The following is a 143801-nucleotide window of genomic DNA, read 5'->3' as shown; positions in this document are numbered from 1 at the left end:
TTTGGCCTTTGTCAGCCTGAACTTCTAGGGCTTTGCAGACCCCACCATCTGCTCGTCCTCGAAGGCTGGAAGGTGTGTCTAAAACACAAATTCAGGAAAGTGTATCTGGCACCACTGGCCACTCTGTTCTTTCCCTGAGGTCTGTGCAGGTGCTGCGTGCGTCACTTATGTTTTCTGGGCACGTGCACAGAGTGCCAGCTCCTGGTTTCGGGTAACGAGGTCTGCAGATATTTATAGCCATCCAAAACACCGTAAGGGTGAATTATTTTGGGACTTCATGATGCACGTTTTCATTTTATTGTAGGTCATTCCAGACAAATGGAAATCAAAGTTGAAGAAGGCGCTGTATATAAATGTGTGCTTTCCTTGGGCTGGTTGTTCCTGGCCCATACCCGGCAGTGGTCAAGCTGTAAAATGTGCACGACCTGCAAAATCAGCCTGAGAAGGGAGGGTGCAGGACCACACTCAGGAAGGACAGGAGCTCCTTGGCCATGGTTTCCCAGAAACATGTGGATGACTGGGCACGTGGTGCAGCTCAGGTGGGGAACCTGGTGCCCAGACCCGTGGTGGCTGCTTCCTTCTGGAGATGACCTGCTCGCCGCTGTCCCACCCCTCTGAGCGCAGCCGGAACTTGCCTGGCCCCAGCGTGGGACTCGGCAGGTTCCCGGAAGCTGCTGGGCAGGCTGGGTGCTGTGTAGGACTTTTTATAAATGAAGTTTTGTGCTTCTCTGCAGGGTCAGACTTTCTGCAGAACCGAGGGTTTACGGGAAAGATCTGGAATCTTCCCTGTAGGTTAGCCTGTGAGAAAGAGGTCTAGACTCTTGACAAGGACCCTGCGGCTGAAGCTCCAGCAGAGTCTGGATGGGAAAGGACGTGCATGCAGTGCAGGGAAAGAGGTTCATGAGCAAATGTTAAGTAGAAAAAGAGAACATTCAATCACTATGATCCAAGTTGTACAGTATAAATTAGTAGGTGGGATGAAATTCTGGAAGGCTGTACACCAAAATAGGAATGGTGGCTATCTCTGGGTGATAGCATTACAAGTGGTTGTGGTTGCTGCAGTTTATCTCTATTCTCAGGAAATTCCAATGTCAGCATGCATTTAGGGAAAAAAGGGGGCTGCTGAGAACAAGACCAGCTTGGGGCAGAGCTGTGGGTCTCCTTGTGACCGAGTGGCTCAGGGCAGCTGCGTTGGCTGCATACCTGCTGCTCCAGTATTCCCCCTTGGCATGCTGGCTCCTGAAAGTCTGGTTGTCCAGGCATGCCACTCAGTGACCTGGCCACTCAGGAGCCACCCTGTGCCCTCCTCTGACTCTGCTGGCTGGACTTTATTTGGCATGTAGCTAGGTGCCTGCATATTTAATATTCACGTGCTCTGATGCACCCATGCCGTTCAGGATGCCATCACAGGCTAAGGGAAGATCAGTACTGCTCTTGGCCGGAGCAGCTAGCGAGGCCTGCAATTAGGTCTGTGAGCAAATAAGTGTACCGAGCAAATCGGGGGGACTCAGAGCCCTTTCCCACGGCTCCTTTCTACTCTGCGTGTCTGCTGATGGGATGGGAAGCCTGAGAGCTAGTCAACAATGACTCCTCAGGGCCGTGCAAGCTGGCTGGTTGTTGGCAGAATTAATTTCCTTTCATTCTCCCAAGCCTGGGATGATGGATTGAGTGCTTCTCATGCTTCAGTTCTCTCTCACCTTCTTTTCTGCCCTCCACTTCTGCTTTTTAGGGCTCCTGAGGTGGAGTTCACCTGGATAATCCAGGACAATGTGCCTATTTTAAGAGCAACAGATTAGTAGCCTTATTGACATCTGCAAAGTCCCCTTTTCCATGTAGCATCACAGAATCACAGGACTGACACCAGAGGGCTTGAGGGCTTTCACCACAGTGTGCATTGCCACTCCAGAGCCCACAGAGGCTGAAGGCCCCTCCCCCTGCTTAGCAGCACCCAGGTGTCCACACCGACCAGCTTCCCACTGGGACACTGTGGTTTGCCTGAATGACCTCCTTTTTTTTTTTTTTTTTTTTTTTTGCTGAGGAAGATTAGCCCTGAGCTAACATCTGTGCCAATCCTCCTCCCCTTCACATGTGGGATGCTGCCACAGCATGGCTGATGAGTGGTATAGGTCTGCACCTGGGATCTGAACCCACGAACATGGTCTGCTGAAGCAGAGTGTGCCGAACTTAACCACTATGGCATGGGGATGGCCCTGTGAGTGACCTCCTCTTGGGGACCTGATTTCTGGCCAAACCCACTCCTTGAGCCCTCATCCTCTCTTCTGCCCCACTTCCCTCTCCCTTCATGTTGACTAGTCAAGACCAACATGGAAGCTGGGGAGGCAACCAGGAGGTAATTCCTGCATGAGACAAGGGAACACTGTCCAGCAAGTGGTGTGAACTGACACTGCTTCAGGTGTGGTGAGCCTCACATCACAGAAGGTGATCAAGCTGGGACTGCACACCTGAATCTATTGGTGACTTTATATTTCAGGGGGATTTCTGGTAGACAACATACAGTGGGTCTTTCTGTTTTATGAAGTCTGAAAATTTTTGTCCTTTAATAGAGTGTTTAGACCATTTTCACTTAATGTAATTATCAACATGTTTGGGTTTTAGTTTTATCTTGTTATTTGTTTTCTATCCCCCATCTTTTCTCTGTGTCCTTTGTTCCTTTTTGCCTCTTTTTCTGACTCCTTTTGGATTATTTGAGACTCTGGTGGTTTGTCTTTTTGTGGAGACGGAAAGCGAGGCACAGAGCCTGCTGCATCCAGACACGTGTGGTGTCTCCCCCTTGAGTTCTGTCGGCTTGTACTTGACGCTCAGTGAGTGGCTGAGGATCTGTGCACACTGCTACAGAGGGAGGAAAGTCAGAGTTGTATTAGGTATAGGCGCATCCAGTTACATTACTTCCTTAAGTTGTTTTCTCTCCCATTTTTACACTTAAAGGGAAAGAGAAACAATGCGTTTTTCCTCACAAAAGTGTTCAGTGGCACTGTTGGCGGCAGAAGTGTGTTTTGAAGTTTTGCTAACTGTGGAGAGGCGAGAATTCAATGTAAGTACAAAAGCAAACGATGCTGGATGCAGTTAGCTTCCTTTTGTTGCTCTTATGCAACCCTCGGAGTCAACTTTGCACACTGTTAAGATGTGGACCCTAGCTTCACCTTCTACTGGCTGTTTGATCTTAGACAAATTGCTTATCATCTTTCCTAGCCTCAGTTGGCACATAGTAAAGTAGGGTAATAATAACAGGTACCTCATGGGGGTAGGGATGAAGAATAAAAGGGGTGGTACATGCAAAGTGCCTGGCGTACAGAAAGTGTCCAGTAAATGTAACTGATGTCACTGTAGAGATTGCGACTAATGGCCACAGATGTTCTCTCATGTCAGGGTAAAGTTGCAGTGTGACCCGGTCAGTGGGGTGACTATTACAAGTAAAGACAGAGCAGATGGGCCTGCTCAGCCCCAGTGGTTCCCAAATGCCTCGCAGGACTGGCTGCTTCCAGAACACCTGGGGAGCTTAAAATGCGAGTGCATGGCCCCACCTCCAGCTGGCTGAATCAGAAGGTTTGGGGCGTGTATGTTTAACATGCTCCGTGGGCCCTTCTGATCTACGGCCGGGTTTGGAACCGTCAATTTACACAAAATAAGTTTTCCTTATTTGGTCTGTATTTAAAAACAAGTGAAATTTTGAAAAAACAAACAATAAAAGTAATACTAAATACTAGAATCATATTAGTCCAAAAGGTGTCTTACTGAACTGTTTTGGACCGGAGTCCGCAGAATTTCTGTGTTAGCGGTTGGGTGTAGACCAGGTGTGCCATGATGAAAGGGTCAGTTCCTTGCTTGCATTTTGCAGGCTGCTGCCTAGTCTTGTTCTCTGCCTTTTTGACGGTCAGTTTGGAAGCGAGCGGTCAGTAGATTCAGGTGAGGAGGTTGGAGTGGACAACTTTATTACAGACAATCCCTGCAGCCCATGGGCGGTGGGCAGCTCAGGAGAGTGTAGACGTTCCGCTCGCCAAATCCCGGCCCCACTCCTGGGCTGGGGCTCATGCTCAGTGGATGTGGAGGGGGGCCACCATTCTTGCCAGGAGCTCATACTCTGAGGGGAGGCTGTGTGTTCTGAGAGGGGCCGCCCTGCCCTGGGGTGGGCTGCTCCACTTACCCGACTGGCTGAGTCCTGGGCGGCCTGCCCAGCAGGAAGAGAGAAGGGACGGGGTTTCCAGGTGAGGGGCGTGTGCCCCAGACCCCCAGGCTCGGGCTGTGTGTCCCTGGCCCTGCACTGTGGACCTCGCGGGTCCCTGAGCATACCTGAGGTCATGCTCATTGTGAGAACACACTGTCCTTTTGGCCCTTTGCCCTGACCTTAGCCTGCCACCTCTGGCCCTTTCCTTTGGCCAGCCCTTCCCCTGGTTCTTTCTCAGGTTCCCTGAGTACTCTGGGGTACTCACAAATGCTCCTCTCATGTTGTTCTTCTGCGGGTCCCTGTCCCCTGCGGACTGAGTCTGCAGAGTCCCTGGGGGTGCCTCACCGGCCCTGCTCTGGACAGGTGCGCAGGGTCCGCACTGCCAGGTGCTGCACATCTGCACTGCCAAGGGGCGTGCCCCTGTCCCCCACAGGGCCACCATGAGCCAACCGCCGGTGAAGTGGCCTTGCTCACAGGGCAGTCTCGGTTAAACTCGGGCTCATCTTTTCCTCTGACATCTCCCAAACACTCGCTGGGCCCAGGAGCCTGTTGGTGCTACAGGTACGGGTGCCCATAATGAACATCGCCCGGTCCCCTGGAGCTCAAGGTATCAGGGGCCCGTGGCTGCCTGAAGTCAGAGGCAGAAGCCCACATCCAAATCGTGTGGCCTCCTCTGGCCAGTCCCTCTGCAGGTGGATCCTGATGTCTTTGAATCCAGCCCACGTCCAGCTGAGTCCAGCAGCACCTGTTTTCCAGGCAGGTGCTTCTCTGGGCCAGGTGTGTGCCTTCCCTCCTGGAGCCCTGGGCACTGCCTCCTGGCCCACGTGGACCCTGACGGCACTGCCCCAGCCTGGCCCTTATGTTGTTGCTTTTTTTTTTTTTTGTTCAGGGAAAGGTTTGCCCTGAGCTAGCATCTGTTGCCAATACTCCTCTTTTTTTTTCTTTTTCCTCCCCAAAGCCCCAGTGCATGGTTGTATATTCTAGTTGCAGGTCCTTCTAGTTCTTCTGTGTGAGCTGCTGCCACAGCATGGCTACTGACAGATGAGTGATGTGGTTCTGCACTCTGGAACTGAAGCCTGGCCACTGAAGCAGAGCATGCCGAACTTCACCCACTAGGCTGTCAGGGCCGGCTCTCTGTTCTTTTTTTTTATAGTTGGAGACTGGCTTCCCGTTCCATCTGTGATGACCATAGCTCTGAGATGATGAGATGCCAGACCAGCATTTGTATTGGGAAGAGAAATGTTCCTCTTCCTCCCCTGTTGCACACAGACCATCCTTCCACTGCCCTGTGGTCTAGTGGTGGGGAGGGGAGGTTGAGTGGTGGCCCCCGGGCACAGTCATTATATCCCTGCAGGAAGAGGAGGGAAGGGAAGCCCCTGACGACCCACCCAACATGTTGTGTCCTTCCTTCACCTGCTGTCCTTTCCTCTAGTAAGGAGGGCAGATCTTTGCACTTGTGTTTCATGGTCAGCAGATTCCCCTAGAAACAGGTGCTGTGCCTTGGTTATCATAGACCGTGGACCTGAGTTCTCAGCGTGCACTTGGGTGGACAGAATATGCATATTGGCAGGGGCTCAGCTTTGGGTCCAGGAGGAGAAGGGGAAGGCAGACCTGCCAGGAGGAGGAGGGGGAGGAGATGGAAGAGAAGGAGGCAAGGAGGAGAGGAGGAGGGGAGGAGAGGAGGAGGGGAGGAGAGGAGGGGAGAGGAGAAGAGGAGGAGAGGAGGAGAGAAGGAGGGGGAGGAGAGGAGGAGGGGAGAGGAGAGGAGGAGAGGAGGAGGAGGAGAGGAAGAAGAGGAGGAGAGGAGGACTAGGAGGGGAGGGGAGGAGAGGAGCAGAGAAGGAGGGGGAGGAGAGGAGGGGAGAGGGCCAGGCTCCCTTCTCCAGAGTCAGTTATCCCCTCGGTTGCCCAGGGCTCACCTGCTCCTGCCTCCAGGTGCCCAGAGTCCCTGGGTCTGCTGCTCTGGGGCTCTAGGAACACCTGTGTCCTTGTAAGGAATTCCTTTTCCTTTGGGTGGATTTTGCTTTAACTAGAGTGAGTGGAATTCTATGACTTGTCACCAGGAGAGCCCTCACCAACACACTTCTTGGCGGAAGTCTTTTTTCAGTGGAACTTTTCTCAGCTGGCTGCCAGGCACCCCTAAGGTATTAGGAGCTGCTTCAGATTTTAGCCGCCTTCACGGCAACGTCTAGAAGAAACCATTTCCCATGGGAAGACGTGACCTACGGTGGGATTTGGGTACTGTGGGAATAGCATCTTTGGCCAAGGAGATGTACTTTGTGCTCCGTGAATCACATCATGAGGGCGTCAAGTCAGCTTTGTTTTGAGCTACAGATCTTTTCAACACTGGCCAGCGAGGCGGGAGGGGGGCGGTGATGGAAGCTGTCATACGCTGCTGCTGCTGTCGTGTGCATCCCACAGAGAGGAAGGCAGAGGAAACCTCCAAGTTGCTGTCACCCGGCTTCAACACCCGTCAGCACTCGCCCTCTTGTTTCCGTCGCATACCCTCAGTTGTCTTTCCTCCTGGGGTATTTTAGAGCAAGTTCCAAACCTCATATGATTTCTTCCATAACTGCTTTAATATCTGTCTCTAACAGATAAGCACTTAAGAAAAACATAACCACAATTCCGTTATCACATTCAACAGGATTAACAATTTCTTAATATAATCTATCGCCAAGCCATGTTCAATTTCCCCAAATTTCCTGAAAAATTGTATTTTTACAGTTGGTTTGTTTTTAATCAGGAGTCAAAGATGGTCTCCACATTGCATCTATGTGATACATCTGTTCAGTTGCTCCCCTCCCCCGTCATCACACCACTGACTGGTTGAGGGAACGGGGCCGTCGGTCCCATGCATGGCCCGTGCTCAGGGTCGGGGTCCTATTCTGAGGTTCTGTTCAGCGTGCTCCTTTATCGCCCCTATCCTGTCAGTAGGAGGTTAGACTCCAAGTCTAGTTTAGATTCAGCTTCATTTTTATCCTTTGTGAAAAGGAGACTTCCCAGGGTGATGTGTAACTCAAATTTAATCTGCAAGTTTCTTCTTCTGGTTCTGGTTCTTGCCTTTCTTCTCCTTTTTCTCCTCTTCCTTCTTCGTCTTTTTCTTCTTCTCCATCTCCTTCACTCCCTCACATGCCTTGCAATTTATTTGTTGAAGAAGCCGATTCGCTGGTCCTGGGGGGTTTCCCACAGCTGGGATTTTGTAGACTGCATGCCTCCTGCGTGTGTGCACGCATGTGTGTATGTTTTTCATGTTCCTCTGTATTTCCTATTAGTTGGTAATTGGATGTAGAGCTTCAGTCAGATTCAGGGTTGTGTTTTTGTTTGTTTTTTTTTGGCAATAGGGAGACATGTGCCCTTCTATCAAGAGACAATGACGTCTGATTCTCTCTTTATGAAGTTAGAAGCCATCGATGGTCATTGCTCCAATCCATTAATTTATTAGGGATTGGTTGCAAATGGGTGATGTTGTAATTATTCCTTCATTAGATGTACTACTTCTACAAAAAGAAATTTCTCGTTGACTATTTAGTTATTATAAGAGGAAGTGCATACAGGAAAGCCAGGACCAATGCCTGACTTAGCGTTATTCACTGACTTTTAAAATGATGACCTGGTTCTCTAGCATGCTCCCAAACTGACCAGTGAGGTTCAAAAAATTATCAGTATGAACTGATGGCTTTGAATGCTTTGCTGTATTAAACTGTTGCCGTTATCTTTATCGATTCGAAAATCGTCCCATCTTTGCCCATGGGAGCATCTTCACGGTGGATTCTGAGTGCTTTCGACGTGACCTCGTTCTGCGATTGCACATTTGCTTTCTGCTAAGATAAAATGTTCCAGGTACCTCTTGTACTTTTTCTGCCTTACTGAATCGGTCGTTTTTCTAAGAAGTGTTTAGTTTTAGTGGGGTGTAGTATTACAGGGAATAGGGTGGTAGGAATGCTCATTGCTACTGGGTTGGTCATTGTTTTTAGATTTCTTCAGTGGTCAGGCTAGGAAACTTACAAATGTTTTTAGCAATAAAGAAATTATGAATTCATACTAGTGGTTTCAATTAAAATTAAAGACTACTTAACCTCTTTAGTCTTATATCTGTATCTCCCTTTCTCCCATGCTGAAAACTTCATTTCCCAATTATGCCAACAAATTACTGATTCTCTTCATCCCACAGCACATGTGTGCACACAACAATTTCAGAATAAGTTACCGTAGTCACTCTTACTCCAGCACTGCCGCCGCCGCTCACATTCTGATTCCTGAAATGAGTTTAAGAGTTTCTTGCAGTTCTGTCCGTCCTTAGACTATATCCTGTTAGGGATGCACAGTTATCTTGCCGTGATTTAAAATTGCTCCAAATAATTGCCTCCTAAGAGCTTATGCCATTAACTCGAAACACAGTCGTGTTCGCATGGCTCAAACAAACTTTGGATTTCAGGGACTCATTGTTAATTTAATTTTGGTTTAGAAACATAAAATATTTACTTGTTTCCAAAGTCAACTCTTTAGACAAGGTATATTCACAAAAATCAGTCTCCTCTCCTTGCTTCCACCCTGTTCTGCCTCTCTCCAAACACAACCATTAAAAATTCTTTTAATTTATTTACTAAATATATTTATTTATTTTAAATATATTTTAAATTTTAAATATATTAATTTATCTACTAATTAATTAATTAATTAAATTTATTTACTAAATATATTTGCTACTTATTTTAGAATTTATTTATATTTATATTTACATAAATATATATTTATATGACATATATAATATATATTATATATAATATGTATTATATAAAATATATAAATATATAAATACATTTATATAACATATAAATTACTAAATATATTTATTTAGTAAATAAATTTATCATTTGCTTTATTTTTATATGTCCAAATATATATTTACATATTTAAAAAATATCTCCATCCATCTTAAAAGAACATACCATGCATATTTTGTTCCACCTTGCTTTTTTTCCGCTTATAATATCCTGGAGATCATCCCAGATAAGCATATAGAGAAATTCTTCTTTTCTGTCTTATAGCTCTGTGGTATCCCATTTTGTGAATGTACCACTGTTGAGTGAAACAGGCCCCATTAATGAACATTTGAGTTAATTCTAGTCTTTTCCTATTGCTAATTATACTTCAATAAATAGCTTGGTGCTTATGTCTAATAGATTTCTACAGAAGCAATTGTTGGATCAAAGAATAATTGCATATGTAATTTTTCTAGATATTACCATATTTCCATACCCTCTATAATGGTTATAATAACAGCATGGTAATTTGAAAATTCTGTCATTTCTTTTGCGTGCACTGACTGGACTGCCAATAAAGACGATCTTGCCCTCATTAACTATTTGATTCACCTGAAATACAGTCCTTACAAAAAAGGCAAGATAGATGATTTATTCTTTCCCTTTGTTTGTTAAAATTCATACAATGACTTGGTTCCCTAGCAATCTTTGGAGATGGTCAATGAGTATCATTCTGAAGCCATGAATTTATATCTATTGTAATTTAATCCATCTTAGTCATTTATATTTTTAAAAATACACAGTCAAGCGCTGCATAATGACATTTCGGTCAATGATGGGCTGCACATACAATGGTGGTCCCATAAGATTAGTACCGTATAGTCTAGGTGTGTAGCAGGCTATATCATCTAGGTTTGTGTAAGTCCACTCTATGATGTTCGCACACGATGAAATGGCCTGACGCATTTCTCAGAACACATCAAGTGACGCATAACTGTACTTGTTATCTTGGAATAATTTTAGGTTTAGAGAAAATTTGCCAAGATAGAGCAGAGTCCCTATATGTTCTTCACACTGTTTCCTGGGTGCTAACATCCTCACATTGCCATGGTTAATTTGTCAAACTCAAGAAAACAACATTGGTACGTGATTATTAACTAAACTCCTGGCTGTTTTTGGATTTCTCCAGTTTTCCACCATCACCCTTTTTCTGTGGGTCCAATCTAAGATACCACGCTGTGGTTGACATTAACCTCTTTGATGTCCATTTCTTCCCTTCTTTGGCTAGGGAGAGCCCCATCCAGCCGGTTTCTATCATTCAGATGAAATCCCGGTGGCCTTTGAGTGTGTGTGTGTGTGTGTGTGTTCAGGCCAATAACACGTTCTCAAACTCCTTTTGAGCATTTCTTGCTCCAGACCTGGAATAGCTGTTTTTCTAAGGAGCCTTGGTTCTTTTTAGTGAGAAATGGCGTTTAGCGATCATAATCTGAGTGCCAGGGGTGCTCATTGCCACTGAATTCTCATCGATTTTAGGCCTTATCAATCAACAGAGTTGCGAAACACATACTCTTTTAGAAAGGAAAAATATTATGAGTTCATACTAATGTCTGCGATTCAAATGAAAGATTACAAGATCCTCAACTCAATTACTCGAAACTAATTTTATATTTGTTTCTCTTTTACACTGAAAATCTTGGTTCCTAGGAGCGCAGTTACTATGTTCCTTATTGTGTATAATAACTATGCTACTTATGTAACCAAACAGTATAAGTAGAGCTAAGCTAGGTCATGCTGTGCAAACGGACCCCAAATCTCAGTGGTTTGCTACAACAGAGGTTTATCGCCTGCTCCCTCTCTGTGCCCATCACGGTTGGCTGCGGCTCTGTTCCTCACTGTCTTCACTCAGAGGCCCTGGATGATGTGGCCCCTCTTTGTGGAACATGGTTGATCATCATGGTGGAGAGAAAACAGGCTTGGTGGACTACCAGCTGGCTCTGAAACTTCTTGCAACATCACGTCCACCCGCATATTTTTGGCCACATCAAATCATACAACCAAGACTGAAGTCAGTGGGGCAGGAATGTGAGGGAGGGGAGGTGAAGAATTGTGACAAATCCACCAGGAATAGGGACATTATTACTAAAAATAAGACTACTGATGCAGTGTAAGATTCCTTTGTGCCCACAGGCTATATGTCACACTAAAGACTTCACAGTCAAAATAATGTGCTTCAGATTTCATTCCAAGTACTTTTTTTCTCTGTGCGGTTGTATCACCAACTTGATTGACTGTCAAATTTATTTGTTTGTTTGTTTTTTGATTTTTAGGGACTACTGTTTTTATTTTTAATCTTTTTATTTATTTACCTATTTTTTAACGGGAAATATTTACATAGCTCCAAATTCAACATAGAAACCCAAGTCTGTCGAGAAAAGCCGATTTGCCTCCCTGTCTCCTCGTCTCTCCCCTCACCTCCACCCTAAAGCCATTTTTTATTAGTAGTAAAATTATTTATAATTATACATTTATAATGTATTTATCATTTATAATAAAATTAATAATATAAAGGGATTCATTTGCTTTATCATTTCTTCGTGTTTTGTTTTGAAAATTCACGTGATTATGCACCTGTGTTTTGTGCAACACGATGCGCACCCCAGCTCGGAGGAGATGCCCTGGCCCCTGCCACCCACCACGCTTTCAGATAGGACAGGATCGGCTGTCACCCTCTAAATTTCTCTGCAGGGCTGACTCACATCCCTAGATGGCGGGCTCCCTCGGCTCCTGGAATGATTGGAGTGTGACTGCCTTGCAGTCTGGTGTGGGAGCGCCTCGTCACATCTCCTGGTGACCTTCCCTTTTGCATCTGCTTAGGAGCAGCACTTGCTTTGAGGGGAAGGAGATGACGTAGGTCTGGCCGGTAATCAGAAGCGGAGCTTCCTGAACGTTTGGCCCTGGAGTCTTGCCTGGAACGTGATGGACAGATGGCGCAGCCTGGGCTCTCACTCCACTTTTGTTAAGGGCCCAGGCTCACTTCTCCTTGCCTCTCCCAGGCATGGTCCTCTAGGACTGCAGGGTCAGAGGGCGGCACCCTCCCCTCCAAGTGTATGCACATTTACTGGGAAAGTGACATCTACACTCTCTAAAGCCGTCTGTTCTCACTCCCCGAGGCTGGAGGAGCCCCAAGATCTCTGATTCTCTGAGACCGAATTAAGTCCATTTAAGTCCTCTGGAGTGGGTCTGGAGCTTAGTGCACACCCAGCTCTGAGAGGGCGGCAGCGTCAGTGAAGTAGAGTTTATGATAGCTCAGACCTTGTCCTGAAAGAAAGTGCTCGTTACTGGAGCTCATCCAAAGGGACTCCCCCTCTGTCATCCCTTCTGGTCCTCACCCAGGAGCTGCCTGGGAATTGAGCCTTTGTTCTTCCCCAAGGAAATGTCACCACGTAGAAGGACCTCGACAATCCGATGTGTTCAAAGGCAATATGTGTGTCATCGTTCAGTCTGAGTTCATGTCTCTCAAAATGCATATTTCAACAAACATTGCTGACTTTCTTATTAAAACTCAGGGCAAAGCATTGCCTGACATTATCTTGTTTGTGTCACGCTCTCTCCTGAAACCAAGGGAGTAATTTATTTTAACTTCCAATGAAAGGGCTTCCTGGAAATGCCGGGTGCATCGGAGGCGGCCATATTAGTAGGCTTACGGGGTGCTCCGAGATAAGAGCCTCCTGGCTCTGATGGGAGATTTAATATGGGTCTTATCTCTGTTATTGATGCTGTCCTAGAGAGATGGAGGTGTTTGCAGTGAGAGAATTAGCTCCTTTGGGCACTAAACCATTTTATACTAAAATGTTACTATTCGTGGAAATACTGTTTCGTACTTGGAGACTCATGGACTCCACTCCACCACCAAGGATGGCTTCTGCCTGGGATTTGGAATTGGTTGGTCACTGACTGACAGCCTCTTTTGGGATCTCAGCTGTGAGTTTGCAAGATAGTGGGTGACGTTTTGAGTGACGTTTGTTTCCTCCTCTGTGAGTTCTGAAGGACGGGGCTCAAGTGTGTTTTTCACTCAGAATCATGAGCCCATTGTCAACCTTGGTGCCCAGCCTTGGGGGAAGCTTAAAAACTTTTGTGAATAGATACAAATGTATGCCTACAATTCTGTAAGCCGGGCAGAGCTCCTGGGGCTGCCCATTTGTCTGTTGGCTTTACAAAAGCTCTATGAAGGACCAATTACAGCAAACAACCCAGTGATCCAACCGCAAAACTCTGCTCTTTATAGGCAGGCATCAGAGCAAACCCTGTTAAAACAGGATCTGTCAGACTCTAAGGAAATGATGTGAAAAAATGTTGTAGCTTTAATTCTCCTAAAGGCTTATTTTCTCTCTTCTACCATGAGCTTTTTCTCACTCTTTTTTAAAAAAACCAACCTACTATATGTAGCTATGTAAAAATTGCTTGTTCAGAACTTTACAAGCTACAAAATGTATTATTGCAATCTGTAGTTATATAATAAACAGGCATGGAACTATGTAACAATTCCCAGTATGAAATAATCATAAAATCCAATATTACTTTTTCCCCGGCATAGCCTATATTTTTTAATAAACTGTCACTTCTTCTGCACTCTGCAAACACCAAGTTTCCTTGGCAGCCTGAATTTTGTGCTTTGTCTCATCTTGAACATAACAAGCAAGTTCTGTATCTTATCTTCCCTAGTGAGTTGCCCGGGGATCTGCAATGATAAACAAGTTTGTTTTTAAATCAGCCTAAACTTTTAGGCACTGTCCAGATGCTGGCTGCTTCTCAGGGGAATGTGGTTATGGCTACACAAGCCGTGTGGATTCCAGCTGTCACTGACTACCTTTGAATGTGTCACACTGCCTTTTGAAAGAGACCCTGCCTGCCAGTGGCTGGGGTTGTGTTCTTCTGGGTCTGGGACACTCCCCCCATCTACCCTGCAAATCGTCACCCTCTGGTCCTCCAGCACGCCTGGTACAACCCAATAGGACGACTGACCTTTCAACTTCTCGTTTTCTTGGGAATGATTTAGAAAAATAGTCAGCAGTTGAAAAGGGACATTCAAGGGGGTTTTCCTGAGATCCCAAAGCAAGAATAGGCTTCTTCTTTGAGGAGGATGAACTCATCCTAACCTGATCCGACCCTCCGGCTCCCCTGCCAGCCCCGTTTGTCCTCAGATAGAGGAGTTTGTTGTACACAAGCCTGGCAGACGGATTCCTGCAATGATTCCCCACCTGGGGGCAGCAGGAGTTTAGGATGGAAACCGGCTCCATCTTTTATGGTTCGCTTTTAAACCTTCTTTTCTCCCTGTGTCCAAGTGCTTGTTTTGCCTCTGGGGAGGGTTGTTTTCTTACCCAGAGCCTCCCTATTTGTGCCAAGTGCAATTCCTGATGAGATTGGAAGGCGATGGTCTGGTTATTGCTGGAGGGTGATGGCGATATTAATAATAATAGTAATAAAAGTAAGAGCTCAAGGCCTGCCCTCTGGGGAACCTGTGGTTGACCAGGGGCCTGGCCTGGGTGGGAGTCACTGCTTTGTGTGCGGGGTTGGGAAGCTAGCTGGTCGGGCACCGAAGCCACATTCTCCGTGAGGAACAAGGTAGACATTTGGTCCCCCTCCACCTTACTCCTTTGTCTCGGGATGGGTTCAGGGCTCGAGGGGGCAACTGAGGATTAGCCCCTCGACCCTCTAGTTGAAGGGCTGAAGACTGTCTGAAGACAGTCTCTGAGTGCTCCACTCAACAGAAGGCAGGGTCACAGTTTCCACGAAGGAGGACAGGGAAGGGAGAGGCCAGGAAGCCGGGCCTGGTCCTGGGGCCTTTGTGGGGATGGGAACATGGGTGGCATCCTGCAGAATTGGCGAGACCCACAGGTAGAGAGCAGACAGATCAAAATGAATTTCCCCACCCTTTGGAATGGGAGAAAAATCAAACTCTTGAAAGACTGAGGCAACAGAAACTACAGACTTGCCAGGAGGCAATTGTAGCAAACTGTGCATATTTTTATATTATTACAAATTATAGCATCCCATTATTGGCAGATTAAGGTTTTTTCTCTAAATATGCACTACTTCAGAGAAGGCCAGAATGCACTTTCTCCTAGCTAATGAGAGAAGAATGGAATTGTCTGGATTTTGTCTTTATTCCTTTTCTGAACTGAATCTACACCCCTCGCTGGGCCCTGCCTCCAGCATGTAGCCTGCAGCGACAGTGGCTGTGCTGGTGGGCGCTTTGTTCTCATCAGCCACAAGCATAAGGTTCTCAGAACTTTGGAAACTGGGATAATGTCACGCATGAAACACAGGGTTAAGGTTCTGAAAGACTGACCACACTCTGTCCCCCACTGCAGGTGGGGCGCTCCAAGCCCTGGCGTCTTTAGCATGTGCGATGTTTTGAGCCACAAGCATTTGTGATCTTGCCCTGGGGAAGAAGTGAGTCTTTCCGACCGCTCCCTCCCTCCCAGCACGGAAATCCGCACAGGGATGTGAATGCGGTCCAGCTCTTCTACAACGGACAAGGGCTGCACCCCAGTGACCGCAGGCTAGGACCCCAAGTTTAGCTCATCTAGTTCATGGCTTTGTGCAGCATAAGTGCTCGGTAATGTTTGTTGAACAAATGTATGGTTTATTTATTTATTTTCACCAGATTGGTAAACAATGGCATAGTCATCAATTTAGGAGTGGGAGATAAAGGACACTTCCCTCCCATTGCAGACCCTGAGTGTCTTACCCAGAGGCAACCGCAGTCATTGGCTCCTTGGGTATCATTGCAGATAAGTGCTAGCGTATAAAAGCACGTGTATTTACACAGGCATTAATTTAATGAAAACAGGACATGTACATCCTATTCTGCCACTTGTGCTTTTCACCCAGCGTGTCTTGGAAGTTGTTCCACATTAGCACCTAGAGATCTGTCCCATTCTGTGAACAGGCTGCCTAGAATTGCAGTAAGTGGATGCCCCACAATTTGTTTAATGAGTCCCTTAGTGGTGGTTTTTAGTCACTTGATATTTCAAACTGCCATAGAGTCAACATGATGGTACATACACCTTGGTGCCCATAGGCTAGGATTTCCATGATATTCAGTCCTAGAATTGAAATTGATGGGTCAGAGGGCAGATGCACTTGAGATATTGATGGATATTGCCAAGTGCTTTGCAAAGAGAATGTCTCCATGTCTGGGTGCCAATTTACCCTTCACAAACTCTCCATGGGAGGGCATGTCTCACAATTCTGGACAATAAGGACGGCGGTCACCATCGCCTCATCTGAGGCCTTCAAGAATTATTTGGTGCTTTTGATGAGGTTTTGAAAAGTGAGTTTTAAAAATGATTTGTCTCTAGAAATTCAAATTACTTCAAACTACTAGTGTTTTGTGCGTGTTATGTGACATTTCAAATGAAACAACAGGTAAATCCTGTGGCTGCTGACTAGCACATACTAAGTATTCGAAAAGTGTTACTCCTTTTGCCCTTGAAGGATAATTGTCTGTGGCTATTTTCCAGTAAAAGAAAAATTTTGATTGAGGATGTATTGGAAAGGGGGCCTGGGGGCTAGGGTCTAGCTGAGACCCTACTTGGTGGAGGTGCCACGTCTTCAGTCCAGGGGGCTTTTCCAGCAACCCTTGGAGGGAGGTGGTGTTACCTGTATTTACAGTTGAGCAACTGGGCCCAGAGAGGTTGAAGTGCCTTCTCAAGGTCACACAGTCAGAGAGCGGCAGGACCAGATTAGACCCCAAATCCTATGTACTGTACCCTACTGTAGCGACTGTCAAAATCAATGGTGAGGACCAGTGTGCTTTTATGTGAAGCAAGAGTTCTATGACAAAATATTTGGGAGCCTCTTCTTGGTACATATATATGTCTGTTTGTATGTGTGTGTGTATGCATATGCATATATACATGTGTGCGCATGATGTTTGTATGTATATATCAAACTGCTGAGCTCTAAATCAACTCGTGAGAACCACGGAACATCTGTGCATAGATTTCACTTAAGCCCCTGATTACATGTCACTTTTTGAGTGTCCAGCCAATAGGTTTCAGTGTTATTTTCAAATTATTCAAGTTGCGAAATAAAACTGAAAGGAAAGTCATGTTCATACCCAATGCATTATTAATAAAGTAGAGAAAAACGAAAAAAATCTCAATAAGATCTTTGGAAAAGGAATTTTAGCTTGGATGTGGCCACATAAATTTCACAGGGGTAATAGGGTCATTTTAGACCAAATTCCCCGAGCCTTCAAATGAGGCGGAGAGATTTATAATGGAGCCCCAAGGAAAGAAATTTGAGGAGCACAAACCTGTATTTTTCCTGTTATTAAGTGGATGTCTTCCTGAAGAATTAAATATTTGATAAAATGTTTTTCCTGTGCTTGTTCTCAGCAGCCCGGGGAATTCTCGAGTGATAGTTTCGAGCCATTCCTGCCCTTTCTGAAGCGCAGGACGGGGCGCCTGGAGTCTTAGGACCAGCTGGTCAGTTTCTATCCTCAGGAGGAGGTCACCTCGCCTTGAAACCCAAGCTGTCCCAGGGCCAGGAGAGGGATGTGCTCGCTGTCTGCTCCTAAAAATGTTTGGTTTTTGAAACACTCGCTTTTATAGAACAGTTAAAGTAGATCGAGTGACAATTTTATAGGAGCCCAATTCTTCGCTGTCACATGTACAGTAAATGCATGAGTTTCCTGTGGCTGCTGTAACAAATCAGCACAAACTGGGCGACTGAAAACCACAGACATTTATTCCCTCACAGTCTGGAGGCCCGAAGGCCAAAGTCAAGGCGTGGACAGGGCCGCGCTGCCTCCGGAGGCTCAGGGAAGGATGCTTCCCGCCTCTTCTAGCTTCTGCTGGCTCCTCGTGTTTCTTGACTTGTGGCTTTGTACCTCCAGTCTCTGCCCTTGTTGTCACCTGGCCTTCTCCTCCTCTTCCTATGGCCCTCTCCAGTCTTCAGCTTTAGGGCCTTATTTCAGTGTGACCTCATCCTACCTTGATGACCTCTGCAAAGACCCTATTTCCAAATAAGGTTGCATTCTGAGGTTCCAGGTGGATGTGAATTTTGGGGGGACATTTTTCAATCTACTATACTCAATAAATAAAATATTTAGCTTAAGGATGGATAAACTAGGAAAAATATTTTATGCACGAAATTTCTTAAAATAAGGAATTTTAATGTCTTGAATGGGAAGCCCTACTGCCTAACTGAGGTATTGCACCCCAGCTCCGGCAGACGTTGCAAATACACGGCGGATGAAGAAGTTAGACAAGTTGGGAGGTGTAAACATGGATGGAGTCTTATATTTCCAATTTCTCTGGTCCTTAGAAGCTGCCAGGGCTTTATGCCAATGGCTGTAGTATCAGATATATCTAACGTTGAGCTGTGGACATTGGCCCTACTTAATGGCCCTCACCTTATGTTTTTGTTTGCTTTTCATAAGTTTCAAGTATAACCTGTCTGGGTCCATTGTGACTGTTGAGTCCCTACAGGGAACATGTTTTGTGACAGGGTGGGGCCTGGTGGGCGAGTCAGTCCCGGCTGACCTTCATCATCTGGGTGCCCGTCTGCCCCAGACCCCCTGCAACACCCCGGCAGGGGCCTCCAGTCAGCACAGCCCGGGAGTGAGAACTCCCTGTGCTTCTGGGATGTGCAGATGGAGTGTGTCTTAGTGATCCAGATATCAGATCTAATCCTCAAAAGCCGGAGTGGAGGATGCTTTTTGCTATTTCCCTTTCATTGTGTCTTCTCAATAGTATTTTGTTCATTTGTTTTCATAACCAACTGGGCTTTTCGTCAACCAGAGTTTAATAATACAGAATCATAATGGTGTGAATAATATGAAATACGACATGCCCCAAAGCCTATAAAAATAAAAACTACTTTTATGAAGACAAAGTGGGCAAGAAATGGTTCTGACTTAAAACTTCATTGTCAGAGCAGGGAGGAGACGGAAGAAATGGAATGAGGTCGGTGTGGAATAAGGGGGCTAGGTTTTCCCACAAGTCCCTCCAGCTCTGCAGGTGATGGCCTGGCGGGGAGCTCTCAGACACTCTTTCTCTGAGTCACACCCTCTGCCCTTCTGGAGGCAGGGCTGGTGGTTAGCGCCTCCCGTCACCCCAAACCACCAGGTTGGGCAGCCTATATTTCTCTCCGTCAAAGGAATCTCCTGAAGAAGACTCGAGTTTGGGAGTTTTGCTCCTGGGGTCCTTGAGTCAGAAGATTCCAGTATCCAGTAGTAGGAATTTTAAAAAATGATATGTCAATTGTGTACAAGTTAAATAAAAACAGTAATATATAGTTTCTGTCAGGACACATCATCCATGCACAAAATCAGAAAAAGGTCTATTCTTTGGGAGGGGAAAGGGAACTTTAGATTCATTGTAATGTTTCATTTTTTCAAAATTTTTTTCTTTTTTTAATCAAAGTAATAAATGTATATTGTATAAAAGTCACATGGCACTACTAGGCTATTGACCAAATATGGCGCTTGCTGCCCCGACCTGCTCTCTCTTGAGATTCGTGCCCCCCAGGGGAAACCACCATCAGTTTTTTAGTTGTTTTTTTCTAAAATTTATCTATATGTCTAAAAATGGGCATAGACTGCTACTTTTGGTTGTTCCATTTTGAGTATTACTTATTGACTTTCCATTGACTTATACTATTTGATAATTTCTCCATCTTTGGTTTTTTCTTTGTTTCTGGAACTCCTGTTGTTTGAATGTTGGACCTCCTAAATGAATCACCCAATTTCCTATTTTTTAATCTCTATTTTCTATCTCTGTCTTTTTACTCAACCTTTTTGAATATGTCCTTCATTTTATCTTTCAAACCTTTGGGAATTTTCCTTAATTCTGCTCTCACACTTGTAATGTCTAAGAGCGTGCTCTTGTTACTGAATGCCCCTGTTTGATACACACCTGCTCTTCTTTTGTGGGTGCACCAGCTGCTTCCACTTCTCTGAGGATGTTGATCATAGGTTTTTTCCCACAATACTTCTGTTTGGTCCCTGCATTGTGCCTGCTGCCTCTGAGTTTCATTTTGTTTTGTTGGGTTGATTTCTTCCCCAGAGCCCTTTCTCACTGGGCTTGTGGTTCCTGGGTGCCCCCTGGTATTGAAGAGAGAGGCCCCAAGATGCTGGGTGAAGCTTTGTGCAGGTGGCACTTTCTAATGGTGGTTCATGTGAATGATTGCTGGCGCCTGCTCATTTTATTGGGAATCTCCAGTTGTCTTTCCTCCCAGTCAGATGTTTTCCTACAGGAGAACCCTCCACCTCTTGTCTACAGCGTGTATGAGTTTGCTCCAGCTGCCATAACACAGTATCACAGATGGGGTGGCTTTACAACAGAAATTTATCTCCTCGCAGTTCTGGAGGCTGGAAGTCTGAGGTCAAGGTGCCTCAGGGCTGGTTTCTCCTGAGGCCTCTCTCCTCGGCTCGGGTTGCCGACGGCCACCCTCTGGTATCCTCACGTGGCCTTTCCTCTGTGCACCTGCATGAAGCCCTGGCATCTCTTCCTCTTCTTGCAAGGACATCATCCCATCAGATCAGGACCCATTCTTATGAGCTCATTTAACCGTGATCGCCTCTTTGAAGGCCCTGTCTCCAAATACAGTCATATTGGGCGTTGGGGCTTCACCATATGAACTGTGGGGGGACACAGTTCAGTCCATAACATGGGGTATAAGTTGGGAGTTAGTGTTCTGTGAGCCAAGGGTCGGGGGCTGGGAGCCTCACGTTAAATGTCAACTTTTACTTGATGCTCTTGCTTCTGGTGCCTCATTCCATTCCCATTTTCAGCCGGGTTTCATGTCCTTGAGTCCAGAGTCTTCCTGAGTCTTCCTACCCAGAGAGCATCTCTTGTTTTCTCTTGGGGTGGGGGGTGGGGGCATTGTGTGACTCTGGGCTGGGGAGGGGTCTGGAGCTGCTAGGCAGGACGCCTGTCACCACGGCTCCTGTCTGCAGGCACACCCTGGGCTTCTCAGAGTAGTGGGTCTCCCCATTGCCTTTTTCAGGAATTCTTGAGCTCTGCACCCCCACCCCCTAAACGTTTCGACTTCAGCTTTCTCCACTCTGCAGGTGTTACCTCTTCCAGCCTCTCCGGGCTGCTGACCTCACTGGTCTGTAGCAGTTTCTTTCTCGTCTTTGTCCTTGTGGCACTATCCTTTTTTATTCCTTTATTGTCATTTTCATGGGTCTGGGGCAGGAACAGAGGAAACAGGGAGCGTTTGATCAGCTGTGTCTAATCAGAAGTCTACCGTCCCGGAGAACAGTGAAGTTCAGAGCGTGCGGAGCTGGCTGAAAGGCAGCCACGTGGACATGCTTCACTTTACCATTTTCATTTCCATGACCCAAGAAAGTGGTGTCGCATGAGTGGGACTTCATCGCTGCACAAAGTCCATGGAGTGAAACTGCGTACATCTTCTTTTCTTGCAGAAAACCTTGAAGGTTTGGCTCTCAGGACAAGGGTTGAAGCTCAAATAGAATCATGGGTTCATTTTGTCTGGACCCAGTGAAGATATTTTGCTTCTGGGAGGTAGGGACCCCCAGCGATGAAATAGCAGCATTGCCTTTATTTCTGAATGAAGGGAACCTTGAAAGATTAAAGAGATTTGGTGTTGCCATCTGCTCTAGTTTTTAAGACTCAAATCAAAATATTTTTTCCCCTCTTCATATGTATGTCCAAGTACTTGTCTTTATCTGACAGGAAATTCATCACCATCCCCTCAAGCTGATATTCTGTTCTGCCTAAAATTCAACAATGTTTTTCTCTTCCTGCTCCTTTCTATTGTTTAAACTCACATTTTGACCTTAATACCTTGTCTTATCAACTCTTAAATAATAAAGCAACCCCAGTGGGAATCTTCCTAATTACTTCCTTAAACTTTTATGGGTAATGGATATGAATTTATCAAAGCCCCCCGGGTGAATAACCTTCCTTGTTTAGTGTGCTCTGTCCTGTGATGAGCGTAATTAATGCCAGAGTCCATAAACGAGCCGTGCTGTGTGCCTCATAAAGCTTGGAGGAGGCATGAAATCCCTCTCGTGCTGTTGGTTGTCATGGTTACTGTTTGGGGAGCACTTTATTATCAATTCTCAGCCCCTTCCTTTTCTTACCAGGGTAATAATCCATAGATTTGTGGGTCTCCATCTGCCCCTGGCGTGTCTCTCATTTCCGTTCCGTTGAATGCCTGGCCCTTGCCTGGAGGTTGGACGTGGGGATGCAGGGGGGTGACTAATTGTGTGGTCATGGGGACATGAGGGTGCAGGCTATCAGGCTATCGAGTTAATGACAATGCTTGGGGGAACCAGTGTTAGATGGCGGGTCAGTGATATTACTCACAGTTTGAGGCAAGAGGTGGAGGACATGGGGCTGTGGAAAGTTGAAGAGGTGCATACTGGGCTGAGATACCTGAAGTGCCCTCCTTCGGGAGACTGAGGGCCCTAGTGGACCCCTCTGCAGGGGCACAGAGAGGCTGATGCCACCCTGTGTCAGGAAGCTGTTTCTAACTGTCTGAGCTTCCCATGAGGGGACAGCCCCCAGTGCAGGGAAGGGGGAGGAGCTGAGTGACCATTTAGGGATGCCAGGGAGGCCATGTCGGCCCTTGGGAGAGAGAGACCCTCTCTTGCTTGAGATCCTGACTCCTCTGATTCCCCCCAGGCACCATGCTTGGTCTTCTCCCCTGTCCACTCCTTTCTTTGCTTTTATGCACCTCTGCCTTCCTCTCCTCTTCTCTGTGGCTGGCTTCTTCCCAGTTTCTCTCTCTGGGGTTGGCCTCAGCCCCCATTGGGCTCTGGAGTAGAATTCTAGCTTCTTGATGGGCCCCTCCATTTGGATGTCCTCCTGGTCTCCAAACTCACAGAGTCAAAGCAGGGCTGTTATCATCCCGAGATCTCCCCTTGCCCACCTGAAGACCCACTTTGCCTCTGGCTTGTCCTGCTCCGTGCCTAGAGCTCCCAGCTCCTGGACTCTCACCTGGAACCTCCCACCACCCCTCTCCCCGCTGTGCTCACCCTCCCCATCTGCTCTGGCTTCCTCCTGGCCAAGGGGGGCTTGGATTTCGTAGCTTTTATCTTTTCAATTTCCCCTGTGCTGGTTATGTTGAGGTTTTGTGCATGTGATCCATAAGCGAAAACACTGGAGATCCAGAACAAAAGCCAGGTTGGGAGGGAGATTTGTCCCAGAAGGCAGAGCACGAGGAACTAGATCTGGTTTGTAAGTCTCTGCTATAGGGGCTGAATCTCAGGGCTGCCTCGTAAGTCCATGTGCTTGTTGAGTCGGTTCTGGCAGAGCCGCATGCCAGGTGGCGTCAGCGCTGTGTTTCCTGGCTGGCACCCTTGCCCAGGCCAGCGACCTTCAGCGGGAAGGTGGGCAGAGCAAGGGCTGCTGCTCTGCCCCAGTCATGTGGGAGGGAAGGCGCAGGTGGGGCAGGTTCACAAATCTGGGTTGGGATCCTGGCCAGCCTGTAGCAACGCCGAGACCTCGGGCCAGTCCCATCACCTCTTGGAGCCTCAGCTTGTTCACCTGTGAAACTCCATGTACTGTTGGGAAAGTTAAACAAGATGACATGGGGTGTAAAGTTTTCAGCACCATCCCTGACACATGGCTGACTCCCAGCAATTATTTGCTGCCATTATTATGGTTGGGTTTTAAAGTTGGGATTGCACCATCACATTGAACTTGGATTTGCTCTGCAAGTTTGGGCTGCTTTAGCCAACACTGATGAGTCTTGAATTTCTGGAGCATGAGAAGAGAATAATGCTACATCATCGCCGTCTTCCTAGAGGTCTTACAGAAGATCGGTGAGAAAGGGCTTAGAAAGAGCTTCCAGGTCATCTGACATAGAACGTTTATGTGAAAGGCAATCTCTCCGCATAGTTATTGGTTCTTTGGGGGAAAGCGGCCTGCAGTGTTGTCTGTAGTGACCCTCCTCTTGGTGCCGCCAACGTGTCTATAAAGGAGGCAACGGGAGGTGAACAGCCCCCTACGCTCAACTCTAGGATGGGTGATGGGCCATTTGTCCCGGGCATCTGGGGAGGGAGGACCCTGCGGTGCCACCTCCAGGGCAGAGCCATGGAGAACTCCTTCAGAGTGGTCTGGGAGGAGAAACGATGAGAAGAGGGCGCTGCAGCCCAGCCACGCCCTTGGGCTTCCAGTGGGAGCCGCTGATCTGAGCCACGCACAGGCCAGGCCCTGCTGGTGCAATAATGTTTGAGTGTCAGGCACTGTCCCTTCATCCTGAGCGGTGTGGTAGCCATTCTCTGTCCTCATGATCCATTCTGCTGTGTGGCTTGTTCTGTCTCCTCCAAATAGATTGACGCAAAACAGGACAAAGATAAATCCACAGCAAAGCTGCTTGCCCAGTTTTTCAAGAGGAATTTTGAGTCTCTGGGTAGCTGCAGCCTGGTGCAATGATGACAGATACTGATAATGTTACCTGGGGACACTGCAAATCTGACAGTGTGACTGAACGTTTGTGTCCTCCTGAATTCCTATGTTGAAATCCTCGCCCCCACCGAGATGGTATTGGGAGGTGGGGCTTTGGAAGGTGGCTAGGTGATGAGCGTGGAGCTCTCATGATGGGATTTCTGCCCTTCTACAGGAGGCCCGGAGAGCTCTCTCACTCTCCACCGTGTGAGAACAGAAGCAGAAGGCAGCCGTCTGCAACCTGGAAGAGGGCTCTTGCCAGAACCCCACTATGCTATCTCAGACTTCCAGGCTCCAGAACTGTGGGGAATAAATTTCTGTTGTTTATAAGCTGCCCAGTCTGGGTAATTTGTTAGAGCAGCCCGAACTAAGACAGACAGTGATTGCTGAATCACGGAAAAAAAGAGTTGGTTATACTCATGGTAGCTCCCGTGTTTTGTTGGATTTGATTTTAAGCAGCATGTTTGGAAGTTTATGGAGATTATCTATAATAAGGGGGTGTTTTTCCCAGTGGACAAGAAAACTGAGACCTTCCAAGATGGCTGCATACGCAGTAAAGAGCAAAGCCATTGCTAAGTTGGTCACCAACTCAACTTTGACAACCATTGGGGATCACACCGCACAGAAGTCTCCCAGTTCTGTGAGCCTGGAGCTCTCCTACTGACGAAACGTGTGCTGTCCATTGTGGTGGCTGCCAGGCACACATGGCCACTTGTATCAGTCAGGGTTCCCCAGAGAAACAGAACCAATAGGAAATATACATCTATTACAGAAATTGGCTCCCACAGTTACGGAGGTGAGAAGTCCCAGGATCTGCCATCTGCAAGCTGGAGACCCAGGAAAGCCGGTGGTGTAATTCAGTCGGAGTCTGAAGGCCTGGGAACCAGGGGAGCCAATGGTGTGAGTCCCAGCTGCAGGCTCAGGGCCCAAGAACCAGGAGCTCCGATGTCCGAGGACGGGAGAAGATGGATGTCCAGCTCAAGAAGAGAGGGTGAATTCACCATTCCTCTGCCTGTTTTATTTGGGCCCTCAACGGACTGGATGATGCCCACCCATGTTGGTAAGAGCAGTCTTCTTTATCAGCTGCTGAATCAAATGCTAATCTCTTCCAGAAACACCCTCACAAACACACCCAGAAATACTGTTTCACCAGCTCTCTGGGCATCCCTTAGCCCCGTCAAGTTGACACCAAAAATTAACCATCTCACCACTCAAACTTAGATTAATTAAAATTGAGTAAAATTTAAAAATCCAGTTCTTCAGTCCTATTAGCTACATTTCACTTGCTTAAAAGCCACCCATGCCTAGTAGCTGCCATTTTGTAGACCCATTATAAGGACATTTGTGATTGTATTTAGGGCCCACTTGGATAATCCAGAAAGATCTCCCATCTCAAGCTCCCTAACTTAATACCTGCAGAGTCTCTTTTCCATATGAGGAAAGATTCACAGGTCCCAGGGATCAGGACCTGGACATCTTTGGGGGTCGCTATTCAGCTGACCACACGCCATGAAGAGAGCTCCCTGGCTGGAGGTTTAGAGTGGCCGTTAAGAGTTCTGGTGCTGCCTAACAAACCACCCCAGAACCTGCTGGTTGAGACATCAGCTATTTCTTGTTTCTCGTGGGTCTGTGGTCAGCCAGGTGGTTCTGTCTGCCCGGGCCAGGTGTGGCTGGTCTTGGTTGGGCTTGCTCATGTGTCTGTGGTCGGCTGGTTGGCCTAGGACAGCCTCAGCGGGGACAACCTGTCTCTCCCCTGATTGTATCTCACGTCCCTCCAGCTTGCTAGCTCACACATGCTCAGACTGACGTGGCCGTGAGTCTCATGGTGATTGCAGAGGAGCAGGAGAGGAAGCGGAAACACGCAAGCACTTAGTAAGCTTCTTGATGTCAAATTTGTTACTATCCCATTGGTCAAAAGAGGTCAGGTGCCCAAGAATCAGCTCAGAGGAGACTACAAGGTTACAGGGCAAAGGGGAGGATACGAGGAGCCACTATTAGGACCATTAACCTAACCAATTTGCCACATTAGACATTGGAGTTAAGGGACGTGGCTTTGAGTTGCTTGCTGCGTGACTGTGAACAAGTTACATACCCTCTTTGAGTCTGTTTCCTCATTTGTTAAACAGGATTCTAGATGCGTGTTATAGAGGTGTTGTGAGGATTATGTGAAATAATGCATTTAGAATGCTCAGCAAAATGCTGGGAACATGGTTAAAACCAAGTGAATATTAGCTACTATTATCTCCCTAGGTAATTGTTATAATACTAATAGCAATTATTATTTTTACTTGTGGTCACCATTGAAGCCCTTTTGTTGTTATAGTTCTCTCTCCCATCCCCTTGTGATGGGAGAGAACACATCAGACTCTGAACTCAGGAGGCGCTCAGCTTGAAATTTTCGTGCAATCCAGCCTGGGGCAGCAGAGAGGGAAGATTAGCGGGCAGGGCGCTCAGCTGGGTTTGTGCTCTAAAAAGGCGCAAGAGCGCTTCGTCTTTAAGAGGAAATCTAATTTTGTTCTTCATGCTTCAAAGTGGAATTAGTGTGATTGTAATAGCAAATTTGTAATTGGCTTTAACTATTATTTATTAAAAGTGATTACTTTTCATGTTGACATCTAGAATGGAAGTGCCTCGTCAGGCGGAGGGGGAGCGTTGGAGCCCGCCGGCCGCTTCCTGCTCTCAGGCAGCCAGCTGTCAGTTAAGAAAGGAGGGGATGTTATTAAGTTGGAAGCTGCCCAAAGATTAAATGAACAGAACAAAACCTTGTGAATAATGAAAGTGTTTGAACTTTAATTTAGCATTAAATTACCGTGATGAAAAATCCAAAACAAAGAGGCTTTTTTTTGGGATTTTATTGTCTCTAAACTCAGAGAAAAGTAGAATGAATATGCATGAAACTGATAAGTGAGAGCCACGTAAGGCTTTTTAATTCCAAACTGCTAAGTGTTTTCAAAATAATATCTCTGGAAGCTGGTTTTGGTTTACTGGTGCTGTTGCCGCTAAGGCCGGTGCTGCAGGCACGGCCCGTCTGTGGGAATTGGCCTGTGGGTTCAGTTTGCTCCAGACGCCGATGTATTGCCCAAGAGAAACTTCTCCCTTCTCCCGACGTGTCTCCCCTGAGTCCTCGAGGCCTTCCTAGAGAGAGCCTGAAAGTGCTTCTTGACGACCTTATATCAATTCTATTTCTGTGACACATGGAATTTTCATGGTTTCCTAGAGAAATACTTGAAAATACAAGTGCTGTCCCCAAATCCCCAAAATTCATGGTTTTCACGTCTTTACAACGGAGTGACAATGCACTCATGCTCATGGCCTCCGACAGTGGGGTACGTGTCTCTTGGGATTGTCCCTGGAGAAATAGCAGAACCAATGTCAAGATGGTTTATTTTAGAAAATAAGTGTTAGCTATTTCTTTTTTTTTTGATGAGAAAGTTTAGCCCTGAGCTAACATCCACCTCCAATCTTCTTCTTTTTGCTGAGGAAGACTGGCCCTGAGCTAACAACTGTGCGCATCTTCCTCTATTTTATATGTGGAATGCCTGCCACATCATGGCTTGATGAGCGATGCGTAGGTCCGCACCTGGGATCCAAACCGGCAAACCCTGGGCCGCCGAAGCAGGGCGTGCAAACTTAACCGCTATACCACCGAGCTGGCCCCCTGCTGTTGGCTATTTTTAATACAGTTTTTCTGATTGTTTAAATCTAGAAGGCTCAGCTGCTGCCACTTAATATTGAGCTTTGAGACCTGTTCATGTAAAGCTGCTGGAACCAGAAGAGGCTGGCTCCATTTTCCCTCCTCAGCTTTATTAAGATATATAACATATAACGTTGTATAAGTTTAAGGTGTATCACATGTTGATTTGATACACTTATATATTGCAAAATGATTACCCCCTTGCAGTAGCTAATTCTTCCATCTCGTCATCTAATTACTTTTTTTTTTGTGGTGAGAACATTTAAGATCTACTCATTTAGCAACTTTCAAATATATAATACAGTATTAGTAACTATGGTCAGCCTGGTACACATTAGATCCCCAGAACGTATTTGTTTTATGACTGGAAGATTGTACCTTTTGACCAACATCTTCCCCGATTCCCCACCCTCAGCCGCTGACAACTACCTCTACTCTCTGTTCCCATGAGTGTGGCATTTTTAGATTCCACTTATCAGTGAGATCATACAGTGCTTGTCTTTCCCTGTCTGACTCAGGATGGGCTGGTTCCATAGCCGCTGAGTCTTGGTCTTCTCAGCTGTAAGGCAGGAAGAATGGTACAGCCCCACAGGGGTGTTATGAGGGTTGGTTGCCAAGAGCTGGTCTGGGCGAGCGCTGTCATCACAGAGCACTAAGCCAGGGTACAGGCTTCCTCTGATTGCACTTTTCTTGTGTCATCCTGACGCTTTTCTCCTACAGTGCCTGGTTCAGTAGGCGCTTAGGAAATGCTGAAACGACGTGTTCTATCTTTTAAGTTGATTGCTTGATTCTCTATTTTTGTTAACAAAATATGCAAATTCTGACAACTCAGTTTGATTTTCATTTTTAACTTTAAATCCACTTTAAATTAAAGCAGAATGTATGTTTTTCTAACATCAAATATATTAAATCTCATTTTCTGATAGATTTCATAGCGTTTTTGAATATATCTTATGCTGTTACATATTTTATGCTTTTATGTAATTATAAAGGTCGTTGTTCTGTTAGTTTAATTGAAGCAAATTTAATACCAGCCAAATTATTAAGTAATAATAACTTCACAATTTGATGGGCTAGTTTCCCATTCTCTCTAGACCTCAGATTTCTCACAGATACATTGGGGGAAAACTTCTAGCTTCTGCCTTTCTCTCTCCAAGGCTTAGTTGAGATAATGTATGAAGGATGGAGCACAGAATCTGGTGTGGAGTTGCTGCTAAAATTAATAATTCCAGCACTGACTGTCGTTTATTTTTAGGCCACTATTAGCTTGGGTTTCTGATTGATGTCTTTGAAATGTTATTGGGGTTTGGGGGAGCCCATACGTAACCCTCCCTCCTCCTTGACCAAGTTCTGACCAAAAAAATCCAGGCAGATGCAGAACCTGAGAAAGCCTAGGTCTTGTGCTGTCGTGGGAAGGGAGTTTCCTGGACCTGAACCCCAAACGGCAGATGTGCCAGGCTGGGTGAAAGCAGCCCTGAGACCCCTCAGCCCTCCCGCCCTCCCCACCCCCAGGGCAGGGGCAACAACAGGCTCCCCGCAGGTACCAGCTTCAGGAAGTTGAAGAGAGGACCTGAGAACAGGAGCCTACTTTATTCTTTCCAATTTGCCAATCAGATAAATCGAGGCCCACCCCTGGGGGCACGAGGGAGGGGCTGAGAGAGGCCAGGCTGTGCAGGGGTGGAGGGGAGGGGCTGCCACTGGGAAGGGAGCAGCAGTAGCGGGCTGGAGCCTGCCCTCCCTCCCAGGAGCATGTCCACAGGGGCACTGACCTTCCTTCTCCGAGAGATGCTTCATTCCTGCTTTGGCAGGTTGTAGGGTATTGGACGTAAATTGGTCCTGAGTAGTTTCTTGGAATCTCTGCTTTCTGAATAGACCAAGGGTTCCTTCTCCCAGCACATGGAGATGTGAAGAGTGAGCAGGAGCCTGAGAGGCGAGTCCAGCGCATCTGAGGCTTGTCAGCCCCCCAGAGAGACTAGCTCACTGGAAGCTCGAGCCCACATGTTGGTTGAAGCCCAAGTTCCAGGGGCCACCCGGGCAGACTAAGGTTTCTTCTGTTTTCTAGGTGAGCAGCAGCATGCAGCCTGTGGGTGTAGGACTCTACTGAAGACCAAACCACTCCATGGCTGGCTCCGCTTCTGCTTGACATGATTTCCTTGTGGTGACGTGGCGCCAGCCTCCCGTCATCACAGCATCCCCTGCCCTCGAGGGCACCAAAGACCCCTCGTTGGCCTTGATGCTTCCTGGGCCCTTCTCACATGTGGTAGTCTGATTATCACACAATAATTGTGAGGGCACCAGAAGGCTTCCTGGAGGAAGGCACCTCGGAGGGTGGGCACCCACTTGTGATGAGGGGCAGGAGGAGATGAAAGGGTCCCAAGGCCAGGTCTCTGTGCTTGGGGCACTTCAGAACAGCCGAGTTCTCACCAAGAGATGGGGACCTAGGACAGGTACAAAGACACAACGGGACCTGGAAGCAGGCATGTGTGTGTGCATGTGCGTGTGTGTGTGTGTGTATGCACGCACACAGGCACAGGACTTGGGGTGGAGCCACCCCCGAAGGGCTTCCCAGTGTGTCTCTAGGAGATGAAAATGGTGGCACTCAGGCCGACGAGGAGGGTCTCAGCTTTACACAGGATTGTGCTGTAGGGTGGGAGTGGAGAGGGATTGTGGGTGAGCAGGGGAGGGGGAGTTTGGGAGTCTGTGGGTCATCTCAGCATCGTCCTCCTGGGCCTTTAATGGATGAACAAGTTCTTCTCACAGTCAGTCATTCAACGCCCAGAGTGAGAATACAACGTGTCCATGCTCCTTTTCCTCCTCTCTGAGTTTATTGGGGATGATTTTATGACGAATGCAGACAGTTAATTCTTGGTAGCTGTCTTCCCTCTCCCTGGCTGTCTTTCTGGGTGGCCTGGCCTGTCTTGGTGTTAAGTTCTTCACTTGGCATCCCTGACTCTCTCCCTACTTATTCCTTCCTTAAATCACATTCTGGTGAATCCAGTGAGAGAGCCCGTCGCAGCCTGAGCGTCTGGGAAAAGCGGAGGACCGCTTCCTGTCAGCACCTCTGTGTGTCCTGACCCAGGAAGGATGAGCAGGGCAGGGTGAAAGGGGCTGGCAGTAGCTGAGTCCTTTCTGAGGAGGGTCCCCAGCGAGAGGCTTCTTTGTTGGGTTTAAAGAGGACTTCTAGAACCAGCTGATGCCCTGAAATGCAAGAGAAAGTACTTGGAAATCCAGTCCACTTGCTATTTGCAATTACATGCCTGCCAGCCCTGGGCTGTGACATGAATAGCTGGTGGCATCTCTCTCCTGCATGCCTGTAATCCAGAAACCCAAGGGACCCACAGAAGCCCACCACACCTGCCCCACTAGACTCGCCTCTGACCCATTTCCATGCTTCCTTCTCATGCGAGTGAAGTCAGGACTGTCACGCACAGCCGACCAGGGCTGGGAAGTATGGGTCATGGGGGCCCAACTAAGGGACATGATGGCGAGTTCAGGAGGGACTTGTCAGATGTGGAGAATTGGTGCCTAACAAAGGCTATGTGGAGTGAATCCACTTGACAGACCCACATTTCACAGTAAATGGTGAAAAAAGATTTGTTCGGTCCTTGGACTTGAAAAAAAATAACTAAAAATTATCAACTTTTTAGCTTATATTGAACAAGATTTAGGTTATAATTGCAACCATTTGCTCATGCTTAGAATGAACAAGCCATCATTTACTGTTATTGTTGGTCTAATTTTTCTAGTAAAGTTTTTCATAACACAATCTGAAAGCCTCGACTTCACCTGTAAAGTGTGAAACACTCAGAGAGAGGTTCATTTTTTGCAAAAACAGATGAGGGCTTCCTCAGTCTCAAAGCTGAAGTCAGAGATTCATGCCGGGATGACTGGCGTAAACCCACTCAGAGAAAAGAGTTACGAATTTCTTTACGCCAATGCATACTTTTGTCGATTTCCCATAATATCTTGTTTTTATGGCGATGACTTCGAGCAGGAAACTACATGGCAGCCCTGTGACTTGCTGAGATGGGGGAGTTTTCACGCCCACGTGAGAAGGTGGCGGGAGCCTGGGCCAGAAGGCGGCTGCCAACTTGAGCCAGCGTGGCACCCCCTTGGCAGAGCCTTGGGGAATCGCTCTGTGCCCACTTGGGTCCTCAGGGCTTATGTGGGTTCTGGGTGGGTGGAAGCAGCATGGCAGCATGGTCTCTTCGACCATCATGGAATAAGGCCGACTCTGTGGGATTCTGGCCAAACCCCCTCAGCACGAGCCTTTCCATGCGCCACTTCCAACTGTGGGAACTCTATCCCTTTACCTGAGGGCTTTCTCTGCAGCCAGAGCACACTTGGCCTGGGTCCCAACCCCACCCCAGAGAAGCTCTCAACCAATGACTGACCCACAGGACTTGGTGGATAAATACTGCATTGCCCTTGCCCCCCCAGGTGAGTAACTCTGAGGTACATGTTCTGCGTGGTCTCAGCACTTCCCTGGCGGGACTAGGCACCAGTTGTCCACAGTGTCACTTGCTTGGTCACACAACCTTGTTTTGTCTTCCTTCCCTTCCCAGTGCCCCTTCCCACTCTACCTCTCCCAACTGTGCTTCCTGGGATCACGTCCCAAATAAACTACTTGCACTCAAATCTTTGTCTTAAGGTCTGCTTCTGGGGGAATCTGAACTAAGATATGACGAGTCTTCCATTTGTAGGAGGAGTCTGTTCAAAATGAGTTGTTTATTTTGTTGGGGAAAAATTCATCTGTTATACTTGACACAAAAGATCCCTCCAGAATACTGCATTGCCAACCCGTTCTGCATCTTCAGCTAAGCCGGTAAGAAGAGGTGCACCAATGCAGAAGTCACCCACACCTGGGAATGACCCTGGAGTCCTGTGCCATGCCTGGCTGAAGTCTCGTGGTGGTCCTTCTCCATCGTGGAGGAGATGGCAAATGCTGAGTGTCCTTCCAGGGGTCAACATGAAGGGACGCATGCTGATCTATCAGTGCAGAGGTTCAATGTCAAGACCCCCTCCCCCTCCAATGCTATATCTCCTGCTCTTTCAGCTACAGCTGCCAGAAGCAAACCGGGTTTACCTTTGGCCATGATAGCGCTCTCTCCATTCATTCACCCTCTCGGCTTAGCAGATCCTACCGCAAATGATGTCTGAGTGTTACCCAATTTCTGATTTACCCTCCAAATTTGAAGATTTTCTACCAGTTAGAAATAACTTGGGGACTGGCCTGATGGTGTAGTGGTTAAGTTTTCCCCCTCTGCTTTGGTGGCCTGGGGTTTACAGGTTCAGATCCTGGACATGGCTGCTCATCAAGCCATGCTGTGGCGGCGTCCCACATACAAAATAGAGGAAGACTGGCACAGATGTTAGCTCAGCAACAATCTTCCTAAAGCAAAAACAGGAAGATTGGCAACAGATGTTAGGACAGGGCCAATCTTCCTCACCAAAATAAATAAATAAATAATTTGTTATGCTTTGAAAGCAGCTGCCAAAGAGATTTTTCCAATAATGGGATAAAAATAGATCTGCTTAGGAAACCATGTGTATTTGGATGCAAATTTGACCTGTTTGCTGAAGTACCCGTCACATTGTCTAAATTACATGGCACATGTGACCTTTTTCTTTCAAAGTGGGCTTTTGGGGACCACACTGAGTTTTCTAAAGAAACGTGATTTTTCTCCACAAGAGTTTGTCATATGTGTTTGGCAAAAAAGCCTTCTTCATGTTGTAGAGGAAAGAAAAACCCCACCATCGTGCAGAACCTCCGGTGAAAGCATTGAACTCAGGAAGTCAGAATTCCAAGGAAAAGATTCTCCACACATTGGTCTGCATGGGTGTGTTGAACTTTTAAATGCAAATGTAGTGGAATCAATAGTTTTTTGAAAATGTATAATATGGTGAGCGAGTGCTGCCAATGCGGCGTAATGACCCTGGGCCCATGGGAGCAGGCATCCTTTTGATGAGAGCTGACTTCACCGGATGAAAGGAAGCCTGCCTAGGAACAAGCCAGGGAGGAATGCTTTCATATTCTTAGAAGGGGTGGCAGGGTTTCCACAAGGTCAGTGGTCCTTTAACCAAAAGGCTCAGAAATATTCTCCCTAGAAACCACAGAAAGCGTGACCACTACCACCTCCAAGAATCCTATCAAGTTTAATTTTTTTTTACTTCGCACTCACACTCAGAGACTAAACTTGAGAGTGGTTTGAATTCAAGTATATTTCTTTGAGATTACTTCATTTTACGGATAATTGGGGCTATCATTTGAAAGATGCATGTTTTCACGGGGAAATGGTATTATTTTTAGATCATTCAAATTCAACAAAACTTGAATTTTATGCAGAGAGGTTGGTGAACTTGAGCCTTTAGGAGTTCGTGTTCAATTGCTTTGGATTGTTTCCCATTCCCTTGGAGGGAATCCTGGGTCTTTGCAGATACACTGGCCAGTTGACATGGAAGTTGACATTCCTGGAGGTGGTTTTTCCAACGTGATGTCTGATACCCTGAGGTGCCCCTGGTGCCATCATGGACCAAGCTCACCCCTGGCTTCATGTTGGTGGGATTGGCTGTGATGCTGCTATGTATCTGCCACCCTCGCTCCCATGTCTGTTGGCTCATGTGTGGGTTTTGTGCACCATTGTCATCTCCTCTTTTGTGGAAACAAAAGTACATCCCCTTTGCACAAAGCAAAATACTCCACGTGCTTCTTTTCTCTTCCAGAGGATGCTTCACATTTTCAAATGATCTCTTATGCTATGAGCAGGTGAGAAGCATCTCAAAGACAGATTCCTCCTGTCACGGAGCCCCCAGGCCGGCTATTTACCCAAATCAGAACTTCCTGTCCTCTGAGCCTCAATGTCTTCTCTACTTTCATTTCAGTTGACAGGAAAAGGATTTTACCAAACATACCTTTTTTCTATAAATCCCAGGACTTTCAATTCAATAGCTCCTTGTTTGTAACTCAGTCGGCTCCTGGAGAAAGGGGTTAATCACTGAGCCACAGAACTCCATCTCTTAGTCAATAACAAAATCCATATGAATTGGGTTTTCCAGATTCCCAAAGGGAATCATTACTGGAATAATTGTTTAAAGGCATTTCTTTGGAACATTTTCCCAGAAACTGAACCTGGGAGCTACACCTGTGCTATATTCGTTTCCTGGGACTGCTGTAACAAATTACTGCATGCTGGGTGTCTTAGAAGAACAGAAATGTATTCTCTTGCAGTTCTGGAGGCCAGAAGTCCAAAATCAAGGTGTTAGCAAAGCGGTGCTTCCTCCAGAGGCTCTAAGGGAGGATCCTTCCTGCCTCTTCCCGATTGTGGTGGTTCCAGGCAATCCTCGGCATTTCTTGGTCTGTAGATGCATCACTCCAGTCTCCGCCTCCACATTTACGTGACTTCTTCCTCGTGTCTGTGTCTCCTCTTCTGTCTCTTATAAGGACACTTGTCATTGGATTTAGTGTCCGCCCTAAATCCAGGATGATCTCATCTTGAGATCCTTAATTATTTACATCTGCGAAGATCCTTTTTCTAAATAAGGTCACATTCACAGTTTCCTGGGGTTAGGACATGGGCACGTCTTCCTGGGGCCACCTGTCAACTTTCTATACCTCCCTTGTGTTTTGCGATTGAAACTCCCAGAGACAACTTTTCCTTTGGTTGTTGCTGGCTATCCTGGAGCTGCCTTCGTCTGTAACTGCTCTTGATTCAGGATTTAGTGCTTTTTCAGGAACTAGCCTTAATCTGGGTTTCTGGTGCAGCTACTCTCTCCGCTCAAGCTCTCTCCTCCATGTCATAACAAAGCTTTTAATCTCCGGTCCACTGAGGGGTCCCAAGAATCGGAACGGAGAAACAAAACAGCTAGAAACCGTCTGGATTAGAACGGAAATATGGGTTGAATATTGGGTTAAAATTCCTTTTATAGATATTAACTAATATTTGCCTTAAATTACAAGAATGAGATAACCAGGTAATATGTCTACTCATGTTTGAAGAAGGCTTGGGGACATGCTTTTTCATTGATCCTAATTTTGTGACCCAAATAGGGATGGCTTTCTTCTCTAGTAACTCACCACTGCTGGATGGGCACCCCTGACCCTGTGTGGGTTAGCCGTTGCACACCCTCCAACCAGTGTCTGCGAGGATGGGATGAGTTCCCGTTTCCAGTTACTGGCGCCCTCGCACTTTCCTGTGAGATGCAGCATCTGTGGTGGAGAGCTCGGGACAGAGACGTGGGTTGCGAGGCTCTGTCTGCATGCCATGGTCCTGCCAAACTGCCAGATGGGTGCAAGGCTAGTGCCAGCATCAGCTCTGCCTCCCGGAAGCTGGCTGGGAGCAGGGACCCTCCAGGAGCTTCCCTTTAGAGAAACTTCCATGCAGCTCTGGGAAGCTCTCATTTTTCATTGTGTTTAAGGGGGATTTTGAATGCAACAATCCCACTTCTAGGAACTTATCCTAAAGAAATACTTAGAAAATGTACATAGATACATGCACAAAGTTATTCGTTTGCAATAATCTGAATGCCCACCAGTAGGAGAGTGGTTATGTAAATTAGTGCACATTAACAACTCCCCCGCCCTCTAGAAGGTGCAGCTGGAGCTCAAGGACCCTCTCAGAGAGGCAGGTGGGGCTAAGAGCTCTGGCTGTGGAGCGAGACCTCCTGGACTCACACCTGAGCTCTGTCACGCACTGTGTGTGGCCTCGGGAGAATTATCAAGTGCTCTGGGCTCTACTTTCCTCATCTGTAAAATGGGACAGTTGTACAGCTTGTCTCATAGGCTTGTTGTGAGGATTAAATGAGTTAATAAAAGCAAGTGCTTAGAACAGGCAGTGCTTGGGACTGGGGAAGAACTCAAGGAATATTAGCCACTATTTAGGACGTGTCCTTAAGTGAATAAAACGTGTGGGATGGTATGTGGACGATGATCCTATTTTTTTTTATACAGATTACAGACGTCACATATTTGTACCAATGTGTTAACACACTTGTTAGAAGTCCTGGGATTTCACGTGGTCTTGGTGAAATTATTTGTTCGCTCAAGTGCATGCATTTTGCTGCTCCATTCGGATCCTTTTATGTGTCCTGTTCATTCTTTCACTCGTTCATTGATTGAACAAATGTCTATTGAGCCTGACATGCCAGTGGAGAACAAGACAGTCCCTGGAGTCACTGAGATGATGCCTCCTGGAAGGAGGAGATGTTATGCAACAGGCACATAATGAATTACTTAATTACAAGTGTGCTGAGAGCTGGAGGGGGCGGTACAGCTGCCTCTGGGGCCTGGCCTGGTGTTGGGGTCTGGGGGGCTCTGAAAGTCGCATTGGAGCTGATCACTGAAGGATGAACAGGGATTCCCAGAGGAAAGGGGGCCCTTCTGGCAAAGGGGGCAGCAGGTAGGCAGGCTGAGCACCCAGCACCCTGGAATTACCTAGAAGGCCAGGGAACCGGGAGGGGCGTGATGGAAGGGTGGTAGGGGAACCCTCACGGAAGCAGAAAGCCGGATTTAAAACAGACAGCCATGTAGAAGGGTTTTAAACAGTGGAGAGATGTGATTGAACGTAGGGATTAAATATATTCCCCGAGCTGCCCAGTGGAAAACTGATGGGGGCTCAGGTGATGCTGGGACAGCTGGGGAGAGGTGAGGGTAGCTGGGATGGGGGCATTCCAGACATGGGAGAAATTGCCTTGAAAGACAATCTAATTTAAATTCAGAGACTCTCCCAAGTTAACCTCATTAAAAAGGAATGCAGCTCAACACAGGACAGCTTGGTAAATTAACATGTGAAGCGCTGGAAAGCCAAGCAGCCTGGATTAAGACCCTTTACCAACCAATAAATATCCACTGGGGGGGCTGCACCGCCTACCTCATTTAGCACCAGCTGCTTCTGGGGCGCCCAGGGCTAGAAGACAGCCATGGGGTGTGTGCTAGCTCAGTGGGCTGGGCTGTGCAAGGCCTCTGTGCTTGGTACCCTGGGGACACTCGGGTGGACTCAGATGCTGAGGCTAAAGGCTGGCTGCCTTCCCAACCTGACCCCGAATTTCCTGCGGCACTACCAGTAGGTAGGGCTGGCCTCATTTAAAGGCGATGACAAAGTGGAGGGAATATGGCAGGCTCTTCTGAAGGCCAGGCCTGCAAGGCCGCTGCTCTACCAGGGTCCAGGCCAGAGGCCTGGGGCTGCCTGACCCATAGCAGCTCTCACTGTGAGAGGGATGGGCCAAGGCTGCCCGGTGACCCCCACCATCTGGCAGCCGGGGAAGGACAGGAGCATGAAGCAAGGGCCAGGACATCCCTTCAGGGAACATTGATTAGGGATGGGAAGGAGAAGCATGGGTTCACCTCCTCCAGCCCTTCAGCTTGCCTCTGACGTGAGACCCAGGCACTTTGGCGAGCAGGGGTTTTGGCAGAACTTACTGCATGATTGCCCATGGGCAGCTTTCACGGTGCTTGAAGGAAAGGTGTTTTGCTGTCATGTGTATTGCGTTCCTGTCTTTCATCCCGATGGGACTGCAGGGTGGATGTCTTCATGTCTTCCAGGTGCTGGGTCATGTGCCCTCGCTGCCTCTTCATGGGGCAGCCGAGATTCTGGGCCCAGCCTGCTCTCTGTACAGCACCGTGCTTCCTGGACGCCTGGCCTGGGCTGTCTGACCAGAACGGAAAACCCATCCTCTGCCACAGACGTCCTCACGAGATGGAGGCACAGAGGCCTCTGGGTTTCCGACTGAACCGGGCCGCCAGAACGTGGCTCAGTTGTCGGGCATCAGAAACTCCAGGACCTGTCTCTACAGTCCAGAGACAGAGACAGAAATTTGCCATTTTTCCAGTTACCTTGGTGAAAAGAGGAAACGACGGCAGCTCGTTCTGTACCCTGGGCGGGTGGGTGATTCACAAGTCAGTCAAGCGTCATTCAGGATGATAGTGGGTGAGACAGGGCCGAGATGCTGGAAACCAAAGTTCAGTTTGTGGCTTGAAATTTCTTTGTTGAAAGCCGTCACAAGATGAGTGTGGAAGCTCAGAATCGAGATGGGGCCTCCGTCGGGCAGTCACTCTGCCTGGTAATGGGCCGGCCTCTCTACCTGGGTTTGGACATTGTCTGTTTTAGGTGACAGATAACCTGATTCAAACCAGCCTAAGCCATGAAAGAAATGTGCAGGCTTACGCACCCGGTAGTCCTGAGAGACGCGGTCTGTAGGGACGCCCCAGGATCAGGGTTCTTGCTCCCACTCTCAGCTCTGCTCCGTGGTGTGGCCTCCTTTCTCAGGGCAGAAAGGGCACACAATTTTGGCCACTTCCCCTCTCCTGTTCTCATCTACGTGGAGAGCAGGGGCCTGCGTCTCCTTGGCCATTATCAGTCTGTCCCATGTGCTGTGCGGACCCCTAGACCAACTGGGGTGACCAGAGGAGTGGCCTGCTCTGATGGCTCCAACCCTGGAGGCTGGAGTCCATCGGAGGTGTGTGGGCTGGCAACGGGAATGGGGAAGGGTCCTCATCATCTCCTCCATGTCACCTGCATGTTGGTACTTTTAGAATCCATCTTTTTGGGTACTTCTCTTTTTTCTAAAATCAGTACATTTTCATTTCTGAAATTCCTGAATATTGTAATTTTCAGCATAGCGACTTACAACCGTAAATGCCAAAACAGACTTGGGCAGAAAAGGGGCTTTCTTGGTTCATGTAACTGAACATGCAGAATAAGAATGTTGTTTTTCTGTCAAGGGTGAATGCAGTGCCATCCTGCTGGAGGGACCAATGGCCCTGTCGGTGCTGTGTGGGTGTGGAAGACTCTTTCCTCTGCACAGTCTTCACACCCAGCGGCCCCCTGTGGCCCTTTTCCTCCCTAGATGTCCCAGTTGGATGTCACTAGGGCCAATGGAAGGGTGCGATGGGCCTTGGAGAGGACCCTCCTCCATAGAGGAGGGCTCAGAGACATGTCCCCACTGGTCAGAGAGCAGCCAAGAGAGGGCCACACACACTGGCCATGGCAAACAGAAGCTGCCCCGCTTCTTGGTGATTCTGTGCAGCGCACCTTGTGTCATTATTGTTATTCAATGTGGAAAGCTGCAACATGGCATTGGGGGACTTTTTGTAGCATCAATTTCTTTTAAAGAAGACATCAGTGCCAACAAATAAATTTGTAGTTTTTGGACATAATACTCACTTCTAGCGACCATCCTTCTATTAAGTGAGCACTGCACTGAGAATGAAACCGTTTGGAACAGGTTCAATAGAATTATTAAGAGCTGTCTTCCTAGAATCAGAAAGAAAGTGCTGGTGATCACTGTGTGTCATTCTAGGTCACTGGGGCTGACGCCAGCCAGGACTGGGCGGGCACTGAGAAGCTGTGTTTAGGGAGAACTTGAATCCCTTCAAGTCCTTCTGCTGGAGCTGTGGTCAAAACCTGTGGACGCTGGAATTTGCAGAGGAGGAGGGTGCTGTGTCTGATGGCTGGCTGGCTTCACAGACATGTCCCCATGTTGCAAATGTATTCGTCTATGTTTTCTTCTAGAAGCTATATTTTTTCAGCTTTTAAGTTCAGAGCTGTGATCCATTTTGAATTAATTTTTGTGTGGTGCATGAGGTAAGGTCAAGGACTTTATTTTCATACAAACACCCAGTGCTAGCACTGTTTGCTGTAAAGACTTTCCTTTTCACATTAGCGTGCTTTCGTGCCGTCGTCGAATCTGTTTTCGCTCTCAGTTCTGTTTCACTGCTCTGTTGATGCTTTGTGCCGGTGTCGCAGTATCGTGGTTACTGCCGCTTTGTCGTAAGTCTTGGAATCAGGTGCTATAGTCCTCCAACTTTGTTCTTCTTTTCCAAAATTGGTTTGACGTTTTTAGGTACTTTGTATTTTCATACGCATTTCAGAACCAGTTTGTGAATCTCTGCAAAAAAGCCAGCTATGCTTTTGATGGGGATTATGGTAAATTTATAGAGAGATTTTGGGGGAATCGACATCTTAACAACATCGAATCTTCAAAGCTGTGAACATGGGATGTCTCTTCATTTATTTAGGTCTTATTTAACATCTCTCAGTAATATTTTATGGTTTTTAGTGAACAGGTATTGCATGTTCACTAAATTTATGAAATTTATTGAATTTATTATTTTATTTTTTGATGCTATTGCAAGTGACATTTAAAAAATTTGATTTTCCAATTGTTTGCTGCTAGGATATAAAGATACAATTTATTATTATATTTTAAACATGTGTTCTATGTCCTTGCTAATTCACTTATTAGTTTCAATAGCTGTTTCATAAATTCCTCAGCATTTTCAAGGGACATTTTTGGTATTCCATCCTTCATTCCTGATATTTGTAATTTTCTTCTTTCTCTTTCTTTCTTAACCAGCACAGTTAGGGATTTGTAAATTTTGTTGATTTGATTGTTTTCTATTTCATTGATTTATTTCTTATCTTTATTATTCCTTCCTTTCACTTAATTTAGGTTTACTTTCCTCTTCTTTTGCTAGGCCCTTGAGTTATACACTTAGTCCGTTAATTTTTGAATTGTCCTTTTTTTCCTCATATAAACGTTTAAATTTCTCTCTAAGCACAATTTAAGCTTATAAATTTCTCTCTAAGCACATCCCCCAAATCGTTAGTTGTATTTTCATTTTCACTGTTTGAATATTTTCTAAATTTCCCTCGTGTTTTCATCTATTGAGATGTGGGTTGTTTAGAAGTATGTTGTTTAATTTCCAGACGTTTACAGTTTTTTGAGATTTCTTATTGTTATTAATTTCTAATTTAAATTCATTTTGGTCAGGGGACGCACTTTATATGATTTTAGCCTTTTTATACTTAAGTCTTATTTTATTGGCCTGTATATAGTCTATGATGGTGAACATGCTATGTGGACTTGCAAAGAATGTGTGTTTTGCAGTTTTTGGTAGTAAAGAGTTTGGTAGTAGAAAGTTTTTGTAGCAGAGAGTAAATCTCTAGCTTTCCTCATTTTTCTTCTGTTTGTTCTGTTAATTTATGAGGGAAGGATAGTAAAGTCTTCAACAGTACTTATGGGATTATCTGTTTATCCTTTTAATTCTATCAATTTTTGCTTTGTGGAGTTTGAAATTCTATTAAGTGCAAGCCCATTTATGATTGCTTTGTTCTCCGATTTCTTTATAAATCATGTAACTTTGGATTATATCCTGTACCTTGGTGGTGATAGTCACAGAGACTCCGAATTCTGTTCTGTGCCTCCAAAGAGAGGACTCACCTTCTTTTTTAAGCAGACAGTATATGTGGCTGAATTCAAGCTTCAAACCCTGTTTCTCCTCATGCGTAGCTCCCATCTCAGTCGAGCTCTTGGGCTGCTGGAGCCTGCCCTGCACGTGTGTTGGTCAGTGGCAGGCCTGGTACTTGGGTTGAGTTCAGACACAGAGTCGCTCCTCCTGTCGTGGCTCTCTCCTCTCCCTTTATTCTCCAGGGGTGTGGTTGCCCCACACTCTTTTCTTGGATTCCTTAAGCCAGAAAGACGGAAGATTTGCTATTGAATTTTGGCTACCAGGAATGTCTCAGATGTGGTCTTGCTCTTAGAAAAAGGCATAAAAATGGGAAACTCATGCCATGCTGCTCCCTTCTTCCAAATGTCTTTCCCCTCAATGTCGGTCTGCTTTCACCACTCTCCAGTGCCTTAAGACTTAAAAACATTGTCTAAGGTTTTTAGTTGTTATCTGCGGGAGGGTTGGTCCAATAGGAGCTATGTCCATAACCAGAGTAGAATGATCCATCTGTTTTTTTTCTAAAGTTGTTGCTGTTGACTTATTTACTTTGATTCCGTCCTCATGAACCTATATTATTTTTATCCTTTTGCTATTATTTTAATAGAGTTTTTGTAGGTAGCAGCTATAAGTGCATTTAAAGCTCCCATGTTTAATCCAAAGTCTAGAGTATTTTCTCTATTGTGAATTACTTCCAAAACTTTTCTGGGTTAAAGGGCATAAACCCTTTCAAGGCTTGTGATAAGTGCTGATGAAGCGTCTCAGACTGTGGTTTCATGCCCTGCTCCCCTCCAGCAATGGTAGAGCGAGTTTTTGGTGGGGCCACCCTGCTTCTCTTTGTTTTCTTTGTTGGTAGGAAAGGCCCACAGTTATGCCCAGAGCCGCGGCCAGGAGCAGAGGTTTTCCAGCCCAAGAAACAAATTAGATTCCCTACCTCTCTTGAGTGATCTCAGACTATACCTCCTTGGGAGTGGTTAAATCTCTCATTGGGTTGGTTTACATTTTTATAATCTCTGTCTCTGCTCACCCAGTCAACTTGCCATGAGTTAGGGCTATGGGTTTATCAGGAAGTTAACTCCCAGCCAGTCAGAGAACTAGCATAGCAGAGACACAGAGGAAAACATTTGAAGGTTTTGTATCTGGTGCTTTTTGAATGCACACTGCAGACTCTGGGATGGTCGGGTCTGTTCTTGCAGGAGCACTTACACTGGCAGCCTGATGGTTGCTGAGGGGAGAGGCGGCAGCCTGACGACCTCCTGCCTCTCTTGGGGTCCCAGCACCCCGCCGGCTCCGCTGTGTCAGAATCCTTTAGGGCACGGTGATGGTCTCTTTTTTTTTTTTTTAAATCTCCTCTTTGGTTGCTTTACAACACTCCTTGTGCACATGAAACCTCAGTTTTCCTCAGGATACCGAAATTGCAGGAGCCGGAGACGCAGGAGAGAAAGAGTCCAGGAGCAGGTGGGTGCGGTGGGCAGGAGACAGCCACGATTTCAGGAGGGCTCCCGGGGCAGGTGAGGCGCCTGGTCCAGAATCCTGCCTGTGCTGTCACTGAAGGAAGGCACCTGAGGCTTGAGCCCTTCTTTCAGGGGTGGGCAAGCAGGGCGAGGAGAATGTCCACCCACGGTGTGATCCCTGGACCAAAAGCCTCGGGACCCTGGGAACTTGCTAGAAACACTGCATCTCAGGTATGTAGGAATCTGCGTGTTAATGATTCCTGCGCACCTTGATATTCAGAAAGCCCTGATCTGGGAAGACACCCACCTGAGCTGCGCACTCAGGCTTTTCCTAGGCTGACAGCTAGCATGGAAGGGTGAAGGTTGACCTGGCAAAGCAGAGACAAGACAGTTCTGCCAGCCAGAAGGCGGCACGTGTAACGGCTCTGCATTTGCTCTACAGCATTGGGAGGCAATGGGCATCGCATTGCTTGATTTTTCTAGATAATTTAAACCCACCATCAAGCCCCTATTCACCTGCACCAGCGAGGTGTCCAGTGTTGACAGTTGTCAGTGCGCCCCTCCCCGTCTCTGGGGTCTTACAGGGACCCTGGGTGTGTGCCATGTGGGACGTTCTGGCAAGATCTCCGTGTCCTATCCGTCCTGGCTGTGGGAGATGTGCCCAGCGCAGGCCTGCCTGGTCCTCTGGGAGGAGGGCGACTCGTCCACCCAAACAGCCACCAGCCTTAGGGGTTGGTCCATAAGTATCGAAGGCCCCCTCTTCTCCTCCCTTTACCGCCCAGCCTGGGGGTCCAATCTCTTGTCACCCTCCCCACTTGTGACCACTCCCTGCCTTCAATCTTTCTGCACCGTCTTCTTGGACTTGGTGATGTTGACACTGACGCTGTCCTGGTGGACGTGGCGGCATTGTCCCTGAGAGTCTGGCTAAGAGCTCCTGGCTCTTCCCTGGGGAAGCTCAGGCCTCCATCATCACGGCCCTTGTTTCCATCTTTGAGGGAAGAGGGGGTCATCTCATCAGGCGAGACTCTGCTTTTTCACTGTGGATTCTCCAAAGCTGAGCTAGGACCTTGAGGTGGCGGCACCATGTAGAGATGCAGGACCCACTGCTGCAAAGGGCAGCATGAGGATGGGCGTCATCACAGTAGAAAGTCATCCTGGCTCCTAAGTGACCTCCTAGCAGAGGCCCTTGGATGGTCACAGGGGGTTTTCACATTGGTCCTTGGAGCCTGCTCAAGGCCCCGGTGTGGGAACCCAGCTTGAGCGGTGGCAGAGCTTCTGGGTGTGATCTCTGTGGCTGCCTGGGCGTGGAGAACTGGGGCTGTCAAGTCTAGCCGTCTGGAGTAAGACTGTGTAACCTGGGGAGAGTCTCTCACTTCTCTGTGCCTCAGTTTCCTCTTTTGAGAATGAGGATAACAGTGATGCCATCTCATAAGGCTGGTGTGAGGACAGATGTAAGCAAAGCATAGAGCATGATGGCCCCAGGATGGACCAGTCACAAAGATGACAGAGATGGTGAAGGTCCCACTCTAGTCTTCAATGACTCAGATCAATGTGACATCTGCTGGCACAAGCAGAGAACATGGGACACTGTCCATGCAGGGGGCATGCCCAGAGGGCCCGGGGAAGGCGCTTCACTGGTGAGATGGGTAGCCAGCAATTGCGCTTGGTGCTGCAAAGACCTAAGAGTTTCTGACCTGAGTCTGATCTGAGTTTGTGTACCCCTTTCTCAGTCTCATAGGGTGGTCCCCAGAGGGGACCACCCTCCCTGCTCTCCAGGCTGGTAATAACAGGATATAGATGGATCTGAACTTCACGAGACCACCCCACACTTTCCTTCATGAGAGAACGAATTCCTTGCTCTGATGAAATATCTTGAGAGATCGTCTATGCTACATTAAAGCATGCTTTTAGAATCTGCCTCGTTCTAACTTTCATTTGGATCTTACCTAGAATGTTTTACCTGACGATGCAGGACTTGCGGGATGGCCTTGTCCTCTGCTGTTGTCATCGCTGTTCGTCCAGAGTAGATGGGGTGGGATATTCTGGACCTTCCCCTCCACGTGTGAGACATCTGAGTTGACATCACTGCCCACCAGGATGTTATGATCAGATCGGATCTGAGAAGCTCTGAGATTCCCGTAATTCTCTTGATTTATGTGCGAGGTGACAAAGACTAAGCTCATTTCTAGGAAAGCAGGAGGCAGACCGAGCTGAGTGGTTAGACAATAAAGAGCAATTTATAATTTTCATCGAGTCTCAGATTTCAGAGACCTTTCCTGGCTGGAACTCCAGGCAGGGCACCCCTGAGCTGGATTTCCATGGGCCTCCCCTGTTTTTCAACCTCATGTCCCAGTCAGAGGATGGACTTAAAGGATTCACTGGGGGATGGGCTTTTCTTTTCCAGTCGAGGCTTGGGAACCTGGGCTGCGGAAGGAGCTTCTGCCTGTACAAGTGGGCAAAGACAGAGATGAGCTTGAAGATGATGATGATGGTTTTTATAGTGGGGTGAATAGTGTCCCCCAAAGATATGTCCAGGTGCTGACCCCTGGTGCCTGTGAATGTGACCTCATTTGGAAATATTGTCTGTGCAGATGTAATCCAGGTAGGGATGTCAAGCTGAGATCGTCCTGGGTTAAGAGTGGCCCTCCATCCGATGATGGGAGGCCTTAGAGGAGACAGAAGAGGAGAGGACACAGACACACAGGGAGGAGGCTAAGTGAAGACGGAAACAGAGATTGGAGTGATGCGGCCACAAGCCAAGGAACATTTGGGGCCACCAGGAGGTGGACGAGACAAGGAAGGATTCTCCCCTGGAGCCTCTGGAGGGACTACGGCCCTGCCAGCACCTTGATTTCTGACTTCTTGCCTCAAGAACCATGAGCGAATCAGTTTCTGTTGTTTTAAATTGCCCAGTTTGTGGTCATTGGTTACGGCAGCTGCAGGAAACTAACCCTGTCCCTTCTCCAGATGCCTCCAGCCTGGTGTGGTCCCAGCGAGTCCCTGCCCTTTGCAGTGATTTCTCCTCCTGCCGGCCTCACTCTGCCCTCCAGTTCATGTGCTCCATGCTCTGATGGGCTGCAGCCCCCTGGCTGGTGTTTTTGGCCCTGCTTCTGGCTGTAGCCTCATTTTCCTGGGGTTTCCTCTGTGTCCACATTGGGGAGGACATTTTTACTAGCAGGCCGTCAAGTCTTTGCCAGGTGCCCAGCGGTTGGCCTTGCTCGTTTAGTAGTTTTACAGCCCTTACTCTCGAGAAACTGGGTACAACTCGCTCTCAGCAGTTTGGGTGGGAAAGGCCAGCATCTGCTCTCAAAGGCCCACTTCTCCTCTGCGGACGCTCGAGTGTCAGAGTGGGCTCCGGTCTGGTCTCTTCTCTACCTCCTGGCTGAGGTGGACATTTGTGGCTTTTGCTGCCCTGCCTCCAGGCAATAATTCTCTTTTTGGGAGAAGGACCCCTTCCAACTCCCATCCCATGTGGCTGGTCCTAGGCACCTGGTGAGGATGTGGCAGTCAGCCAGTGAGACTGAATTCTGACACTTCTGTCTGAGCTGCTGGGGAAGAAGGCTCTCTCCTTCCCATAGAACCAAATCTGGAAGTGTGTAGCGCTGAAGCACTGCAGCTATTCTGTCACCTGCCTAAGAATGGGGACAACACCAAAGCAGGGTCTGGGGAGAGGCCAGCTGGCACCTGGGCTGCAGAATTGAAGGAGGTGTCACTCTCAGGGTCATGCAAGTACACGTTGGCCCTGGATAGCCCATTGAAAGCAGAGCTGAGAGAGGGAATACAAGAATTCCTGATGACATTGTCTGAGCTCCTGGATCGAACTGTGCCTGAACCACTGACCCCAGAGTTATTCAGTGTGTGAGCCAGTAGGTTTTCTTTTGCTTAAGCCAGTTTGAGTTGGATTTTCTATCTCTTGCCCTTATAATGTGCCTGCCCCCTGTGTTACTCCCCACTGAGGTTGGGAGGGGGCTCTGGACCCCCTCCCCAGACTCTGCCTGAGAGTCTAATATGGAAGTCCCAACATCAGACTGCAGGCTTCCAAGCCCTCTATTTGGTTCCTCCAGGAGACGGGAACTACACCTCTGTGTACACAGGACTCCTCCTGCTCTCCTTTGAAATCCCCAAGCCACCAAGGCAAGGACTATCCCGTGACCCTCACCCTCCAGGAGCAGGCGTGGAGAGAGCCGGGGGATTATGGAAGCGGCCCTGGGTCCCGGAGTGCTGTCTTCCCTGGGGAGCGCTGCCTCGGATGAACCTAAGGCGGAGGCGATGATGGGTGGCTGTTAGTGAACGTGCTTGGTGATCTCCCGCACCTGACAGGCAGAGGGTCCGTGGTTGCTAAATGAAGTGACGCTTCCAGGGAGCTGAGGAGCTCCTGGCGTCCCCTCTTAAACCTGCGGGACTGTCCGGGCGAGGCCCGCGGGCCCGGCGCCCACTCTCTCTGCCTGCCTCGCTGCCTTCCCGGCCGGCCGCGAGCCCCCCAGCCTCGGGCACTCTGCCGCTGGGTCACCCAAGACTGGGGTGCCTCGGTGGAGAAGAGTTTCCTTAGTTTGTCTGTCCCTTCTCTATGCCCCTGCCCCCAAGACAGGCTTACTTCTGTGCTCACAGCCAGTACGTTTAGAATAAAAGGTTGAGATTTGAGAAACATGCAAGAATATTCATAAACCATAGGGTGTGCAGAATTACAGAGAAAACCAGAATTTCCTGTGGTGGACACAATAATGGCCCCTAAAATGTCTGGATCCCAATCCCCAAACCTGTGAATGTGTGACCTCACACGGCAAAGGGGACTGTGCAATGTGATTAGGGTCTTGAGATGGGGAGATGATCCTGGGCTAGCTAGGTGGGTCCAGTGGACTCACAAGGTCCTTGTAAGAGGGAGGTAGGAGGGCAGAGTCTGAGGACAAGCAGAGGTCAGAGTGGTGTGAGGAAGGGCCCGGAGCCAAGAATGCATGTGGCCTCTAGAACCTGGGAAAGGCAAGAAATGGAATTCCCCAGAAGCTTCTGGAAGGAACCAGCCCTGCTTGAGTGGCTCAGCAAGTGACTTGAGTTTAGGACTTCTGACCTCCAGAACTGTAAGACAACAAGTTTGTGTTGCTTTAAGCCACTAAGTGTGTGGTATTTGTTACAGCAGCCATGGGAAGCTCATACATTTACATGTGCTGGTGGCTAAGGAGCCTGCAGTGTGCTTTGTTAACACCCCACAGGTGCTGAGAGATAGTAAGAGACGCCCTTGGCACCAGGCTGGGCTCAGAGGTGCCTGGGGCCTGGGCCAGCTGAGGATGAGTTGCAGAAGGGGCTGCTCAGGTCGGAGGGAGGAAGGCTCAAGGCCAGGGGCCCCCTCGCTCTGCATCTGGGTTGGAGGTGACCGTACTGGTGGCGTCTCCCTCTGGGGTTGTTGGCATCTCTGATGCTGGGAGAGGTGCTGTTGGTTAGGATATTATACTCGCAATCCCAGAGATCTCTGGGGCAGATTAAAAGTAAGACTGGGCATCCTGACCTGCAGCTGACAACGCAGAGGGTGCATCGCAGTTATGGCGTAAAATCTCGCTTTGCCACCTCCCTCTCCGCTCGTCCCACCTGCTCGGACTTAAACGGGTAGGATTTACTTCTCTGGTGCTTGAGCCTCTGTGAGAAGGAGGAATCCTGTGCTGACACTTTCCCATCCCATATATGTGGGAATCACAGTAAACAGAGTTTGTGCAATATATTTATACAAAACAGTGAGTTTATTTGCTCACTGAGATTGAAATCTGCAACCAACACTTGCTTTGCTGGTCGACTGAGTAGCACGTTGGGAAAATGTGTAGTTAATGATACAGTATAAACTAGAGAGCTCAGTTCCTATAATAATTTTGTTATGGTCAATCTAAGCCTAATATCTTTTTTCACAGCGTTTTCTGCTGTCCTAAATCTTTCCTCTGAAAAGCAATAAAAGGAGACTATCAGCAGAGCTTATGAGAAAACAATTGTTCTTAAAACAACCCCGATTACTGGACGACAGCACTGCGACCTCGTCAAGGGTAACGTGGCACATCGGAATGTCCCCGCTCAGCAGCCCCAATGGGACCCTGCCAGACGAGTGGGTGAGATGAGCAATTCGTGCTTCACGTGTCTCCCTGTCTCCTCTTGCTGCTCAGAGCGAGCCACCAAGGGGCAAAACGCCCACTCCCAGAGACATTGCTTGAGGTCAGCCTGATGGCCGGGCGGGAGAGGGCAGCAGCAGAAGCTAATGTACTTGAGCACTCACCAGATGGTAGGCCCTCAAACCCCCTGCACCTGTCCGTTCCTCCCATTAGTCTTCCAGAGTGCTCTTCTGGCACTTTCCATCAGTGAGAGGGGTTGGAGCTCTGCCTTGCTCCACGTCCAGGCTGATGGGGGACCCTTTGCCTGAGGACCGGCTGAAGGTCTCCTTCCAGAAGTCTCTGGGGAGCCGGACAGTGGGTCCTGCAGGGCCTCTCCTGTCACCCTCGACGGGGCACTTCGACCATGTGCGATGGCGCTGTCTGGCCAGCCGTGACGCCGAGTGCGCTGGGAGAGGGTGTCGGGGGACAGTGTGTGACAGGCATGCCCTGGAGCCTTGTCACTCCCCAGGCGCGGCGTCACCGAAGTTCACGGGGTGAGTGATTCCTTTTCCTGAGGTTTGAGCATCTGCGCTTTGTCCTTCCTCACTGACAATGTGTGGAAACAGGGGGATGGCCGGGCACTGTCGCAGACAAGCTCGGGAACCTGCAGATGTTACAGAGGACAGAAGGTAGCAGTCGTCCATTGTATTAATTTGCCATGGCTGTTTGTTTTGACAAAGACGGGCGGCTTCCACGACAGGAGTTTATCGCCTCGAAATCCTGGAGGCTGGAAGCCTGATGTCAAGGCGTCGCAGGGCTGGTTCCTCCTGAGGCCTCACTCCGTGGCTTGTAGACGGCCATCAGCTCCCTGCGTCCTCACCTGGTCTTCCCTCTGTGGGCAAGCAGAGCCCTGAGTCTCCCTGGGTGTCCGAATTCCTCTTCTTTTTTTTTTTTAAAGATTGGCACCTGAACTAACATCTGTTGCCAATCTTCTTCTTTGTTTTCTTCTTCTTTTCCCCAAAGCCCCCCAGTATGTAATTGTACACTCCAGTTGTGAGTGCCTCTGGCTGTGCTGTGTGGGACGCCACCTCAGCATGGCTTTGCTGAGCGGTGCCATCTCCGTGCCCAGGATCCCAACCGGTGAAACCCTGGGCCGCGGAAGCAGAGTGTGCGAACTTAACCACTCTGCCCTGGGGACGGCCCCCAAATTTCTCTTCTTATAGGGACGGCAGTTCAATTGGATTAGGGCCCACCCTAAGGGACTCGTTTTACCTTAATCACCTCTTTAAAGACTCTGTCTCCAAATACAGTCACATTCTGAGGAACTGGGGGTTAGGACATCCACACAGGGATTTTGGGGGGGGACACAGTTCAGCCCACAGCAGCCATGTGTCTGTGGGCTATTATCATTGTGATGTGTGGACAAGCCACCTCAAAGCTGTGTCTAGCATGTATGTTTCCCTCTAACGCCTGCATGGGCTCCCAGTCTACCCAACATGGTTTCTCATCATTTTGGGATCAGTGGCCACTCAGGTCCTGCTTCTCTCCCTGACGTGGTCGGAGCCCAGATGTCACAAGCACGTCTTTAGCCTGGCTGGGTCGTATCCACCAACTTCCATCAGCCAAAGCCTGTCTTATGCCAACACTATAGGGTTGTAGTTCTAAATTATTTTGATGTTTATTTCTTTATTTTAAAAATGGTGACCTTTTCATTTCTACCTCATGATACTCATTTTTGTTAATCTTCTCTTCGCTCGAATCTCAGCTAATCACTGAGCCTTCATTTTATTTTCTAGTTGACCCATTGTATTTTTCACTGAAACGCTCTCTCTTTACGGTCTCTGATAAGATGGGGTCCATTGAGTCTCAGGGTGTTTTCTGCTGTACGGGGTTGACCTGCATAGCTCCCGGCCTCACTCACGTGACATGTTTGTCTAGTATGTAATGTATATGCCTCGCCTTCCTCTCAGCTTGTGCAATTCTCAAGGTGTAATAGAGAGATGGTTACTGAAGAGATAAAAATACTAGCCGATGATGTCATCCACAAATGTTGACTTTTCAATTGTCATTAAATTCACCAAAATACATTATGGTGGATCTTTGAATTTTGTCAGCATTATGGAATCCGTGCTCTGGGTGAGTTTAAGATTTGGGCTGTAGATATGTCCAACGACCACACTTTTATTGTTAATAAAATCGCATCTATTATATATTATAGGAACGCAAACTTTCTACTCTGTCCTCCTTTAGTTTTAGGAACAAATCTTAGGTTGTATGATTTGTTGTGTATCTCAAAAGTAGATGCGTTTTTTCTTCCTGAGCCATCCTGGGGATCCAGACATTTTCTGGCTCCTAGTTGGCGTCCTGTGGACGCTTGGCAGGCGCCTGAGTCTGGAGTCGATCTCACTTCACTAGGCCTGAGAACCAAGTGTTAGAGTAAGTCATCTTTTTATTTTTTACTGTGGTAAAATATACATAACACAAAATTTACCATCTTAACTATTTTTAAGTGTATGGTTCAGTGGCATTACGTGCATTGACAATGATACCGTCACCACCATCATGTCCAGAACTTTCTCGCTGCCCAAACAGAAACTCTCTCCCCAGGAAACAATAATTCCCTATTCCCCTAAGTTGTCTTTTTCAGGCTAAAAGGCTAAAAATCATTTGCCTGTCAAAGGACATTTGTTCATTTGATGGTATGTGAACGCTCGCTTCTATTGGCAGCGAACGTGATAATGTTTGATGATTATCCCGGGGCGTGTATACACAACCCGGGAGCAACTGTGAGGCCGGGGGAGGCTGCGGAGCAGACTGGAGCCCACCTGGTCCCTCTCTGTCTCCGCCTCCTGCCAAGTGGGGCTGAACTGCTCTGCCTCTGTCTGGTACTCCGGGAAGTGGGGACACTGATAGTGTTCTTCCCAGGTAGAGGGGATCAAATTGTTCTCCCATATGGATGTGCATACAGTAAGAGCTCAGTCTGTGACTTAGGAAATGTATGCAAGAGGCAGGGCCGTGCAGACTGAGAAGTGCTTCACTGAAGATGTAGGCTGGTCCCCTGAACTCTGCTCTCCTTCCCAACGCAGGGTTCTGGAGCCTGAGAGCCTGGGGCAGTGACTGTCCTTGTGATGACTCCCTGGCACTTTCCTTCAGACCCAGGGGACACACAGCATCCACCCCACCCTTGGTCCGAGGATCTTTTCCTGCTCTTCCCTGGTCACCAGACTACCAAGCCCCAGCCTGCGAGGCCGCAGGGATAAAGCTGCTCCCTCCCCACGGTGACGCCTGGCTTGTCCCTGCTGACCCAGGTGATGAATGGGGTCGGCCCGTCACGGGCACAGGCCACTAATGGGCAGTCAGCTACCAGCTTCACCGTGCTGGAAGCAAATGGATCTTTAAATTGGGGTTTTTAAAAATCTTGCAATCAAGCGATTTGACCTTTGGTTCTGGAATTTGCTGCCATTACCTTTATTATCACTGGGGTGGCAGTGCTCCGGGCTGGCCCTGCCTGGCGGGTGGCGGGAATGAGAGATTGGTTTCCGCCGAGGCAAACGATATACGGGTCTGACCTGAGGCCTCCACACTCCTTCCTTAGACAGCTGTGGGGCGGCGGGGCTGTGCCTGAGGGGAGCTGGAGGAGTGGAAGCACCGAGCAGCAGGCTGGGAGAAGGAACCTGGCTTCCAGCGAAGTGGATGGGGAGACTCGATGTGGTCAGAGACCTTTGCAAGAATTGCCGTGTGGACTTAAGTCTCCCAACTGTGAAATGAGAGTTCTCTGGCCTTTCCATAAGAAAGGATCCCATTTGTTATCCACTCCATGGAATCCACATTCTGAGTGGTTTTACTAGGCGCTTCCTCTCTGAAGACACACATGTACACGCACTTACAGCATCACCAAGTTTCAGTGCCCCCATCCTCCTACGAATCAGAGATCCCTCTAACTTCCGGGCACAGCCTCTGTCACCATTGGCCACAGCCAGCACACCAGCCGAGGGGATCTAGTCAAGGGGGTGGGGGTTCTGTGCCCACAGGAAGGCCATGGGCTGCCTGCCGTTCTGGAGGGAGCACAGAGGCCCGGTATTACTGTGTTTGGGAGCTGAGGACCCCAGGTGGGAGCCTTGGTTGGGTCATCTCCAAGGCGGACTTGCAGATTTAGCGAATGAAAGTAGAGGAGTGAATATTTTCCTGGGACAAACTTACACGAAAAAGTTATTTGTTGCTTCCAGAATTTTGAATTCAAGTGGGCGTCCTGTATTTTGTCTGTAACCCTACTCTGCGGGCCCTTCCTACTGGCCAGTCTGTGACCCCCTCATCTTTGCAGAAGCCCAGGGAAGAGCATGGGAGGGTGCTGTGAGTGACACTCAGGCCCAAGCCGAGGGGCCAAGGAGAATGGGAACTCGTGCATCCTTACCCATGGGATGGGTGCTGCTGGCAAGGACTGGTGCCCACATCCCCTTCTCTGCAGAAAGTTGGGGTGCCCCCGGCTTGTGGGCTCCTCAGGCCCGGTTGAGAGGAACTTTTATCATCGGAGACCCTGGAAGAGGCTGAAACAAGTGGAGCAGGACCACCCGGGAAACTGGGAGACAGAAGATGTGCAAGTGCATCTGTCCAGCGGCTTGACCCTCAGCTGATCCCACCCCTGCCTGTGTGCCCCCGCCCGACATCTTGTGGTGAGCGCTGGCTGGGTCAGGCGACGATGCTGTCTTCTCTCTGTTTGCTTCCAACCGTTCCCTCTCACTGGCACGCGGCTTCCAGGCTTGGTGAAGTCGAGCGGGAATTGTCGGCCTGAGAGTCAGGGAAGCCGAGTGCTACCCTGGCTTTGCTTCCAGTAGGCTGTGCCCTTGGGCGAGTCGTTTAGACTTTATGGGCCACAGTTCTCATCTTTGAAATGGGAACCTCAAGATGTATTCTGCCTTGTAATTTTTGTGGAAAAATCAAAAGCAAACCACAATGAGATACCACTACACACCTAGCAGAATGGCCAAAATCCAGAACAGTGGCAACACCAAATGCTGGTGAGGGTGTGGAGCAATGAGAATGCTCATTCATTGCTGGTGGGGATGCAAAAGAGTACAGCCACCTTGGAGGTCATCTTGACTGTTTCTTTACAAAACTAAACATACTCTTACCATAGGACTCAGCAATCACACTCCTTGGAGGTGAAAACTTATGTCCACACAAAAACTTGCACACGAATGTTTATAGTAGCCTTTTTCATAATTGCCAAAACCTAGAAGCAATCAAGCTTTTGGTAGGTGAATGGATAAAAAAACTGGTCTATCCAGACAATGGAATGTTATTCAGTGCTAAAAAGAAATGAGCTATCAAATCATGAAAAGACATGAAGGAAACTCAAACACGTGTTATGAAGTGAAAGAAGGAATCTGAAAAGACCAGGTACTGTGTGATTCCAACTTTATGACGTTCTGGAAAAGGTGAAACTATGGAGACAATAAAAAGGTAAGTGGTTGCCTTTGGCTGTGGGGAGGGGTGAATAAACAGAGCACAGAGGAAACAGTGCATACACTGTGTGATACTGTATTGATGGATATGTGTCACTGTACATTTGTCCAAACGCACAGAATGTACAACACCAAGAGTGAACCCTAATGTAAACTATGGACTCTGGGTGATACTGACGTGTCAGTGTTGTTCCTTCAGTTGTAACAAATGTAGCACTCTGGCGGGGATGCTGACAGTGGGGGAGGCCGTGCTCCTGTCAGGCAGGAGGTATGTGGAGGAATCTCTGTACCTTCCATTCAATTTTGCTGTGAACCTTAAACTTCTCTAAAAAACAATGTTTTTTTAAAAATAAAAGCAATTGTATTACAGTACTCCAGAGAAACATAACCAATAGGATATGTACATATGGAGAGAGAGGCAGATTTATTTTAAGGAATTGGCTCACGCGATTCTAGGGGTTGGCAAATCCAAAATCTGCGGGGCGGGCCGCAGGCTGGAGGGCAGGGGAGAGCTGATGTTGCAGCTGGAGTCTGAAGGCAGTGTGAAGGCAGAATTCCCTCTTCCTCAGGGGGACTTCAATTTTTTTTCTTAAGGCCTTTAGCTGATTAGACAAGGCCCAACCACGGTATGGAGGGTCATCTGCTTTACTCAGATGGATTTAAATGTTAACCTCATCTAGAAAATACCTTCACTGGCGTTTGATTGAATATCTGGATACTGTAGCCTAGACAAGTTGACACAGAAAATTAGCCATTACAGCAGTCTACAACGTAATGTCATCTCCCAGTTATGGCTTGAGTTCAGAAAAGTAAGTTATCTTTGAATCTTTTTTCAAATGAAAACTTGAATTTTTTTTCTATCTTCACAAAGATAATAATACACTCTCATGTATTTAATTGTGAAACAGTAAAGAATACAGAGCTGAGAGAAGTAAAATGCTACTCCCATATGTCTCTCCAGAGGAGCCACTGTTCACATCTCTTCTGGGCAAACAGGCACACACGTGTCCATAGCACACATGTGTGCACACCACACGCACACCCGCACGACTCTGGAAACAACGTGATGTGGCATGGGCTGTAATCGTCCATCTTCACCCAGCAATGTCATTGCCCATGTGGATGACGTTGGCGTAGATCACTCTTAGGCTACGTTAGTTTCCAATGAATTGAAATACCACCATTTAGGTAACCAACCACATAATCACGGGCGTTCAGGTTATTTCACTGAGATTTGAATTCATATTTTGCAATCACTGTCTAGTGAGCAATGGGACAAATCCCCAGGGAAGGAATGGCTGCGTCACGGGTCTGCACGTTAGATTCGGATCCCTGTTGTTCGGCTGGCCCGCAGTGTGTCTGTCAAACTCACAGTCCTGCTGGTAGCGCACTTTTAAGTACTTGCTGATGTGATGCGTGGGAAGGGATATCCATTGTGGTTTTTCACTTGAGTCCTTGCAGTGGATCTATCATTCTCCTCACGGTTTTAAGCCCATCTCCCCTGTCCTGCTGACTGTCATGAGTAGAACAGAAGAAAGAAGAAAGAATAGCATCGCTTTATCGGAGTAGAAGGAGGGCGTCCATTGTGCCCTCACTGTTTTACATTCAGACTCGTGGGCCTCGTGAACCAGTGATTTGGGGACCCGGAAGGAAGGTGTAGAGAGGACCACGAGGACGGATGTTTACTTGGCAACACCAAGACGTTGGGAGTCATTGCAGAAATAAAAATCAGATGATTAACATTCCCTCTTCCATCAACACTGTGTCTGCCATGTGCTGCAAGGAAATCTGAGGAATGGCCTGCAGGGATGGTGACGATAAGGGGGCAGAGAAGATTTGCGGTCTCTAGGTCCCGAGAAGAGCGAGAGACATTGGGGGCATTTGATTTGAAAAGAACTCTCCTTGCCAGTTGTTGAGTTCCTTGCAAGGAGGGGACATCTCGTGTGCCGGGAAGTCTGCTGATCTCATGGACAGAAAGCTCCTTCTCAGGTACGAGTCTGGTATTGGCACATTTGCTCCTTTCCGATCCTCTCAGTCCCGTGAATCCTGATGTTCGGTGCTCAAGATCACTTCACTGGGGACCGGCAGTGCCTCTGCAGAGCGGGAGGGCGGGTGAGGCTCCAGGGGGCCATGTCCCCCGACCCCACCCAGGGGCCTGAGGCACCTGGCCCCACTGCTGCCCTAGATGGGTATAGAGCAGAGGGACCTTGCTCCCTCCCTGCTCTGCTCTTTTCTCTCATCCCCACCCTTCCTCGGGGAGCTGCATCTGGCTGGAGGTTGGGAAGCAGAGGTCTGCCCTGAAGGAGACTCGCCCTCAAGGGCCCTCAAGGCCTTGCTTGCCCCCTGCACACCTGCCCCCTGACAGGCTGGGTAGGGTTTTCTCTCACTCGGGGCACGGGACTGAGCGAACGTCCATTCAGACCACACGTGAGCCCAAATACAACGCAAGGTGGTCGGTTGTGCTCCAAAGTTGTAAGGGAAGAGTCTGCCACCCACCAGCCCCGAGGAGGACAGTGGACAGGCCTGGCCTGGAGACCCCTCCCCTGAGCGGGCAGTGGTCCACGGGGCTGGGTGTCCACTCTGCCCTTTCAGGAGGTCAGCAGAATGGGCAGCATCTCTCCACATCTAAGCTTTTAACCCCCAGAAACTCCAAAGGATAAACCAAGAGGGCACCCCTGTAACAGGCCCGGCCCCCCACCCTCACCCTCACCCCCTCTGGGGCTAACTCAGGGGACTCTCCACCCCCTCCCTTCTCGTGGTCCCTCAGTTCCTGGCGCCTTCTCCCTGCTGTGGAGCAGTCTCATTAGATGCGAAGGAATTTTTCCAGAGTCGTCATCAGGGTACTCATTGGGTGGGGTGACCATAAGTCCTGCTTTGTGGGGACAAACCTGGCAGGCACCCAGTGTCCTCAGTAAATATCAGTGGCATTTCCGTTCACCCGCATCACTGGCTCAGTTTGATCCCCTACCATGGGGGCGTTTGTTGTTCGAACCACAACCAGCTGTGGGCCTCACCCTCTGATGAGGGTCCCAGCCCCGCGGTCTGGTGCCCAGGCCGAGTGGCCGACACAGCTGTCCAGGAAGCAGGCCTGCCTTCTAGCCTGGCATCCTGATCCTGCTGAGGGAGCCGCCCTGGGGTCCACCTGTCAGACGACTGCATCCCCTCTCTGTTTTGCAGGCCATGTGCGTGGAGGGAGGTGAGTGAATATTTTCCACATAGTTCAGCATCCAATAAAACCGTGGAATAATCCTTAGGACCTAAGCAGCCACCCCGGTGGCCACGTGCGGAACTTCTTTAACAGTGGACAGGAAGGTGAGCAAGTTCCTCTGGCGGCTGGCGGTTGCAGAAGGGTGGCCGTAGTGGTGAGGAGGGAGGCAGGAGAGGGGTCCCCTGCTACGTTGGGGCTGGGAGCAGTCCGGGCAGAGGAAGGTGGCATCAGGATCCCTCGTTTCCAGAGCTGCTTCCCATTGTGTTTTCCTGCCTGCAAGGTCCAGCTTCGTTCCTCCCTCCCCAACACTCCCGTATCTTCCTTTTTCCATTCTGCTGCATTTGTCACCATTTGCTACCTTCACCCAGAGGAAACGACAGAGGCTCTGGGATGATTCAGGCTGGTATTCAAATTCTGGCCCTGCCACGGTGCTAGTGTGTGATCTGGGGCAAATGACTCATTTCCTCTGAGCCTCGGTTTTCTGGATCTATGAGGACAGTGCCTTGTAGATTTATAGCCGGGTTATGGGCTGAATTGTGTCCCCCAGATTCACATGTTGGAGTCCTAACCCCAGGACCCCAGACTTTGACTGTGTTTGCAGACAGGGTCCTCACAGAGGTAATCAAGTTAAAATGAGGTCACTAGGGTGGGCGCTAATCCAGTGTGGCTGGTGTCCTTATCAAAAGGGGAAATTTGGAGACAGGAGAATGCCACGTGAACATGGGGAAAGCCATCAACAAGCCAGCGAGAGAGGCCGGGAACATGTCTTCCCTCGCAGCCTCAGCGGGAACCAACCCTGCTGATGTCCCGAGTTTAGACTTCCGGCCTCCAGAACTGAGCCAGTCCGTTTCTGTTGTTGAGTCCTCTGGGTTGTCACAGAGGCCTAGGAAACGGATGCACGTGTTAACTGGACTAATTTTATAAAAGGACCCTGGCACATGTGGGAGCTGGGTGAATGTTTGCTGAATTAACCTGATGGTCCAGGACACGTGGCCAGCGCCCCAACCCCCACAGCCCCTTTCTCTCACCTCCGAGGCTGGCAGTGACGGTGGGTGGCCTGGGCGACGCGGTGCAGACGTCCATGTGGGAAAGATGCCATGCTGCCCGTCTTCCCCGTGGGGGCTCTGGTATGCTGGATTTGAACAGGCAAAGCTCAAGGTGACCTGAACTGCAACTACGGCCTTTAAATCAATCGAGGGGTATAGAGCTGAGCATGTTAGCTTGGGCAGGAGCGGCAGACTGACGAATTTTCGCCATAACATGAGGCCGCCCCGTCTAATGATGACCCTGAGAGCATTGATGGTGAGTCATGGTTCTTGGAGGGCACTCTCTGCTCTTACACAAAACTAAGAGCAAAGAGCCTCCTCCTGGTTCTCCCTGGGTTCCTTCAACCCTCCCCATGCTCAGCCACTGCTGTTCTTGTGGGTGCCTCATTGTTCCCTCCACGCACACCTTCTCCCTTGCCTCCTTACGTCCCTTCGTTCAAGGCTTGGCTCAGAGGCCACCTCCTCCATGCTGCCTTCCCAAATCCCTGCCCCTGGGCTTCCAGAGGTGCTGAGGACTGTTTATCTGCTCCACAAGCCTTGAGGCAGGACCAGCCTCCAGTCCATCTTGTCCCACCTTCCTGGCTACATGCAGCCACGCTTCTTGCATGTGTTTGTGCTTGATTTCTATTTTCTGCATGGGTTGTTGTATTAAGAGCATCAGAAATGCAATGTGTGCAGCTCATAATTTTAATTCATGCTTAAAACTCGCTCCCAGCAACGTGCTACCCTTTGGTCAGTCTGTGTCAGTTCTGCGGTCCCCTCCATCCTGGCGTGCGTCGCCCGTGCTGTAGCTGTTCTCAGCTGTCTCGTGGGCTGCACTCCTGCAGAGGCAGGAATTATGCCTTTTTACCAGACTGGGGGTAGACAGGTTTGTACTGTAATTTTTTTCTCAGTATTCTTTCACAGGCATGTCTCACAAATTTATAAATTCTTCCCTGGTCTCATTTTTTTTTTTTAAGATTTTGTTTTTTTCCTTTTTCTCCTCAAAGCCCCCTGGTACATAGTTATATATTCTTCGTTGTGGGTCCTTCTAGTTGTGGCATGTGGGACGCTGCCTCAGCGTGGTTTGATGAGCAGTGCCATGTCTGTGCCCAGGATTTGAACCAACGAAACACTGGGCCGCCTGCAGCGGAGTGCACGAACTTAACCACTAGGCCACGCGGCCAGCCCCCCTGGTGTCATTTTTGATGTTCACGTAATCTCTGACCCGCACCAGGAGTGATTCCAGCATTTCCTTTTTACTGTTGCATGCTGAATTTGTTTCTGGGCATTTGACATTTAAAACCATGTGCTGCCGTGTGTCCTGGAGCTCACCTGTGTCCATCTGCAGCCTGGCACCTCAGGAGAAGGCACAGAGGTAAAGTTACCTGGTCAGCTCCCAGGCTTTCAGCCCTGATGGCAAAACAGCCGCCTGGAAGCACGGAGCTGTTGACATGGACCCTGGCAGCAAGGCCAGCGCCCAGGCCACCGACCTCCCTGCTGTGCTAACACTTTAATCTCATTAGCATCACAATTTGGGAAGAGAGAGAGCTTGGCGCAGCTGCCATTTTTGCTTGTTGTATCAGCTTTTTCACCATCTTGGCTCAGCATGGTCACAGGATCTAACACAGGTCGAGGAGCAGGTCGGGCTGCTGGCTTGGCCCTCTTGACACAAGTCCCAGCTCACAGCCCTTCTTCAGAAGGTCCTCACGCAAGGGCCTGCAGACACTGCTCACAGGCTGTGGGGGGCCGGCGAGGTGTGTTTCCTAGATGGACAAATTAAGGGTGAGGCCCTCTGCCTCCCAGACAGGAGACCCCACACGAGTCTGCCTTGGGCTGGGCAGGACTGGTCACTCTGGGCTGTACCCCTTGGCCTGGTCATCTGTCTGGGAGTTCATGTCTGGCCTGGCCCGGCCGGGATTTGGCGGATCCCAGCTCAGCCCCCACCCATGACCCCACCACAGTGCAGGGTGCCAAGGGGGCGCCTGTCTGTGGTCGTTCTCTGTGCGAGATGGAGAGCTCCAGTGTTTGCCTTTGGCATGTGTGAGAACAAGTGTGAGTGTGCGTACGTGTGTGTGAGTGTGTGTTTGTCTGTGTGGGTCTGCTGGAGTCTTTATGTTCATGATATGACTGACAACAGTCTCGCTCTTTCCTTGATCTGGTTGGTGATTTACACCTGGCCTTGTCCCCCTCCCCCTGCACTAGGATGGAGCCAGCTAAGTTTGGAAGCTGCTTGATTCCTGGTGGCCCAGGCGTGTCCAGGTTCTGACCTCAGTAAAGAAACCTGCCCACAGCTCTGCAGGAGGAGAAACCCAAGACTCGGTGAGGACTTGGTGCCCCAGCTGGGACGGGGTGCATGAGGTCCCCCGGGGCAGCCCAGACTCAGGATGACAGACACTTAAGTGTCTGGCCAGGGGAGGGCGTCCCAGAGCCTGGGACTGGACCAAGAATCTGGCCCTTTAACTTGTGTGGGGCCCTGCACCTTGCTGGGCCTGTCCAATCGCAACTCAGTGGCCCCCCCAGCCCTGTGGAGGTTCCGATGGAAGGACCAGCTGGGCCAGCATGGGCCTCATGGAAAACAGATGGGTGGTGAGCCGCCGAATGAGGCTGGCATGTCTCAGAGTGGGTGTCAGGTGGGGGGCACTTTGAAAATACCCTTTATGGGTACCAGATATGCTAATGAAGTTCTGGGTTTCTTCTGATAAAGACACAGCTCCTCCTGCCCTGAGGGTTTCAGGATGGGAGGGCTACTGGCTGCCCCAAGGGTCCCACCGCCTTTGTGGGGAGACAGGGTGTGCACTGAAGGCAGAGGGAAGGGAACCTGGGGTCTGCTTCTGACTGTGCGGCCCAGAGTGATGTCCTAAATCCTGCAGTAGACGCTCCCCACGCAGTTTTCTATCTGTCGGGAGTTTAGCCTAAATACAGAGCCTGCATCAGCCCCTTCCAGAGCATCATTCTCTCTGTGCTGACTTTGCCAGAAGTCCCCTCGCATTTTAATGATGGATTACTCCTTCAGGGATGTGGCCTTCCTTGTTGGTTAACTGAGTGTCACTGGTAGTTTTCTGAAAAATAAATTTTTATTTTTTTCCTTTTTCTTTCTTTTTTTCCCTTCTGCTTTTTTCTCCCCAAATCCCCCCAGTACATAGTTGTATATTTTAGTTGTGGGTCCTAAAAAATAAATTTTTAAAAACATGGTGTTTTCTTTAGTTTTTCAACAAATTACCTGAAATCATTTTTTTTTTAAGAGGAAAAATCTCTCTTTTTTTTTTTTTAAGGATTGGCACCTGGGCTAACAACTGTTGCCAATCTTTTTTTTTTTCCTGCTTTATTTCCCAAAACCCCCTGGTACATAGTTGTATATCTTAGTTGCAGGTCCTACTAGTTGTGAGATGTGGGACGCCGCCTCAACGTGGCCTGACGAGCAGTGCCATGTCCGCGCCCAGGATCCGAACCCTGGGCCACTGCAGCGGAGCATGTGAACTTAACCACTCGGCCACGGAGCCGGCCCCTGAAATCATTTTTTTTTTTACGATCAGCACCTGAGCTGACAACTGTTACCAACCTTTTTTTTCTTCTCCTTCTTCTCCCCAAAGTCCCCCAGTACGTAGTTGTATATTCTAGTTGTATGTCCTTCTGGTTGTGCTCTGTGGGATGCCACCTCAGCATGGCTGGATAAGGGTGCCAAGTCTGTGTCCAGGATCTGAACCTGTGAAACCCCAGGCCACTGATGCGGAACACATGAACGTAACTACTTGGCCATGGGGCCAGCCCCCTGAAGCCTTTTTCCAAGTTGTGTTTTATTGTTAATAGATTGAAGATGTTGGCACCTTGAATTCTTTCTTTTCTGCAGATGATACTATTTTAATTACTCTGGCAAATTTAGAGAAAATTCTTCTAAATGGGAGTTATTTTAGTGTTTTCGTCATCCTGAGCTATTCACACATTTCAATATGGCAGGGACCTGGAGAGAGGGGTAGGCTGTCACTGGCGTCTTTCAGCTGTTGAAGAGTGGGCTCCGATCAGCACATCTCTGTCTCCCAAACCAGGGCCCTGCCATGGGAAGCTGGGAGCAGAGATGGGGCCCTGCAAACCTGTCTGGACTCACCTTGATGCTGCCCCTAATGATCCTACTTCATTAAGAATAAAAATTGCTGGGATAAATGCAAAACTGGATGGGACAGTGGATGAGCAGGCGTCCACTGCACTGTCCTGGGCAGAGCATGTTGGGGTTGAGGGGGTCCTGTCCTGCCCACCGTGGGCAGACAGTGCATCTGGGAGTCACCTACTGCAGGTGACTGGAACTTGCCCAAGACCTACAGAGGCTCTGCTGGGGAGGGGTCCTGGAAGGGCTCAGGGAGGGTTCCTGCTTGTGTAAGATGATGGCAGAGGCCACGCGCCCTCCCTTTTTTGCTGCTATACACACACGGTGCAATGACATCCCAGTTCATGTGGCGTTGTGAGCATGTCCAATGGTTTCCTTAGAGTTTCCAGAAATAAAGTGTGTGGTCAAAGATCCTGCCCACGGAGGCATTTGATGCGTTTCATCCAGAAATGCACTGACCTGTCCTCTGTCTGCCGGCAGCTCTGCACGGCCCTTTCCAGGAGGTAGTTATAGCTCAGACTTCACTTTTCAAATGACACGGACTCTGGATTAGCACCTGAACCCTGTGTTAGCTTCCCAGAGCGACCGTGGGAACATGCCACAAACTGGTCGCTTACCACAACAGAAATGTATTCTCCCACGGTTCTGGAGGCCAGAAGTCCAAAATCCAGGTGTCTGCAGGGTTGGTTCCTTCTGGAAGCTCAGAGGAAGAACCTGTTCCCCACGTCACCCCCAGCTTCCAGCAGCTCCAGCAGTCCATGATGGGGTTTGGCTTGTAGACACAATGCTCCCATCGTTGCCTCCGTGTCTCTGTGTCCAAGCTCCCTCTCCTTTCTCTTATAAGGACACCAGTCACCGTGTTTAGAGCCCACCCTGTGTCCGGACAGTCTCACCTTGAGATCCTTCATTACATCTGCAAAGACCCTCTTTCCAAATGCAGTTGCGTTCACAGGTTCAGGGGTTAGGACGTGCATAGGTCTTTTGGGGGTGCGCCATTCAACCCGCTGCTATTCTTTCCTTCTGCACCTGCCCTTGACTTGTTTCCAAGTGGAGAATTTGAATGCCAGCCTGGCTGAAAGGTGCAGTGGTGGAGCTCTGCCCCCAGCATGGCATGTTCTGAGGAGGGGTGTGGCTGGGCTGGCTGCCAGCTCTCTTTGCCTTTGGACCCACTCCTGGGCGGGCTGGCTGGGTGGATGGCCCCCTGAGCCCTGGCTTCGGGGGTTAGCTGCAGCTGGCCTGGGCTGGCTCTGTCTCCAAGTTGAGGAAGCTCTGGCCTCCCTGCTTGCATCCTGCCACCCTTCCTGCTGAGCCCTGCCAATGGGGCTGTGGTCCAGGCTGTTCGCTGGAGTTCTGTCTGACCAGCTTCATCTTTGGGGATGGTTTTTTAAAGCCAGGAAGGGGGACAAACAGAGAACAACTGAACAGAGCCATTTTTTTTTTCCTATTTCTAAATGTGACATTAGAAAAAGTAAGAAAGTTAAACTACAACCCTCTGTGGGAGGAGAGTGGTGACATTCCTTTCTGCGTCTCTAGGGCTGGAAATGATGGATTAGCTCTGCATGGAAGCTGAGGGAGGGCCACGCAGCTCTGGTGTCTGATGACAGAAGGACTAGTCCTTACATGCAAAGGACTTCTGCCCGCAGGAAGTACTGCTCCCTCTGGTAGGAGGCCCTCTGGATTTGTTAACATTGACAGTCAGGGTCCCTGGGAATCAATCATGAATACAAGTTGAAGAGCACAGCATCTCCCAAGGATCTTTCTGCTGCGTTCTCTTGGACACACAGTGGAAATCTACAAGCCGTAGGGTTCCAGTTCAGAGTGTGCCCTTGTCAAGTAGATCTGCAAAACGGAGCTCGTGATGAAGCCAAAGGCAGCCATTTGCTGGGAGAGTCTCCCTAAAACTGTCTCCAGGTTGCTGGGGGCTCAGAGGATGGATTGAGCATCAGTGTTTGGGCTGTTTTGGGGTCAAATACTCGCTCACTGCAGGCCCCTGTAATGAGAATGGGGTGAGCCGCGGTGTTTTCAGAAAAATGTGGGCCCTCTGCTTGAAGGTTGCTTGTTCACTACGGGGTTCTCTGTACTGCCCCAAACTCCATACTCCTTCTGGCTACAAGAATGGAGTTCTGTTGAAATAGAAAGTGGGAAAACCAGGAGGTGCATGTACCCTTTCGAGGAGGCAGAACTCTGCCTATTCCGCCCACCTTCGTCATCCCCCACCCTGCTCATGTGGAGCAGAAGGGAGGAGATAGGGGTAGAGCTTTGCTGGGCTGCTTCCTGCTGGCTGCTGCAGGCAGGAGGAGAATCAGTGAAGCCAAGAGGAGACAGGAGCTGGGGGCTGGAGAGTTCTGATGGAGAAGCCCAGACCGCACCTGTCCAGTCTAGAACGTGGCAATGGTGTGACTGTGGTGTGTGTGTCTGTGCACACCTGTGTGTGTCTCCCTGAAGACAGCAGAGGAGAATGAGCAAAGCCCAGCACAGGTCCTGCCGCTCTGCTGAAGCAGGAGCAGGTGGCTCTCTTGCTCTCCTGGCTCGCTCATTCCTTGCTTAGCGGGCTCATCTCTAAATAAAAATCATATCCATTCTCCTGTCTTCCTCCCATGGCTGTTGTAAACATCGAGTGGAAAGATGAGTGCATAAAATAACGGAGGTGAAAGTGCGTGTGTAAAGTTGTGCAAAATTGCAAGGTTATTCTGGGCAGAGTCTTTGATGCTCACCGTTCATGGCCAGACCGTCCGGCGACGCCGAGGAGCATCTGTGATTTCAACGCGTATCATGAACATCTCAAGACAAAATGACCTTCTATTTAACGTGACTGAAACATAAGAGCGGCTGAGCTCCCTCCTGCCACAGGATTTGGCCTCGTTTTCATCCTCTTTCCACCTCTCTGCCTGCCTGAGTCTCTCTATGCTCTAAGGCTGAGGTCTGCAGAGTGCGCTGTGGGAAGAAAAGTTTAGATCATTATATTTTAGATTATTACTTAGATCAACCAGCTCCTTTACATGCAGAAAGACCCTCATCACTCTGAAGATTCCAAGGATTTTCAGATGCTGTGTGTCTTTCTAAAAACTAAAATTTTCTTTCATTTTTTTTAAAGATTGGCACCTGAGCTAACAACTGTTGCCAATCTTCTTATTTTTTTTTAAAGATTTTATTTTTTCCTTTTTCCCCCCAAAGCCCCCCGGTACGTAGTTGTATATTCTTCATTGTGGGTCCTTCTAGTTGTGGCATGTGGGACGCTGCTTCAGCGTGGTCTGATGAGCAGTGCCATGTCCGCGCCCAGGATTCGAACCAACGAAACACTGGGCTGCCTGCAGTGGAGCGCGCGAACTTAACCACTCGGCCACGGGGCCAGCCCCGCCAATCTTCTTTTTTCTTCTTCTTCTCCCCAAAGCCCCCCAGTACATAGTTATATGTACTGCCTCTGGCTGTGCCAGGTGGGGCGCTGCCTCAGCATGGTCTGATGAGCGGTGCCATGTCTGTGCCTGGGATCCGAACTGGTGAAACCCCGGGGCAGCTGAAGCGGAGCATGCGAACTTAACCACTCGGCCCTGGGGCTGGCCCCCTAAAGTTTTCTTTCTGATGAAGTTCAATTTTCACTTTTTTCTTTTTGGTTTATGCTTTTTGGGTCCTAGGAAATTTTGCCTGACTCAAGGTCTCAAAGATTTCCTCCTAGAAGTTATAATTCTGGCTTTTACATTTAGGACAATATTCTTTTTATTTCTTTCATTTTTTGAGGTTCATGGTTTATTAAGACATGAAGATCTCCAAGCAGAGTCACAGAAATTGTGGGACATTTTACAGGTTGACATTCAATAAAATAATGCTTTAAGATAGAGAAAAGTAATAAGATTCTTCTATTCTCAACGTAATTACAGGATTTATTAAAAAAAAGTGTTAAGTAATAATTTGCTCCAGGCGGTATAGATTGGGAAAGAGACACAAATTTAAAATTATTCTATGATCAGCTTTTGCCAATACCCTTCCTGTGTCTCTGTGACAGTGCAGATAACCTGGGGTATTGTTGGAACTCTACTATGTGCGAGAGTTGGCTGCAAATGTAACCATAGCTCCCCCCAACCATACCTCATTTTGTCTTTTAGGCAAAAGCTGTTATTTGCTTCCCAGGGCCTGTTATGATTGGAGGTGCAGAGTTTTTCCTTTTTTAAATTAAATTCTTTACTTTGAGGTAATTGTGGATTCATATGCAGCTGTAAGAAATAATACAGAGAGGTCCGGCATGCCCTTTACCCAATGGTGACATCTTGCAAAGCTGTAGTGCAATATCACATTCAGGATATTGACATTGATACAGTCAAGATACAGAACAGTTCCACCACCCCGAGGATCCCTCATGTTGCCTTTTTACAGCCACACCTCCCTCTCTCCTGCCTCCTGCCCCCCTTACCCCTGCAAACCACTAATCTGTTCCCCAAGTATGTAATTTTGCCATTTAAAGAATATTATGTCAATGAAGTCATGCAATATGAAACCTTTTGGGGTTGGCTTTTTTCACTGAGCATAATTCTCTGCAGATTCATACAGGTTGTGGCATGTAGCAGTATGCTATTGCTCTGTATTGCTAAGTAGGATTCCATGCGATAGATGTACCACAGTTTTCTTTAACCCTTCATCCACTGAAGGACAATCTGAGTTGTTTCCAGTTTTTGTCTGATGTGAATAGAGATGCTATAAACATTCGCGTGCAGGTTTCCAGCTGAGTGTGAGTCTTCATTTCTCTGGGATAGTGGCCAGGAGTTCAATTGCTGGGTCGTGTGGTTTAGTTTTTATGGACATTTAGTTTTCATGGAAATTGGCAAAACATTTGCCAGAGTGGGTGTACCATTTTATAGTCATCCGGTCTCTGTGAATTCTAGCCAGCGTTTAACGTGGTCGATGTCTTTAATTTTAGTCATTCCAACAGGTGTGTAGTGCTAACAGATTGAGGCTTTAATTTGCATTCCTCCAGTGGCCAGTGATGGCGAACACATTTTCACGATCTTACCTGCCATCTGTATCTGCTCTTCAGGAAAATGTCTCTTCACGTCTTTTGCTCCCTTTCTAATTAGATTGTTTGTTTTTTATTGTGAAGTTTGACAGTTCTTTATGTATTCCAGATCTGTGAGTCCTTTGTCAGTACGTGCTTTACCGATATCTCCTCCCAGCCTGCAGCTTGTGTTCTCAACCTGTTAGCAGGGTGTTTTGCAGACAAGCGGTTTTAATTTTGAAGAAGTTCAGTTTATCAACTTTTTCTTTTATGGATCGTGTTTTGGTATCAAGTCTAAGAACTCTTTGCCTATTCCTAGATCGTGAAGATTTTCTCATATGTTTGATTTTCTAAAAGTTTCCTATTTTACATTTGTCTGTGATCCATTTGCATTTAATTTCTTAAAAGTATTATTTTAACTTTTTTTATTGAGATAACATTGGTTTATAACATTATATAAATTTCGGGTGTACAACATTATAGTTTGACATCTGTATATACTACGGTGTGCTCACCATCTAAAGTCTAATGTCCATCCATCACCATATAGTTGACCTCTTTTACCAAGTTCACTCTCCCCTCACCCCCAGTCCACTCTGGAAAACACTGATCTGTTGTCTGCTTCTAAGAGTTTGTTTTTATTTAATATTTTGTTCATTTGTTTTATTTGGTTTTATCTTCCACATATGAGTGAAGTCATATGCTATTTGTCTTTCTCTGTCTGACTTATTTCATTTAGCATAATACCCTCAAGGTCCATCTAAGTTGTCACAAATGGCAAGATTTCATCTTTTTTATGGCTGAGTAGTATTCCATTGTGTATATATACCACATCTGCTTAATCCATTTGTCCATCAATGGATACTTAAGTTGTTTCCATATCTAGGCTACTGTAAATAATGCTGCAATGAAGAAAGGGGTGCATTTATCTCTTTGAATTACTATTTTTTGATACTTTGGACAAATATCCAGAAGCAGAATAGCTGGATCACATGATAGTTCTCGTCTTAATTTTTCAGAGGGAGCTCCGTACTCTTTTCCATAGTGGCTGCACCAGTTTACAGTCCCACCAGCAGTATGTGAGGGTTCCCTTTTCTCCCCATCTTTCCAACACTTGTTTTTTCTTGTCTTTTTGATAATAATATTTCTAACAGGCTTGAGGTGGTATCTCATTGTGGTTTTGATATGCATTTTCCTAATAATTGGTGATCTTGAACATTTTTTCACGTGCCTGTTGGCCATCTGTATGTCTTTTTTGGAAAAATAGCTATTCAGATCCTCTGCCTATTTTTTAATCAGGTTGGTTTCTTTGTTGTTATTGAGTTGTATGAGTTCTTTACATACTTTTGATATTAACCCCTTATCAGATATATAATTGGCAAATATCCTCTCCCACTTGGTAGGTTGTCTTTTCATTTTGTTGATGGTTTGCTTTGCTGTACAGAAGCTTTTTAGTTTGATGTAGTCCCATTTGTTTATTTTTGCTTTTGTTTCTCTCTCCTGAGGAGACATATCCAGAAAGATACTGCGAAGAACAATGTCAAGGAGTGTACTGCCTATGTTTTCTTCTGGGAGTTTTATGGTTTCAGTTCTTAGTTTCAAGCCTTTAATCCATTTTGAGTTATTTTTTGCATATGGTGTAAGATAATAGCCTAGTTTCATTCTTTTGCATGTGTCTGTCCAGTTTTCCCAACACCATTTTTTGAAGAGACTTTCCTTTCTCCATTGCATATTCTTGGCTTCTTTGTTGTAGATTAGTTGCTCATATATGTGTGGGTTTATCTCTGGGCTCTCAATTTATTTGCAGTTAATTTTTGTATAAGGTACAAGACATAGATCAAAGTCCCTCTTTTATTATTATTATTTTTGTCTGTGGAATGTCCAATTGGTGCTCCAGCACCATTTGTTGAAGAGGCTACCTTTACTTCATTGAATTGTTTTTGCAAAAATCACTTTGGCATATTTGTGTGGGTCTATTTCTGGGCTGTTCGTTCTGTTCCATTGTCTAGCTCTCTGTCAATACTATGTAGTCTTGATTACTGTACCTATATAAAAAGTCTTGAAATCAGTTAGACTGATTCATTCCACTTTATTCATTTTTAAAAAATTGTTTTAACTAGTCTAGTTAAATAGTTTGCCTTTCCATGTACATTTTTGGGTAATTTTGTCTATATTTGTAAAATCTCTTGCTGAGATTTTGATAGGAATTGCATTAAACCTGTATATAAATTTGAGAAGAATTGACACTGTTATTATGTTGAGTCTTCCAATCCATGAACATGGTATGTTTCTACATTTATTTAGGTCTTCTTTGATGTCTTTTATCAACATAGTATAGTTTTCATCGTACAAGCCCTATACATGTTTAGTTAGATTTACATCTAATTGTTTCATTTTTTTGAGAAAGTTATAATTGATTTCATATTTTTAATTTTGATGTCCACATCTTCATTGCTAGTATATAGAAATAAATTGGATTTTGAATGTTTATCTTACACCTGTACCCTTGTGAACCCACTTATTAGTTCTAAGAGGTCTTTTTTGCAGATTCCTTGGGAATTTCCATGTAGACAATTGCATCATCTGCAAATAGGGATAGTTTTATTCATTTATTTTTCTTTTCAATCTCTATGCCTTTTCTTTTCTTGTCTTATCACACTGGCTAAAATTTCCTGCACTGTGGTGAATAAGAGTGGTGAGAGCAGACATCCTCGCCTGCTCCTGTTCCTCTTGGGAAAGCGTTCAGACTTTCATCATTATGTATAGTGTTAACTGCAGGCTTTTTGGAAGTACTCTTTATCAAGTTGAGGAAGTTCCTCTCTATTTCTATTTATCTGAGAGTTTTAAAAAATCATAAATGGGTATTAAATTTTGTCATTCTTTTCTGTTTTTTCATTTATAAAGATTGGCACCTGAGCTAACAACTGTTGCCAATCTTCTTATGTTTTTTTCTTCTTCTTCTCCCCAAAGCCCCCCAGTACATAGTTGTATATTCTAGTTGTGATTGTCTCTGGTTGTTCCATGTGGGATGTAGCCTCAGCATGGCCTGATGAGTGGTGCCATGTCCGTGCCCAGGATCCGAACCAGTGAAACCCTGGGCCACTGAAGCAGAGTGCGTGAACTTAACCACTCAGCCATGGGGCGGCCCCTTTTTCTGTGTTGGTTGATATGGTTATGAGAATTTTCTTCTTTAGCCTGTTAATGTAGTGGATTACATTGATTCATTTTCAAATATTGAACCAGCCTTATATCCCTGGAATAAATCCCATTTGGTCAGGGTAAATAATTATTTTATCTATAGCTGAATTCTATGTGATGATATTTTGTTAAGGATTTTTGCATCTATATTCATGAGGGATACTGGTCTGTAGATCTCTTTTTTTGTGTGTGTTTTCATTGTGTGGTTTTGGTATTGTGGTAATGCTGCCTTCACAAAATGTAGTTTGAGATTTTCCTGTTTCTTGTTATGATGAATGGTTTTCTATTGAAACATAGCCTTTTTTGTTTTATGTTATATGTATTTGTATCTTATTAAACTTTCTATTTTAACTTAAAAAAAAATCCCACTCCAATAGTGTAGGGGAGGGGTGCTACCTCAGTACTGCCAGGTGGATGTAGAAATCCAGGTTCTTACTTGGCTTCTGTTGACATCCGAGGAGTGAGGGCACTTTGTTACTGTGGTGGAGATGTCCTTGTCACTGCTGTGTGGTGGTGGAAGTTCTGACTGTGGCCCCACCGTGGTGGGGAGAGGGAGGGACACCTCTTTACTGTTCAGTGAGGATGGAAGCCTAGGCTTCCCACATGGTCTCCACTGACACTGCAGATGAGGGAGAGGCCTTGTTTCCAGCTGCTGGGAAAGAAAGTTCTGGCTCTGACATCAACCTAGGGGAGTTTTTGGATGTCTTGTCATAGCATCACAAGGGTTGAAGTCAAAGGTTTCCGCTCTGCCTTTGCTGGTGTGGGTGAGGGTGGGGTCACAGTTTACCAGTGGTGTTTGGTTGGAGTAGAGCAGTTGTCTAGATTTTTTTCTGTCTTGCTAGGCTACTCTTTTCTTTGTCCTTTGCATAGAGAGAGTAGGCTTTGGTTGGGGCATTTTTTTTTTTTTTGTCTGCGTCTATTGGCATTTCCAGGTTGCCGACTTTGTCAGCTTCTGGGATACATGAGGGCAAAAGAAAACCCAGGAAACTCACCACCATGTCCTTCTTTGGGTCCCACGATCCCTAGCTGGGCTGCATTCTTCTTTCCACCTTTCCGAGTCTTCTCATATTTGTCTTACATATAGTGTCCAGGGTTTTCAGTAGTCCTCAGCAGGAGGAATAGGAAAACTATATATCCTCCGTTCTTCAGGAAGCTTAAGTCCCTTATGAGCTATTTTAAAGATAGTTTTTGTGTATGATCTGAGATAGGGTTGAGGTTCGTTTTTTTTTAATATGAATATCTCTTTTTCTCCCCCAGTATCATTTGTTGACAAGACTCTCTTTTTCCTATCGTATTACCTTGGCATCTGTGTTGTCATTTTTCTGACACCAAGTGGGTGTCCAACAATTCACTTCCATTCTGACACTAACTCTCAGACCCTACAGGTTAAGGGCTCAGTCCCTAAAGACTGTCCCCACTTCAAACATTAGCTGCAATGGGGTGCCCTGGCTGATTACAAATTTGGGAGTCCCCACAACTTCCTCTCAGGTTTGATGTTTCACTAGAACGACTCATGGATCTCAGGAAAGCACTTTACTTAAGTTTACCGGTTTATTATAAAGGATACCACTTGGGAGCAGGCAAATGGAAGAGATGCACAGGCAAAGTATGGGGGTGGGGAGGATGTGTGGAGCTTCCATGCCTTCTCTGGGCACCCCACACTCCCAGTTGGTGATGTGTTCACCAACCCAGAAACTGAACTCCACTGCTGAGGGGTTTTATGGAGGCTTTGTCACACAGGCATGATTGATCAAATCGTGGGCACTGGTTATTCAGTTCAACCTCCAGCCCCCTCCCTTCCCCAGAGGTTGGGGGTGGGGCTGAGTGTTCCAAGCCTCTAATCATGGCTTGATCTTTCTGGTGACCAGCCCCCATCCTGAAGCTATCCGGGGGTGACAGGAGTCACCTCATTAACATAAACTCAGGTATGGATGAAAGGAGCTTGTTATGAATTACAAAATATTTTCCTCTCTCTTATCACTCAGGAAATTCCAAGGGTTTTAGGAGCTCTGTGATCCAGGGACAAAGGCTGAATATATATTTTCTGTTATACCACACATCTTTACCAAAGATCAACTGACCTTTTAGAAGAGGGTCTGTTTCTAGATTCTCTACTCTGTTCTGCTGACTTCTGTGTCTATCACACCAGCTCACACTCTTGATTACAGCAGCTGTATAGTGAGTCTTGGAATCAGGTGGTGCAAGTTCTACTTTGTTTTTCTTTAAATATTTTTTTTTTTTTTACTATTCTAGGTCCTTTGCACTTCCATATGTATTTTAGAACCACCTTTTCAGTTTCTACAGAAAATCCTATTAGAATTTTGATTTTGAGTGCGTTGGATTTATAGATCAATTTGGGAAAAATTAACATCTTACTAATATTGGGTCTTCCAATCTATGAACATGGTATGTATCTCAAAGTTTAAAAATAATCCTTGATCTCTCAGCATGTTGTATAGGTTTTAGCGTATAGGTCTCACACATATTTTATTAAATTACTCCTACATATTTCATATTTTTTCTATTGTAAATGGTATTTTTTAAATTTCCATTTTCAAAGGTTTATTGCTATTATATTGAAATACGATTGATGTTTGCATGCTGACCTTGTATCCTATGGCCCCGCTAAATTTACATGTTAGTTCTAGTAGCTTTTTTGCAGCTTTGTGAGGATTTTCTATGTCAGTTTTGTTCAACATGTGGTTCATAGATCCCTGGTGGGTCCTGAGGCACTTTCAAGGTCTCTATGGGGTCATAACTATTTTCAAACATATCTTAACATATTATTTTCCTTTTTTATTGTGTTGGTATTTGCACTGACGTGCAAAGCAGCGATGGGTAAAGATGCTTGTGCCTTAGTGTGAATCAAGGTGGAGATATTACACTGCCTTTGTAGCCACTGCATTCTTCACTTCCTTGAACTCACAGTAAAATTCCAAAATTCAGGTTCACTTAATGTAGCAGTAAAAATTAATAATTTTTATTACTTTTAAATCCACAAGAGCAAAATTTTAATATTCTGTGTGATGAAATGGGAAGCAGACATACAGCACTCCCGCTGATTGTGACCTACGATCCTTGGCTTGAAGATGGCATTTGAGTTGTAAGCTGAGAAGCAACTTTTCCATGAAATACAATATTTACTTAGAAGAAAAACTGACACAAAATTATGATTATTTTGACTTGGGTGTTAACATAATTTTCTTGAAAATGAACAATGTGAGTTTGTTAGTTTAAGGAAAGTAACTGATGATATTTGTTGCTAATAATAAAATTTGAGCATTCAAGCAAAAATTAGAATTTTGGAAACTATATATCCATCTCTGTGGTGAGATCAGTGGTGATATTAACAATGTGATATAGTGTTGGATAAGAATTGTGTCAACAATATAAAGATCTGCATAACTCAGCAAACCAATATTTTCCAAATGACCAATGTGGATAAAAGATACATTGAAAGTAGAAAAATGACTAATGGGTTTTATAACTGATGGCTTTAGATGGCACATAACAACCAACATTTAAGAAACCACTTCCTGCCAGTTTATGGTGTGGTATCAAATTATCTGAAAGAGCTATTAAAATTCTGCTCTTTTTTTATTGTTGTCAGATCTGATTTTCTTCATATCCTTCAAATGAAACAACATATCATAACAGACAGAATGGAAAATCAGCCATGGGGTAAAACCTTACTTGTTTATAATGTTATCATTCTTTGTGTAGATTGGTATGTTCAATTTGCTAATCTTTTGTTGAGAAAATGTTAAGAGCTTTGTTGAGGTATCATTGATATATAATAAATTGTACATGTTTAAAGTGTATATTTGCTAAGTTTTCACATATGCGTACCCTAGTGAAAACATCACTGTAACCACGATAATAAACGTATAGATCATCTCCGAAAGTTTCCTCGTATCTCCTAGTAATTCCTAGACCCCACCTTCCTGACTCCCTCTACCCTCATCTCCAGGCAATCATTGATGTGTTTTCTATCAATATAGATTGTATCTTCTAGAAAGCATACAGTGGATCTTTTTGTCTGGCTTCTTTCATTAGGTACAGTTAGTTTGTTGTGTATATTGGTGGTTCATTGCTTTTTATTATTGAGTAGTATTCCATTGCATGGATGTGTCATGGTTCATCCATTTACCTGTTGATACACATTTGGGTTGTTTCCAGTTTGGGCTATTACAATAAAGCTTCTGGGAAGATTCCCATAGGAGTCTTTGAGTGGACATGTTCTCTCATCGCTCTTTGGGAAATGCCTAGGACTGGAATGGCTATGTCATGTATTAGATCTTAACATGATCTTAACATGTTCAGTTGTTCCTCTAGCTTCCTTAAGAAATGTGATACTGTCATGATCACTCTTTTGATGTGCTTGTCTACTAGTTATATCATCTATGTCAATTCTGGGTAAGTTTTCATTGATTTTTCTGCACTCATTGTGGGTTGTATTTTCCTGCTTCTTTGCATTCCTGGTAATTTTTGATTGGTTGCCAGACAATGTAAGTTTTAGCTTGTAGGATGGTTGGTATTTTTGTATCCTATAAAGAGAATCGAATTTTGTTCTTGAACATGGTTCGTTTGCTTGTAAATAGTTTGATCATTTGCATCTGGCTGTTAAACTTTGTTATTTGGGACTATATCTGCATTTAGTTTAGGGTTAATTTCCCCCCCTCTACTGAGTCAAGATGTCTCTTAATAGTCTATCTAATAGTCTTAATAGTCTCTTAATGCCTCTTGAATTATAAGGTTTTCAACTCTGGCTGTTTGGAACAGGTGCTATTCCAGGCCCTGCCTGGGCACAAGGCACTCTTCCCACTAATCCTTCTGGTTGGTTCTCTCCCCAGGCTCAGTATGTCCTCACACACATGCACTGGTCAGCATTCAACTGAATCCCAGAGGGGACCCTCTGCTGATCTCCGGATTTCCTTCTCTGTGAAACTGTCCTCTGTGATACTCTGCCTCATGAACTCTAGCTGCCTTGGTTTTCCCAGACTTTGAAAGATGTGTCCTTGATTGAGGGAGACCACCTTGCTCTGATTGGGCATCCCTTCTTTCTCTGAGACCTGGAAACTTCCTCCAGGAAGTAGCTGGGCATCATAGGGCTTACCTCATTTGTGTCTTGTCTCTATGGGTTACTGTTCTTGGTTATCTAATTCCAATGTCTTGTGTTTCATATATTTTGTTTTTCTTTTAAGTTGCTTCAGGCAGGTGAGTAAATCTAGTCCCTGTTAGTCCATCCTGACTTGAAGTAGTTTTCTCTGTTAAGGAATTTTGCATCTATATGTCAGGGGTGATATCTATCTGTAGGTTTGTATCTTTATTCTCATATCTTCATTTGGTTTTGGTATCAGAGTATTGCTAGTTTCACAAAATAGTTTGAGAAGTTGTCTCCTTTTCTATTTTCTCAAAATTTTTGTAAGATTTGTGCTATCTTCCTTTACATATTTGATAGAGTTCATTAATGGAGGCAGCTGGTACTGGTGTTTTCTTTATGGAAGGTTTTTATTATGAGTTAAATTTCTTTAGTAGATACATAACTATTCACATTTTCCATTTCTTCTTGAGTCAGTTTGGTGATTTGTGTCTTTTAAGGAATTTGTCTATTCTGTCTGAGTTTTTAATGTTTTTGGCATCAGGTGGTTGGTATTAGTCCTTTATTATCCTTATAATATTTACAGGCTTTGTGGTGATGTACTTTGTTTTACTCATGAGAATGGTAATATGGGTCCTTTTAAGTGCCTCTTTTTAAAAGATTTTTTTCTTTATCTCTAGTTTTTTAGCAATTTGAATATTCTGTATCTTGGCTTGGTTTTCTTTGTGTTTGTCTTTTTTTGGTTTCATTGAGGTTTTTAGATGTATGCATTTGCTGTTTTCATCAAATTTGAAAAATTTGGAGCCACTGTCTCTTTAAATAATCATATTGCATTCCTTCTTTTCCTCTGCTTCTCCGATTACATGTTAGGCCTCTTGATATTGTCCCAAAGTTTCCTGAAGCTCAGTTCATTCTGTTTGTTTGGTTTTTCTGTCTCACTTCAGTCTGTATGGTTTCTACTGGCATGTCTTCAAGTTCATTGATGTTTTCTTCTATACTGCCTGGTTTGTTATTAAATCTATCTAGTTAATTTTTAATTTCAATTAAGTATTTATTTAGTCTATGTGTTAGCCTAGAAGTTTTATTTTGTTCTTTTTTATGTCTTCTATTTTTCTCCTTATTATGTTTATATTTTCATTTCAATCTTTGTCCTATTTATAATAGGTTTTATAGGTTTACTGTAAGTTCCATCATCTCTATCATTTCTTGGCCTGTTTTTATTGACTGATTTTCCCCCTAGAAATGGGTCACGTTACTCTGCTTCTTCACATATCTAGTAATTTTGTTTTCTTTTTGAGGAAGGTTAGCCCTGAGCTGACATTGGTGTCCATCTTCCTTTACCTTTCATGTGGGATGCCTGCCGCAGCATGGCTTGACAAGCAGTGCTAGGTCAGCCCCTGGGATCCGAACCGACAAACCAAGGATAGTCAAGGCGGAACGTGTGAACTTAACTGCTGTGCCCCTGGGCTTGCTCCTAGTAATTTTTTGACTGAATACTTGACAGTTTGAATATTCCGTTGTTGAGTGCTGATTTTGTTATTTTCCTTTAAAGAGTGTTGGACTATTTTCTGGCAGGCAATTAAGTTACTTGTCAATCAGTGTTATTCCTTCAAGGCTTGTTTTTAAGTATTGTTAGGGTGGTCTAGAGCAGCCTTTCTTCTAGGGCTTGCTCAGCTTTACAGTTGATGCATGGCCTCTACTGAATTCACCTGGGGTTCAGCGAGAGCTCTCCACTCTGGCTCTTTGGAACTTGCATGGCGCCCAGCTCAATGTGAACTCTGAGAATTGTTCATTTTACAGCTTCCCTGCCTTTCTCTTCCCAGCCTTGTGGGGTTTCACCCTGTGTATATACAGCGTAGTATCCTGCACATGCTCAGGGAGGTCCTACCTGTCATCTGGAAAACTGTTGTTCCACACTTGTGTCTTGTTTTCTAGTTGTGTGATGGGAGGGCAATTTTGTATCAGCTTCTCCATCATGGCCACAAGTGGAAATCCACATCCACTATTCTTAGTGATATTGTCCTCAACTTAACTGAATTTTATGCCTTTATATACCAACAAATGATGGAATAAAGAACAAGATACAACAAGCCATTTAAAAATTAAGCTTTAAGAATATGAGGAAAACCCAATGAAATCAGAGATTTTGAAATCATGCCATACTTAATTTATCATTTTATATAACTTAAACATATTAATATAGTTAGAAGCTTGTTTTGTGACTTCATAGTGAACGACAATAATTCATAATGGCACTGAGGTAGATTTGTTCTTCCCATTAAGCGGAAATGGCTGAAACAATTTTCATAAAAAAATATGGTGACAAACCCAAATGCATTCTTTGTTAGCAAATACTGTTGGAAGTTGCGTAAAAGACACTGATGAATATTTGAACAAATTAGAATAGGAAAAAATTACACATTTTCTGGGAGGCGTGCCATGCAGGTGCATAAAACATGGATGATTCTTGTATATCTTGACCTCTGATATTTGCTAACATCTATCTTAGTTTGGAAATACATGAAGAACCCATTCTCTTGAGTCAATAAAGGGAAGATGTTTAGGAGAAGGTGTCTATTCAGTAAGTAGTTTTTTAATAAAAACAATGTTGTAGGAAAATCAGTCTAAGTATAGCCCCAGATGGTAGCTTGGACTAGAACTAAGAAGTAGAGGGTTTCTGGACAAAGTTCGAGGCTAGGGTATGTGGAGTATTCATCCTCTACCTCGTTAAATGTCAAAATAGTGCAGCAAAAAAGTTGAGACTAGAAGTGTACAAAGTGCCATAGAAAATCAATTATATGATTAATTTTATGAAAGTGAGGACTTTGGAATATAGTAGAACCTTTATAGTATTTCATAATGAAATGGAATGTGATTATGAAAATATTGTGTGGTTAAAAGATTTGTCAAACAAACATAATTTTTCTTTTACAAGAACGTGTTTTAAATTTGCTGACATTTTCTGTGATGACAAGTGGGTCTTAGAGCATGCCACCTAGGATAGACTTCTGAGAAAAATGCGTATCTTTAATCTGAACCTTCAAAGTAAAGATGCTATCGAACCAACGAGAGAGAAACTACTTTTTGAAAAGAACTTGTGCTGTGGAGAAAGCATGAAAAAACCAAAAGCTGATGTTTGGAAATGTTAGTCGATCTGCCAGTCTCTTAAGTCTATAGCTGCACATTTTAAATGTTTGGAAGCAGAATTTTCTAACCTAATGCCATTTTCTAAGTGAAGATTTTGATAGATTTTGCACGCATTTGGGAAATGTGTAAAATGACACACTAAGCGTCTCGAATGTGAGAAGAACTGGTTGATATTAGGGAAGCGGAAGTTCATCCATTCTTCCTGCTCAGAGTTGTTTGGTTAGGAATCTCTACACGGGTGCTGGCAAGGGGCCCATTTAGCACAGGGCCCTGGCTTTGGGGTCTCTCTGGCATGAGGAGTGCTTGCCCTTTTGTATAATGGATGTCAAATCCCATCTATCAGTTCAGTTCAAGCACACAGTTCTTAAGTGTTTACTCTGCGAGCATCTGGGCTGGGCGCTGGAGAGACCCACAGGAGGATGTGGTCCTTGCCTGCAAGGAGCTCACAGAGGAGAAAAGAGTCTGTACAGTCCGTGGAGAGGTGGCGGGGCTGCTAGACTAGCGCAGATTGGGGCTTTTCATTCAGGAGGTAACGCCGGGCTGAGAGGGAGTGGGAACTGGCCAAGGGGGCAGGCGTGGGGACCTAGTCCTCAGGCTGGGGGCTTGTGAATTACGGGCCAGGTGTGTTGGGGAACTGGGTGGCCGCAGCTCAGGACACATACAGGTGGGGTGGACATGAGTCTACAGAAGCTGTGGGGGGCGGGGCCCAAGGAGGCTCGTTTGCTGCAGAGTGGGCTTCCTTCCGGGATGGGGTGGGGTGTCCAGAAGGATCACAGTGGGTGCAGGTCCCTGCTGCAGGCTAGGATCAGGCGTTGGGGTAGCAGCCATGGGGTATACAGGGAGGGACGGATTCAGACATATTGAGCAGGTGGGATTTGGTTTGTGGCCCTTCGAGGATGTTGTTATAGAGTGAATTGTGTCCCACCAGAAGATGTTGAAGCTGAGCTCTGTTCGGCGCAGCTCCAGTTTGAGAAGGTCACTGAACAGAGAGTCTAATTGGTGTTGGCCACACATGTCTGGAGACAGGACTGGGGCATGATGGGCCTGGAGGGGGCCCAGCAGGGAGCCGGCCCTGTAGAGGGAGAGCACACGGGTGTGCAGGAGGCGAGGTCAGATCAAACTGTGCATCATCCTTGGGGGAGGGGCAGGGAGCAGCCGTGGAGGGGGTTGGGAAGGCAAGATTAGAGAGGGAGGGGAGAAGACGGAAATTGTGAGAAGAGCGAGTGGTCCGGGTGGTCACCTGTCTGTAGGGAAGGCCTGAGAATGTCCACTGACTGAGCACTTGGGAGGCAGTTGTGAGCAGTAGGGTGAAGAGCTGGGACCCGGGCAGCCTGCTGGTTAACCATGTCTGTTCCCTCAACCTGGACTCACAGGACATGAGGCCCACACCCCTCAGAGCCCAGGCGCCAGGCCTTGGTCTGTTCCAGTCTGTCTGGCCCCTGTGAGGTGTGATCTGAGAACAGAGCAAGGCCTCCTGCTGGATCTGCTCAGAGACCCGCCACTTCCACACTTGAGCTTGTATGTGTAGTATTGTCCTGCTGGCATGCACAGTGTGCTGGGCCTGTTGCAGAAACACCCAGAGTCTGGCCAGTGTGGCATGTGCTCAGTGAGTGTCCTGGGTGGGGTGGTCCCCCGGCAGAGATGTCCCTTGCTATGCCTAGTAAATCCAAGAGCTGTTGGCCCTTTTCAGGCAATGAAAGGCATCCCTTGGCCCAGCCCTGTCGCAGGGGTTGCACTGTGCCTTCCTGGGCCCAACGCTACCCTGTCCTCTCCCGCAGGCCCTCTGGCCTTGCCATCCTCCAAGCACAGCTGGGCAGAGTGGAGGCCCTGGTGTGCTTGCGTGCACGGGCACGGATCACAGGGTGCGTTCGAATCTCATTTCTCTGCTACATTTTGGTCTTGCCTGTGGCTCCTGCATGGGGATCATCACAGGCAGAGAAAATGAGCTGGTGCTGCAGCTGGAGAAGAAAACCCAGTCACGGAATAATGGTGCCCCGAAAGACGGGAACCAGACAAAGACTGTACGGGGGAGGAATATTCTTCCGCTGACTGTTCTAAGGGGAAGGGGAGAACTGAGTTAGGCGAGAGGGCTGAGCGCTGAAGTGAGCCATCCCTGTGTCCAGAGGCTGCTTGGGTGGGGAAAAGCAGAGCTCTCCTGCAGGGAGCCCCACACAAGGCCCCTGTCGCTCTCCATGGCTCAGAGCCGCCGCTCCATGGTGGCAGTTCAGGGCTGGAGCAGCGCAGATGTGGGGACTTCTTCCCCAGCTCTGACAGCTTCTCTGCCCAGGAGCCCTCCAGCCTGGCCATGGCCTGGGTCCCTTTGGGTTTTCTGTTTGGAGAGCTGGCCTTCCCATCGCTAGAGGGCATTACCCTCCGCCCTCCCAGCCAGCAGAGCTCTGCTTTGGGTGGTGGCCCTTGTGAGTAGCTCACAAAACTCACTTATTGACTTTTCTCTAATATGGTGGCAGAATTACAATAAAATGTATTTAGGATTAATGTTTTTATCTGAAAAATGAAAGTATTTTCCTGGAAAACAAATTTCATTATGGCAGTAGATAAAACTACTTCAAAAACATTTTAAAAAACCTGTTTGTTTCCCAACTGAAGATTAATTTATAATTAAAACATTTTTGGAAAAGACGGATCTTGGGTGATTTTATTTTACTCAGAAGTGAATGAAGCGTTAGGTGCAAATGACTATTGTTTGGGGCTCTGTGATCACATTATTATTTTCATTAAATGACTAATGCCGTGAACTTTAAAAACTGACCTGTTGATGTCCTACCTTCTTTTGGACTCTGCGAATATTTTTACCATCAATAGGTTTATAGAAACTCCGGAAACTTAGATTTTCAGATTCCAGTGGAAATTGTAGTGCACAGCCACAGTTTCATTTCTGCAACCACTCCAGGATTTGGGAGAAACCTATTTTATGAAGAGTGTAGGTTCCAGTTGATTGAAGACCCCCAGCCCTATATTTGTTTTAATTAGTATTCATGAAGGTTGGTAATTAATGTGTGACTTGGAATACAGTGGAATGTGTGTTCTTTAGACTAATTGAGTATTTAACAGTCTGTAAAATCAGTGATATGGATAACAATTTACAATGGGAAAACAGAAAATGTGGTAAAAGAGAGGCCCAAGCCGGCCCCCTGTGCCCTGCCCCAGCTCTGCAGGTCTTCATTCCCTGCACCTCCATCCTGGAGCGTTGAAGACCCCTGGTGTACTAGGCACCTGGGTCTTCTTCCCTCCCAGGACCTCAGGAGAGTAAACATTTTTCTTGGTTTGGATCTCTTTCAAAGAACGGCTAAGTGGCTTGCCCAAGTGGGTGGTGGGGCTGCAGTGAGAGCGAGGCGTGTGGTCCCTGCGAGGTCCCCTCCGTCATCTTCCATCCCAGCGTCCTGAGGTGCTCTTTGAATGCTCCATCAGAGCCGGAAGTCTCCGTCACCGCAGGGGTAAGCTTCCATGATTAAAATGTGTGCTTTCCAGCCCTTAGGCTAACACAGAATTCTGAGGCATGGCGTCTGCAGGGTTGATAGAACTAATTAGGCTTAATTAACAAATTTCGGGAATAGCTCCTGGAAAACCTCGTGGGCTTGAGAGGAAAGATGGCAGTTTCCCACGCGGAGTCCCCCTCCCCGGCTGGTACCTCACAGATATATTATGAATGCCTTTTATCACTTTGCCAATAGAATCTGGTCTCCCCTGCTCTGTTGTCCTTTGATCCTGTATTTCACTTATCACTGAAACGAGTCCTTGGACCTTTGATGCCGGAAGGTAGATACCTTCAAAGAACCCTGATTTTATTGCAGGTTCCAAAAAGAACGCTTCAAGATGAGCCCTAGGCCCTGGATGGAGAAGCAGGCCCTGAGGGGAGCTGGGCAGTGACTGAGACAGCAGGAGGTGGAGGGGTGGGCCTGCTGGCCCCTGTGACCCCCTCTGTGGCTCCGCTTCCACAGCACTTCTCTCTAATTCTCTGAGTTACAATTCCATGCAGTTCTGACGCTGACTGCCAAGAGGCAGCATAGACCCCACAAGTTAAAGGGCCAAGTGCCACAGATTGCCCTCACCTCAATGTCAGCCCCAGATGGGGTTCCCCAGGCCACCCACACTTCTGTTGGACTTGACCACAAATTCAGGGGTTCCCATTGATAAACAAAGGGCAAGCAATAGGATATTGGAGTGTATGAGGAAGCCATTTGGTGTAAACCTAATTCAGCCTGACCTTTTTTCCAAAAGGGCCTAACGTGGCCGTTGAGCATGCATTGTACATTGGCTTTAAGAGTTTGCTGTGTCCCACAGACAAGAACAAATAGCCTTAAGATAAAGGTGCAACTTCCCCTACATTGGCATTTCCTTAAGGATAAGCATCTCTCCCTGGGCTAGGGATTGATTGCTGGGCCCACCCTCTGACACCCGGCAGACCTGCTACCTGCTGTGTGAATCGCTGTGCTGTGCTGGCTAAACAATCTCGTGACTGTTGTAAAAGGGACATTCCTGTCGTATGTTATGTATGCTCTTTGTTCCAAGAGGGTATATAACCACTCCGTACACCCCACTTCTTGGGTACCCTTCCCTCGAGGAAGGAAGGCCCAGGGCTTTTTGATCCTCACATTTAGCTCAGAATAAACTCACTCCAATTTTCATTTATAGATTTGTTATGGATTATTTTCATCGACACCATAACCTCCCTTAAGGTTCAATAATTCACTGGAATGACTCACAGAGCTCAGGAAAGTGCTGTACTTACAAGGACCATTTTACCATGAAGGATACAAATCATGGGCCAGGTAAGAGTTACATGGGGCGAGATCTGGAAAGGTCCCAAGTGCAGGGGCCACTGTCCCCATGGAGTGGCGATGTGCTGCCCTCCTGGTACATTGATGTGTTCACCAACTGGGATGGTCCCCAACCTTGTTGTCCAGAGATTTTATCAGGGTGTCATTAAGCAGGTGTGATTGATTAAATCACCTGCTGTGTGACTGAACTCAGCCTCCAGCCCCACCCTCCTGGAGGCCAGTGGCCGAAAAGGTCCAGCCCTCTATTCCCATGGTGGTCCCTTCTCTGGAGACCAGTCTCATCCTGAGGCTCTTTCTCTCCTCTCCAAGAGGCACCTCATTAGCATGACGGACATTCTGTCACTCAAGAAATTCAAAGATATTTTGAAGCTCTGTGCCAAAAACTGGGGGCAAAAACCAGATATATTTATTCTGCCACAACAGCCTTGGGCAGGGCGGCTGGAACCCAGTCCAGGCCATGCATTCACAACTGTGGGCCACAGCTTGGCCAGGAATGGCCAGCTCAAGTGGCCCTGGGGAAGGGCTGCTCCCCTGAGCTTGCACAGTGGCACTAGGGGGCTGCCGCCTGGTCCCACCTCGTCCTGGAATGTGGGCTCTGGAACGTGGAGTCTGGAGGCCAAGACCTAGTCTGTGCTGCTCACTGTGGCTCCCAGAAGTGGTGCAAGAAATGTTTGTTCACACACCTAGATGTAAAAACACAATGAACAAATAAGAAAACCCCAGAATGACATTTTCCAGATATGAACTTACAGGAGGTTATTTGGGGGAATCACTGTTTGCTTCCAGATCTACACGTTGCTTTTGTAATCCTGACATCACCAGGGGGGTGTTCTTTGTTTCAAATGAAATTGCAAGACATCCCCCACCCCAGCACACACGAGCACACTGCCCCCCCCATAGCCCGTGTTGTCAAAACCCAGTGTCCCTCCCCATCAGGGTCAGCACACCAGGGCCCACAGGTCAAACCCACCTCCAGGTCTGTTTGTATAACAAATGAATCAGAACACAGCCACGCACGTTGTTTGCGTGTGTCCTGGCCGGTTCTGCAATACGAAGGCTGTGTCATCTGCAAAGCTGAGAATACACACTATCTGGCTCTTCACAGAAGAGATTGCCGGCCCCACTCTCCTCCCCGAATGTGGTCAGCTGTCCCCGTATTGGCTCCCAGCGCTGGCTAATGTCTCCTACAGAGTGACTTAGCCCTCCCTTCGTGTGACTGTCCTTCAGACACTGCCCTGTGGCCTTTCTCTCTAAAGCCAACATGGCTCATCAAGGTATTTTACCTACAAGCACAATCTGCTCTGAAGAGGAGCCATGTTGCTCCCTTAGGAGGTGAGAAATGGCAGTCAATTTGCTTTTAAATTGCATTTATTTCCTCTCCATTACACTCACAATAAAGGTGAGCTCCTCGCAGGAGTGGCCACCTTGGCGAAGTCTTTGATGGAGGCGGGGGTCTTTCCCAGAGCCGCGTTCAGCTGGGGCACCAGGAAGGCCCGACGTCTCCTCTTCCATGAGTAAAGAGGTGGTGTGAGAGCAAGCCTAAGGAAGACCTGTGGATCCGGTGATCAACTGTTTCGTTAATCCATTCTTGTCTTCTCAATTCTTACATCCAACTGGAGTTTCTGCCACGTCGGGGAAACACCCCCTTTACTGGCCCTCCCTGCTGCTGTCCTGGGGTGGCCTCTGGCCTGGTCCTCTTTTGGGGACAGTTTTCTGAGGTGCTCGGAGTTGAGCGCTCACGTGCCGTCTGAGAGCCCCTAATCATCGGCTGTGCTCTGGGACCCGCCTTTCATCACAGCAGAAACCAAAGGAAATTGGGGAGCGTGCTGATGCTTTTGTGGGTGAAACCCGAATGTACCATGTTGCAGTGAGAGAGGGATGCTGCCCCCTCAATCTCTGCTCTTGGTTGTTGAAATTGTGGCTTATTTTACTTGGAATTTTATGAGATTTTGGTCCCTGTCCTACCTTCTCTGGAAGGTCTTGATTTTCTCTGGCCGAGGCCAGGGGCAGGGAGCAGGACGGCTCAATCTCCCTTCGCTACAGCCCAAGCCGGGGAAGGAGCCTCCAGCTCGGTGGGAGCCAAGCTCACAACTCCTGGGCCTCCCCCTTGACCCTTAACTCGAATCCTGCCCAGCTGGTCTCAGACTGTCTCTAGCTGGGCTCCTACCAGCCCCCTCAGTCCATCCTCCCCTCGCGGTCACAGCACATACCAGACCTGTGTGGTCCCTTTGCCTTCACTATTTCAGTCCCCGAGCATCTCAGCCGCGTGTTCTTCCCGCTGACCGCAGTGTGTTCATTTCCCTGCCAAGTCGGTGCCCTCCTTTCTGCCTAAAAACCCAAAACCCAGTGAGAATCCCAATGGGCCTTGTTCCATACAGACTCTCCTATGAGACACGCTGCCATCCACGTAACATGACTTAACAAAATAATAAACTTCCCTTGGCTCGACACTACCCACCCCTGAGAGTTCAAAATCAAGCTCCTCTTAACCAAACCTGAGACCACGATGAAGCAGAGTGCAGGGAGATTTCTGATAAGACTGGGCGGTTTTCCTGCAGTCATGAAGCTCTTGAATTTCATGGTCCAGGATTTTGTCCTTGTCTTGGTCTTAGCTGAGGGTGGGACTAAAGTAGGTCAGCAAAGTCCCTCTGCAGATTCAGAGAGTTGGCACCTGCTGGATGTTTTGCGATGGGGTGAGCTCATTGCTTTCTTTCTGCCTCTCTGGACCTTCTTCCAGAGAGTCCTAGAGAAGCTGTTTTTCCTGAAAGGTTTATCATGATGGCGTTGTCCTGCTCGGAGAGAGGGCCTTTCGCGTCCTACCTTCTTTCAGCCTGCCGTGCGCCCTGGGGCGGGGAGGCCCGGGGAGTGTAGAGGGGAAGGACCCCTCCGCATGGATTTTACCCTGGAAGCTCTCTGTGGGAGGAGGGCGTTTCTCTCTCTCTCCAGAGGCTTCCCAGCAACTTCAAAGGTGCTCTTCCCCTGTGAGAAATTCTGCTCTTTGAAAACTCCAGAGCAAGATTGTGTGCTCCTCATGGGAAGCGGTGCTCCTGCGGCTCAGGGGGACATCTAAGACCACAAATGGCATCCTTTTGTGGCTGCCACATTTTAGATACCATGTCAAGTAAGAATATTTTGCTGCTACATGTCCCCCGTGCTCCCGATCGGGCATTCCCCATCGTTTCCACGGTGACTGAAGGAAGGACTGATTCGATCCCTCATCTGCCCTTGCAGCAGTGTACGTTAGCATCATTCACCAGAGGAGTGGCCCAGCCTCGGATGCCTCTGAGATCCTGTGTGTACATGCACCTGGCGTGCCCGAGCTATCCTACCAGACGCCGTGCTGCAGATGTGTAGCTGGGATTTCTAACAGGCAGCACTGATTCCTCCTCGGAGGGGAAACTACTTGCTGTAGAAGTTGTCTTTGGGTGAAAATGACTGGTCTGGCTGTTGTGAGATTAAGTGAGTGATGGTCAAGCAGTGTATCCTGAGGGCCCAGTGCGTCCTGAGGGCCCAGAGCGTCCTGGGAGTCCAGTGAGTTCTGAGAGCCCAGCGCATTTTGAGGGCCCAGTGCATCCTGAGGGCCCAGTGATCCTGGGAGCCCAGCTCATCCTGAGAGCCCAGTGCATCCTGAGGGCCCAGTGCATCCTGAGGGCCCAGTGCATCCTGGGAGCCCAGTGCATCCTGAGAGCCCAGTGCATCCTGAGGGCCCAGCGCATCCTGGGGTCCCAGTGCATCCTGAGAGGCCAGTGCGTCCTGGGAGCCCAGTGCGTCCTGAGAGCTCAGTGCGTCCTGGGAGCCCAGTGAGTTCTGAGAGCCCAGCACATGCTGAGAGGCCAGTGTGTCCTGGGAGCCCAGTGCGTCCTGAGGGCCCAGTGCGTCCTGAGAGCTCAGCGCGTCCTGAGGGCCCAGCGTGTCCTGAGGGCCCAGCGCGTCCTGAGGGCCCAGTGCATCCTGAGAGCTCAGTGTGTCCTGAGAGCCCTGTGTATCCTGAGGACCTATGCAAATCTTGAAGCCAGAACAGGCCCTGGATGACCCTGTATGGACCGTTTCTAGGCAGGCTTGGCTGTATGGCCTCTGGGCAGCTCCAGCAGGGGCCGTGGGGCTCCCCAAGGCTGAGGAACTGGCCTAGGGCAGCTGTGGGATCTGAGCCCTCGCAGGGCTCCACTTCCTGTATTCTATTTTCTTGTCCTTTTTCCCTTTTGAGCTTTCAGATCTTGGTCCTTACCTCCTTCCTTTGGTTTCATGTCTCATGAAAGTATCAGCTTCCATGTGGGTATCTGTTCTGGGGCCCGTGGCTCCCCCTGGCTAGGCTCTGACAGTGACACCGTGAGGCCTCTTGGTAGTCATGGGGAGACAAGAAGTCGCAGGGCTGCCCCCGTCCCAGACCCCAGCCTCCCTCTCTGCAACATAGTTCTGAATTTTTCCAGGAGGGAGTGAATCGCGGTCTGAGGCCTGGATCTGAGGGTCGCATGGTGACTTAGTTCCTGTCCGACCTCACAACCTATAACTGTAGGTTTCTTCTTGCAGCCGCTTCTGTGTAGTCAGGGGCGGGCTGATTGCAGCCCCCTTCTCCTGTCTCAGATGTCTCATCCACAACGCACAGTGCAGCCTTTAAAATAAGGGCTTGCTCTCGAGGCACAGAACAGTGGGTGCCCTGGATTCTACCTGAATTCCCAGGCATGGGCTTGAGTCTCTCTGCTGGCTGAGGCCTGGCTGGCGGCACGTTGGTGCCTGGCTGGCTCACCTGCTCCCAGGCAAGGTCGATACTACTACTGGGGCCCAGACACACCTTCAGTGGCCTTCACACTGATGAGACCCCAATTACCAGTGGCCCCAGTGTAGTCACCAGGAACCTTCCATTGGTGAGTTGCCCTCCCACCAGCAGTACTGTGTCTTCTAGAAGCCCCTGCCCCTGGGGTGGGCTGTACCATCCACATGGCACCTGAGCTGGGCTGGGAAGTGCCTGGGTCTGAGACTCACCTCCATTCTGCTTGAGGACACTTCCCTGCCGCCCTCCTGTCCACACTCCCCCTGAACCTTCCCTGGCCCGTGCCCCCATGTGGAGCTCTGCATACACAGAGTTCCACGTCTGGTCTCGCCACTGTGGGAGGCATACAGGGGCACAAGGTGGTCTGATTCAGAGTCTGGCCCATTGGGACAAGCCTCACAGCTGTTTTGGTATCAATTTGATTCAACATGAGGGCAGTTCTGGTTTGGCACATAGTCAGAACTCAACAAATAGTTGTTGAATTAATAAATGAGTGACTGAAAGAGCTACTTTTGTTTCTGATTTTAAAGGAACCAAGAATTTTAGTTATCATTGAAAAAGCTTATTAAAACACGTACAGGAGGCTAGCTGCAAATCCAGGAGGCTGTCAGGGCCAGCTCATGAGCAGGTGGCGGCTGTTGCCTCTTACTTGTCACATCATCTCAAGCAGGTTGCCGTGACTTGATCTTACTTTTTTCATCAGCACAGTGGGGTCATAGTCATGTCGGGTGGGTGGATGAGCCCGTGGCTGGAAGGTGCTTGGAGCAGGAGCTCTGCAGCGGACAGGGGTGTCCTGTGGGACGGCCTCACACACGTGCACTCCTGAGCTTGGATATGAAGCCCCTGACTCCCACAGAAGAAGGTAGTTCTTACTTCCACCTGCAAGGATCTGTGCTGGAGGTTCCATGTGCATCACGGGGAGTGGCTGAGCTCGTGGGCTGCTGCACGCTGCCATTTCCCTTCTCCTGCCACTTGCTGAGGGGGGCCAGAGGCTTTTGGCATCTGACCCCTCTGGTGGTCAGGATCCCCTGTCCCTTCTGTGACTTGATGATTTCTTTGTGTCAGCCAGATTTGTGGATTCTGGAGAGTGGGATGGAAGAGATCCTGGAACCCTATTGGCTGTCCAGCCTGAGCAGGGGGCACACCCTGTCCCCAGGTGCCCTCCAGCATGGAGGGGCTGATGGGCATTGCAGATAGGCATGGGGGGCGGGGGGAGGTGGATGGCCCAAGGACAGAGGGCTTTAGAGGCCTTTGGCTGAGCCCTGTCTCCCACATCCCCATGGACTGACAGCCAGGCCGTTTACCTGGCTAGGCTCTGACAGTGACATCCTAAGGCCCCTTGACTGTACCTCTTGTGGGTATGTGGAGAGAAAAAGTCGCGGGGCTGCCCCTGTCCCAGACTCCAGGGTATAAGTGGAGAGTGTGTGCTGTTCTAGGCTTGTGGATACCCACAGCCACGTGCTTGGGGGCATCTGTGTTTGGAATAACCTTGTAGGATCGGCTGTTTAGTAACTCCACTGTTGTTTACATGTGCTCAAGCACGCATGTGCACAGACACACATGCATTTTCTAAAGGCATGCTCACAAGCCTGGGGGCCAGTGAGGAGCAATGTCATTCTCTTCCATCTTCCCTGGTCCTGAGTCTCCCTCCTAGGGAGTGCCTTGGCCCCTCCCCACCCTGCCATGTCAGCTGTGGTCACCTTGATGCATCTGAGATGTTCTGATACTTAAGTCTCATAAGAAGAACATGCAAGATGGCTCCTAATTTGCTGTAGATGCCCTACTTGGGCGGATGTGCCTGCTCGCTCACTGTCACCCGGGAAGGGGACTGTGTGGGGAGGTTAGAGGACAGAAGGCTTATTAAAGAGTTCCCTTGGGAGGGAAGGGAAGGGATGGGGGAAGGGGTGGGCTCCGGGGTCTCCACCAAGGTCTCGATTTACCCCACAGGGAGCTCCGATGTCCCAAGGGCCTTTGGTTACCCTGAATTGGGGCAAAGGGCTGGGCCGAGGTTCACCCGTGTGGATCAGTCACTGGACATGGCTGCCCGGGGAGGGGTAGGGCCTAGGCAAGGCAGTTCTCTTCCTTGAAGGTGATTTCTGCAGAGGGCTGCTAAACGTGCAGACATTTATCCTGAGATGCACTATCTGCGACTGGTGTGGATGTTGCAGCTGCCCTGGACGTTGCAGAGATGACAGCCAGCCTTTCCTTGTCCACCCCATGTCCACCGGGACGAAAGCTGCCTTCTGAGCACAGTCTCTGAAGTCACGCATCTGTTTATTCAAAAACTGTGTTTGAAGCATGTGCTGTCTGCTGTGCACTGGGCTCTGCCCTAGGAATATGAGTGAATGAGCGAGGCAGAATGGGCGGCTGGCTGCCCTGATGAAGCTGCATTTTTGCAAAGAGGGAAGAAGAAGAAAAAGAGCAGAGAGGAGGAAGACGGAGGGAAGGAGATAGAGAGAAATATTTACTTTATCTAAATTAGATAATTAAATTGATAATCAAATTGTATCAGGAAAGATGAATTATGACAAAACCTACATGATCATCAGCCACAGGAAATTGGTTATCAGGCAATGCTGTGTATGTTATCTTTGCCTCTGACTTTTTTTTTTTTTTACTGGATTTTAGAGTTGTGTGCCAACTTTATGAAGACGTGAAATATTTCATGTGTAGACACAAGCTTAATAATATGGCCTAGTCACCATCATGGGAAATTCGCTGAAAGTGAATGTGGATCAATATTTTAAATGGCCTCTGGCCGGTCACTAGCTTCTTGAATAAACAGGCCGTCAGGCCCCTGGGTTTCTTTGGCGGCCCTTCTTATGAAGGCCCAGAGTTGGCTGCAGCAACTGCAGAGAGCAAGGAGGCCTCTAAATCATTAATAATGACCATAGCAAATGGAAACAGACACGGATCCTGTTGTGCCTCAAACAAGGAGCTCCGATGTGCGCGCCCTGCTTAAGCATTCCAGCAGGCTCTGCCTGTAGAGCTGTGCTCTCCAAGCCCTTTGTTAATGTCATTACAAAGTAGCTCTTCCTACTTCAAAGCAATGCAAAATCACCCAGAGTTAATCGCACGATTTTCATGCCCCTAGATATGGAATAAATTAATAAGCTTTGCAGGCAGTTCTTGTGGGGTGCATCGAGGGCCTGGGCCTGGGCGGGGCTGTGCTCTCCTAGGAGGGTGCTGCTCCAGGATGCCAGATTCTGGGAATGCAATGGAGAGGCTGTTGCCGCCTTGAAATGAGAGTCTTGCTCTGCCATCTGGGATGATTCTAGACTAGTGCTTGATGGAAAAACCAACGGATGGGAATCTGAAGGGCACATCTTTAGAATTCTGCCTCCCACAATATGTCATAAAGTCCTTTGTAAATGCAATGGATTGTTATGCGACACGTGTAGAAAAGCTTCCCACTTTTATAAAGACTTTTGACATCAAGGTGCCAACGTTATGACAAAAAGTGATGTAGTGGATGGAGACAGCTCTTCAAACTTTCATTCTATCATTAACCGTCTGGGTGTTGGAAACCGAGTTAATTAATAAAGCACATTTACGGCCATGGAATAATGCAACAATGACATACGATTCATTCACAAATCAATCTAGACAGGGAGAGGCTGAGGCAAGGTTGAAGAATTGGGAAATCTGATCATTAACCAAATCTGATGAAGCCAATAATCCTACATAAAGAGAAGAAGGAAGGAGATTACTGGCATAAATGCCCTTAGACCTCTGACCCCAGAGGGTCTGCTGTTCTTCCATCCTGTTCCATGCGAGGACTTCCTCTAGATTTATCCCTGCTGTGGGATTTATTATAGATATCCTTCAGCCAGAATATGAAAGAGATGAACATTTTTTCAAAATAGGACATTAACATTGAGGGTTTCTGAGTCATGTTGCTTCATGTCATAAGGCTTCACCCTGTCGATTCTGTGACAATCCATGTACACTTGCCTACATCCCCTTAAGTGTATGTGTGGGTAAACAAATATGTGTGTATCTGTGTTTTGGTCCAAAAACACCTGGGTGTTTGGAGAAAAGACGTGTTACTTCTTCTGGGTGACAACGGAAGGCCAACTAAGGACATCACAGCTTAGGTGCTGTCTTGTTGAGGGATGGGTGAGGCCAGGTATCACCGTGTCAATAAGTGACCCTAAATCTAAGTGGCTTAAAACCATAAAGGCTTTATCTTCCTCACTTACCCTGCTTCTCCATCAGACATTGCTGGGGCCTCTACTCCGTGTTGTCCTTACTCAGGGACCTGGACTCCACTGTCAGCGGTGGCTCCAGTCACAGCTGATGGGGAAGCAGGAACAAGAGCATTCTACACTGGCAGTTAAAGGCCTGGGCTGAGGAGTGGCACAGGACACGTCTGCTCACAGTGCAGTGGCCAAACTGGACACGTGATTGCCCTTGGCTTCAGGGGAGTTGGGGAGCCAGTCCTCCTCTTCTAGGAGGATTCGAGACCAGTGGGCATTAGGAAAGCCCGCCGTGGAGGCTGGGCATGGGATTGGTGCTCATTCTCTCTGCCATGATCCCAGAGCAGATGCAGGACCACGGTAGATTTATCAAGCAGGCTACTATGTCATCAACACATGGGATGAACGTGAAATTTTGGGGGCTGGAGTCTGGACTGTAATTGGTTGAATGGTGACCCCCACCACGTGTGTCTGCCTGGAACCTCAGAATGTGACCCTATGTGGAATAAGGGTCTTCACAGATATGATTAAGTTAAGGATCTTGAGATGAGATCGTCCGGGATTAGGGTGGGCCTTTACTCCAAAAACAAGCCCTTATAAGACAAGAGAAGGGGGAACAGGAGCAGGCACCCGGGGGGAAGGCCATGTGATGATGGGGGCAGAGATTGAAGTGATGCAGCCACAAATCAAGGGATGGCAAAGATTGCCAGCAGCTGCTGAAACCTGGAGGAACGGAGCGATGATGCTCTCCAAGATCCTGCAGAAGGAGTGCGGTTCCAGCAAGACGTTGATTTTGGCTCTCTGGCTTCCATAACTGCGAGAGAATCAATTTCTGTTGTTTAAGCCCCAAGTTTGTGGTATCTTGTCACAGCAGCTCGAGGAAACTAATACAGACTACCTCTGCAAGATAATTTTGAGAAATTATTTTTTTCTCTTTGCTGTCTGTTTTCCCTTCTGTGATTCGGTCTGGTAGCCAGGGTCCATACTTCTTGACCCCTCCCTTCCTTCTTTTGTTTCTAATAAGGAGCTGACAGAGTCAAAGTCACTTCCCAGAGATGGGGTCGGCTAGCCAGGTCGTGGGGTCTGGGAGCAGTGTGGATGCAGACGGCTCCCAGGCTTGGCGCCTGAAGGGTGGCCCTGTTGGTAGAGGCAGGGGTTCAGGAGAAGGAGGTGCTCATGTGGCTGAGGGAGCTGCCAGCTGGTTTCAGACAGGTGAGACGCAAGGCTCTCCCTGCAGGGTGGGGCCGCAGGCAGCTGGAGGCTGTGCCTGAAGCTGGGACCTCCTGGTGGGTCCGAGTCATCAACATGCAAACCTCCATGAAGCTCTGACAGCCTACCTTTTCAAGTAGGCATGGGGCTCAAAAATCTGCTTAAAACCAATTTATTTGACTAGAAATTGCTATTGTATTGATTTGTGTTGACTGTGTGTCTAAAGGCCAAATATTGAATAAACTCTATAGCAGGAAAGATCCTTGGGCAAATCCAGCCATCTGTCTGTGCTAAACGTGTCCGCATCTGGGAAAGCGGAAGCCAGCTCTTGTTGACTGTTAGCTTCGCTTCAAAGGTCAAACACCAGAAACGGAACTTTGATCTTAGATTCCTCGTGTCATATGTTGTTCACTCAGCAGAGGGCTGCTGAGGCGCTGTTGCAGGTATCTGGAACTCACGGGTGAAGAAGCCCCTGCCTGGCCTTGGCTGCTCCAGGGCTGGCTGTGGGAGGCATAAGGCACAGAAATGATGCACACAACAGTTAGAGCGCTTATCAGGGGGAGAGAAGAAATAAAGCAAGCTGTGGGGATTGCCCGTGGGGAGGGTGCTGTTTTCAAAGTTCAACAGTGTGGTCAGATGGGCATCGCTGGGAAAATGACCTTTGAGCAAAGACTTGGGATGACCAGTGAGAGGCCAGGGTGGGTGGGGTGGTGGGTGACTGGGTCCTGTGGGCCTTGTGGCCGCAGTGAGGATTTTGGATTCCATTCTGTGGGGGGGAGCCACTGGAGGCTGCTGAAGAGGGGAGGGTCATGACCTGGCAGTTTTAAAAGGCCATCCCGGATGATGGGTGGAGAATGGACAGTACAGGGTTGGGTTAGGGTTAGGAGGAGCCTGGAAACATTTAGCAGGCTGATGCAATAATGCAGGGAGATATGAGCACACCCTGGACAAGGGTGGGCAGCTGATGGAGAGAGTGGGAAAGACAGTGCAGGAAGGAGGAGAAGGGCATCAAGCCCGACTCCAAGACGTGCCAGGAACACCCAGGGGCCTGAGTGGGGGGAGGGGAGAGTCCCAGGAAGTGTCCATCGGGATCTCAGCTACATAAATGAGGGCTGCACCCCAGGCACATATGTAATTCAGTGCTTCTTCCATTCTGTGGACGAGAGCGGCATTTCTGGCTTTGTCGGGCAGCATCTGGGCAGCCATCTCAGCTCCCTCAAAGCCTGGCCCTCTGCAAAGCCCTCTATCCACCCTCTCCAGGGGGTCCTGGCAGCCCACACTTGCTGTAGCCTCCCTGGTGTGAAGGCAATAGGGAGAGTGACCACCTTTCCAACAAGATGTTAGTGCTCCCACCCTTGGAGGTCAGACAAGTGGATTAGAGTGGTTAATCCCATTCCCCCTGCACCCTGGATCCTGGAGCTTGGGGCCATCATGAAGGAGCCCTGGGGCCAACACAGAAGGGCCTTGAGGCCATCACGGAGGGGCCCTGGGGCCAACACAGGGCGGCTGGGCTGCCCAGCCCTGCAGAAGGGCAAAGACAAGTGTGAAGGGGCCTTTGGAGCCCAACCGGGGCACGATGCTGCAATTTCCCAGTCTGTGCTGTGGTCCAGGAAGCAGAGATGAACAGGCAGACAGCTCTCAGAGGGGTGGCAGACCCCTGCCCACGGGTTTCAGCCTTGGGCTCCTTGTGTTCCATTCTAGAAAACTGCTTCACTTCTCCAAGCCTCAGTTCTTTCACCTGGAGGTGGCCATGGAGATGACAATGAGGTAGATCAGGTGCCTAGCAGGGAGCCCACCATAAAAGGGCCTCCTAAGAGAGATGGAGGAAGAGGAGGGAGAGCCCCTGGGTGGGGCAGGGGTCCCAGGAGGAAGCAGCGTGGCACACATCCTCCTCCGGTTCCTGGGGAGCCGAGAGACGGCAAGGCCCAGCCCTGGGCTTGTGTGGGTGGGCAAGGATGGCCCTCCAGAGGCCAGCGTTGATGTGTCCTTGTGCTGTCTCCAGAGCCAGAGAGGACCACACTCACCAGGCACAGAGCTGCCAAGACAGCTGTGGCCCAATTGCCCTGAGTTGCCCTAAAGAGGATAGTTTTTACAGAGCATACCTGGCCTGAGGCTACCTGAATTTACCATGCAAATTTATGCATTTGTGCAAATTGCAGCGATGCGGATTCCTGGCAGACAGACCTCCGTGGCCTCCTTCTTCTCTCTGAGAGGTGGGCAGAGCTGGCTCTGGAGAGCCGTGGGGCTCCTATATGCCTTCTCTCTCCTGCAGCCCAAGGGGAGACCAACAGCGTGCAGCCATCCCTCCCCTCAGCTTCCCAGGGCTGATCCCCACCTCGCTTAGACTCTGAGAGAGGGGAAACCTCACCAGGTTAAACCCTCGTTTTATTTCAAGGCTCTGCCAGTCTCTTAACAATTAGTGGATTGATCTCAGTTCTTGATGCAGAGTCAAGCAAGTTCTCGGTCGATTGTAGTCAGCAGACAAAGTGGCGTCCCGGGAGGTGTCTCCGTTTGATGAATAAGAGCAGTTCTTGGTCCTTCTACAGTGCCTTTTGGCAATGCCGCCGTCAAGCTGCTCGCTCATCAGTTCTCGCCACACCCCTGTACCAGGCAGGCAGTGAGCCCTGGATCCCCATCTGTGGATGGAAGACGTGCACCTAGGGAACCTGTCTGGTCCTGCTGGAGGAGCGGGCAGAGCCAGAAGGACCACCAGGGCCTCACCAGCTGCTGCCCGAGGCCTCCAGCACTGGGTCTGATCCCGGAAGGTCCCCCAGGTGGGACCTGGCCCAGCGGGGGAGGGACACTTTCATCCTGAGATGCTTTCTCTCAGTGACTAAACCCCTCTGCACCTGAAAGCAGGAAGACTGGCTTGAGAAAAACAGCGCACTGCTGACTCACCGTTTGCCCTTGTCACACAGTTGGTGGTCTTCTTGCTCCTTGCACACCTGGCTGGCTTGCATTTGAATACAGGTAGGACTGCTCCACTGGGATGTGCTATAATTGGAGGTGGCCTGTGCCTTCCCCACAAGTTCCCAAATGATGAAGGCACAGAGCTCTGTCTCCCTGTTAGCACTCAGCCAGGAGGCCGCCCTTTCTGTGTTCACACTGGGCCGTGAGCCTTGTGCTGTTCGTTAAGGTGTTAATATGGATGGGAAATAGAAATTTCAAGGGTTTGATGAAATTAAGGCTTTCCTGTTAGCTGGCAAAACTCAGAAGGGGGTAGAAATACATCAACCTACAAGTTTGAAGACTAGGAAGCAGAAAGGCATGTGGTCTGGGCTAAGGGGACTTTGAAGCATAGTATAATTTAAAGTCGGCCAGTTTACTGTGATGTCTTTGCTAAAACATGCTTCTCCCAGGCTAATGAAATCAGGGTTCCTGCTCTGAGTAATCTCTCTGTTCTGATTAGAATATTCAAACACTCTGAAGCAGATCAACCTTCGACTGTGACAGAGAACTGGCTAGCTCATGCCAGCAGGTGTTCGGGTCTGCCCAGATAATCAATATCAGCGATGATCAGAGTGCTTGGCATGAAAGGTCCTTGGCCATGCAGGGGCCTGGTGGAGCATCCTTCTGCAGGGGGACTGGGGACCCTGGCACGGCTGCAGGAGACAGACATGCTGCTCACTCTGAGTCCTCTTCCCCGGGCTGCAGAGTGTACAAGCTGCACGCCGGGGCCCAAGTCCAGCTCATTACCTATGTAATTCATCTCCGGCACGGCAGAAATATCCCAGCCATGACACACGCTGCTTCTCTTTGACCTCTACTGGAGATTTCAGTGAACGGACAGGCTCTATCACGGAGTGGTCTAATCCAGAGATGAAATATTAGTCAAGAAGCAAAAGAAAACAAGTTAGGAAATTGTCCAGAGTGGGAACATTCGTTCAATCAATACTTATTGGGAATCACAACATGTCCCAAGGTGCTCTGCCAATGCAGAAAGTAGTCAATGAATGAGGACCCATCCATGAAGTGGAACAGTTTTGGGGTGGGAGCAAGGTTAGCAGAGGACTCAGGAAACACACACTCAGGCATCGTTATTCCATAAATGGGAACCAGGGTGCCAACATGTGCAGGGCACCTAGGTTGAAATGCTTGCCTAGGGGTCAGGAGACCTGAGTGATGCTCTCAGGCCACCATTAACTAGCTGAGAGGCCGTCTCTTCCTCGAGGGCTGCTGTGAAGCTAGGCTTGGGCCTCTGTGCTGGAAGCAATGGTGAGCCAGAGGCTGTGTCCACCAGACCCAGCCCTCAGGACATCTGCAGGGTCCAGAGGGAGAGGCTGTGCAGCCCATCGGTCAGGAGCATGGGCTTCTAGACTCCTGACCTGGCTCTGAATCCTGGCTCCAACACTCGCTAGTTTCCTTCCTCAATGTCTTTGCTTGTCAGGACAGCTACACATACGTGTGCCACACATGTGAGCACAAGGGGAGCTAAGGTGTGTCTACTGCTTAACTCAGGGCTTGGTTCTACATGGCAGAGCAGGTACTCACTGATTCGAGTCGGCATGAGGCTGACAGTATTAGTTTTCTATTGCTGTAGTAACAATTCGCTGCAGAGTTAGCAGCTGAACTCAACACCAACTCGTCACCTCACAGTGTCTGGAGGTCAGGAGTCTGACCTGGGTCTCGCCAGGTTAGCATCAAGGTATCAGAAGGGCTGTGCTCCTTCCTTAGGGCTTCTTCCAGGCTCATTCAGGGTGTTGGGTGAATTCAGTTCCTTGGGGTTGCAGGACTGAGGTCCCATTTCCTTGCTGACTGTCAGCTGGGAGTTGCCTTTCACTCCTAGAGGCCTCCTTCAGGTGCTTGCACGTGGGTCCCTACTTCGAGCCAGCAACGGTGCACCTTCTCCGGCTTGAAATCTCTCTGGACTCCCTTTCTGCTGCATCTCTTTTGCTTCAGCCAGAGAAAGTCCTCTGCTCTTGAGCACGCACGTGATTTGATAATCCAGGATAATCTCCCTATTTAAGATCCGTAGCCTTAATTATGTCTGCTCAGTCCTGTTTGCCATGTGATATAATGTACTCACAGATTCCTGGGACTCGGGCATAGACCTCTTTGGGGGGGCCATTCTGCTGACCCTGCTGACCTTCTGAGGGATAGTCAAGATCCCCTGTTGCTCTGCAGTGAAGGTGGCATGACATCTGGAGGCACTTATTATCTGCATGAGTGCACAGCTCACGTTTGAGAAGGATTTTCTAGGTGTCACGCACTGAGCCAAAGCTCTACGTAGACTGTCTCATTTAGACTGCACAGTACTATTATTGCTCTGATTTTAAAGATGCTGAAATGGATGTTAGAGACGCCCAGTGACTTGCATGAGTACTGCAGCTGGTGGGTCCCAGAGCTGGGATCCAAGCCCATGTGGTCCATCTCCAAAGTCAGAATTTTGTTGTTGGTGTTATATTTTTAAAAATATCAATATAATTTTATTTAAATAATATAAGAGCCTTAGGTGGTAAGCTCACAAAAAGAGCCTGGTGCTTCCTGAGATGGCAAAACCCAGGCCTGGAGGGCAGACTGGATCAGTGCTCAGTGTTTGTTCACTCCCTGTCCCCTCCGCCTCTGTGATTGCTCCTTGCCCCCCAGTCCCTGCCTTTGGTGTTGGGCTCAGCCATGTGACTCACTTTAGCCAATGGAATGTGGGAGGAAATGATGGTGTGGGAGGCAGTTCCAAGCCCAGTCCCTAAGAGGCATCGCATGTTTCCACTTATCCCTTGGGGAACTTCCATTGTTTGCCACGAGATCATGCCCCAGGTGTCTGCCTTTCTGGGAGGAGACACGTGGAGCAGCTTAGACATGACCCCAGCACAAAGCAGAGCTGCCTGTCATCCCTCATACTTGTTAGTGAGAAACAAATGCTTATGCTGGACTCTTCTGAGATTTTTGTGGTTGTTTGTTACACAGCAAAACCTGACTGTTACACCTGGGAACTAAATGTTTGGCAGAGTAGGAATGGAGTGGTGTCAGGGGCAGGATGTTAAGGCTTATCAGGAATTAACAGATTTATTCTAAACTTCCTAAGTCTTGATGTATAAATGGTACCTGATGACGGGTCTTCCTGGTTATCTTTTGTGCTCCGTGTCCCTACTGAGGCAGCCGTATTATGCTCCTGCTGGCTGATGCTCCTGGAGGAGTGAGATCAGGGCTTCCCTGCCTCTGGGCAGGATCTGAGGCCGTGCAAGGCCTGGGCTCAGTGTCGGGGCCTGGGTCACATCCTCACCCCCGGGAGAGACTTCCCTTCTCACCAAATCCTTATTGCCAGCTGGTCTCCTTGTGACTGTCCCTGAGATAAGGGGAACTGTACGAAACGTCTGTTCGTGGCTTCATTCATTCACTCGCTTGTTCATTCATTCAACAAACTTTGGTGAGCACATACCATGCTCAAGAGCTTGACGAGGGACACACAAAGGCAAAGGTGGTCCTTGTCCTCACAGTGCTGATGCTCTTGCAGGGGTTTGTCCAGACCTGATAGCAGGCAGAATGTGCTACGTGTGGAAGGGAGACATGGAAGACGTTCACAGAGCCTGGAGGACATTGGACGTCTTCAGGGTTGTGCTGGGGCAGGCCTCATGCACATGGCACCATTTCAACCTGAAGAGTATGTCAGTCACTTTCTCATCCATCCAAAAAATGTTTACTTGGCATTGGTAAGGGCCAGACACTGGGCCAGACCCCAGGAATGTAATGGTGAACAAGACAGGCTGTGTCTCTCCTCGTGGGGTGCACGGCTTCAGGGAGGCAGGGTTGGGACATGGGGAGAGAGGAGGTGAGATGCTTCAGGAAAAGGGAACAGCACAAGAAAAGACTCTGATTTTTTTTCTTTTGAGGAAGATTGGCCCTGAGCTAATAGCTGTGCCAATCTTTCTCTATTTTTTGTGTATGGGATGCCACCAGAACCTGGCTGGATGAGCAGTGCACAAGTCTGTGCCTGGGATCTGAACCCGTGAACCCCAGGCCAACGAACCAAAGTGCACAAACTTAACCTCTACGCCACCAGGCTGGCCCTGAAAAGACATATTTTTATTTATTTATTTACTTATTTATTTTTATTGCAGTAACATTGGTTTATAACATTCTATACATTTCAGGTGTACATCATTATATTTCGAATTCTGTGTAGATTGCAACATGCTCACCACCCAAAGACTAGTTACAATCCATCACCACACGCATGTGTCTAATCACCCCTTTCACCCTCTCCCTCCCCCCTCCCCGCTGGTAACCACTAATCCAATCTCTGTTGCTATGTGTTTGTTTGTCGTTGTTTTTATCTTCTACTTATGAGTGAGATCATATGGTGTTTGACTTTGTCCCTCTGACTTATTTTACTTTGCATAATGCCCTCAAGTTCCATCCACGTTGTCACAAATGGCCGGATTTCATCATTTCTTATGGCTGAGTAGTATTCCATTGTGTATATACACCAAATCTTCTTTATCCATTCGTCCCTTGATGGGCACCTAGGTTTCTTCCAAGTCTCAGCTATTGTGAATAATTTTGTGATAAACATAGGCATGCATGTATCTTTATGCATTCGTGTTTTCATGTTCTTTGGATAAATACCCAGCAGTGGAATAGCTGGATTGTATGGTAGATCTATTATTAATCTTTTGAGGGTACTCCATACTGCTTTCCATAATGGCTGCACCAGTTTGCATTCCCACCAGCAGTGTATGTGGATTCCCTTCTCTCGGCATCCTCTCCAACACTTGTTTCCTGTCTTGCTAATTATAGCCATTCTGACAGGAGTGAGGTGATATCTCATTGTAGTTTGGATTTGCATTTCCTTGATAGTTAATGATGTTGAGCACCTTTTCACATGCCTGTTGGCCATCTGTGTATCTTCTTTGGAGAAATCTCTGTTCAGATCTTTTGCCCATTTTTGACTTGGGTTGTTAGTTTTTCTGTTGTTGAGATGTGTGAGTTTATATATTTTGGATATTAACCGCTTATTAGATATATGGTTTGCCAATATCCTCTCCCAATTGTTAGCTTGTCTTTTTATATTGTTGATGGTTTCCTTTGCTGTGCAGAAGCTTTTTAGTTTGATGTAGTCCCATTTATTTATTTTTTCTGTTGTTTCCCTTGCCCAGTCAGACATGGTACTTGAAAATATGCTGCTAAGACTGGTATTGAAAAGCGTACTGCCTATGTTTTCTTCTAGAAGTTTCATGGTTTCAGGTCTTACATTCAAGTCTTTAATCCATTTTGAGTTAATTTTTGTTTATGGTGTAAGATGACGGCCTACTTTCAGTCTTTTGCATGTGCTGTCCAGGTTCCCCAACAACATTTATTGAAGAGACTCTCCTTTCTCCACTGTATGTTCCTGGCTCCCTGGTCGAAAATTAGCTGTCCATAGATGTGTGGGTACATTTCTGGGCTCTTGATTCTGTCCCACTGATCTGTGTGTCTGTTTTGGGGACAGTACCATGCCCTTTTGGTTACTATAGCTTTGTAGCATAATTTGAAATCAGGGAGTATGATATCTCCAGCTTTGTTGTTTTTCCTCAGGATTCCTTTGGCTATTCGGGGTCTTTTGTTGTCCCATATAAATTTTAGGATTCTTTGTTTTATTTCTGTGAAAAATGTTGTTGGAGCTTTGATGGGGATTGGAAAAGACATTTTAAAATAGGCTTTGGGGAAACACTGGGAAACAAAAAACGGTTTGATTTGAATGGCATGTCATTACAAGTGAAGACAGTCTCGGCGTGGTTTGTCCTCATCTCCTCTCTAGTGCTCGCTGAGAGTAACAGTAGCAAATGCAACAGAAGAACCTGCCGCCTATGGAAAACAGTGTTAGTCAAAGTCCCTTTCACCTGAGACCCTTGACCGGGAGGCAAAACTGAGTGATTCTGTTCACTGTAATAGGATGTCAGTGAACTATGCGTGTTTCCAATCATGTTAACACACCAGTCACAGGTACCAGGGATGGGACACATGCTGTATAGTGATGGCCAAGGGGAATTAAGAACACACCCCTTGAAGAACATTAGGATTTGGAAGATTCAAACTTCCACGAAAGGTCTGAGCGTGACAAGCCTGCCTGATGTCCAGAGTGAAGGCTTCACAGTCCAGCCACGCCCGGGATGGCAGGCTGCTCCACCCGCCTCCGAGGCATGGCTGGTCTCTGTCCGGGCCATGGATCAGTAGACCAGCAGCCCAGGACCCACAGCGTTGGCTAGACCGGGATGTTCTTTCCCTTCTTCCTTTTGGGTTCTAAACCTAGGAAGGTAGAAAAACAAGTCATCTTGTAAGATTTTGTAACATTGACGAGATTCAGACTACATATAACGAAGTCACTTAAACCCCTGCTGTTAATATTCACGCTTGGACCGAGTGGATGCAGTAATAACTTATATAATCATCCTACTCGTGAATGTTTTTTTGCCTTTTACGTGCCTGAAGGCTTCCAGATAGTCCATCATTTTTTTGTAGACATAATTCAAATAATTTACGGAAATTGAAATAATTTCATTTTTAAACATTGCTTAAGAGCAATTATTGTCTAAGTTTTATTTATAAGGTACTGTGTTCAGTACCTTGAGAATTACATTTTAAAGAGTATGAGTGTCTCCTCCAGCTACAAAACCCGTATAGACATTAAAGATCCTAGAGCACATGGATTTTCTCTTATAATAATGAACTATATTCAATTTCCTAATATTGAACTATTCATTCGTTTATTAATTGAACCAATTATAGTGACTGTGTCCATATAGCCAAGATCCTTGGTCTCATGGGACTTAGTGTTTAGACACTGGTTCCCAAGTGTGTTTCCTGCACCAGCGGCATCAGCGTCACCTGGGAACTTGTTAGAAATGCACATTTTTGGAAACTCCCACCCCACCTGCCCACAGACCTCTTGAATTAGCAACTCTGGGTGGGCCCAGCCATCTGTGTTTTAACTAGACTTCAGGTGATCCTGACGCACACTCCAGTTTGAGAGCCACTGGTTTAGGTTTTCTAGTTCTTCTCAGGTCAGCTTTATAATTTGTATTTGCCTAGAAAATTGCCCATTAAATCCAGGTTCTCAAATATATTATCATGGAATTATGAACATATTTATTATGAATTTTAAAAAGTCTGTTTCTGCTGTTGTCCTCTGTTAGATTGTACGTTAAATTGTCTTCCTGCACTTATGCTTTTTTTTCCACCTGATTTATCAAAGTTTTGAAGCAGATTATTCTCGTGATTACTTGTTTTGGTGACACCCATACAGGTGTGGATTCCTTTTGTCAAGTACGTCAGTTTCACGCATGTGGAGGTTAAAATTGACAGCAACATCCCGTGCCACCCTGCTGATGGGGTCTTCTTAAATAACCTGGAGGCAGACTCATTGTGTCCCTGGTCTTCTGCTGGGCAGACGCCTGTAAATCCTTGTGAGGGAGTCTGGTCTTTCCACTCCCTTCCCACCATTCATGCTTCCAGAATAGGACAGAGTGAGCTGGGCCCGAGCAACAGCTTGCTGGGAGAAGTTTCTGGATGGAATCTGCTTGGCTGTGCCTTGTCCACATGACTTGTCTCAGGAGCCATGTTGAGGTCAGGGCTTCTGTCTTGGTTTCTCCACATGCCCTTTATAGGGCCTTCTCCTGAGCCCCCCTGTCCCCACCAGGAACCTCATCTTCTCTGTGCTCACACTTAGGAAAAGATCCTCTCAGACACTTGATTCATATCAAAGTGGAAGATTGATGTTCTAGATGCATTTATGCTAAATGGGGACGTGGGCCAAGAGCTTAGTGCAGTGCTTGGTACTTAGTAAGTTCTGTGTTAATAAAAATATACTGGCAAGGGGCCAGCCCTGTGGCTGAGTGGTTAAGTTCACATGATCCACTTCGGCAGCCCAGGGTTTCGCAGGTTCGGTTCCTGGGTGCGGACACGGCACTGCTCATCAAGCCATGCTGACGCGGTGTCCCACACAGCACAACCAGAAGGACCTACAACTACAATATACAACTAGATACTGGGGTACTTTGGGGAGAAGAAGAAGAAGAAAAATGATTGGCAACATTTGTTAGCTCAGGTGCCAATCTTTGAAAGAAAAAAAATACTGGCAAAGGCATTCACTGTGAGCAAAGGCTTCATCAAAGTATGGATGTCTAAGGGTGAGAGTTCACGGCTGGCCCACCCTTGCCTTTGCTGGCACATTTTTGTAAATGCAGGTGGTGGTGGGTTGAAAAGTATCCCCCCAAAAGATCTGTCCAAGTCCTAGCACCCAGCACCTGTGAACGGGACCTTATTTGCAAGTACAGTCTTTGTACATGTAGTTATGTCAGATGAGGTCATCCTGGATTTAGTGGGTCCTAAACCCAATGGCTGGTGTCCTTGTAAAGAGAGACGAGGACACACAGAGACATGGGAGAGACCTATGTGAAGCTGGAGGTGGAGACTGGAGTGATGCAGCCACAGGCCAAGTGATGTCAAGGACCGCCGGCAGCCGCCAGAAGCCGGGACAGAGGCCTGGAGCAGATTCTCTGTCAGAGCCTCTGGAAGGAACCCACCCTGCCCACACCTTGATTTTGGACTTGTGGACTCCAGAACTCTGACAGAACACATTTCTGTTATTTTAAATCGCCCAGTTTCTGGTCATTTGTTATGGCAGCCACGGGAAGCTAATACGCTGGTAAACAGCATACACTAGAGTGCAGATCTTTCTCCGGCCTTTCTCTTAGTCCCAGGAAGGTTGTGCAGGAATGATGATGACTGGGTAACTTGATCCGCCAGAAAATTGCCATCCTCCCCCTTCATTTGCGTGGTCCTGACACATTTGAGAGGCTGGGAGGATGAATTCTCTGAGTTGGCCCTTGGAATTGTCTGGATGCTGTTTGCTTGTACCTGAGGTTACATGTTTTCTTTATCTTTGCATGATCTAGAATTAAATTTAACAACCGAAAGCCATCTTGAAATGAGCATTTCCTGGCATTGTCATCATTTAAAATCAAAGGAAAGTGGAACGTAGAGAATTCTGCTTCTCTGGGACCCACGGACCATTATCCTAACAGGGGCAGCTCATCCTGCCCCATTTCAATGAATATTAACAACCAAACTAGCTGCAAATAGCTCTGTATTGCCCTCCATCATGCAGCAAAATTGTGTACTTACTTCCTTCTCACTATGGAGTTTTATGAATAAGGCATTACAACATGCTGCTAGCACCTACTTTGCCTTTTGTGAAGGACGCTGCAATCAATAGGATGAGTCAGAATTGCTGTTTTCCATTCTTCCTGTTCTCAGCAGATGAACACAAGGCCGAGAGGGGGCTTTGTGAGGGTTCCAGGGGGGCCAATTTCTTGGAGTTCCCATGGAGAAAAGCAGGCTGCTCTTTGCCAGGCATCCAGGACTCCAGGCTTCTTGGGCAGCCGAGGTGCTGTGGTCTTGGTCCTCTGCCTCTGTAGTTGTTGATTGCTGGGGATTACAAAGAATGTTACTCCAAGTATTACATTTTCTTTCTTCTCTCTGCTATTAGAACAAGCTGTCTTCTTCTTCTTGTTTCAACCTTTCAGCAGGTATTTGTGAGCACGTCTTCATATTGGGTGCTGCGTGAGGCTCTTGGTCTATAACAGGGAACAAATAAGACACGGTCTGTGAGGGTGAGGGTCCTGAAAGGACACTTTCTGAAGCCCCCCAAAGTCTACGTGATTGCATGTGACTTGGGGACTGGTTCTTTGAACTTGGGAGGTCCCAACGTCTCCCTGCTTCTGGACTCTGCATGAGGGTGCAGCTGCTCAGACACCTCCAGTGGTCCCCATCTGGGAACTGTAGGGGGAGCAGGCCGAGTTTCCTTTCCCACCCATCCTGGAAGCCAAGAGTCTTCCCAGTGGACAGGGAAGAAAAGACAGCCTCTTATGGGACGACCACCCTATCAGCTTACTGGTAAGACTTTTTACTTTATATATGTTTAAAATACATGCCATTCCTTCCACTTTGCCCAAGATAGACTTGGTGTCTGGGTTACAGCCTACTGATTGTCATTCTGGAAACTTCTAGAATCTCAGTTTTCATTTTAAACAAAATAGGAGAGGATGCATTCACACTTAGGCATTTTTAGACTCCATAAAGAGCAAATAGACCCTCATTCATTGCCCACTCTCTTTGCTTGAGTAAAAGGCATTTCATTTCTTGAATTCCCATTCCTCATACTGTCTTCCTTTGTATCGGTTGCCTGTGTCCTTCCCTCCTTCACGCCCTTGACTCACCCCCGGGCTCCTCGTGGTGTCCCTGCCTGCTCGCATTGCTGGGCAGGGCTTTTGTTTGTGTTTTTATGAGATGGTCAGTCAGGTGTGGCTAAGGAGACAGAGGAGAGGCTCAGGAAGACACAGATTAGTCTCATGGGTCCTAGAGATGGGGCACACCAGGGCACGCCAGGCCACACGGGGAAGCCCCAGGGGGTCAGGGGGCAGAAGCAGGAATGAGGGGAGCCCAGGCGATGGGCTTTGTTGGGGTTTTTGAGGGACAGGCAAGGCAGGGAGGGGTGAACACTTAGGACTGGCAGGTTTGAATCATTCTGGGGGGCTTTGGGCTATGGGGGTGATCCCCAGTTGCCTGGCACCTGGCCCTGGGATGAGGAAGGTGGAGGAACAGTGCCTCTTGGGTGTGCTGGCCGGGTAGAGGAGATCCGGCTCTGGGATGGCTAGTTCGCACGTCACAGGCGTGTTTCTGCTGGGCCCCTGCTGTCTCCAAGGATTGTGTAGCTCAGGGAGGGGCAGACCCTCCCCAGCCAGAAAGGTTGTCTAAGACGTAAAAATAGAAATCACACACACACACACTCACACACACACACACTCCCTGCTCTGCTCCTGCTCGGTTCTGTAAGGGCAGATGGCCACTGTGCGAGGGCACAGCCCTCCTCTCAGGCAGGGACGTGCTTGTCTTCAGAAAGCGGGTCTGATCGCTCAGGTCTAAAGTTCTCTGCATGAGCGGTCTGTGAATCGGAGCTCCTTGTCGAGAAACCCAGCACGGACTGGCTTAAGCATCCAAGGAGAGCACCCTGGCTGCAGGCAAACCTCGGGAAGCTGCCCTCAGGGGTCACTGTTAATTCTTCTCACGTCTGGTTTTGCTTCTCTTAAGCCGTGACCTCCTTCTTTCCTACTGTAAACGAGCTTTATTTCATGCAGCGGGAGGGACGCTGGCTTAGGAGGCTCGGTCCTTAATCCTCCCAGCCAGGACACTCGACAAGGGAAAAAATTCTCCTGGTTTCAGTTTGAAAAAGCCAGACGGGACTCTGACTGGCCTAGCTCAGGCTTGTAGTTCTTCTTGTGGCTGCTGTAACGAATCACGACAAACTGAGCAGCTTAAAACAATGGAAGTTTACCCTCTCAGACTTGTGGAGGCCGGAAGTCTGAAATCCAAGTATCCGCAGAGCTGGGGTCCCGTGAAGGCGCTAGGGGAGGGTCCTTCCTGCCTCCTCCAGTGTCTGGGGGCTCCAGGCATTCTTTGCATCACCCCAGTCTCTGCCTCTCTGGTCACACCACCTTCTCCTCTGAGCGTGCTGTGGAATCTCCCTCTGCCGCCCCTCCTAAGGACAGTTGTGATGGCACTTGGGGTCCACCCACATAATCCAGGATAATCTCCCCATCTGAAGACCATTAATTTAATCATGTCTGCAAAGTCTTTGCCACTTAAGGTCACATTGACAGGCTGCAGGGATTGCCACCTGGTGTCTTTATGGGCCCTTATCAGCTTACCAAGGCCCTGTGCCCACCCTGGGGTCCCAGAACCAGGCAGGCAGAGACTCAGCCTGGGTAACAGCCCACCAGAGAGGCCAGGGGGAAAGGCTGCATCCCTGAAGAAGTGCGGGGTCCCACACAGCCCTGAGGAGAGTGGCTGCGAGCGGGCAGCCAGCTGGTTTTGCATCTCCTGTAATTGCTGCTTGAGCAGTAGCACAGTTTCCCAAGTATTTCGTGCGTGTTTTCTCACTTGAGCTGGTCAGCAATGTTGAGGGGCTCTCACTGATATTATTGTTGTGTCCATTTTTCTAGTAGGAGCTGACCCTCTGGGGCGGTCACTTGCTCAAGGCCGCAGAGAAGCCTGGGCGCCCTGCTTGCAGGGGCAGGCCTCCCTGGTGGACTCTGGCTCGCTGGGTAGTCGCTGGGTCAGGCCTGTGGGCAGTACCATCTCCTGGCTGTGGAGTTCCCTGGCCAGCTGCCCTCTGGATGTGCTGAACCCTCCCTAGGACGCCCAGGCTTCTCTGCTTTGAAGGCCTCGCAGTGGTGGAGGACGGAGCGAGAGGCAGGCCTGGCGTGTTGCCCTTTTGCACATTCAGAAGCTGAGCTGCCCATCAGCGTCACTGACCCCGAGCACCATCCTCTCTCTCCTGGAGGCTGCTGCATGCGTCCGCTCTGCCTTACCTCCTACACCAACTGTCGGCTAACTCCTCCCGGCTGGGGCATGGGCACTCCTGGACCGGCATGGCCCCTCCTGCTAACACTCTCTCCTGTGAGGTGGCCCCAGCCTCACCGGTCCCAAGACAGGCTCTCCAAGCCCCCTTACGTTATTGGTTGCCCGGGCCTCCCCTTGCCTCTGTTACTCCTGACCCCGAGGGCAGGGGCTGCTGCTTCCCTCAAGCATTATGGGGGAAAGGCTGCTGAGAACTGTGATGTGTGCACAGTGACTGTCGGCGTGCAGGACAGCCTGTGGTGCTGGTTACAGTGGTGGGCAGGATGCCGCCCCCGCCGAGGCCCAGACTGGGGGCTGTGGGCAGCACGGCAGGAGCAGTGGCTCTGGATTTCCAAGGAAGGGGGTCATCTGCTTTTGCACAGTGGAGGGCAGAGTCCAAAGCAAAGAGCCCCATGCTCACTGTGTGGCCTGGATGGATTTTCAAAGTGAACCATGAGGTTAAGAGTTTAATTAGACGTGAATCACGAATGATGGCAGTTGAGATATGACATTAGGATTTCGGGAAGATGCCCCAGTGCTGTAGGTGCTCCCGGCAGGGTCCAGGTTGCCATCTCAGAAAGTTGCTTTGCTAACCCCAAACCTAGCCAGCTCTGACCAGGGGTGGGCCCTGGGAGGGGACCCCCGTGGCTTCTGCCCGACGTGTGAAAACACAACCACAGGCAAGAAAGCAGAAGTATATTGGCTTGTTTTTCGTTTTCAAAACTTGAAGATTTTATCTCTGTTTGTTTTGTTTTTGTTGTTGAATGAAAACACTTAGGGATGCAAATTCAGTAAAGCTCATTTTTACTGAGGGAGGGGGCCCAGGGGAGGCACGAGTCCTCATTTATTCATCATACTGTGCTTTAAGACAGATCCTGTGTTCAAATAAGTGAAGGGAAGTCTGTGCTGGCTTTCTCAGAGACTAAAAGACGTGGATGTGCTTTGGAATGGCCAACGGGGTGAAGCATTTTGCAACTTTTTCTAAACAGAATTCTTTCTTCGCGGCGTAGCGGCGTACCTGTGACTAGCCCGCAGCTCAGGCTGGGGAGGACAGTGCAGCCACGGTCGCGTGGAGCGAGTGTGCACGAACGCCCCCCCACGCAGCGCACAGCTGGAGGGGAGCTGTGTCTTACCCTCCCCTCCTGTTGCTGCAAGGTCCATTTAGTGCCCAAATGTCTCCTTGGGGGAGCTCATGGTTGCAAACCTCTGCATCAGTTTGACCCCACACCTGCTTCCCTCCGGGCTCTGGCGCACAGTTAATGTTGCACAGCACATGCCCTGCAGCTTGTGAAGTGGCTCCAAACCCCGAGCGAGTAGAGGAGAGGGTGGCTGAAACCACCTCTTCCCACTCTGTCTTGATGCGAAGCTGCCTTCCACCCCTGCTGGTCCGGAGCAGAGGGTGCCCCTCCCAGGCTGCGCCAACGTGGGGAGCAGTCGGCGCCCCTCATGTCTGGCTGGGGCTGGGCGCTTGCCCCTGCTCCTGGCAGGGCCCACAGAACGCTCCAACTTCAATCTCCAGGGGAGAGATCCAGGGCGGTGCTGCTTGCTTGTGTCTCTCTCCGACCCCCAAATTTCAAAACAAAAACAGAGTCTGATGGGTCTTATCCTCTAGGGGTTCAGGCAACTTGCACTTTGGGCCCAGCAACTCAACTTGAAAACTTTATGAGATGCTGGGACGCGGAGCTCAGATGTCACAGGCAAAGCGCGGCCACCTGGTGGGGATGGGGAGGAGGCGATGGCCCATTCCCAGCAGCCTCTTTCAGCTCTGGGGACAAACACAGGTCAATGAACCACAGATTATCTGCGGGACAGCAGTGTAACAAACCAACCGACCCCCAAGCCCAAGCGACTCTCTGGAGTTAGCAATCTGCCCTTCTTTCCCGGGAAGATTGTTTCTCCACCAAACAAATACAATTAAGGAGCAAATTCCTGGAAACTTGTAGACTCTCTGTGCCTGTGTATTTCGTAGAGAGGACACTTTATGAAGACACCTTGATGATTCAGATCTCCAAATCCCTGGCTTCTGAATTTAACTGATGCTGCCTCTCGCTGTGTTGTGGGATTTCTCTTCCGACAGCCATGATACTTAATGCGGTTCGTAAAAGTCTATTTAAGTTGAAAATGGGGTTTTGTCTTAGGAGATATATTTTTATGAGAATCTTTTCCTAATTCCCTCGCAATTAAACACGGTTTTCTCCTGAACTGGGATGAACTCTGTTTTCACGTCTCTGTGCTGCTGTTCATCGGCTTCCTCAATGAGTCACTTTGCAAATGCAAGGTGACTCTCCTGTCCTCATTATCCCAATGTCCTTTAATTTGCACTCCAAGTTTCTGCTTCCCCGCCAGGCAGCAACTGAACAATTTGGGTACATATCTCATTATGAGCTCCCTCCCTCCGGCTGGATGCTTGCATCGTTTGTTGTTGCTTGTGCCAGCCTCTGAAGCTCCATTTTCTGTCGCATAGGACTTCTCGCTGGCAAATTTTAAACCCCGACGAATCTCGTAATTCTCTGAAGCTCACAATCTTTTCCTTCTCCAATCGCCATAGCTTCTGCAAAGATCTCAGAAGAAATTGAACCTGGGCAGATGAGCTGTTCCACACAGGCTTTAAGCTTTCCCCCCTAATGAAGTGTGTTAGTTTTGTTACCATTTCTGTTTCCTGGATTCAATTTGTTGTCAAATGTGATAAACAACGGAATGGATAGGTTCTATATTAGCCTTTCATCACTCGATGGACTATTTCGCTCTCTCATCACCTCTCTTATGGTCTCCTGGTGTTTCATTTGGCTGAAATGTGACAACACGAGCACCTTTTTGTGGCTGATCTGCACGAAATGGAGACACAGTGTCGTGTTTGCTTCTAAATTATTCCCTGGGCTGTCAGGTAGTTGCCTTGTTTATTGGGTGCTTCAGTTAATTGCTCTGTTAACTTCATTTGTCTGGTTTCCAAGCTGATCCCAAGCTCAACATTCCTCTTCCTAATCTGCCCCTCCTTCTCTGTTTTCATCCAGGTGTCGTTGCAGGCGCCTTCATCTCTCTTCATTTCTCCAACCATGAGCTGCTATCTTGTTCTCTTTCAGCTTTATTTGGCATCGCTACCTTAGATATTTTGGTTATATTTTCAAACCAAATTATTTGACCTATGTATAATATTTGCATATTAAATTTTTCACATTGACTTATAAATCTATGAAATATTTTCATATCTAAACATAACCTTGGGCCGGCCCTGTGGCTGAGTGGTTGGGTTTGCACGCGCTCCCCTTTGGTGGCCCAGGGTTTCACTGGTTTGGATCCTGGGCGCGAACATGGCACGGCCCATCAGGCTATGCTGAGGCGGTGTCCCACATGCCACAACCAGAAGGACCCACAACTAAAAATATACAACTGTGTACCGGGGGGCTTTGGGGAGAAAAAGGAAAAATTAAAAAACAATCTTTAACAATAAACATGACCTTAGCAAGATTTTTCAGGTCTGCTTTATGAGTTTGAGTATTTTGACCTCTCCTGGTGTTGGTGAACCATCTGTGAGTCGTTCCCCTGGAGAGGTGAGTGAACGTGGAGTGAATGTTGGGTAAACCTGCGGGAAGATCCCTCTGGATCCATGCTGACCCTATGGCGGAGAATATTTAACAAAGACAGTCAAAACCAATATTCTCAACATTTTTGTCCTCTTCTCTATACTATGCTCCTTTTTATCAGGGACTCCTAGATATAATTTTTTTTGACACTTGGATATCTCCTTCTTCTCTTGGAAATTGGTGTTGACATTGTTTTATAAAGACTTTGAACTTTGATGCTCTTTATATGAAACTCAGTTGAACTCTTCAGAAAATTCATTCATTTTCTTTTGGCTTATAGGATGGGGACACAGAGGTGAACTTATCAATTTCTCCATGGAAAGCAGGAATTTGAGAGATTTCAGAAAAGTCCGGATTTGAAGATCCTTAATATATTCCTTGGCTGGACCTCGGTGAGGAAGTGACTTCTTATTTCCTGGTTTTATGCATTTGAAACCGCTTCTTAAATACATTTGTGTGGGGGCTAACGAGGGAGGTTTGCAGATGGTGTAACCGCGGGATAGACTCTGATTATTTGCCTCAGAGAGATGCTTTTTACAAGGTTATTTTTACCAGGGGTGTTCAGGAGGAATTCATATTAATGCAGAAGGCGTTTTAAAGTAAAAATTGCCATAGTGTGTGAAAGGTAATTAAATGCTTTGTTCTGAAACCTTTATAGCGATTCCTGGGGCTTTTAGGCAAATCTTTTTCTCTAATACCATGTAATAGAACACGTGTTAGAAAAGGTGTTCTCTTAAATTGGGCTCCTTAGAGAGGAGAGTTCACTGGACTCCAGATTGTCTCTTGGGTGCAGTTGGAGTGTCCCCTGTGGGAAGAAGTCCAGACAAAAGGACACTCCTAGGTGTTTGGTGGCGCCCAAATCATACTCTTCACGTTCATTTTTGAAGAGCCACCTGTTGCCTTGCACCCCTCTGCAGTGGGTTAAATTATGTCCCCAAAGAGTATGTTGGAGTCCTAACCTCTGGTACCTCCTAATGTTCTTATTGGAAATAGGGTCTTTGCAGATGTAATTAGTGTGTATGTGAAAACAAGGTCATCCTGGAGTAGGATGGGCCCTTGGTCTAACAGGATGAGTGTCCTTATACGAAGAGACACAGAGGAGAGTGCCACGTGGAGACCCAGACACACCAGGGAAGGTGCTCACATGAAGGCTGAGGCGGAGGTTGGAGTGATGCAGCCATCACCCAAGGAATGCCGGCAGCCACTGGCAGCTAAGAGGCGAGGAAGGATCCTCCTCTGGAGCCTTTGGAGAGAGCTTGGCCCGACGATACCTTGATTTCAGACTTGTAGTCTCCAGAGCTATGAGAGTGTAGATTCTATGTTTTAAACCACCCAGCTCGTGGTGATTTGTTTTGGCAGCCATAAGAAACTCATGCGCCTTCCCTTACTCCAGTGGTGGAACAGGAGCGCATGCCTGTCTGAGCCACAGGGCTGACTCAGCTCAATCCCTTGAGCTTGAGGATGGTTGCAGAGATCATTGGCCTTCCCGTGCATGTGACCAAGTGGCCTACTGCTCCCCTAGCCGGCTGTGCATAGACAATCAGGGAAATCTCTTCACTGGCAGATGCACGCGGTAAGGTGAGTGGAACCTGATGAGGCCAGGAAAGCAACTCCTACATCATCTCTGAAGTGCCCTAGCTGTGTGCAGGGACTGACCAGCGGCTGGACGGGTCATATGAAGCTTCCCTGTGCACTCCTTCCCCCAGAGAGATGTCTGACCAGCACAGGAGGGCGGTGTGGCAGATAAGCTCTGATCAAAAGAGATCAGCCTCTGAGCAGAGGGCTGCTGGGCTCAAATTTCGGAGCTGAGGACCTCCAGGGAGCGGGTGGTGGCTGGATTCTCAACTCCTCACCTGCCTTCCTGGCTCTTGACCCCAGCAGGCCCCGTATCAGAGGGGTCCTCCAAGTGGGGTGCGTGCATCTGGAAGGTGCACAACACCAGCCCCAAGTGTGGTCAGAAAACACCAGAACATCCATCAATCCGTCGATACTTATCTTTACTCTGCAGAAATTACACTTGGTAATTTCTGTATGTCCATAATATACGTTTTATCCGTGGGAGTTCCTGCAGGGAAGAGGCGGTGCCCTCAACATCGAGATGATCCGAGGAGCCTTGAATAAAGGCAATGCTGGATGCCTTTTCCCCTTCAGAAGGACTCTCACTTCTGCCCCTCCGCCCCCACCCTATGTGAGCTCTGTCTGGGCCCCCACCCTCTGGTCTCTTGTTGGGATTGGGCAGTGGGGAGCCCTGGCTGGCTTTTGGAAAGAGGAAGGAGTGGGAGGACATGGTAGTTATTCCTCTGGCTCACTCCCCTCCTTCCAGGGGATTGCATCGGGTGGCTGACTTCCTCCACTTGAGGGCCCTGCTCCTCTCCAGGCAGCCTCTCTGCAGAATTCTGCCCTTCGGGGTTCAGGTCCACTCTCCCTGTTTGGTGGGTCTAGTGAGTGTGATTCGGCAACAAGCCCTGAGTCACTGTGAAATCCACTGTGGTTCTTCTCCATCCTGCTCTCATCACTATAAACAGTGCATTTACTAAACTCTTATTGAATTATTCTAATTTTGTGAGCCATACACTTCTTCTTGGGACCCCATGACAAAGGGTCCCTTTAGGAGATGTGGTCAGGGTGTCGAGAAACCATAGGCATAGGCAGCACCCAGGGATCTCCAGAGAGGAGCTGGGCAGGTGAAGGCCATGACATCCCTCAGGGAGGTAGCTGGGAAGTAGTATCCTGGCCTCATACTGTTTCTTCTCTCGCATCTTCCAGGCTCCCTGAGGGCTGCTCAATGGAAGCCGAAAGATGTGGGGGCTGTTGATATAGTCCATGCTGGACAGTGTTCCAGGTACAGAACCAGGAGAAGGGTGGGGCACAGGTCTGGAGGGTCTGGTTAATAATATCTAGCACATAGCTATGTATTAATTTGGTCATTGATATGTAGATTTAATCAAGAAATAAATATACATCATTAGGAGACTATACTCATTTCTTCTTTAACAGATGGGAGTGAAGTATCAAAACATTCTGGAAACCATGGGTTTGAAAGATGACTTTCAAATAATTAGATCTCAGGACAGAATGTTGACACCTCATCAGCCATTGCTAAGAATTTGGTGAAGACATTTGAGGCCATAGGGCATAGAAATGGGTTGCTTGGAACTGCTGAAGATGAGATGGGATGCAATGAGTCTGGTGAGATGCAAAGCCAATAGAACAAGAATCCGCAGGTTCTGTCAGCAGTAATCACCACTGAACAGGGGACGTTTGCTCTAGAAGGGGGATGGCTGGGATGATCCAGCTTGGAGAGACTGGAGGCTTGGACCAAGTTGGTGGCAATGGGCATTGTGAGAAATGGATACATTCTTGGTTCATTTTGAAGATTTTGAAACAGATTTTGCTGCTGGATTGATGTGAGGTGTGAGTGAAGGGGAGGAGTCAAGCATCATACTAAGGTGTGGCCTGAATTCCCGAAAGAATGGAGCTACCCCTAATGGGAAGAAGACAGCTGCGGGAGGGGCTGGTTGGGATGAACATCAGAGCTCAGTTTTAGACATATTAGGGCATGTTGAGTTGAGCCACATTGGAGATGCTGTGGTGACTGCAATGCCTCCCTTCCCTGAATCCACGGCCTTCTGCAATGGGCCTTTGCTGCTCCTTCCATCAAGAGGTCTGTCTCCTCAACTCTTGAGTCTGGCTGGTCTCGAGACTTGCTTTGGCCAACAAAATGCAGAAGTGACGTGTGGCATCAGAGCCTTTGCCTCAGGAGCCTTTGCAGCTTCTGCTCTTACTGTCTTAGGAACTTGCCCTGAGGTGCTGAGATGGCCATGAAGAAGCCCAGTCTAGCCCACAGGAGGGTCAGAGTCCATGTGGAACAGAAAGGAGCTCTCCTGGCTGAGGCTCCCAGACTCTTTGCCCATTAGCCAGCACCAAGCACCCGCCACATGAGTGAGGCCACCTTCGTCTCTCCAATCCTGTTGGGCTGCTGGATGATGGCCTCTGTAGGAGTGACCCCAACAGAAGAACTGCCCAGCTGAGCCTAGCTCAAATCACTCATCCACAGGATCACAGCAAACAGATTTTTTAGATCATTAAGATTTGGAGTGGGTTGTCAAGCACTGATATGACTGATAAAAGTGTCAACTTGACATTCAGAATAGATTGACTTAAAATGTGGGTTTTATTATTTTTCAGGTGTGATGAAGCCTACAGATTGGGACATGATTGCTGTTGAAAAGATAGTTTGTGACTCACAGTTCCCAAGAGAAGGGGGCACACCATGCAATGGGGGTCACATGGAGAAGCACCAGGGCTGGTCAGAAGCAGAGGGAGTGAGGAGAAAACATGGCCAAAAGCCTTTATTGTGATTTCCACAGGAAGAAGCAGGTGAGGCAAAGCAAGCAGGTTTAGGGTTGGCTCGTTTGAGTAATTTTAGTGGGCTCTGGGCCTGGTACCTGCACCTGGGGTGACTATGGCAGGGGGCTAGTGTCCCCCAGTGTGAGACAGCCAGATAGAGCAGGTGGTTGGGGGTGTGGACTCTGGATTGGTTGGTTTACATATGAAAAATGCACTCAATCATTTACTATCTCGAGGAATTGGATAGACCTGGGAGGAGCAGTCCCTCCAGGGTCAACAAGTCCCCAGATGTCAAAGCATCAGAATAAAAAGATGTGCTTAATACACAGAAGTCACGGAACCCATTGGCTCAGGGGAGGATCCTGGCTGGAGATATAAATGTGGGAGCCGTCAGAGCCTGCATGAGACCACCTAGTGAGTAAGTGATGCTGGAGGGAGAAGTGGTCAGAGGCAGAGCCCCTAGGATCTCTGGCATGCCAGGGTCATGGAGAGGAGGAGGAACCCACAAAAGAGACTACGAAGGAACAGCCAGAAAAGAAGAGAGGAAACCAGGAGATGGTAGCGCCCTGGAAGCCAAACGAAGAAGGTCTTTCAGGAGGACCAGACCCACCTGCCGAAGGCTATGGGGTGGTCAAGGGAGAGATGGGTTGAGAAATGACCACTGGATGAGGTGATGTGGAGCAAGGGTGGGGCACAACCCCAAGGGGGAGCTCCAGAGGCAACCGTCCAGTCTCTCTACACATCCTGTGCCCTCCCTGCCCAATCCTTTTACATCCCCTCTTCCTGCCTCGTCTCTCTCCCTGACCTGCTCCATGCTCCAATATGGCGCCTGTGTTCTTCATTCCTCTTGCGTATGGTCCATTTCCTCATCACATGTAGGCTCTGGGAGGTGGTGGAGTCTGTCCCTTCTGTGTGCAACTGAACCCCAGAACTGAGAGCAGTGCCTGACAGAGTCAGTGCTCTGAAAACACCGGGGTGAGTGAATGAATGAGTGAGGAATGGATGAATGAAAAGGAGCTTACGCATTAGCAGACCCGCATGCTTCTCAGGTGCAGAGGGGAAAACAGAGGCTCAGGAAGAAGGGACCTTCCAGGGTGACCAAGGTCCCGCCTCTCAGTGAGGACTCATCCCTATTCCCAGCTGCTGCTTTTTATTATCACTTTAAACTCAGTTTCTGGTTCAGATCACATTTTCCCAGTGTCTGGCACATAGTAGGCACTTCTATGTGTGAACAGATAAATAAAAAGCCAACTACAAACTCAGTATTCAAAAGGCTTTCATTTTGTGTTAATTGTTGATGCAGATCTGACATTTCTCACATCTACTCCAGAAAAAAACCCCCAAATGTCCACTAGTGAAAGCACTTAGTGCCATTTTATCCCCCGGAAAAGTGAGCTACTTAAAGGAAAGCTTTTAGCAGACACCTCTAAAGATAGTAAAAATTAAAGTTTAATTTTTTGCTATTGTTTGCAGTTTAATTATGCTGCATCCCTTTGGCAAGAAATGCTTTAGTCTGGGGCAATTTCACAGTTATAAATGTGTTCTCTACTGATTTGGGAACAGTGATTTCAGACAGACAGCATGATTCTCCGGATTCGTCTTCAGCAGAGAGGGAGCCAGGCCCCCAGTCATGCAGGCTGAAATTCACGTTCATGATGGAGGAAGAGTGCGGGAGGGGATCTGTGGAGAGCCTGAAGCCAGGGACCCTAGAGGTCAGGAGAGATGGTCTTTGCCAGTGGGTAATATGTTTGAAGGCAAGGATAATTTGTGACCCTTGTCAGCAAGACTTCCCAGAAACACCAGGGCCCTTCCCGTAATGACGCATCTCTCTTTCGGAGGGCTCTTTGCAAGCACAACTGTGTAGTCAGGGTGAGTGCAGTACTGGGATGTACTAGTCAGGATACTTATTATTACTATTATTATTATTATTATACTAGTCAGGATAATTATTATTAATAAAATGAATACTTTGTAATGTAAAGCACAATGACATATAACATGCAATGGAGAGGACTCCATCTCTGAGGAAGGGAGGCAATAGGGTTGAAGGTAGAAAAATCTGGCCCAATTAAGACAGTCTGGTATGTGTCCAGCTCCCTGCAGGTGTGAAGGGTTTGGCAGTCTTGCCTGTCCTCATGTTGCTGTGGTCCCAGGCCCTTGGGGTGGGCACCGGGTCTTCCATTAACATCGCAGTCCCGTATAGCAGGGACCTTGTAGGCTGATTGGGAACCAGGTTTCTAGGGACAGGAATGGAGCTTTGTGGAGTTCCTCTCTGGCTGTTGGAGTGGGCTGTGCATAGACGCCTCCCCTGCCCAATTCCGTGTGGGAGGCGGTGAGGCTTAACCTGGATAGGGCTGCTCAGCAGGGGAGGGCATTGGAGTCACCTGCAGAGCTTCTAAAACGCCCCAGGTCTGGGTCTACCCCAGACCCAGTAAATCAGAACCTCTGGGGATGGAATCCCGAATCCTGAGTCTGAACCCAGGTGATTCTAACGTGCAGCCAGGGGGAGCACCACTGGTCCAGCTGAAGGGCAGAGGGATGCGCCTGCATTTCCCTCCACTCACAGTGGGGTGTCTGGAGCACATAGATGCTGGATGCAGACGCTGGGTGTCTCATCATCCCGACAACCTCAGGTCTTCAGGCCTCAGCTGACTTCCAGGGAGAGGCGATGACCCAAGTGGACCCTTTACTGAGTGGTGGTGCTTGTGGGGCTCTAGGTTCTTCAAAAGAGATTGATCCAAAGTGCCTTGCTAAGACAGGGCTCTTCTGGTCAATCAGCAGGGAGTGGCTAACGCGCAGCTTCCATGGGGAGGGTGGTGCAGTGAGGGCGCGGCTACGAGGCCCCTCTGAATGTGCCTCCTCCTCTGCAGTCACCCCGAGACTCTTGTCCAGATCACTGCGGGCCCCAGGCCCAGATGTCCACGGCAGCACCCAGGCCACTAGGGGATGTCTCCTTTGACATGGGCCTTGAGGAACTGTTGCTCTAAAGAACAAAAGGAACTAAAACAAAACCCCTAGGAAAGCAAATAAGAAGGTCGTAGGAAACCTCTCTGTCCGATTCCCCCAGGAACTAATTAAGGCTTCCTGTTAAAGTGCAGTATCGGGTTCTGAAGATCTTCCCCGGCGCTGGCCTGGGGCCTGCCAACTGTCCCTTCTAAATGGCTTTGTCTTTCCTTCCTGACTAATTGCTGTTTAAGCCAAGCGTTGTCAGATAAATGCTTTCCTCTTCAAATAGCCATGCGTCTCCTGGCGCTCCAGAGGCCTGCTCACCTTGGGCTCGAGCTGCTTCCGTTTCGTTTTCCCATCTCTTCTTGGGCAATTTAGCAACTGCTGGTTGAGAGATGCTAAATTAATTAAAGAGGTAATGGGGATGCAGAACAGTGCTGAACGTCGAAAATCAGCTTTTAATTGAAAAATGAAATGCATCTTCCCAACAGCAGAGGTTAGATGTGGAATGCTGATGTTTCATTAGCATAGCGTTTGGCGTTTAAGACTAATAAAATTTACGACAGTGTGGGAGCACTAGAGAATAGGGGAAACTTCCAGCAGATTTTCGTGGGTAACGCTCTCTCCTCCTGAGAAGGCTGTGCTGAGTAGCCCCTGGGAGCAGAACACGTCACCCCAAAATAGGCTACTTTGGCATAAAGGTTATTTTGAGCTGAAGGCGATTGAGAAGCTGCTGATGCAAGAAAAGCTCTCTGCGCTCCCCCTATTTCCCTGAAAGCAGACCATCAATTTGAAAAGGCGTGCCCCCTCCTCTCTCTGCCAGGAAGGACAGAAGTTAATCATCTGAGAAAACTCTAGACTCTTATCAGCCCAGAGAAATCTGCGTAACAAACTTTGCTAACCAGTCCCTAACTACCGTTAGTTTCCCCATATATTTACCTTCCCACAATTTGCCACCTGTAGAAACTCAAAGCCCTTTTCCTTTGTCTTGTCACTTCTCTACAAATTTATTGTCCTTTTGTTAAGATGCTTTATGAGCCCGAGTTCCAGCCACCCCTCTGAGTCTCTCCTCACCAAGTGCTCCCCTGTGTCTGAGCGTGCGTGTGTCAGTAAACTTCTGTGTGTTTGTCTCTTGTTCATCTGTCTTGTCAGTCTAATTTGCAGGGCCCCAGTCAATGAAGCTGGATGCAGGAAGTATTTTTTCCTCCCCTGCGGGGCAAAAGCACAGAGAGAATAGAGGCACTCCCCCTTCTGGTGGAACGCAGGTAAGACGGCATATGGGTAAGTTAAGGTACATCTCATTGTAGGCAGGTGCTCAAAGCTTCCTGAAAGGAGGGATTAACTTCACCTGGTGCAGGTGCTCTGGGCCCTTGGGAAAGAAGGCACAATTCAGTTGGCCTTTGAGCCAATGTTGACATTGGTAGGGCGGTTACAGCCTCTTGTTCCACCTCTCTTCTTTCACATGAGCAAACGGAGCCTTAGAGACGGGAGAGGGACCAGCCCGGGGGATGGGGAGGTCGGTGGTCAGCGGCCAGGACTGGAGCCCAGGACTTCTGCACACAATGCTTTCTCCCTGTCTTCCCGCAGGATCTGCCCCTACTGGCGGTCAGGCCGACGTTATTCACAAGGGATTCTGGGCTCTGAAGCCATGGGGCCCACCTACCTTGGTGCAGGATGAATCCTCTTTTGTTCAGGTGGAACGAGGGAGAATGTGTGCTTGACTCAGATGTGAGACAGCCGTGTAGCACTATGTCCGCCATAAAATGCAGGGCTCTGAGTCCTTGTCTACGCTTTCACTAAGGGGGCCTGGCCATCAGCTGGGATTTGCTGAGCGCGTGCACAGAGCGGGTGAGGGACCCTAAATCACCAAGACCAGCTTATGCTGGGGCAGGCGGAGGGATGGGGAGCAGGGGGGCCCAATGTGGGGTGGGCAGTGGCTGGGTGCCAGGGTGGCAGTCCTGAGCCTGAGCGGCTGCCATGACGAGGAAAGTTACATGGGACCCCGATTGGAGAGAACCCATCCTGTCACCTGGACACTAACCAGACATCCCAGGTCCCAGTTTGCTCAAGCTCTCCACCTTCCTTTAAGGCCTTTCATGAACCCAGTCAGGAAGATTCAGGACTATGCCACTTGGTTTGCTGTTGACTCAGGAAAGAAAACTACTGTGTCTGAATGACGCACACACTCCGTGTCCTGAGCTGCTTTTCTCAGTCTTGATGGAGCTGCAGCCACCATTCTGTCTGGGATCCGTGTGGAGCTACAGTGTGGGAGAGAAATGCTAATACCTAGTCATAATCACCCTGTCCTGCTCGGGTAATTGGCAAATGAAAATATCCTTGTCTCTTCGGGACCGCTGGCTGGTAACAACACAGACAAGAAGCATAATTGCATTAGAGACGACTTTGCTGCCACTGGATTTTGGTTAATGGCGTAAGTTATAATTTTACACTCTCAAATATCAGCATCCATCCAAAATGAGTACATTAAAAGCAATTAGTGTAGATTATGGATTTGAAATGAAGAAGAAAATATATTAATATGTCTAATTACTATGTTAATTAGGCATTGGTGCCATATATTTCATACCTAAATGCTAATGTTGATGAAGCTGTCATTATTATTTTTTTGGAGTGCAAAAATGAATCTGTGCTATTCTGCTCCATAGTAAATAACGGACGTTAGCCCGGCCCCTGGGGAGTCCGAGGGTATGGAGGCCCACTGCCTGCCTTCCAGGTACTGAGTGACCCAGACAGCACCTGCACAGGCAGATAGTAGAAAACCAGGCAAAAACGTTATCAGCCCCATCGCATCATATCACACGCTGCAGTAGTTGCTGTTGAAGTTGTTGAGTAGTTGATGAAGCAACACAAAGGTAGGATGGGAACTTAGGAATTTCAAGGAATTTGCTGGACTCATGCCTTTTAATGCCTTGTACATCAAATGTCTTAAATTACATTTTAATGTCTGCGATTTTCCAGGCCAAGTGTGTCCCAAAGCCCTGGGAATGGGCCAGCAGGGGTTACCTGGGACCCACTGTTCATGGAGAAGGAGCTGTGTTAATGCTGGCGTCAGAGACTGAAGTCTTTGCTGTTACCCCAGGTTAGAGTGACCAGGTAGAGCATCCCAGGTTTGCCCAGAACTTTCCTGACTTTAAAACTCACAGTCCTGACTGCTGGGAATACTTTCAATTCCAGGAAAATGAAGATGATTTTCCTGGGACTATCCTGGTTTTAAAATTGAAACCCCCTCAGTCCTGGGCAAACCCATGTTCCTATCCTCCCTCTGGGCTCCAGGCACACCACCTTGAGTGAGACCCTGCCTTGCCCGTGGGACTGGCCACTCTGCGGGCCACCCTTATGGGACATGCTACCCACTGTGTAACTCATGCTTCCCGCCTGCAAAGTGGCTTTATGTGCCACAGCAAGAACAGCTGGCAAATTAAAGAACTGCCCTTCCGTGACCCTTGAGCTCTGAACATGTGTGATTATTTGTGTAATTTTGTTTAAACGTGGCCTTGGGTCTTAGACGGCAGCCTCCGGGGGTGCACCGAACCTCCATACTGTAAGAAGCACAACTAGGGACTTCGGTGGATGCTCTAGCTGTTTCCTGCTGAGAGCCTTTGAACCCAGGCCCAGATGCCCATTGGGGTGGAGCCCTTCAAGTAAGCCCCCTGATTGCTGACCCTTCACCCAGTGTCCACTCCGCCTTCCTTTGGGCATGTCATCTGATTATTTCCCTTTTGGGGAATCCACTAACCCCATTGGACAAAGTCTGGTGGGACCTGGCTGAAGGCACCCTGAGCTTTCCTGGCCGAGGAGAAAGCATGCCTCCTCAGCACAGCCTCAGATATTTGCTCCGCAGACTCTGACTCCTGAGCAAAGTCACAAAGGGTTGAGAGTGGCTGGAGATGCTCAGTCCGGTGGAGGCACGCATGCGGCATGTCAGTGTTGCAATTCTTGAGTGTCTGGAGCTGCCCAGATTTCTGTCCTTTCTGAACGTGGCTCCTTGGCCTTTTCTTTGATTCTATGAGCTTCTATGAATTCTCTAATGGCTTGAATTTTCCAGACTGATTGTGTTGCTAGCAACTAAAGAACCCTAATGTATACAGAAAGGGGCCCCCAGATTTGGAGCACGTCAGGGTGGGTTGGGGTCTCCCATGTCCTCCGAATGGCACCGTCACAGTTGTTGGTGTCTGCTCTGAAGATTCACTCTGCCTTTCACCAGCTGCTAGAATTCAGCAACCCAAACAAACCCTGAATCGAGTTGTCAGCTGACCTCACCCTTCAGAGGGTGGAGATGAGATTCTCCAAGCACGGCCATGGGACATTACTGGGGCTCAGTCCACGCCTAGAGTGAGAATTGACAGATTTGAGGTGACCTTACTTCAAGGTGGCTGGGGCATCAGAAGCAGCCAGCTCTCCTCCCACTGTCGTCTTGATCCTTCCTAGCTGGAATCTCCATCCCCAGAGCCTCCTCCTCAGTGAGCACTGGCCAGGGGAGCAGACCAGACAGCTTGGGGAGCGGAGCTGATATCAGTCGCTGTGGACGGCGGTTCCCATCCTGGAATAGGAATGGTGTTCGCTGCTCTCCCGCCGGCTCAGCTAGGTAACCGGGTGAAAATGGCCCTCATTTCCCTGAAGGTCTGTCACCTGCCACCTATTGTCAGGTAACAATTGCTGTTTTATAACAACAACAACAAAAGCCCCCAAATAGGAGCTAATTCAGGTGAACATAAGTGAAAGGAGAATTTATAGGAAGAAGAATGTGGCTGATGGAGCAGGAATACAAACAGAAAAATCAGGCCTGGGGAGGATGGCAGGCCCAGCAGCTCTGAGAGTCAGGGGGGAGGATGTCGGGCCCTGCAGCTGACAGAACCAGCGCTTTGCCATTCGGTTCAAAACTGACATTCCAGAGAGAGCACTGGACTGGCCGGTGCCTGTCTGACCAGCGCCTGACCACGTGGAGTGACCTCTTCATCTGCTGTGAATGTTCTCACTTTAATCTGGGCGCACAAGAGCCTTGGTTGTTTCACGGCTTCTTGCCAAGTCCTACAAAGCAGGGGGAGGGCTCAGTCCTAGCGACTTGGAAGAACATCTGGGTGTGCCCCAAGGTTGGATTCAGGGATGCGTTGACGGTGTCATCGCTGGGAAATCTTGGTATTGAAGTTTTATCAGAATACAGGGCAAAAGGATAGCACGTAATTAAAAGGGAAGCATTTGGGAAGTCAAGTCTTTCTGTTTTAGATTTTCAAGGTGATGGATCATGTTCTTAATGAGACTTTGTTTTAGTGAATTATTGGTGCGCCATACCCTCCATTGTTGAGGCAAGGATATTCATTTTTGGATGCTTCTGCACAGCTTCATGATTGCTCAGCGATCCCAGCAACAGTGTCTAAAGAACCTGCCTTTGCCTTTCTAATTAATTTAGAAGTTGGGACATTATCTTTTTCCTTGTCTTTGAGAATTTTATTCACCTTTTGAATACTCAGCTTCTCAGACAATGTGAGTATTATTATGCGAGTCTGAACTCAGCTAACTGACATTTGGGAATGGATGGGGCTGTCCCAATTCATCCTTAAAGATCCCAGTGTGCGACGAAGCAGAACCCATTGCTCTTCCTCAGGAGAGCGATGATGGATGCCCTGCTGCCTTTTGGGCAGAGATGGAGTTGATTAGGTGCTTCTCTTTGTGGTCACAGGGTAGATGCACAGGAGGAGTAGCAGAGAGGGAGGCAGAAAGATTTGCCACGTTGAGGCTTTTCCTCCTGGTCCAGTCCAGCCTGCCATGCAGGGACTGCCCTATGGAGTGGCAGGTGAGGAGGGCCAGGAGTGACACCAGGATGCTAAGGCTCTAACCAGCCCTGGAAGCCTCACTCTGTCACTGTCCCCTTTGTTGATACCAATGTGCTGCCATCATGCTGGAAGCTGGTTATCAATTTTATGTGCAAATAGAACCCTGCCAACACACTGGTGGAGATGATTAGAGCTTAGAATCCCTAGTGGATCCATTCTCCAAAATAGGGGAGTTTTTCATAAGTAAACAGTTACCTTCCATGTTCTCTCTTTTGGCAAATTTGAATTCTTCTTCACTGAATCATTTTAAAGCAGAGCAACCCTCAAAGCAATTTAAAAAGAAGTATAACTAATAAGCCAGTAGTGGAGACAAAATGAAATCATAAATAACACCCAAATAATCCAGAAAGAGTCAGAAAAAGGGAAAACAACAAAGAATAATTGGGACAAAAAGGAAATTAGCAAAATGGTGGATTTAAATCCAGTCATATCAGTAATGGTATTAAACTCAAATGTCCTACACATTCTAAGCTTTTAAAACCATTTTAAAGCAGAGATTATTGGATTAGTAAATAAGCAAGACCAAGCAATATGCCACTACAAGAAACTCACTTTAAGTATGAGGATGTCGCTAGGGTAAAGGTTAAAGGTGGAAGAAGATGTATCGTGGAAACACTTATTGGGTGAAGGTTGGAGTGGCCGTATTTATGTCAGTCAAAGTAGACCTCAGAACAAGGAATGTTGTCAGGGATAAGGAGGGACATTACATAAAGATAAGAGGTCAATTAACTAAGAGAGACACTCCTGAAAGTGTACACAACTAATAAAAGAACTTTAAAATATTTAAAGCAAACGCTGATTGGATTGAAAAGGGAAATTCACAAATCCAAAATTATAGTTGGAGACTATGATACTCCACCTTGATGGAACAAGTGAGCAGAAAATCAGTAATGACAAAGAAGACCAGGACAGGAGTCTCTACCAACTTGATCTAATTAACGCTTATGGAACAACTCACCAACAGCAGCAGAATATACATTCTTTTCAAGTGCACATAAAACATTCACCAGGATAGACCATATTCTGGGCCATAAAATGAACCTCAATATACTTAAAATAATTTAAGTTATATAAAGCATATTCTTTGGCTACAAAGAAACTAAATGAGAAATCTGTAACAGAAAGATATCTGGAAATTTCTCCAAATTTGGAAACCAAAAGTCATGCTCCTAAATAACCTATGGGTCAAAGAGGAAGCCACACAGGACATGAGAATTCTTTTCACTTGAATGAAAATAAAAACACAAGATATAAAAATTTGTGAGATGCGGGGCTGGCTCCGTGGCTGAGTGGTTAAGTTCGTGTGCTCTGCTGCGGTGGCCCAGGGTTCGGATCCTGGTGTGCCGACATGGCACTGCTCGTCAGGCTATGTTGAGGCAGCGTCCCACATCCCACAACTAGAAGGACCTGCAACTAAGATATACAACGGTGTACAGGAGGAGTTTGGGGAGATAAAGCAGAAAAAAAAAAAAAAGATTGGCATCAGTTGTTAGCGCAGGTGCCAATCTTTAAAATAAATAAATAAATAAATAAAATAAAACTGTTTAAAAAAAATTTGTGAGATGCAACTAAAGCAGTGCTTTGAGAGAAATTTATAACTTTAAATATTTGTATTTTAAAACAAGAAAGGTTTCAAACCAGGAATTTTCTTCTTTCTTAAGCAAGTAGAACAAGAAGAACTAATCAACTCCAAAGCAAGCAGAAGGAAGGAAATAACAAAGATCAGAGCAGAAATCAATGAAATTGAAAACAGAAAAATATAGAAAAATTACACTAAAAGCTGGCTCTTTGAAAAGATCAATAAATTTCATAAGCCTCTAGCCAGACTTATCAAGAAACAAAGAGAAAGGACACAACATCAGGAATGAAAGAACAGGCATCATTACAGATCCTACAGACACTGAAAGGATAAACAGGGAATATTATGAAACACTTTATTGTCAGGAATTGTGGGACATCTGTCCATAGCCTTTGATGAATTATTTATTAACTCTAGGATTCAGTTTATCATCTTTAAATGGATGGAGTAATAGTACCACCTGTTATAATCCAAGATCATGGAAACAGCAGATTCAGCGTCTGGTGAGGCCCCAGCTTCAGAAGCTGCCTTCTTGCTGTGTCCTTAAATGGTGGTGAGAGAGAGAGAGAGTGCTCTGATCTCATCCCCTTATAAAGGCACTAATCCGATCATAGGGCCCTACCCTCACAACTTAATCTAAGCTAATCCCCTCCCAAAGGCCCCACTTCTGAATACCATCACACTGGGGATGAGGGCTTCAACATAGGAATTTTTAGGGGACACAAACATTCAGTCCATAGCAGGCCCCTTGGCTGTAGGTGTGATGTTGAGACAAACTTTACCCTGGGCTGCAGCCAGTGGTGAAGGAGCAAGTGGAACAAATCACCTGAGCTTTCTCTTACCAGCCTCTCATCTACTGCCGGCGCCTCCCGTTAGCTGATCCTGACCAGGAGGCAGAGGGAAGGAAGGAGTGAGATGACACAGTCCAGGGCAGGGACACAGCACAGAGAAGTGGATCTGGAGGGAAATGGAGAATGACCAGTCGATGACGAGCTCACTTTCCTCTTCTTTAAAATGGGAGCACGTCTGCATCCAGTAAAGTTATTATAAAGACTACGTTTGATAATGTTCATCCAGGGAGTCCGCACAGCACCAATATAAAGATAAGAAGGTAGTGAGTGACCGTAATAATAATTACTCATAGTAATCTTTGATTTTTCATAGAGCAGCTGTTTATTTTCTTCTCAGTCAACCACAAATTACAATTAGCTTTTCATGTCTGAAAATTCTTCCAAAACGTTATTTTTAATATCTGAAGAATATTCCACTTTATAGATGCTCCCAACAGTCCTCAACATTCTCCTATTTTTGGACAGTTAGATTAGTTTTTTCTATTAAAATGTAAGTTTCAATTAATATTTCTATAGCTAAATCCTTGGGCGTATCTTTGATCATTTTCTAGAATTAGAATTGCTGACTCATGGGACATGCATATGTTTGAAGTTTTGATATTTATAACCACATCAACTTCCAAAATGATTGGGAGGCAGTCAACACTAACTTTGGATCTCCTTCTTAGAATCTCAGTGCCTAAAACTCTCTCTGATTTGGGGACACAGGTTCTCTCAATAAGTGTGTTTGGTGAATACATGACTAGCTTTGGAAGTCCCTAAGGATGTAAGGTGCTGTCCCAGCGAGCTCACACTTGCCTGTGGGGCCCCGCCTCTGTCTCAGAGAGCAGACTGTTCTTGGGGACCTGAGCACGGGGGCTCTTCCGTCACACTCTCGCTCGGCTGTCTCTTCTCAATGTTTAGCTCCATGTTCCCAAGTCACTCCCTTGTAGGTTACCCTGGCCACATGATCTATGAACTTCTCTTCCTCTCACCTGCCTACATTCTCCATTCCTGTCGTAGTTTAGATTCCCTGGAAAGCAGACCCCAGAGCTCAGGCTGCGTGTTCTACTTGGCTAATGGACTTTGTTAAATATGATGTGTGTCACTCAGATTGAAGCACTTCAGGGCTGTGGTGCCTGCTTTGTCTCTGTCTGCCTGCATGACCTTGGAGAATGTGTTCAGATGGTGAAGCTACAGGATGGAGGACAGCACCTTATCCTCAATGAATTTATGTGAGATCTATGCGTGAGAAATAAACCTTGTTTGTTCAGCCATCCAGACTTCAGGTTTACCTGTTGCAAGAGAGAGCTTTCCTCTCTGACTAGTTCAGGTGGGGAATTTGACCTTATTTGAGAACCAGCAAAAGGGAAGTGTGGCTGGAGTGTGGTGACCGAGGCAGAGGGCACGTGCTGGGGTTGTCATAGTGGTGGGGTGGGAAGGTCTCATCCACCAAAGTCAGGACATTGGGCTTGATTCTTAGTGACATGGCAACTCTTTGAAGATTAAAGAGAGAGTTGTGGTCTGATTCATGCTTTGGACAGACCACAGGCATCAAGATGACCTGAGAGGTTGTTGCACATTGCAGGAACGTGATGCTGCTGGATGGGTCTAGGTGTGGTTGGAGGGAGGGCAAGCAGGTGGATCCAGTGTACAGTTTGGAGGCAGAGAAGACCAGACTTACTAACGGATTCAAGGTTGGGAATAAGGAAAAGAAGAGTCAAAGACAGATCCTAGTTCTGACCTGATCCATTGGCTGACTGGTAGGGCCAATCTTGCTACAAGAAGACTAAAAAAGATGTGCCATTTTTGTCAATATGATCAAGTATGAAGCTGTCGCCCTATCTGTTATGTGTCACGAGCATGGTGCCTCTCAGAGCTGTGCAATATGGGGCCCTGACTCAGGACACATTCTGTGGGATGTGTTAGGTCCACAGTGTCCTAAAATGACAGAGAATGGCTAGTTCACATTCTAATCTCAGACGCACACTTTCATAAAGACTTATGTAGACTTCTTGTAAGCAGGGACGTGCCTTTACTGTGTTTACAAGAGTATCTGTACTGCCATTTCCGCTGCAGCTCTTGTTTCACTGTGAAAGCACTCCGTTCGTGTTGCATAATTGTTTGATGCACTCATGAACAGCTTTGTGTTAAGTTAGGCTTCCACAGAGTGCCTCAAGAATCTGAATTTCAATTTCTGATGTTTGGTGATGCATGCTGGCATGCTGTTCTTGGTGCTGAAGGCTTGCATTCTGTTTCATTCACTTCCCTCCACAAAAATAGCACCTCAGGGCAGAAACTGCCACCCAGTCTTTGCTGACTTGTCAGGAGCCCCCAGCAGTGATGGTACGTGATTAAATTTCCTTCTAGCAAAGAGTTTGGTTTAGCAGACGTTTGCATGCCTGCATGTCCGAGGCCAGCTTCTGGCCGTAGGGAGAGAGGGATGTAAAGGTGAGCAAGTCATGGTCCAAGGGCAAGGAGTTCACGTTATGTGAGGATGGATAAGTGTGCTAACTGTGACCACAGCCCAAGACCTACTGAAACGGGTTCTCAGTGGGTGAATGAGCATCAAGCTCTGGGAATGTTAGGAGAGATGAGTACCATCTGGGGGTCAGAGAAGCCTTTCTGGAGAAGTATGGCTTTAGCTGAGTTCTACAGGGTGAGCAGACAAATTCTGGTTGAAGTGAGGCTTGAGCAAAGGCCTTAGTGGAAGAGGGTACATTTCCTTTTTATTGCAATGACAGAAACCTAACAAACTAACTTAAGCTCCAAGGAGAGCATGGCCAGGTCTAGGCCTTGGAACGACATAAAGAACTTGTCCCATGTCTCGGTTGTGTTTTCCTCCACATCATCTTCATTCTCAGGCAGACCCTTCCTACGTGCTCACAGAAATAGCCACCAAGAGCTCCACATGCACATCCCACTGACTCAGCATCCCCTCCCTCTCCGATACCCTGGAGGAAAAGAGCTTTGCGTTCCTAACCTTACAGCAGACGTCCCAGTGTGGCTGTGTGTCCATTCTGAACCAAATAATGCCCATAGGGATGTGTTCTGATTCAACAACCCCACGGCCAGGGGCCACCCCTAAAGCTGGACGCTCATGGTAGCTCATCTGAACGCGTGGATTGAAGATGAAGGAAGAGTGGTTTCCAAAGCAAAATCGAGGTGCTCTCCAGAGGAAAAGGAACGGATACCGGGGGAAGCCCAAACGGCAGATGCATAATGTAGAAGCCACGAGTTTGGTGGTGGCAGACACTTTTATCCATCCTTCCATCCATCCATCCATTCATGCATCCATCCATCCTCTCATTCACTCAATGAGTTGAATGTATGAATTTCCTATGGCTGCTGTAACAAATTATCACAAACTTGGTGGCTTGAAACAGCACACATTTGTTATCTTACAGTTCTGGAGGTCGAAGTCTGAAATGGGTCTCACTGGGCTCAAACTGAGGTGTCAGGAGGACTGGTTCCTTCTGGAGGCTCCAGGGGAGAATCTATTTCCTTGCCTTTCCAGCTTCTGGAGGGAGCCACCTTCCTTGCCTCACGGCCCCTCCTCTATCTTCAAAGCATCAGCTTTTGACTGAGTCTTCCTCACCCTGCCACCTCTTTAGTTCCCTCTCTTCTGTCTCCCTTTTCCTGTTATAAGGACCTTTGTGATAACACTGGGCCCGCCAGGACACTCTAGGATCATCTTCCTATCTCAAGGTTCAGCTGATTGCTTCTGCCAGCTTAATTCCCTTTGCCATGTAAGGGTAAGATACTAACAGGTTCTGGAGATCAGGATGTGGACATCTTTTGGGAGGAGCATCATTCTGCCAACTTCGTTCAGTTCCTTCTATGTGCCAAACACTATTAGGTGCTAGGGATACAATGAGTAACCATGGTCTCTGATTTCAAGAATTCTTCCATCTCCTAAGAGAAGATGGACAGTTGCAATATACTAGACCCAGGGCTGAGTGCTCTGAGCACATTATCCATCCACGATTGCTGGCTTGTGTGAAGTGTGCAGTGGAGGGCTGTGGGGAACAGGGCATTCTTGGAGGACCTTGAATGCCAGGATAAGCAGGGGAGACTCATTGTGGAGGCACCTGAGAGGCATTGAAGGTGGCTTTTGTTTTATTTTATTTTTTTGCTGAGGAAGATTCTCCCCGAGCTAACATTTGTTGTCAATTTTCGCCTTTCTGTATGTGAGCCACCGCCACAGCATGACCACTGACAGACTGGTGGTGTAGGTTGGAGCCAGGGACCCAAACCCAGGCCACTGAAGCAGAGCGTGCTGAACTTAACCACTAGGCCACAGGTGCTGGCCCAGCTCTTTGTTTTAAAGCAGAGCAATGCCATAATTTAAGTTTTAGTAATTTGGCTCTGGAGGCAATATGAAAAATCAACCAAAGAGGATTAAAAGGTAACAAGTTTATCCTAAAAAGATGAAATGAGTGATTGAAAACTTGAGTCACTAATAGAAAAGAATTCCAGCCTTGGGCAGAACTTCCTATCAGAAGCGGTGTCAGCACCAAGGATGCCAGCACAGCTCCACCCACTGGGCTTACTGTATTTCTGGGGCTCACTTTCTACGGGTATTTAGGTGCATCCGATGCCCACTCAGGATCTCATTTCTCCCCACCATAATCACAGATGGACTAGACATTATTACCCCTTTTACAGATGAGGAAAACGGGTGCTGAGAGGTTAAGTAACAGTGCGCTCTGTTACTGCTGCTGCAATTCTCCACTGGAGAGTGGGTTTTGAAGGACCATGGGTTAGAAATAAGTGCCTGGTGGATGGCGTGAACCTGATCTTCTGGGTTGAACTTGCAAGCAGCCGCGGGCCTGGGGCGGCCTGGCTCTCCTGTCTGCTCTGCTGGTGACTGACCTGGGGTTCGATGTGTGCTCGGAGGGATGCCCAGTGTTTGAGTGTCTTTAGATGAAAGGACAGAGGAAGGCTTTTCAACCACAGATGCTTTTAGCCAGGGCTGCAGCGAGGGAGTGAAAGCCCACTTGCAGTTACGCTGCCTGGGGGCCCCGAGGTTTGCAGGCCGTGGGGCACAGAGCTTGTCTCTGCAGGGCCAGGCTCTGCAGGTGGAGCCTAACAGGCTCTGAACTGGCCTTGCAGACACAGCTGGTCTGCCTGGAGCTGCCTCCGGTTGGCTTCCTTCAGGAATCGAAGGAAAATAGGGGCGCCCACCTGAGCTGCTGCTTTGATGGACATGTCTGGTCTGAGTTTTCCTAAAGGGGACCAGAGTGCTCGAGCACCAGGCTTGCATAGTCAGCAGAGGACATTGCAAGGCGCGCCTCCTCTTGCACCTTTAGGCCATGCAGACTGCGTGTGAATTTGCAGAGCAGTCTTTAATTGCCTGCTGATGATTCAGCCTCCTCTTGTAAGCATGGCTGCGTTGGGACCTGGACCTCACTGGTGACCAAGAAGTGGCTGGCCACTAGGCTGTTTGGTGATTGTGCACCCCTGGAGAAAGGGGTGCCCTTAGCTGTGACACCACCTCAGGCGTTCCTGCTGGGTGAGGCTCACAGCAACTGGACGGGGGGGCTGTGCTCTTGTCCCCATTCCCCTGGACTCTGGCACTGGGGCTGAGCCCCAGAGGCCTGCTGCCTTGGTGTCGCTCCAGGATGACGTGAGTGGAGGAACCTCCTCTTTGAGTTGTCTCTATCTTTTTAAAAACTACATTTAAAATTATTTAAAAATTTTATAAATGGTGAAATTGACTTTTTTGGGAGAGTATAGAGTTCTAAAAGTTTTAACACATGAATAGGTTCATGTGACCACCACGACAAGTCGGGGTACAGCTCAGCTCCTTCACCTCCAAAACTCACTCCCTCCTGCTGCCTCTGTGGTCACCCTCCCCAACCCCTGGCATCTCTGGATCTGTTCCGCCCCTATGGTTTTGTCTTTTTGAGGATGCCATGGAAACAGAGCGAGACAGTATGCAACCTCCTGAGTCTGGCGTCCTTCACTCTGCTCCAGGCCTTTGCCGTTCCCATGAGTCCTCTGCATTGACAGTTCATTTCTCTCCATCGCGGGGGAGGAGTCTGTCGTGTGGCTGTGCCGCGGTTCTCTATCCACTCTCCTGTTGAAGGCCATGTGGGTTGCTTGCAGTTTTTGGCTATTACAAATAGATCTGTATGAACATTCCTGAGTAGATTTTTGTGTGAACGCACTTTTCCATTTTACTTGGGTAAATATGCAGAAGTGGGATTGCGGGCCTTGCGCTCGTGTGTGTTTAACTGTCTAAGGAGCTGCCTGTCTTCCAGAGTGGCTGCGCCACATAGCACTCCCACCAGCAGCGAATCAGAGCTCCTGCGCTCTGCATCCTCACCAATGTTGCCGAGAGCCCCCCGCACCCCTTCGTTCACATGGGCCTGATTTCACTGTGGTTTTTCGGAGTCTGGCTGGGCCTTTGGTAAGCATTTCAGCACTGGAGGAATCTCCTTTTATCCTGCACCTCCTCACTTGCCTTCTCTGTCCCCCACATTGTACTGATGACAGACTTTCCTGGAGCTGACCTCAGATGTGGCTCAGATTGGAAGACCCCCTTGCTCTGCCATCTCATGTCTTCTTAGTGTTGTTTTTTTTTTTTTTTAAGAGGGTAGAATTAAATTCTAAAACAGTCCATTTTCTGTGTAGCCTATTTTTTTCAATGCAACTAAAGGAAAATGACCATGATATTGTAACCTGTCGTTTTCTAGCTTTCCTGGAGAACTTTCCACCTAGTGATGTGTGTTCATAAATTCTTGGGCATCTCTGACAGGGAAGGCATTAGGCTTCCTGCTGAGGAGGAACCTGCCACCCAGGAGCTTACCATCTGTACTGGTTTCCTACGTCTGCTTTAAAAATTACCACAAACTGAGTAGCTTAAAGCAACACAAGTTTGTTATCTTATAGCTCTGGAGGTTACAGCTCCTAAAATCTAAGTGCCAACAAGGCTGTATTCATTCCAGAGACTTCACGGGGGAAACCCCATTTCCTTGCTTTTTTCAGCTTCTAGAGGCCACCCACATTCCTTGGCTCATGGCCTCCTCCTTACTTCACTCCAGCTTCTTGGTTCTGTTGTCACATCTTCTGGTACTGACTCCGATCCTTCTGCCTTCTTCTTAGAAGGACCCTAATAATCACATTGGGCTCACCTGTATAATCCAGAATAATCCCCCCCTCATGAGCCTGAGCTTCATCACATCCGCAAGGCCCTTTTGCTGTGTAAGGTCACATACTCACAGATTCTGTGGAGTAGCATGTGGACGTCTTTGTGGGGCCATTATTCTACCCTCCAAAAACAGTGTGTTATTTAGTGGTCAAATACTTGAGGATTTTCCAGATGTCTTTGTTATTGATCTAATGTAAGTCTCTTCTGGTCAGAGAGTGGCCTAGACGTGTGTGTGAATCCTAGTCAGTGTTTTGAGACTCATTTTATGGCCCCAACTATGGTGCGTTGTAGTAAATGTTTCATGCCCATCTAATAAAAATAAATTCTGTTGTTGCTGGGTGAGATGTTCTATCAGTGTGAATCAGGTGAACTTGCTTGGCCATGTTTAACTCTTGTATATCTTTACGATTTTCTATCAACTTCATATCTTAATCATTGAGAGAAAGTTGCTGAAATCTCTGACTATAATTGTGGATTTATTTATTTCTCCTTGCAGATCTGTTAGTTTTTGCTTCATGTACTTTCAGCTCTGTCATCAGATTCACAAACATTTATGATTGTTATATCTTCTTATTGTATATCTTGATGAATTGACCCTTTCATCATTATGGAATGACTTTGCTAATTTTCTTTGCTTTGAAATCCACTTTGTCTGATACAATGTATCCACCCCAGCTTTCTTTTGATAATTTATTTCTTTAGAATGATATATCTTTTCCCACCTTTATCTTTTTTACCTTTAAACTATTTATGTTTTTATATTTAAAATGGGTTTCTTATAGACAGTGTGTAACTTAGTCTTGCTTGTTTTTTTTTTTTTTTGAGGAAGATTAGCTCTGAGCTAACGTCTGCTGCCAATCCTCCTCTTTTTTGCTGAGGAAGATTGTCTCTGAGCTAGCATCTGTGCAATCTTCCTCTGTTTTATGTGGGATGCTGCCACAATGTGCCTTGACAAGTGGTACTAGATCCACGCCTGGGATCAGAACCTGAGAACCCTGGGCTACCCAAGTGGAGTGTGCAAAATTAACCACTATGCCACCGGACCAGCCTCTTTTTTGTTATTTTAATGGTTGCTTCATATATCTTTAAGTTGTCATAGTCTACTTCCAAGTGATAGTATCTGGCTGTGTGTGTAGTATAAGAACCTTGCGATAGGATACTTCCATATCTCGCTCCTGCCTTTGTTCTATTGTTTCTGTACATTTTATTTCTGCATATATTATTAACCATACAATGCATTGTTATTAATTTTGGTTTAAACAGTCAACTATATTTTAAAGTGATTTAAATAATGTGTCTGCGTATTTACTCATACAGTTGCCATTTCTGATATTCTTTATTCCTTTGTGTAAATCCTGATTTCCATCCGCTCTCATTTTCCTTTTGTTTTAAGGACTTGTTTCTTATAGTGCAGTTTCACTGGAGATAGTAGTTTTCAGCTGCTGCATGTCTGAAAAACCATTTTACCTTCATTTTTAAAGCTATTTTTAAGGAGTAAATGATTCTAGGTTGACAGTGTTTTTCAATAATTTAAAGTTGATTCATTGTCTTTCAGCTGGCATTGTTTCCACTGAGACATCTGCTGTTGCCCTTATCTCATTTCTTCTCCAGGTAATGTGACTTTTTTCTCTGGCTGCTCTGCTTTTGAGCCTTTTTATTTATCACTGGCTTTGAGCAATTTGATTATAATGTTCCTTGTGTAGTTTTCTTCATGTTTATTGTGCCTGAGGTTTGCTGAGCTTTTTTGAGCTATGGGTTTGTATTTTCATCAAATTTGGAAAATTTTGGCCGTGTTGTCACCCTACCTCTCCTCTCTTTCAGGAGTTCCTACTGCATATATATCTGGCCACTTGAAGTTGTCCCATAGCACCTGATGCTTTATTCATTTTTTTGAGCCATTTCCCCCTCTGTGTGTTTAATTTCACCTCTTGCTATGTCTTCAAGTTCACTAATCTTTTCTTCCACAATGTTTAATCTGATATTAATTCCATCCATCCTATTTATTTTAATCTCACACCTTGTAGTTTTCATTTTTAGGGCTTCAATTTGGGTCTTTTTAAATGTTTTTCACAGCACTTCATAATATGCACAATCTTTCCTCTATCTTTTGGAACAGAGAGAACAGTTGCAATAACAGATTTATGTCCTTTTCTACTATTTTCTCATCTGTGTCAATGCTGGATCAGCTTTGATTGCTTGCTTTTTCTCTCCATGATGGGTATGATTTTATTTCTTCCTTGTGTGCCTGCTAGTCTTTGATTGAGTGCCAGACATTGTGAATTTAATTTGCTGTATACTAGATACTTTTCTATTCTTGTAAACATTCTTGAGCTTTGTTCTGACATGGCTAAGTTCCTTGGAAATAGTTTGCTCCTTTCAGATTTTGCTTCTATGCATCTTAGGTGGGAGCTGAGCAATTTTTGACCTAGGGTTAAGTTACTCCATTATTATTATTATTATTTTTTAAAGATTTTATTTTTTCCTTTTTCTCCCCAAAGCCCCCGGTACATAGTTGTATATTCTTCGTTGTGGGTTCTTCTAGTTGTGGTATGTGGGACGCTGCCTCAGCGTGGTTTGATGAGCAGTGCCATGTCCGCGCCCAGGATTCGAACCAATGAAACACTGGGCCGCCTGCAGCGGAGCGCGCAAACTTAACCACTCGGCCATGGGGCCAGCCCCTAAGTTACTCCATTATTGAGGTAAAACTCTTTTGAGTACTCCTCCCTAGGCACTGTGACTTAGGATTTTTCCGCTTTGGCTGGTGGGAATAAGTGCTATTGCTGGTCCTGTGTGAGCTCCAATGCTGTTCCCTCTCATGCTTTTGGGGGGTCCTTTTCCTGGTCTTGAGCAGCTTTTTCACATGCGTGCATTGACCAGCACTCTGCTATTTGAGGGGATCCCTCTGCAGGTCTGTGGAGCTTTCACTGTGTGCAGCCCTCCCCTCCCTGGCACGCTGTAACCTCTGGCCTCTTTGGTTTTCATGGATTCTCAGCTCTAGCTCCTCAACTCGAGGAGACCACTGGGCCCTGCCCAGAGGATATTTCAGTGAAACACTGACTTTTTTAGGCAGTTAGAAGGAAACTACTTGTTAGGTCTTCTCTCTGCAGCTTTCCATCACTTTTGGAATGAGAGAACTACAAGTTGTTGACCTGTTAAGATGGCTTATTCCATGTCTGATCAGCTATGTGTATAGTGAGCTTCTCCTAGCTTGCAGTTTTTACTGATTAGTCCGAGTCCTATCACTGTGACTTGTATGCGAATCTTGTGATCAACCTTCCTCTGTATCCTTAAAGGCCTATTTTCAGTCCCTAAACCATCTAGGTTGTTCTTCTCTATTGTTTCTTTTTCTTTCCAAGCGAGGGACTCATATTTAAATATGACACTCCAGGCAAGTTCCAATTATAGGGCATAGCTATTACCTCCTGCTTCCTAGATATTATGATTCTATTAATGCAGCTCAATATTGCTTTGGTCTTTTGGAAATCTGTGTTATTCTGCTGTCTGGCAGTGAACTTACAGTTGATGGCAACCCCTGAATTTTGTTTACATACGTGATTGTTAAGCTATAATAAGCTTGGTATTTCTTTGCTTCAATATTAGCTTTCGATGGACAAGTTTGGGCAAATGTGTTTTAAAAATTTATTCGGAAGGAGCAAAAATACAAATGCAGAAGCCAGGTTTGCAGCTGGGTAGCTCCTCAACATTCATTTTTCACCTTATATTTTAAGCAAAACCACATGATGTGAGGTCTTGTTAGAAGAGGGTGCGTGTTCCAAATACAGCAGAACATTTGGTCACCTGAAGATTTTGATGTTTTATAGAAGTCTTAAATTTGGCAGATTTCAGTATTTCAAGCCAGACTATCTTTTAAATTGGTTCTGATTCATTAAACCACACTGCAGAGAGCACTTATTTAACCGATAACACTTATGGTATTGAAGTTTATGAAGTAACAAATGGCGTGTGCTATTGACTGAATGCTGAAGTAAAGGTGAGCTATTGATATTTGATTAAGATAACAGCTGTTCTATAAGAGCTACACCCCAATGCAAAGAACACTGTTATTATACAGTAGGAGCAAATACTTACTGCAAAGCACCACAATTTAGAAAATAAAGGTTACTTGAGAGCATTAAATTATTTCAAGTTAATTTTGTACTCTGCTCTTGAAGCTGATTAGTAGACAATGTAATGAAATGTAATTTTTGCTAAACAGCTGAGCCAGGAGGGTAGCACAGAAACCTGCAATTAACACTGATTGGTACTAAGCCTTTTGTGTGTCAGAGAAGGTCTGAGTGCATGATGCTAGTTAACAAGGTGACCCCTGCCAAGGCTGGTCAGCCTGGCCTCTGGGAAGTGGAGTGACATCGGGCTGTGTTATTCTTGTGATTGTCTTTTGGGTGCCATGGGGACACAACGGTCACTTCCAGTTTCCATGGGGTAGGGAGAGGGTGACATGGGAGGTCTTGCAGAAGTACTTCTGTGTGTCTGTGTAGAAGAAGGGGCTGTTTCTGGTCTCCTGGAGTGAACGAGAGTCTGGGGTACCACTCAGCTCCTGTCCCCCCTGCCCCACCCCATCTTGGGCTAATGGTGGTGCAGTCATAATGATGACCTTTGGCAAACGACATCACCATTTGGGCATCAAGAAAGTGGTGTCCTTCCCCAAGGACTTAGAAAGGAGTTACGTCTGTATGTCCAGATGCAGTGCATGCTGATGAGGGAGCATCTGACCCAGCCTCATGGCACCTTGGGTTGCTGTAGGAAAATTGCTGTATGTGTGTGTAAATTAAGAGAACCGTCTGTAAAGGGCTGGGGATTGGGCCCAAGGCTATAGTGGCTTGAAGTGACAACAGCTGAGCCTGACACTAGAGAGAGAGGTGTGTTTCCCTCAACCCAGAGAGACCAGTGCTGGTACAGTGGTGAGACCTGGTTTGTTGACACCATCTTGGCAGGATCTGTGCTGAACAGGATCGGGCCAGTAACTACATTGTGTGGCTGCCCTAGTGACCACAGTCATGAGCCAGAGCCTCCTGGCAGACCGAGCCCACTGCCTGGGTTCTTACCTGCTTCATCGTGGGCTCAGTGAACCCTGAGAGTGACTGGGGTTTTGTGAAAGGCAGGTCTCAAGCTGAAGGAAGAAAGTCATTCTCATAAGTGGAGCTTGGATACGCAGGTTATTAATTTGACTGTTAAAAGATGTGTGAGCTCATTATGTAGTCTGAGCTGGTAGAGGGGACCATTCAGTTCTGTAACCCGTGAAATTAAGTGTGGGTTAGATGCTGTGTCCTTGAAGACATCAAAGCATAAAGAGAGATTCAGCCTGCTCTGGGCCTTCATTTTCTCCTTCCTGATTTTCATGGATGTCCATGTCGGATAGGATGATTTCTTCCATCCTGTTAAGTCAGTGAAATGGGAGATGGTAGGATAAAATCAGATTTACAACATATAAAGAGTGACCGTCATAGCTGGTGTGCAGGAAACATACATGTTTTGGGATAAATAGGTGTGAAATATCTCCCATTTTTTCCTGATGTTGAGCAGAAGTGACTTGAGCCAGATCCAGCGGTCAGTGGGCACCATATTTTTTGTCTAGGTCCCAGACTGTCTTCCTGGCAATAGGTTTTATCCTCCAAGCATTTCCTCATTTGGGGGAGGTGAGGGAGGTCTATCCAGTAGAGCTCATGGGCCTGAGTAACCTCCTGCTCTGTGGCCAGGAGCTGGCCACATGACACCTGTGTGCCTTCCTTATTTGAAAGGGAAATGGACAGGGGTCATCTGTGGCCTCTCAGATTTATGTGTGGTGCAGAATGGAAGGTACCTTCACCTTTATCTTTGAAGTCAGCTCCGCTAAGCCTGACAAAGGTAGTCTTGTTTCTCAGCCCATAGTGAAGCATTTCCAGGCACCTGGCATGAAGGTGGGGTTCTTTGGGTGCAAGTGGCAGACACCCATCTCTCGGGGGCAAACAGGGAATTCATTTGCACACAGAATTGAAAAGGGCGGGAGGATCAGGGCCAGGGCCTCCACTGAGCTCGTCTTGGTGTGGGCTCTGCTTCTGTCTGTGTTGCCGTAGCTCTTGGTGAGGCCCCATAAGCTGGCCCCAGCAGCTCCAGCATCAGCTGTGTTTTCACCTAAAATTCCAGTAGGAAGAGCAGTCTCCTCCTAATGGTCCCCAAAGTGGGGTCCGGGGCTTGTCTGTCATTGGGTGATCTTGGGTCTTGTGGTTAGCCCTAAACCAGTCACCATGGCTGCAGGATGGAGTGTGGAACTGCTGGGCCCGGGCCACGTGCTGACCCTGAATTGCGGGGGTCAAGGGAGGTGGGGTCAGTCCCAGCCAAACCACACAGATTGAGAAGAAGGGAGGGGTCAGCCTCCAGAGAAAATCAGGGTTTGTTTTTTAAAGAATGCATAATCAATGCTAAGTGCAAAAATAGCAGTCTTCCATGGTGCTCAATACATATTTGTTAAATCACTGAATGAATAATGAGGCAGGAAGGGTGTATCAGTCAGGGTTCTCCAGAGAAACAGAACCAACAGGAGACTATATCCATGTTTGTATTTATATCTCTATTTCTATCTCTATCTCTATCCATATATATTATTATCATTATTCTAAGGAATTGGCTCACATGATTACAGAGGTTAACAAGGCCCAAAATCTGCTGTCTGTGAGCTGGAGACCTGGGACAGCTGATGGGGTAAATTCCAGTCCTAAGCCAACAGTCTCAAGACCCAGGAAGAGCCCAGGTTTCAGTTCGAGTCTTAGTTCGAGATGAGAAAAAAACTCCAGTGTCCCAGCTCAAGGTAGTCAGGCAGGAGAAAGCTCCCTCTTACTTGTGGAAGGGTCAGCCTTTTTATTCTGTTCAGGTCTTCAACTGATTGGATGAGGCCCACCACATTGGGGAGGGCAACTTGCTTTACTCCGGCTGCTGATTCACACATGACTCTTGCCTCACAGACGCACCCAGAGTAACGTCTTACAAAACGTCATGGTCCAGTCTAGCTGACGCATAAAATCAACCATCACAGACAATCTGGCGTTTTTTTGTTAGGTGACCTGGCCAAACCTCTCTGACTTCCAATCCACTTTATTTTATTGGGAAATGGTTTAACTTGAG

The 143801-nt window shown here is 47.6% G+C and overlaps 1 long non-coding RNA gene across 1 annotated transcript; it reads left to right on the top strand.

Annotated features, from left to right (window-relative positions):
* The first annotated feature begins 61717 nt into the window (after positions 1-61717).
* LOC139074017 (uncharacterized) lies at positions 61718-123699 on the top strand. Its single transcript, XR_011523303.1, has 7 exons — positions 61718-61834; positions 114253-114364; positions 115366-115550; positions 116739-116814; positions 118161-118352; positions 122421-122533; positions 122856-123699. It is a non-coding gene; the product is annotated as an uncharacterized lncRNA (long non-coding RNA).
* The last annotated feature ends 20102 nt before the right edge of the window (positions 123700-143801 follow it).

Source organism: Equus przewalskii, chromosome 1 (genome assembly GCF_037783145.1).
Source record: "Equus przewalskii isolate Varuska chromosome 1, EquPr2, whole genome shotgun sequence".
Taxonomy (NCBI): Eukaryota; Metazoa; Chordata; class Mammalia; order Perissodactyla; family Equidae; genus Equus; species Equus przewalskii.
The sequence above is the reverse complement of the archived record's forward strand: the minus strand, read 5'-3'. Positions and strand labels throughout refer to the sequence as shown.